This window comes from Ranitomeya imitator, chromosome 8 (genome assembly GCF_032444005.1).
Source record: "Ranitomeya imitator isolate aRanImi1 chromosome 8, aRanImi1.pri, whole genome shotgun sequence".
Taxonomy (NCBI): Eukaryota; Metazoa; Chordata; class Amphibia; order Anura; family Dendrobatidae; genus Ranitomeya; species Ranitomeya imitator.
Genome location: NC_091289.1, coordinates 62,234,219 through 62,378,397, shown reverse-complemented (window position 1 = coordinate 62,378,397; position 144,179 = coordinate 62,234,219). Strand labels below are relative to the sequence as shown.

Below are 144,179 nucleotides of genomic sequence, written 5' to 3'. Positions count from 1 at the left end.
GCACCCTTCTTGGTCAAATCGGTCAATGGTTTGGCAATGCTAGAAAAATTACAGATGAAGCGACGATAAAAATTAGCAAAGCCCAGGAACTTTTGCAGACTTTTCAGAGATGTCGGCTGAATCCAATCCTGGATGGCTTGGACCTTAACTGGATCCATCTCGATAGTAGAAGGGGTAAAGATGAACCCCAAAAATGAAACTTTCTGCACACCGAAGAGACACTTTGATCCTTTCACAAACAAAGAGTTAGCACGCAGGACCTGAAAAACCATTCTGACCTGCTTCACATGAGACTCCCAATCATCTGAGAAGATCAAAATGTCATCCAAGTAAACAATCAGGAATTTATCCAGATACTCACGGAAGATGTCATGCATAAAAGACTGAAACACAGATGGAGCATTGGCAAGTCCGAACGGCATCACTAGATACTCAAAATGACCCTCGGGCGTATTGAATGCAGTTTTCCATTCATCTCCTTGCCTGATTCTCACCAGATTATACGCACCACGAAGATCTATCTTAGTGAACCAACTAGCCCCCTTAATCCGAGCAAACAAGTCAGATAACAATGGCAAGGGATACTGAAATTTAACAGTGATCTTATTAAGAAGGCGGTAATCAATACACGGTCTCAGCGAACCATCCTTCTTGGCTACAAAGAAGAACCCTGCTCCCAGTGGTGATGACGATGGGCGAATATGTCCCTTCTCCAGGGATTCCTTCACATAACTGCGCATAGCGGCGTGTTCGGGCACGGATAAATTAAATAATCGACCTTTAGGGAATTTACTACCAGGAATCAAATTGATAGCACAATCACAATCCCTATGCGGAGGTAGAGCATCGGACTTGGGCTCTTCAAATACATCCTGATAATCAGACAAGAACTCTGGGACCTCAGAAGGGGTGGATGACGAAATCGACAAAAATGGAACATCACCATGTACCCCCTGACAACCCCAGCTGGATACCGACATGGAATTCCAATCCAATACTGGATTATGGGTTTGTAGCCATGGCAACCCCAACACGACCACATCATGCAGATTATGCAACACCAGAAAGCGAATAACTTCCTGATGTGCAGGAGCCATGCACATGGTCAGCTGGGCCCAGTATTGAGGTTTATTCTTGGCCAAAGGTGTAGCATCAATTCCTCTCAATGGAATAGGACACCGCAAAGGCTCCAAGAAAAACCCACAACGTTTAGCATAATCCAAATCCATCAGATTCAGGGCAGCGCCCGAATCCACAAACGCCATGACAGAAAACGACGACAAAGAGCATATCAAGGTAATGGACAGAAGGAATTTGGACTGTACAGTACCAATGACGGCAGACCTAGCGGACCGCTTAGTGCGCTTAGGACAATCAGAAATAGCATGAGTGGAATCACCACAGTAGAAACACAGACCATTCAGACGTCTGTATTCCTGCCGTTCAACTCTAGTCATAGTCCTATCGCACTGCATAGGCTCAGGTTTAACCTCAGGCAGTACCGCCAAATGGTGCACAGATTTACGCTCGCACAAGCGTCGACCGATCTGAATGGCCAAAGACATAGACTCCTTCAGACCAGCAGGCATAGGAAATCCCACCATGACATCCTTAAGAGCCTCAGAGAGACCCTTTCTGAACAAAGCTGCCAGCGCAGATTCATTCCACTGAGTGAGTACTGACCATTTCCTAAATTTCTGACAATATACTTCTATATCATCCTGACCCTGGCACAAAGCCAGCAAATTTTTCTCAGCCTGATCCACTGAATTAGGCTCATCGTACAGCAATCCGAGCGCCAGGAAAAACGCATCGACACTACTCAATGCAGGGTCTCCTGGCGCAAGAGAAAATGCCCAGTCTTGAGGGTCGCCGCGCAAAAAAGAAATAATAATCAAAACCTGTCAGTGGCGTAGGAAGAGGGGTGCGGGGGGGGCGGTCCGCCCCGGGCGGCACAATGCGGGGGGCGGCCGGCGCTGCAGGAGAAGAAGAAAAAAAAAAAAAAAAAAAGACGCCCCTTTAAATCTTCGGGCGGCGCCGTCCGCCGCCACGACCAGGGCCAGCTCCCCCCACCACCGGGCCCCGCCCCCGCCCCCGACCCCCGCTCTAATACTCACCTCTCCTGGTTCCTGCGGCTTCAGCGTCCTCTGACTCTGCGACGTCTCAGAGCAGAGGGCGCGATGACGTCACTACTGTGCGCGCCGCTCTGCCTCTCTGTCCTGAGCGTCGCAGAGTCGGAGAGACGCTGACTGGCTGCACCGGGCCTGCGCTAGGAACGGGAGAGGTGAGGATTTTACTTTTTTTTTTTTCTTTATGTCTGACTGTCTGGGGCTGGGGCAATGCTGGACACACTGGGGCAATACTGGAGACCATGGGGCAGATTGCTGGACACACTGGGGCAGTACTGGAGACCATGGGGCAGAATGCTGGACACACTGGGGCAGTACAGGAGACTATGGGGCAGATTGCTGGACACACTGGGGCAATACAGGAGACCATGGGGCAGATTGCTGGACACACTGGGGCAATACAGGAGACCATGGGGCAGATTGCTGGACACACCGGGGCAATACTGGAGACCATGGGGCAGAATGCTGGACACACTGGGGCAATACAGGAGACCATGTGGCAGAATGCTGGACACACTGGGGCAATACAGGAAACCATGGGGCAGATTGCTGGACACACTGGGGCAATACAGGAGACCATGGGGCAGATTGCTGGACACACTGGGGCAATACAGGAGACTTTGGGGCAGATTGCTGGTCAATACTGGAGACCATGGGGCAGAATGCTGGACACACTGGGGCAATACTGGAGACCATGGGGCAGAATGCTGGACACACTGGGGCAGTACAGGAGACTATGGGGCAGATTGCTGGACACACTGAATACTGGAGACCATGGGGCAGATTTCAGGACACATTGAGGCAATGCTGGAGACCCTGGGGCAGACTTCTGGACATACTGGGGCAATACTGGAGACCATGGGGCAGATTGCTGGACACACTGGGGCAATACTGGAGACCATGGGGCAGAATGCTGGACACACTGGGGCAATACTGGAGACCATGGGGCAGAATGCTGGACACACTGGGGCAATACAGGAGACTATGGGGCAGATTGCTGGACACACTGAATACTGGAGACCATGGGGCAGATTTCAGGACACATTGAGGCAATGCTGGAGACCCTGGGGCAGACTTCTGGACATACTGGGGCAATACTGGAGACCATGGGGCAGATTGCTGGACACACCGGGGCAATACTGGAGACCATGGGGCAGATTGCTGGACACACCGGGGCAATACTGGAGACCATGTGGCAGAATGCTGGACACACTGGGGCAATACAGGAGACCATGGGGCAGATTGCTGGACACACTGGGGCAATACTGGAGACCCTGGGGCAGATTTCTGGACACATTGAGGCAATGCTGGAGACCCTGGGGCAGACTTCTGGACACACTGGGGCAATGCTGGACACTGGGACAGATTGCTGGACACACTGGGGGTAATATGCTGGACACACTGGGGCAAAGCTGGACACACTGGGGAAAGGCTGGACACTGGGGCAGATTGCTGGACACACTGGGGGTAATATGCTGGAGACACTGGGGCAGATTGCTGGACACACTTGGGCAGATTGCTGGACACACTTTCTGGGGGCAATGCTGGACACACTGGGGGTAATATGCTGGACACACTGGGGCAGATTGCTGGACAACATGGGGGTAATATGCTGGACACACTGGGGCAGATTGCTGGACAACATGGGGTAATATGCTGGACACACTGGGGGCAGGACTTGAGGCATGGGCAGAATGTAGATACGGGGCATGATTGGAGACACGGGGCAGGATTGGATCATGGGGCAGGACGGATACGATGGAGGCTGGTGGGGCAGGATGGGGAGATCATATGGGGTAGAATGGATACTCATGAGGGCAGAATGCGAGAACATATGGCTGGAGCCAGGAATGAGATAAACGGGGCCAGGGTGGGGAATAGTGTTACCATAGGGGATAATTAAGGGATATTATTACTGCAGTGATGTATTTATTTTGTTTTTTGAGTATACTGTTTTAAATGGGGGGCAGGCCTGTTACTGTGCAGAGTGACACTATATCACCTTTTTTTCTTCATGTGATGTAATGTAGAAGTTGTGAAAAATTAAGTAATGTGTTCTGCAAGCGGAGCTCGAGATAACTGTGTTATTTCCTGCAGAAACGAGTCCTGGCTGGAAGGAATGATGGCGGTCTGTGCTGGATGAAAGATGAAGGACTTCACCTAGAGACGTCACTGGTGAGTCAGTGTTACCTATACACTGACACTATACACTGTATACTATATAGAGGTCCTGTGTATAATGTCACCAGTGATCTCTGTATTACCTCTACACAGACACTGCATACTAAGTACAGATCTCCTGTGAATACTGGCACTTATGGTGATAGTATTGTGGGGTTTTTTTTATTACTGATCAGTATTGTAGTATTCAGTCACTATGTGGTGGTAATATGTGGTCTGGAAATGGTGCGGTGGTATTTGTCCCTTGTATGTAGTATTATTCGGTCACTATGTGGCCTGGTCATGGTGTGGTGGTATTAAGTCACAGGTGTGGCATGTGGGGGTGACACCATTAGGCCCAGTTTAAGTTCTGCAAAACAGGAAAACCATTTTTGGTAACCTTTGTGTGTATTGAGCCGGGGGGGGGGGGGGGCGCCAAACTCGGGAACAGCCCCGGGCGGCAAAAGCTCTAGCTACGCCTCTGAAACCTGTTGAATAGGATTACCAGAAGAATGAGGTTTCAAGGCCAGAAATAGCTTACAATTATTTTTGAAACTTAGAAACTTAGTTCTATCTCCAAAAAACAAATCAGGAATAGGAATTCTTGGTTCTAACATAGATTTCTGATCAATAGTATCTTGAATTTTTTGTACATTTATAACGAGATTATCCATTGAAGAGCACAGACCCTGAATATCCATGTCCACACCTGTGTCCAGAATCACCCAAATGTCTAGGGGAAAGAAAAAAAAAAAAAGTGAACACAGAGCAGGAAAAAAAAAAAAAAATGATGTCAGAACTTTTTCTTTCCCTCTATTGAGAATCATTAGTTTGGCTCCTTGTACTGTTATGTTTGTTAATGACAGGTGTTATGAAGGCAATCCAGAAACACAGTGTGCTTAGCGATCAGAGCGCACACAGTGATCTGACAAATACCCAAAAATACAAGAACGAGCTCTGAGACGTGGAAACTCTGTAGACTGCACACCTGATCCTATCCTAAACACAAGTAAAAGCGGCTGTGGATTGCGCCTAACAACTACCTAGGCAACTCGGCACAGCCTAAGAAACTAGCTAGCCTGAAGATAGAAAAATAGGCCTGACTTGCCCCAGAGAAATTCCCCAAAGGAAAAGGCAGCCCCCCACATATAATGACTATGAGTAAGATGAAAAGACAAAACGTAGGGATGAAATAGATTCAGCAAAGTGGGGCCCGATATTCTAGGACAGAGCGAGGACAGTAAAGCGAACTTTGCAGTCTACAAAAAACCCTAAAGCAAAACCACGCAAAGGGGGCAAAAAAAACCCACCGTGCCGAACTAACGGCACGGCGGTACACCCTTTGCGTCTCAGAGCTTCCAGCAAAACAAAAGACAAGCTGGACAGAAAAAAAAGCAACAAAAAAGCAAAAAGCACTTAGCTATACAGAGCAGCAGGTCACAGGAACAATCAGGAGAAGCTCAGATCCAACACTGAAACATTGACAAGGAGCAAGGATAGCAGCATCAGACGGAGTTAAGTAATGAAGCAGTTAACGAGCTCACCAGAACACCTGAGGGAGGAAGCTCAGAAGCTGCAGTACCACTTGTGACCACAGGAGTGAATTCAGCCACAGAATTCACAACATTCTTGGCCAAAGGCGTAGCATCAATTCCTCTCAATGCAATAGGACACTGCAAGGGCTCCAAGAAAAACCCACAACGCCTAGCATACTCCAAGTCCATCAAATTCAGGGCAGCGCCTGAATCCACAAATGCAATGACAGAATAAGATGACAAAGAGCAGATCAAAGTAACGGACAAAAGAAATTTTGACTGTACCGTACCAATAGTGGCAGACCTAGCGAACCGCTTAGTGCGCTTAGGACAATCGGAGATAGCATGAGTGGAATCACCACAGTAGAAACACAGCCCATTCTGACGTCTGTGTTCTTGCCGTTCAACTCTAGTCAAAGTCCTATCGCACTGCATAGGCTCAGGTTTATGCTCGGATAATACCGCCAAATGGTGCACAGATTTACGCTCACGCAAGCATTGACCGATCTGAATGGCCAAAGACATAGACTCATTCAGACCAGCAGGCATGGGAAATCCCACAATGACATCCTTAAGGGCTTCAGAGAGACCCTTTCTGAAAATAGCTGCCAGCGCACCTTCATTCCATTGAGTGAGCACGGACCACTTTCTAAACTTCTGACAATAAATCTCTATCTCATCCTGACCCTGACACAGAGCCAGCAAATTTTTCTCTGCCTGATCCACCGAATTAGGTTCATCGTACAGGAATCCGAGCGCCAGGAAAAACGCGTCAATATTACATAATGCAGGATCTCCTGGCGCAAGGGAAAATGCCCAGTCTTGAGGGTCGCCACGTAATAAAGAAATAATGATCCTAACTTGTTGAACTGGGTCACCAGAGGAGCGAGGTTTCAAAGCCAGAAATAGTTTACAATTATTTTTGAAACTCAGAAATTTAGCTCTATCTCCAGAAAACAAATCAGGAATAGGAATTCTTGGTTCTAACATAGAATTCTGAACCACAAAGTCTTGAATATTTTGTACTCTTGCAGTGAGATGATCCACACATGAAGACAGACCTTTAATGTCCATCATTACACCTGTGTCCTGAACCACCCAAATGTCTAGGGGAAAAAAAGGCAAAACACAGTGCAAAGAAAAAACAATGGTCTCAGAACTTCTTTTTTCCCTCTATTGAGAAGCATTAGTACTTTGGGCCTCCAGTACTGTTATGAATAGGTAATTCAGAACCACAATGGACCTTGAAGTTCAGAGCACACAAAGTGACCTGACAATAACCAAAAGACATAAGACGAGCTCTGAGACGTGGGAACTCTGCTGACCTCAATCCCTAATCCTATCCAACCACACTAGAGGCATCCGTGGATTGCGCCTAACGCTCCCTATGCAACTCGACACAGCCTGAGAAACTAGCTAGGCCTAAGATAGAAAAATAAGCCTACCTTGCCTCAGAGAAATACCCCAAAGGAAAAGGCAGCCCCCCACATATAATGACTGTGAGTAGAGATGAAAATACAAACGCAGAGATGAAATAGATTTAGCAAAGTGAGGCCCAACTTACTGAACAGACCGAAGATAGGAAAGATAACTTTGCGGTCAACACAAAACCCTACAAGCAACCACGCAGAGGGGGCAAAAAGACCCTCTGCACTGACTAACGGTACGGAGGTGCTCCCTCTGCGTCCCAGAGCTTCCAGCAAGCCAGAAAAAACAATTAAGCAAGCTGGACAGAAAAAATAGCAAACAAAAATAACACGAGCAAAACTTAGCTTATGCTGAGCAGACAGGCCACAGGAACGATCCAGGAGGAAGCAAGACCAATACTAGAACATTGACTGGAGGCCAGGAGCAAAGCACTAGGTGGAGTTAAATAGAGCAGCACCTAACGACTTCACCACATCACCTGAGGAAGGAAACTCAGAAGCCGCAGTACCACTCACATCCACCAACGGAAGCTCATAGACAGAATCAGCCGAAGTACCACTTGTGACCACAGGAGGGAGCTCTGCCACAGAATTCACAACACTGTTGTACCCTCAAACTGCAGGGCAGCTTGAACTTGTTTGGATGTTAGTCGAGGTTCTTTATCCAACATCCGCACAATCTTGCATTGAAATCTCTTGTCAATTTTTCTTTTCCGTCCACATCTAGGGAGGTTAGACACAGTGCCAGGGGCTTTAAACTTCTTGATGACACTGCGCACGGTAGATACAGGAACATTCAGGTCTTTGGAGATGGACTTGTAGCCTTAAGATTGCTCATGCTTCCTCACAATTTGGTTTCTCAAGTCCACAGACAGTTTTTTGGTCTTCTTTCTTTTCTCCATGCTCAATGTGGTATACACAGGGCAGAGGTTGAATCAACTTTAATCCATGTCAACTGGCCGCAAGTGTGATTTAGTTATTGCCAACACCTGTTAGGTGCCACAGGTAAGTTACAGGTGCTGTTAATTACACAAATTAGGGAAGCATCACATGATTTTTCGAACAGTGCCAATACTTTTGTCCACCCCCTTTTTTATGTTTGGTGTGGAATTATATCCTACTTGGCTTTAGGACAATTATTTTCGTGTTTTTTTTCATTTAAGACAAATTAAATGAAGATAATAATACCAAATAATTTGTGTTTGCAATCATTTTCTGGAAGAAAATGAGTATTATCTGACAAAATTGCAGGGGTGTCAATACTTTTGGCCATGACTGTATCAAGTGCAAAGGTAAACATTCTATTTTTATTCAAGTGCAAAAATTATCATTTTCTTTTATTCTTTTCTAAGTGCAAAATTGTAACCTACTAACTAGCTAACTAACTAACTAACTAACTAACCCCACGTGTTCACTTTATTTAAATGCAGAACAATCTATTAACCCCCACGGGCTCACTGCATTTTCTTCAGTTTATTTAAAGTGCATTATCAAACATTTTTTTACTATCTAGATTTCTGGCTATATTCTATCAACTACGTAAACATTATTACTATCTGAATCTAAATTTCTAACTTTATCTGCTATATTACCCCTATTAGATATTAACTTTTTAGCAAAGTGCAATGATTCAACATTCCCTTTAAGGGCAAAGTCAATTCTTTTCTGAGGTAGTGCAAACCATCACATCATCAATATTCAAGTCAGTTTTAGCAACTAGAGTGACGTGATGCGAGGGACCCGTGATGAACCCCCAACATTGGTCTTGGGTGGGCTACGAGACGTGTATCCTAACCCGGAATTCTGCCACACCAGGTGGCATTATTTTTCTTCAGGTCTGTAAAATAAAGCAAATCTTACAACAAGATTGATATCAGTCTCTGTTAGAGGCAGTCTCTGTAAAAGCCTCCGTTGTAAAACCAGTAGGAAGCACCTTTAAGAAGGTGCAAACTATTTACAATGGACAGTTTCTGATCATGCGCAGTTCATGATTCACAGTTCTTTAAGGCAATGAGGAATTTTGTGCAAATTGAGGATCCCTTTAAGCATGGAACCCCTTTAAGGAATAACCCTAGACGGGTTTAAAGTAGGAAAAAGGAAATGTTTGTGAACTATGTACAATCTTTTCAGTGTTCCTTTATTGCAACTCTGGAGGTAGCACTGGTGGAGGAAGTCCTGTTGGGTACTGGCAGCTACCAGGTGCTACATAAGGAGATCCTTCACTCCAGGTGGGGGTCTGAGTGCCCACTGAGTTCTGCTCAGGGGTAACCTTAGCACAGGTTACCGTTGGAGTTGGCTCTGTGGCCACGACAGTTTCGGTGGTAGTGACAGTGCATACAGTGGTCCTAGTGAAGGTGCAAGTAGGCGTGACAGTAGTGGTGGTAGTAGTGGCAGTGGTCTTGACACATGACGGTGCTGTTGTCACAGGAGATGGCATAGCAGGGGTTTTAGCGTGGTGTGTCATAGGGCTTCTTTGCTTATGGACATTCAGGGCAAACCATCCTTTTTCACCAAAGTGCCTGGTGTATGTGACACTACCCCCTGGATACAAGTCTCTGTCTGGATGTCCTTTCCAGAGGTGAGATTCTACGTCTTGGCGGTTGACAAATATTTTGGCATATAGTCCTTGTTCTTTGATAAAGCCCCAACCTCCTTGTAATTTAAAGGCGACTACTGTGCCCTGCTTACGCGGGGCCTGGTTAGCGGTGCAGTCCTTGCGGGCCTGGGCTTTAACTTGTAAGTCATATTTATCAAAGGCTCTGCGTCGGGCTTGATGTTTCTCTTCTGTTTCCTCCCACTTGCGGGCGAGATGGACCTGGTAGTCCTCTGTTGTGAATTCTGCTCTTGGGTTCCCTCCAGTGGTTGTTGGTGGGAATGCAGTTGTCTCTGATTTGCAGTCCTGGCCAGGTGTATCGGATAATTACAATTCTGAATGGGATATTTAGGTGTGCAGGATCCTTTAGCCCCTGCCAGTGTTCAATGTTTCTCTGGAAGTGTTGGATCTCTGCCTGGCCTCTCCTGCTTATCTGCCAGTTCAGCGTAGATAAGTGTCTGTTTCTTTTCCTGTGGCAGTGTGCTTATTTTCAGTACTGTTCGTTTGTTTTTCTTTTGTCCAGATTAGACTGTGTCTGTGTTTTCTCAGTCTGGTTGGTTTCACTGGAGTTGCAGATTTACGCTCCTACATCTTTTAGTAGATGTAGGAAGTTTTTTGTATATTCTGCTGTGGATTTTTTGAAGGGTTTTAATACTGACCGCACAGAACTCTGTCCTATCCTGTCCTATCTAGCTAGAGTGGCCTCCTGTGCTAAATCCTGTTTTTTCTGCCTGTGTATGTTTTTTCCTCTCCGACTCACCGCCAATATTTGTGGGGGGCTGTCTATCCTTTGGGGATTTTCTCTGAGGCAAGACAGTATTCCGATTTCCATCTTTAGGGGTATTTAGTCCTCCGGCTGTGACGAGGTGTCTAGGTGTTAGGTACACTCCACGGCTACTTCTAGTTGCGGTGTTAAGTTCAGGTTTGCGGTCAGTATAGTGACCACTTTCTCCAGTGAAAGTTCTCATGCAGCTCCAAGGTCACCGGATCATAACAGTACAACTGGCCAACAATGAGTTAAATGCATCTCAGAAGAAGGGAAGGAAGCTCTTGAGCCATTTTTTTTTCTCCAGTCTGTTTTGCGTTCTCTTCCCTCTTAATATCTGGGTGGCTGAGGAGCCTGGTGCAAGCATGAATGTTCAGGAATTAGCTTCTCGTGTAGACCAGCTTGCTGCTAGGGTGCAAGGTATTTCTGATTATATTGTTCAGACTCCTGCTTTAGAACCGAAGATTCCTACTCCTGATTTGTTTTCTGGTGACAGGTCTAAATTTTTGAGTTTTAAAAACAACTGTAAACTGTTTTTTGACTTGAGACCTCGATCCTCTGGTGATTCCATTCAGCAGGTAAAAATCGTAATCTCCCTGCTGGGTGGCGACCCGCAGGATTGGGCGTTTTCCCTGGAATCTGGGAATCCGGCTTTGCTTAATATTGATTCCTTTTTTTCAGGCTTTAGGACTATTATATGATTAACCTAATTCTGTGGATCAAACTGAGAAGACCTTGTTGGCCCTGTCTCAGGGTCAAGAGGCGGCAGAATTGTATTGTCAGAAATTCAGAAAATGGTCTGTATTGACTAAATGGAATAATGATGCTTTGGCGGCAATTTTCAGAAGGGGGCTTTATGAATCCGTTAAAGATGTTATGGTGGGGTTTCCCACGCCTTCCGGTCTGAGTGATTCTATGGCTCTGGCCATTCAGATTGACCGACGCCTGCGCAGAACTGTGCGCGCTGTGGCGTTATCCTCAGAGCAAATTTCTGAGCCTATGCAATGTTATAGAATTCTGTCTAGAACGGAACGACAAGGTTTCAGACGTCAAAATAGGTTGTGTTATTATTGTGGCGACGCTTCTCATGTCATTTCTGTCTGCCATAAGCGGACAAAGAGGATCGTCAGTTCAATTACCATCAGTACTGTACAACCTAAATTTCTGTTATCTGTGTCCTTGATCTGCTCATTGTCATCATTTTCTGTCATGGCGTTTGTGGATTCAGGCGCCGCCTTGAATTTAATGGATTTTGAGTTTGCCAAGTGTTGTGGTTTTCCCTTGCAGCCTTTGCAGAACCCTATTCCTTTGAGGGGCATTGATGCTACACCCTTGGCTAGAAATAAGCCCCAGTTATGGACACAGGTAACCATGCGCATGGCGCCAGCCCATCAGGAAGATTGTCGATTTCTAGTGTTGCATAACTTGCATGATGTTATCGTGCTGGGTTTTCCATGGTTGCAGGTACATAATCCTGTGTTGGACTGGAAGTCGATGTCTGTGACTAGTTGGGGTTGTCAGGGGGTTCATAATGATGTTCCTTTGATGTCAATCTCCTCTTCTTCACCTTCTGAGATTCCAGAGTTTTTGTCTGATTTTCAGGATGTATTCGATGAGCCCAAGTCCAGTTCGCTTCCACCGCACAGGGACTGTGATTGTGCTATTGACTTGATTCCAGGCTGTAAGTTTCCTAAGGGTCGACTTTTTAATCTATCTGTGCCTGAACATACCGCCATGCGGAGCTATATTAAGGAGTCTTTGGAGAAAGGGCATATTCGGCCATCTTCTTCACCGTTGGGAGCGGGGTTCTTTTTTGTTGCTAAAAAAGATGGTTCCTTGAGACCCTGTATAGATTATCGCCTCTTGAATAAAATCACGGTCAAGTTTCAATACCCGTTACCTTTGCTTTCCGATTTGTTTGCTAGGATTAAGGGAGCTAGTTGGTTTACCAAGATTGACCTTCGAGGGGCATATAATCTTGTTCGTATTAAGCAGGGTGATGAATGGAAAACTGCGTTTAACACGCCCGAAGGCCATTTTGAATACCTTGTGATGCCATTTGGACTCTCTAATGCTCCATCTGTTTTTCAGTCCTTCATGCATGATATCTTCCGGACTTATCTTGATAAATTCTTGATTGTATATTTGGACGATATTTTGATTTTTTCCGATGATTGGGAGTCTCATGTGCAACAGGTCAGGATGGTATTTCAGATCCTTCGTGACAATGCCCTGTTTGTGAAAGGGTCTAAGTGTCTCTTTGGGGTGGAGAAAGTCTCTTTTTTGGGCTTCATTTTTTCTCCTTCGTCTATAGAGATGGATCCGGTTAAGGTTCAGGCCATTCATGATTGGATTCAGCCCACATCCATGAAGAGCCTTCAGAAATTTTTGGGTTTTGCAAATTTTTATCGCCGTTTCATTGCTAATTTTTCCAGCGTGGTTAAACCCTTGACCGATTTGACGAAGAAGGGCGCTGATGTGGCGAATTGGTCCTCTGCGGCTGTCTCTGCCTTTCAGGAGCTTAAGCATCGATTTACTTCTGCTCCAGTGTTGCGCCAACCGGATGTTTCTCTTCCGTTTCAGGTTGAGGTTGATGCTTCTGAGATTGGGGCAGGGGCCGTTTTGTCTCAGAGGGATCCTGTTGGTTCCTTAATGAAACCGTGTGCCTTCTTTTCCCGTAAGTTTTCGCCTGCTGAACGCAATTATGATGTCGGCAATCGGGAGTTGTTGGCTATGAAGTGGGCGTTTGAGGAGTGGTGACATTGGCTTGAGGGAGCTAAGCACCGTATTGTGGTCTTGACCGATCATAAGAATTTGATTTACCTCGAGTCTGCTAAACGGCTGAATCCTAGACAGGCTCGATGGTCCTTGTTTTTTTCCCGTTTTGATTTCGTGGTCTCGTACCTTCTGGGTTCTAAGAATATTAAGGCTGATGCCCTCTCTAGGAGTTTTTTGCCTGATTCTCCTGAGGTCTTAGAGCCGGTCGGTATTCTGAAAGAGGGGGTGGTCCTTTCTGCCATTTCCCCTGATTTACGACGGGTTCTTCAGGAATTTCAGGTTGACAAACCTGACCGCTGTCCTGTGGGGAAATTGTTTGTTCCTGACAGATGGACTAGTAGAGTGATTTCTGAGGTTCATTGTTCCATGTTGGCCGGTCATCCTGGCATTTTTGGTACCAGAGATTTGGTTGGTAGGTCCTTTTGGTGGCCTTCATTGTCACGTGATGTGCGTTCTTTTGTGCAGTCCTGTGGGACTTGTGCGCGGGCCAAGCCTTGTTGCTCCCGTGCTAGTGGGTTGCTTTTGCCATTGCCAGTCCCTGTGAGGCCCTGGATGCATATTTCGATGGATTTTATTTCTGATCTTCCGGTCTCCCAGAAGAAGTCTGTTATCTGGGTTGTTTGTGACCGGTTCTCTAAGATGGTTCATTTGGTGCCCTTACCTAAATTGCCTTCCTCTTCTGATTTGGTTCCGTTGTTCTTTCAGCATGTGGTTCGTTTGCATGGTATTCCGGAGAATATTGTTTCCGACAGAGGTTCCCAGTTTGTTTCTAGGTTTTGGCGGGCCTTTTGTGCTAGGCTGGGCATTGATTTGTCTTTTTCTTCTGCATTTCATCCTCAGACAAATGGCCAGACCGAGCGTACTAATCAGACCTTGGAGACTTATTTGAGATGCTTTGTGTCTACTGATCAGGATCATTGGGTGGCCTTCTTGCCATTGGCTGAGTTTGCCCTTAATAATCGGGCTAGTTCTGCTACCTTGGTTTCGCCTTTCTTTTGTAATTTTGGTTTTCATCCTCGTTTTTCTTCTGGGCAGGTTGAGCCTTCTGACTGTCCTGGTGTGGATTCTGTGGTGGACAAGTTGCAGCAGATTTGGGCTCATGTGGTCGACAAGTTGGTGTTGTCTCAAGAGGAGGCTCAACGTTTTGCTAATCGTCGTCGGTGTGTTGGTTCCCGGCTTCGGGTTGGGGATCTGGTCTGGTTGTCTTCCCGTCATGTTCCTATAAAGGTTTCTTCTCCTAAGTTTAAACCTCGGTTTATTGGTCCTTATAGGATTTCTGAGATTATTAATCCGGTGTCTTTTCGACTGGCGCTTCCGGCCTCTTTTGCTATCCATAATGTCTTCCATAGATCTTTGTTGCGGAAATATGTGGAGCCCGTTGTTCCCTCTGCTGATCCTCCGGCCCCTGTGTTGGTTGATGGGGAGTTGGAATATGTTGTTGAGAAGATTTTGGATTCCCGTTTTTCGAGGCGGAAGCTTCAGTACCTGGTCAAATGGAAGGCTTATGGCCAGGAGGATAATTCTTGGGTTTTTGCCTCTGATGTCCATGCTGCTGATTTGGTCCGTGCCTTTCATCTGGCTCGTCCTGATCGTCCTGGGGGCCCTGGTGAGGGTTCGGTGACCCGTCCTCAAGGGGGGGTACTGTTGTGAATTCTGCTCTTGGGTTCCCTCTAGTGGTTGTTGGTGGGAATGCAGTTGTCTCTTACTCGCAGTCCTGGCCAGGTGTATCGGATAATTACAATTCTGACTGGGATATTTAGGTGTGCAGGATCCTTTAGCCCCTGCCAGTGTTCAATGTTTCTCTGGAAGTGTTGGATCTCTGCCTGGCCTCTCCTGCTTATCTGCCAGTTCAGCGTAGATAAGTGTCTGTTTCTTTTCCTGTGGCACACATGCAGTGTGCTTATTTTCAGTACTGTTTGTTTGTTTTTCTTTTGTCCAGATTAGACTGTGTCTGTGTTTTCTCAGTCTGGTTGGTTTCACTGGAGTTGCAGATTTACGCTCCTACATCTTTTAGTAGATGTAGGAAGTTTTTTGTATATTCTGCTGTGGATTTTTTTGAAGGGTTTTAATACTGACCGCACAGAACTCTGTCCTATCCTGTCCTATCTAGCTAGAGTGGCCTCCTGTGCTAAATCCTGTTTTTTCTGCCTGTGTATGTTTTTTCCTCTCCGACTCACCGCCAATATTTGTGGGGGGCTGTCTATCCTTTGGGGATTTTCTCTGAGGCAAGACAGTATTCCGATTTCCATCTTTAGGGGTATTTAGTCCTCCGGCTGTGACGAGGTGTCTACATGTGTTAGGTACACTCCACGCAGGGCCGGCGTCAGCACCCGGCATCCCGGGCAAATGCCGGGGCCCTGGGGAGAGAGGGGGGCCCACTGTCATAGATACAGCTGGGAGAGCAGAGCAGGAGATAACATGCTCTCTCCCCCCACAAAGTCACTGCTGGCTGCGTTCTCTTAACCCCTATGTGCCAGCTCTGACACAAGCATCTTCTCACTCAGTCAGTGCAGCCAGGCAGGCACACATAGGGGTTAACAGAAGGCAGCCAGTGTGACATTGTGGGCGGAGAGAGCATGTTCTCTGCTCTCCCCCCTGGGTGGCTGCAGACAGTGCTGAAGTTTATCAGGCAGATTCCGGAGGAGCTCTGTCCTACCAGTGCCTGAGTGCAAAGGTATCCAGCAGTGGTTGCAGTTGTGGCTCAGTCTGCTGTCTGTCTCCGCTGCCTAAAAATGTGGGTGATGTCTGGAGGAGCAGCTGGTGGGGTGCAACCTGCAGCCACCCAGCTCTCCCAGAATACATGCATGCTGCACCAAACCTGCACCAGTGGGGTAGGAAGAAGCTTAACCCCTTCCCATCTGTATGAAGGTTATTGCTGAACCTTAAAGATAACAATCCGACCCGCATAAATGGGGTTAACCAGATGCCAGGAGGAAGGGGAGCTGCTGCCATGGATAAATCTGAGCTGTGGGCTGTAGGTTGGGGCCCCGTGGCCCCAGGCTGGTGACTGGAGGGACTCTGGCCAGTGCTGGCATGTGGGTGATTTCTGCTCCGGAGTCTCAGCTTCTCTCTTCCAGGTTACACTGTGCAGTCACAGCAACATTGGTTGTCTCTGTCCAGGTCCCAGCAGCTGCCACTGCTCCCACCACGGACATGGCATCACTTAACCCTTCCACTGCAGCCACCGGCAACAAATCCACATTATTCCTTGATTAAATCAGGTTCCAACCCAATAGAGGAGCAGACATTTCCTGCTGCCATTAGGATCCGGGACGGGGTGACATTGGCTGCCCTGCTACTCTGTAGTGGGGGGTGACAAGTGTAACATGGGGTAACGATGAAGGAGAAATGCACAGGATAATAGTGAGAGCGACAGAGGGCAGTGTATGGTATGGAGCAGTCAGGGGGTGGGCTGCAGGATCCCCCCATACTGTACATGACTGCTCGGGACAGGGAGGCGTTTAATGAGGTTCTAATGACGGAGCACTAATTGGGTCATTAGGGTTTGTGGAAAGGATTCAGCATCAGGTCCCTCATTAATGCCCGAGCCGCCTGTTACTTTGTAGCACAGATCTGTTGGGGCCGCAAAACCAAACAACGTTGTTTATGTAGAAAAGTCTTTGTTTCATAGAAAAACTCAAAACAGAAAAGCACCTCTCCTGTATATATACACTGCACAGCACCTTTCCTCCTGTATATATACACTGCAGAATCTACAATAGCTGTCACTCATGTAAGAAGCGAAATCTGGCATTGTACTATACATTTCTCTGCCGTATCTGTGCATCATAAATCGGGGTATGTGTTAAAGGGGGGGGGCCCACTGAGACTCTTTCGCCCAGGGCCCTCGAAAACCTGGAGCCGGCCCTGACTCCACGGCTACTTCTAGTTGCGGTGTTAAGTTCAGGTTTGCGGTCAGTATAGTGGACACTTTCTCCAGTGAAAGTTCTCATGCAGCTCCAAGGTCACCGGATCATAACAGTCCTCCCAACTTAGAACTTCCACGGTTTCTCCCTTCAGCTTTTCTGCCCCGGGGAACCCCATAAAGTCTGATCCGGGATTAACCCAGCGGTACACTGTCCACTCTGCATTTAACTCACCCGGCAGGGTGGTGGGCGCAATTGGAGCCTGCATGAATTGCTCTATTACCGTGGCCTGGTCCCAAGGCTCAAGACACTGGAGCCGGTAGGTACTGCGGGGAGGTGGCGCTGCTACGGGGCCTATTGGCCTATCAGTAGCTCCTCGGTCACCGGGGCAGGGTCAACGTCCTTACCTGCCACAGCGGTGTCTTCGGTGCCGGTCGGTTCTGCTGGCGGTGGCGTCTGCAGCGGTGCTGGCAACAACTCCTGGGGCGGTGTAGGGAGCGGCGTCGGTGGCGGTGCCGGTAGGTCCTCTGCAGGCGTTGTCCAGCATGCGGCCTTGGTGTTCGCCCACAGGTGCAGGAGCTGGTCGATCAGCTCTTCCACTCCAGCCTGCAGGAAGTCAGCGCCAACGGTGGATGCCTGGTTGCGGTGCCTCTCCAGGTGGCTGGGGGAGTCGTCTGCCTCTACCCCTCGGTCCGGTTCCAGACGGCTCGCCATGCCATCCTCCACATGGCTGGCTCCTTCCTTGTCCTTTCCCCACTCTCTTCTCCGTGGGCGGTTTCGTTTTCTTTCTCTACGCCCGCCATTGAGGATCAGGAGGCGGATCACGGCTGCTGACGGACACGTCCTCAAGGTACAGAGATATTTGGACTGGGTGGCCATTACTTTTGGTGCTTCTCAGTTCGTTTACGCCCACAACAACACGCCTTTCTTCTTCTTCTGCGCTCCTCGTGGCGCTGTAATGGCGGTGGTTTTGGCAGGAATTTTTGGCGGCAAATGGCAATACACAGTTCTTTAGTAAATCACAGTTCAAATACAATTCTGGCACAGTTCTTAGGCCCACATGACCCGATTCTCAGGCTTAAGTAGATCCTGTTTGTGACGCCAAAGTTGGATCGCCCCCCTAAGGGCAGTGGGGTACTCGGTACCGGGTCCTTCGGTTCTCAAGGGGGATGTCACGGTAGCTGACCTGGTCCGTGGCCCTAGGGACGTCCGTTGTAAATGGGGGAAAGGTCTTTAACCCCTTAATGACAGCCAATACGTCTTTTAACTGACCTGAGATATAAGAGAATAGCCTCCCCATACAGGTGACAATCCAGCAGCCGTCAGCTGGACACTATAGCTGACAACTTGCTGCATCAGCCACAATCAGTGTTTGCACCGTCCAAATCTGTTTAACCCTTAAGATGCTGCTGTCAATAGTGACTACATCATTATAAATGGTTAACAGAGTGTGGGGGCTTCCTCTTTATCCAAATTGGTGCCCACAGATCATGATTTTGTGGTCCTGATGTTTGCCATGGCATTTCATGGCCAAATAGCGGCCTTAGAGTCTGACTGCTGTAGTAATCCGTTCAGAAGTTAGAGACATTTAGGTGGTAAAAATACACATTTTCATTTCTGTCATACCACTTTGCATTAATTCCTGTAAAGCACCTGAAGGGTTAATAAACTACCTGACAGCAGTTTTCAATAAGTCAGGGGGTGCTGTTATTAAAATGGTATCACATTTGAGGGTTTCCCAATATATATAAGACCCCTAAAGTCACTTCAAACACTAAAAAAATTTTTTGTAAATTTCCTTGAAAAAATGAAAAATTACTGCTACATTTTTAAACCTTCTAAAATGCTAACAAAATAAAACAACATTTTACAAATGGTGCTGTTGTAAAGCAGACATGTGGGAAATGTTATTTATTAATGGTTTAATGTGGTATGACCATCTGGGTTAAAGGGATAATCATTCAAAGTTTGAAAATTGCTAATTTTTTAACATTTTTCTCAAATTTTTGATATTTTTATAAATAAACACAAAACATATTGTCCTAAATTTACCATTATCATAAAGTATAATGTACCAAGAAAAAACAATCTCAAAATCACTGGGATTTGTTGAAGCATTGCAGAGTTATTACCACATAAAGTGACACTAGTCAGATTTCAAAAAATTGGCTCCGTCACTAAGGGGTTAAAGGGGAAATGTTTGTGACGCCAGCTGTGGTATTCGATCAGGGTGACCGACGCTGCTTAGGGGTCCGCTGGGGTGATGTTATGGCAGCTAGATGATATACCTTCCCACAGGTGAAGTATGTCCCCAGGGCTTCCCAGTGTGTAGATGGTAGATGGTGTGAGGCGCAGTGAAGAACGAGGACACAAGGGTGCAGTCTCTTTACCTTTTTACTGAAGGCTTCAGCATCCACAGTCCAGAGCACCAGATCACAGGGCAGGCAGAGTCCGGCCGGTCTGAAGGCAAATCCAGAGTCCCCTTATCCAGGTGGAAATCAGTAGCCTTCCTCTAGCGCCTGGATGTTGTAGTCCCTTCCTGCTGAGCTTCTCGGTAAGGTCCTCACAACTGATGTTGGTGTTCTAGATGTTATGTCTCTTTCTCTGTCCCCCAGATGGATAGGAACAAACCCGTATGATTGGTGGCCTGGGGCTTTTTACAGGGACTCTAGCATCCCCTGGCCCCCACAAGTTGCCAGCGTGCCTCCTGGGTGTAGGTGCGGATCAGTAATGTGCAATTAGCTGTCCTGCCAGTCTCTGGAGCAAGGCATGGAGACAGTTGCTCCCTCGGTGTTCCGGCTACCGGATCCTGCACCTCAGAAGGAGGCAGCCTGTGCAGGGCAGAACTCCTTCTGGTTTCCCCTCCTTTTGCTATGACTTTGTTTCTCACCCTCTACAATACAATTCTCTTTCGTGTCCTTCCTTAGGATGCTGCCGCATCGGTAGGCAGTCGCAGCTCCGTGCCTTTCTGTCTAGGCCTCTGACAGGATCCCACCCCTGTCAGGGACCACTATGTCGGCAATTGCTAGATGTTCCTCCTTTCCCTCTGTCTGCCTGGCAGGTACTGCCTGGGTGAAGCCCAGTCAGCTTCTGACTAACTTCCTATCCAGACCACCAGTTTTACCTAATTGTGAAGAGTGCCCTAATAAATAGGAGCATAGCTCCCCCTGGTGGACTGGAGTGTGAAGTGTGTTGCATGGTTTGTGATACAGTACCTGGTAAAGAGATCTCCTTTATTGCCCTCAGACGTAACATCACTCCCCCCTAGAGGAGAATGATATTACTGCAGTGACCAGGACCCTGGGGCGCTGCATATACATACATGTGTCTCCCCCTTCAATACAGATATGTACCCCACCATTAATAAATTACTAGCCACACGCCAATCAAAATATAAAGTGATAAGTAGCACTGTACCCCCCATTAACTATAATCTCCACCTCCCAATAAATATAAATTATTCAGTTTCTGTGACTCTCCCCTATTAACTGTAAGACTACGTGCACACGCTACGTTTTTGTTGTGGAAAATATGCAAAATATGACAGTACAAACAAAGTGAATAAGATCCCTGAAATCACTGCTTATTTTTTCCTTGCAGATTAAAAGCTGTATAATGTAAATTCTTGCAGCGTGTTTCACCCATAATGAGGGGGACAAATATGCAGCAAAAGCATGTAAGTAATGTGCAAAAAAATGTATTTTACTCAGCTTTCTTCCTGCCAATACATTAGGATATGCGCTGTGTGTGCACATAACCTTAGTCTCTGTTCTGTGCCCCACCCAATTCATTATAAGTCCTTAATAGTGTCAAAAAGAATTTGGGGGTGGGAGAAGACATTATCAGTTACTTAACATTCTCTGCCTCTTCCCAAATAGTTCCAAGTTCCTGACAGTATCTTCTCTCATCTTACAATTCATGACAATGTGTCCTATGCACATTACCACCTCCTCTCCTAGTCTCCTCCACATCCCATCATTGTCCTCTCTCACACATCCCATCACATCCCATCATTGTCCTCTCCTCCACATCCATCATTGTCCTCTCCTCCACATCCTATCATTGTCCTCTCCTCCACATCCATCATTGTCCTCTCCTCCACATCCATCACTGTCCTCTCCTTCACATCCATCACTGTCCTCTCCTCCACATCCCATCATTGCCCTCTTCCACACATCCCATCATAGCCCTCTCCCACACATCCCATCAATGTCCTCTCCCACACATCCCATCATTGTCCTCTCCCACACATCCCATCATTGTTCTCTCCCACACATCCCATCATTGTCCTCTCCCACACATCCCATCATTGTCCTCTCCCACACATTCCATCATTGTCCTCTCCCACACATCCCATCATTGTCCTCTCCCACACATCCCATCAATGTCCTCTCCCACACATCCCATCATTGTCCAATTCCACACATCCCATCATTGTCCTCTCCCACACATCCCATCATTGTCCTCTCCCACACATCCCATCATTGTCCTCTCCCACACATCCCATCATTGTCCTCTCCCACACATTCCATCATTGTCCTCTCCCACACATCCCATAATTGTCCTCTCCCACACATCTCATCATTGCCTCTCCCACACATCCCATCATTGTCCTCTCCCACACATCCCATCATTGTCCTCTCCCACACATTCCATCATTGTCCTCTCCCACACATCCCATAATTGTCCTCTCCTCCACATCTCATCACTGTCCTCTCCCACACATCCCACTATTGTCCTCTCCCACACATCCCATCATTGTCCTCTCCCACACATTCCATAATTGTCCTCTCCTACACAACTCATCATTGTCCTCTCCCACACATCCCATCGTTGTCCTCTCCCACACATCCCATAATTGTCCTCTCCTCCACAACTCATCATTGTCCTCTCCCACACATCCCATCGTTGTCCTCTTCCCAGTGCATTAACCCCCCCCCCCACACACACACACAAAAAAAAACACACACTTACCTCTCCATCCATTCCCCCGAGACATTGTGGCTTCTTTCTCCATCGCTGGCGACTTTCTCTCTGACACAGGCTTGCGCTTCCTGCTGACATCATAAAGTCATGTTCGCCTGTGTCAGAGAGAAAGTGCCGGGGAGGACCAGAGGAAGGATTCCTGCAGCTCCGCTGCCATTTCTTCTGTAGGCAGTGGAGCTGTAGTGATTGCTCTTTACCCACCACATATGATGAGGGCAATCTGTCCATGGGTCACCAGAGGTCTCAGGCTCTGAGCAACAGGTTAGATTGCCCTCAGACTGCACTGGCCTCCCTCAAACTCCGGGCGCTAGTTCGTCTGCACCGGCGGTATGTCCTCCCCTGGTCCAGAAACCTGCTAATAAAAAGGTGATAAATCCACCCTCCTAGCAGTTTTAAGACCAGATTCACACACACTAACACCACTTCTGGCCATGATTTATTTGTTATGTATAATTATATATAGTTTTAATGTTTTAACTGTGTTTAAGCTGTTGCTCACGCTAGTCTTGATGGGGGGTGAATTTAGATGCTCCTGATTTATTAAGAGGTGTGCAAACCTCTTAATGATTCCGGACCGTGGGACAAGTGGGGTGCTCCTCACCACAAAATCTACTTTAGTCCCTGCCGGAGTAAGAAATGTGGCATTGCGACTGCTGTCGCCTATCATGACTTTGATTATCAGAGGTCACCACACCCCCTCCCAGGCCCACCACTGTCAGAGTTGGGTGAAATTGGCTTGAGAACAGCAAAAAGTTACAAAATTTTAGTGTGGCCCAAAGTTGAGCCAAAATGCTGCAATTTTTCAAAGCTTTTTAAGACAGATTTCTGCTGCAAAAGCTTTGAAGAATCGGGCTGGGGTATATTGTTAGAAATTGTGGAGCAGCAGAAGAATTGTTCTGGTGTACAAAGCAGATAAGATCTGTTCACATGGTGGTTTATTTGTATTCTACCTAGAATCCGTCACCCGACTTCACACAGGTTGCATCATCAAATGATCAATCTAATTTTAGACTGTAAGGCTGGTTTCACATTTGCGTTTAAAAACGCAGCGTTAAAAACACAAACGCAGGTGGTGAAAAAACGTATGTAAACGCGTGCAAACGCTGTGTTTTTTTGACGCATGCGTTTTCGTATGCGGTAAAAAAATGCGTCGTTTTGACGCGTTTACATGCGTCTTTTCCTGCGTTTGCGTTTTTGAAATGCATGATGAGAAGTGTGTGACAGCTGCCAATCATCAAAATCAACTAGAAAACCCACTAGAAATAACTAGGGTTAGGGTTAGGATTAGGGTTAGGATTAGGGTTAGGATTAGGGTTTGGATCCCTAGGGTTAGGGTTAGGATCACTTTATCACCTTGATGGTGGGGGGTTAGGGTTAGGGTTAGGATCCCTTTATCACCTTGATGGTGGGGGGTTAGGATTAGGGTTAGGGCTAGGGTTAGGATTAGGGTTAGGATTAGGGTTTGGATCCCTAGGGGTAGGGTTTGGGTTAGGGTTAGGATCACTTTATCACCTTGATGGTGGGGGGTTAGGGTTAGGATTAGGGTTAGGATTAGGGTTAGGGTTTGGATCCCTAGGGGTAGGGTTTGCGTTAGGGTTAGGGTTAGGATTAGGGTTAGGATTAGGGTTAGGGTTTGGATCCCTAGGGTTTGGGTTAGGGTTAGGATCCCTTTATCACCTTGAGGGTGGGGAGTTAGGGTTAGGGTTAGGATTATGGTTAGGACTAGGGTTAGGGTTTGGATCCCTAGGGTTAGGGTTAAGGTTAGGATTAGGGTTTGGATCCCTTTATCACCTTGATGGTGGGGGGTGGCTTATCAGTGTGTAGACTTGTTTTTTTCTATGGAAACGCATGCATTTAAAAACGCATCCAAACACATGTGCTATAAACGCATGTGTTTACATAGACAGCAATACGTTTTTTTGCTGCAAAAAAAGCCTGCGTTTTTTTTCGGCAAAAAAACGCCTCTAGAAATTACTACATGTTGCATTTCTGCAACCAAACGCAAGCAGATAAACGACGCATGCGTCGGCAAATGCGGCAAAACGCATACAAAAAAAACGCATGCGTTTTTAATGTTAAATATAGGGGAAAAAAAGCATACTTTTTTTGCGCTAAAACGCAGCGCCAAAAAATGCAAATGTGAAACCAGCCTAAGCCATAATTTTATACACTGGGCATACGTGTTCACTATATGGTTCTGAAGGTAAGATCAAGTATACACGACTAAAAAAAACAGAAAAACAATGTTACTTTTCCTGAATAGGATTTACATTGAAGACAGTCGGGTGATGTTTGAGCGCCACCTGGTGTCTCTATGGCACTATTACTTAAAAAGCCTTTTTTGTTTTTTTAAGGAAAACTTTGTTGCACAGACTTCTACACTTGGCGGCCCTATTGTGTGATTTTGTGTAGTTGTAATGGCAACGCATGGACACTTAGAATTAACAATAATTTGTATTGACAGTCAGTGTCGCCCTCCATGTATAAATACGCTGTTTAACCCCTTCCCGACATTAGATGTAATAGTACATTTGGGCAGATGCCAGCTGTAATTTATAGCTGGAATCTGCTTGTATCTATAGGAGTTACTGCGCACTTCGATCACTGTAGTTTCAGCATTTAAAATGCCACTATCAAGTTGGAACGCCCGCCAGGGCCGTGGGGTACTCGGAACCGGGCCGGTTCTTAAATTGACCTTGAGGAGCGTCTTCCTCAATATTGACCTTGAGGAAGACACTCTCAGCGTCGATACGCGTGTGTCTTTGCATTCACGCAGCCTATTGATCGGATAAGCCTGTCATCCTAAAACCGCAGGGTACACTCACTCTGTTAGGGTAGGTAAGAGGCACTTTTTGCCGAGGAGTAAGAACCGGTGGAACAAATAGTGGTTGGTATACCTCCACTATATGGATACTCATTTTTTCCTTCCCTCCCCCGCTATTACCTACTGGTAGGAATATAGGACATAGGGGCTCTTACGCACCTGCCAATGATATTGGTATACATAGTTATTGGATTGTACCTATTGGTTAGTGACTGGCATATGTGATCTATTTATGCTAATTTGTATTGTATTGTAATATGGCTGTTTTGTGATGTACACTTTTCTGTTGGTATTCACCTGTTATTGATGTGGACCCGTCACCCTAATCTATGCTATGGGTTTTTAAGTGTTTTTAGACTTTTTTGTGTGTACTGTTCCTAAATAAAGATTATTCATATATTCTTAGAATTGTTGTGGTGATCCCAATCTTTGTGCATACACTTTTCTTGTTCGAAATAGTTATTAAGGTTGAAGGAAGACTTTAAGTCCATCTAGTTCAACCCATAGCCTAACCTAACATGCCCTAACATGTTGATCCAGAGGAAGGCAAAAAAAAAACATGTGGCAAATAGTAAGCTCCACTTTGGGGAAAAAAATTCCTTCCTAACTCCACATACGGCAATCAGACTAGTTCCCTGGATCAATGCCCTATCAAGGAATCTAGTGTATATACCCTGCAACATTATACTTTTCAAGAAAGGTATCCAGTCCCCTCTTAAATTTAAGTAATGAATCACTCATTACAACATCATACGGCAGAGAGTTCAATAGTCTCACTGCTCTTACAGTAAAGAATCCACATCTGTTAGGTCTATGATTAAAAAGATCATCAGAAAGGTCTTTGTACTGTCCCCTCATATATTTATACATTAAAATAAGATCACCCCTTAGTCTTCGTTTTTCCAAACTAAGTAGCCCCAAGTGTAATAACCTATCTTGGTATTGCAGACCCCCCAGTCCTCTAATAATCTTGGTCGTTCTTCTCTGCACCCGCTCCAGTTCAGCTATGTCTTTCTTATACACCGGAGACCAGAACTGTGCACAGTATTCTAAGTGTGGTCGAACTAGTGACTTGTTAGATGTAAAATTATGTTCTCCTCATGAGCATCTATGCCTCTTTTAATGCATCCCATTATTTTATTTGCCTTTGTAGCAGCTGTCTGACACTGGCCACTGAACATGAGTTTGTCATCCACCCATACACCCAGGTCTTTTTCATTGACGGTTTTGCCCAGAGTTTTAGAATTAAGCGCATAGTTATACATCTTATTACTTCTACCCAAGTGCATGACCTTACATTTATCCACATTAAAGCTCATTTGCCAGTTATCAGCCCAAGCTTCTACTTTACATAATTTATCCTATAATATAAAATTGTCCTCCTCTGTATTGATTACCCTGCAGAGTTTAGTGTCATCTGCAAATATTGAAATTCTACAAGGTCATTAATAAATATGTTAAAAAGAAGAGGGCCCAATACTGACCCCTGTGGTACCCCACTGCTAACCCCGACCCAGTCCGAGTGTGCTCCATTAATAACCACCCTTTGTTTCCTATTCCTGAGCCAGCTCTTAACCCACTTACACATATTTTCCCCTATCCCCATTATTCTCATTTTATGTATCAACCTTATTAAAATGACTTTGATGCCAAAATTACTATATATTCTCCATAATGCGCCAGTGTGGATATCGCGTGGAAAATTTAGACAGATTAATTCCATGTTCAGGAAAATGGTATGGGGGAGACATTATTCACGTATCAGACTGGAGACGCTTCAGCGACCCAAGGAAGATGGGGGTTTGGCTTTGCCGAATCCTGAAGTTTATTTTCTTGCAACCCAGTGTCAGCATTTAAAGGGCTGGGCACATGACGGGTTGTCCAGTGCGGTACAGCAATTGATGGAAAGGGTAACAAAAAGAAGGCCAGTAGTACAGTGTCTAGAGGATGGATCACTGGGGGCATTGGGGAAATTGTATCCAACTATATTTTTGATAGGTAAGCTGTGGGGTAGATTGAAACAAAATTGTGGCATCACGGGACTAAACAGGTTCTCCCAGCTATGGCATAATAATAACCTACCTGAGTTTGTGGCGTTAGGGTATTACCAGAGTGGCAGGCCAAGGGGATTCAATATGTGTATCAAATACTTGAGCAGCGGGAGCTGAAATCCTTTTCCCAACTGCAGGCGGATTTTGATCTTGGGTCTTCGGGGGAATATCAGTATCTGCAGATGAGACACGCATTTGGAGCTCAGAATAGGGATGGATGCATTAGAATCCAAAGGGATATGTTGTGAGTTCCGTTCTGGAGCTCCCTCCTGTGGTTGCTAATGGTATGTTTGCGAGTTCTGCCCTTGGGCTCCCTCTGGTGGTTTCGAGTGGAACTGCTGCTCCGTTAGGTAGCTGCAGCAGCTGCCTTCACTAATCGCCTTGCCTGGGTTTGTTATTTAAACCTGCTCTGGGCTTTAGTCCATGCCTGCAGTCAATGTTCTTGGTTGGATTTGATTCTTCCCTTGGATTTCTCATATGGCCAGTCCTTGTCTGCAAAAGATAAGTTTTGCTAGTTTGTTTGTCCATTTGTTTGGACTCTATTGCTTTGCAGTTTGTTTCTTTTGTCCAGCTTGTCACTATGTCTTATTCAGGCTAGCTGGAAGCTCTGGGAAAGCAGATTTGCCCCTCCACACCGTGAGTCGGTGTGGAGTTCATTTTTGTAAACTCTGCGTGGATTTTGTAGTTTTTAATACTGACCACACAGTGTCCTTTGCTCTCTGTCTATCTAGTTTAGTATTGGCCTCCCCTTTGCTGAATTCTAATTTCATTTCTGTGTTCGTCATTTCCCTCTCCTTTCACAGTCAATATTTGTGGGGGGCTATCTTTCCTTTTGGGGGTTTTCTCTGAGGCAAGATAGGTTTCTATTTCCATCTTTAGGGGTAGTTATATCTGAGGCTGTGACGAGGTGTCTAGGGAGAGTCAGCAACATCCCACGGCTATTTCTAGTTGTGTTGTTAGGATTAGGGACTGCGGTCAGTAGAGATACCACCTTCTCAGAGCTCCTTCCATGTTGCGTTTTAGCCACCAGGTCATATCAGTGTGGCCTCTTAACCACCAGGTCATAACAGTACAGCAGGCCCAGAATGAATTGAATGCATCTCAAAAGAAGGAAAAAAAAAAAAGAGTTCTGAACCATTTTTTTTCTGTGCTCTGTTCTGCCTTTTTTTTCCTCTTGATATCTGGGTGGTGCTGGATATATGCTCTGGTATGGAGGTTCAGGGTTTGTTTTCTCGTGTGGATCAACTTGCTGCAAGAGTCCAGAGTATCCAAGATTATATTGTTCAGACTCCGGCTCTAGAGCCAAGAATTCCTACTCCTGATTTGTTTTTTGGGGACAGATCCAAGTTTTTGAACTTTAAAAATAGCTGTAAATTGTTTTTTGCTTTGAAACCCCGTTCTTCTGGTGATCCCATTCAGCAAGTGAAAATCATCATATCCTTGCTGCGTGGTGATCCTCAAGACTGGGCATTGGCTCTTGAAACAGGGAATCCGGCATTATTGAATGTAGATGCATTTTTTCAGACGCTCGGATTGTTGTATGACGAACCTAACTCTGTAGAGCATGCTGAGAAAACACTGTTGGCCCTGTGTCAGGGTCAGGAAGCGGCAGAGTTATATTGCCAGAAATTTAGAAAATGGTCTGTGCTCACTAAATGGAATGAAGAGGCGCTGGCTGCTATTTTCAGAAAAGGTCTTTCTGAAACCCTTAAAGATGTAATGGTGGGCTTTCCTGCGCCTGCCGGTTTGAGCGAGTCTATGTCTCTAGCCATTCAGATTGATCGGCGCTTGCGTGAGCACAAGGCGGTGCATCATATGGCAGTGTCCTCTGAGCGAAGTCCTGAGCCTATGCAATGTGATAGGATTTTGACTAGAGCAGAAAGGCAGAAATTCAGACGTCAGAATGGCCTGTGTTTTTACTGTGGTGATTCAGCTCATGCTATTTCTGATTGCCCTAAGCGTACTAGGAGGGTTCCTGGGTCTGTTACCATTAGTACTGTACAGTCTAAATTTCTCTTGTCTGTTACCCTGATTTTCTCATTGTCGTCCTTCTCTGTTATGGCCTTTGTGGATTCTGGCGCTGCCCTGAACTTAATGGACTTAGAATTTGCCAGGCGCTGTGGTTTTTCCTTGGAACCTTTGCAGAGTCCTATTCCCTTAAGGGGGATTGATGCTACGCCATTGGCCAAGAATAAACCTCAGTACTGGACACAGTTAACCATGTGCATGGCTCCAGCACATCAGGAAAATATTCGTCTTTTGGTGTTGCATAATTTGCATGATGTTGTTGTGCTGGGTTTTCCATGGTTACAGGAACATAATCCAGTGCTGGATTGGAGATCTATGTCTGTGACTGGTTGGGGTTGTCAGGGGATACATAGTGATATTCCTTTGATGTCCATTTCCTCGTCCCCTTCTTCTGAAGTTCCTGAGTTTTTGTCGGATTTCCAGGATGTATTTGATGAGCCCAAGTCCAGTTCCCTGCCTCCTCATAGGGACTGCGATTGTGCCATTAATTTGATTCCTGGCTGTAAGTTCCCTAAGGGCCGACTTTTCAATCTGTCTGTGCCAGAGCATGCCGCTATGCGGAGTTATGTAAAGGAGTCCTTGGAGAAAGGGCATATTCGCCCGTCTTCGTCACCGTTGGGAGCGGGATTTTTTTTTGTTGCCAAGAAGGATGGCTCCTTGAGACCCTGTATAGATTATCGCCTTCTCAATAAGATCACTGTCAAATTCCAGTATCCGTTGCCTTTGCTTTCTGATTTGTTTGCTCGGATTAAGGGTGCTAGTTGGTTTACTAAAATCAACCTCCGAGGGGCGTATAATCTTGTGCGTATTAAACAAGGTGATGAATGGAAAACAGCATTTAATACGCCTGAAGGCCATTTTGAATATCTTGTAATGCCATTCGGGCTCTCTAATGCTCCATCGGTATTTCAGTCCTTTATGCATGATATCTTCCGGAATTATCTGGATAAATTTATGATTGTGTATTTGGATGATATTTTGGTTTTCTCAGATGATTGGGAGTCTCATGTGAAGCAGGTTAGGATGGTGTTTCAGGTCCTTCGTACTAATGCGTTGTTTGTGAAGGGGTCTAAGTGCCTCTTTGGAGTTCAGAGGGTTTCTTTTTTGGGTTTCATTTTTTCTCCCTCGGCGATTGAAATGGACCCTGTTAAAGTCCAGGCCATTCATGATTGGACTCAACCTACATCTGTAAAGAGCCTTCAGAAATTTTTGGGCTTTGCCAATTTTTATCGTCGCTTTATTGCTAATTTTTCTAGTGTGGTGAAGCCTCTGACCGATTTGACGAGGAAGGGCGCTGATGTGGTGAATTGGTCCTCTGCGGCTGTTGAGGCCTTTCAGGAGCTTAAACGTCGTTTTACTTCTGCCCCTGTGTTGCGTCAGCCAGATGTTTCTCTCCCTTTTCAGGTTGAGGTTGATGCTTCTGAGATTGGGGCAGGGGCCGTTTTGTCTCAGAGAAATTCTGATTGCTCTTTGATGAAACCATGTGCCTTCTTCTCCAGAAAATTTTCGTCTTCTGAGCGTAATTATGATGTCGGCAATCGGGAGTTGTTGGCTATGAAGGGGGCATTTGAGGAGTGGCGACATTGGCTTAAGGGAGCCAAGCATCGTGTGGTGGTCTTGACTGATCACAAGAATCTGATTTACCTCGAGTCTGCTAAACGGTTGAATCCTAGACAGGCTCGGTGGTCTTTGTTTTAATCACGTTTTGATTTTGTGGTCTCGTATATTCCTGGATCTAAGAATGTGAAGGCTGATGCCCTTTCTAGGAGTTTTTTGCCTGATTCTCCGGGAGTTCTTGAGCCGGCTGGGATCCTCAAGGATGGGGTGATTCTTTCTGCCATCTCCCCTGATTTACGGCGAGTACTTCAGGAGTTTCAGGCTGATAAACCTGACCGCTGTCCTGTGGGGAGATTGTTTGTTCTTGATAGATGGACTAGTAGGGTAATTTCTGAGGTTCATGGTTCGGTGTTGGCTGGTCACCCTGGGATTTTCGGTACCAGAGATTTGGTGGCTAGGTCCTTTTGGTGGCCTTCCTTGTCGCGGGATGTGCGTTCGTTTGTGCAGTCCTGTGGGACCTGTGCTCGGGCTAAGCTTTTGCCTTTGCCTATTCCTGAGAGGCCATGGGCGCATATTTCCATGGATTTTATTTCTGATCTTCCTGTTTCTCAGAAGATGTCTGTCATCTGGGTGGTTTGTGACCGGTTTTCTAAGATGGTCCATTTGGTGCCGTTGCCTAAGTTGCCTTCCTCTTCTGATTTGGTTCCATTATTTTTTCAGCATGTGGTTCGTTTGCATGTTATTCCGGAGAATATTGTGTCTGACAGAGGTTCCCAGTTCGTTTCTAGGTTTTGGCGGTCCTTTTGTGCTAGAATGGGCATTGATTTGTCTTTTTCTTCTGCATTCCATCCTCAGACAAATGGCCAAACGGAGCGAACCAATCAGACCTTGGAATCCTATTTCAGATGCTTCGTGTCTGCTGATCAGGATGATTGGGTGACCTTTTTGCCGTTGGCCGAGTTTGCCCTTAATAATCGGGCTAGTTCGGCTACCTTGGTTTCGCCTTTTTTTTGTAACTTTGGTTTTCATCCTCGTTTTTCTTCAGGGCAGCTTGAGCCTTCTGACTGTCCTGGTGTGGATTCCGTGGTGGACAGGTTGCAGCAAATTTGGACTCATGTGGTGGACAATTTGACGTTGTCTCAGGAGAAGGCTCAGCGTTTTGCTAACTGTCATCGGTGTGTTGGTCCCCGGCTTCGTGTTGGGGATTTGGTCTGGTTGTCTTCTCGTCATGTTCCTATGAAGGTTTCTTCCCCTAAGTTCAAGCCTCGCTTTATTTGGGCCTTATAAGATTTCTGAAATTATCAATCCAGTGTCTTTTCGTTTGGCCCTTCCAGCTTCCTTTTCCATTCATAATGTGTTCCATAGATCCTTGTTGCGGAGATATGTGGTACCTATGGTTCCCTCCGTTGATCCTCCTGCTCCGGTATTGGTTGAGGGGGAATTGGAATATGTGGTAGAGAAGATTTTGGATTCTCGTTTTTCGAGGCGGAAGCTTCAGTATCTGGTCAAGTGGAAGGGTTATGGCCAGGAGGATAATTCTTGGGTTGTTGCCTCCGATGTTCATGCTCCCGATTTGGTTCATGCTTTCCATTTGGCTCGTCCTGATCGGCCTGGGAGCCCTGGTGAGGGTTCGGTGACCCCTCCTCAAGGGGGCGGGAGGGGTACTGTTGTGAGTTCCGTTCTGGAGCTCCCTCCTGTGGTTGCTAATGGTATGTTTGCGAGTTCTGCCCTTGGGCTCCCTCTGGTGGTTTCGAGTGGAACTGCTGCTCCGTTAGGTAGCTGTAGCAGCTGCCTTCACTAATCGCCTTGCCTGGGTTTGTTATTTAAACCTGCTCTGGGCTTTAGTCCATGCCTGCTGTCAATGTTCTTGGTTGGATTTGATTCTTCCCTTGGATTTCTCATATGGCCAGTCCTTGTCTGCAAAATATAAGTTTTGCTAGTTGGTTTGTCCATTTGTTTGGACTCTATTGCTTTGCATTTTGTCTCTTTTGTCCAGCTTGTCACTATGTCTTATTTAGGCTAGCTGGAAGCTCTGGGAAAGCAGATTTGCCCCTCCACACCGTGAGTCGGTGTGGAGTTCATTTTTGTAAACTCTGCGTGGATTTTGTAGTTTTTAATACTGACCGCACAGTGTCCTTTGCTCTCTGTCTATCTAGTTTAGTATTGGCCTCCCCTTTGCTGAATTCTAATTTCATTTCTGTGTTCGTCATTTCCCTCTCCTTTCACAGTCAATATTTGTGGGGGGCTATCTTTCCTTTTGGGGGTTTTCTCTGAGGCAAGATAGCTTTCTATTTCCATCTTTAGGGGTAGTTATTTCTTAGGCTGTGAAGAGGTGTCTAGGTAGAGTCAGGAACATCCCACGGCTATTTCTAGTTGTGTTGTTAGGATTAGGGACTGCGGTCAGTAGAGATACCACCTTCTCAGAGCTCATTCCATGTTGCGTTTTAGCCACCAGGTCATATCAGTGTGGCCTCTTAACCACCAGGTCATAACAGGGATATAGTGTTGGAATATGTGTGCGGGGAAGGGACTACTAGGGGGGTTATGTTGTGAATTCCGCTCTTGGGCTCCCTCCGGTGGTTGTAAGTGGCACTTTTGTGAGTTCTGCTCTTGGGCTCCCTCTTGTGGTCTCAAGTGGTATGGCTGCTCTTTGGAGTTGGCTGTCATCAGCTGCCTCCACTTATCGTCTCTTCTGCTCTGCTATTTAGGCCTGGCTCTTTCCTTCAGCCAGTGCCACTTGCAAATGGTTCCTGGTTGGATTCACATCTCTTTGGATTTCCCTGTTATCCTGACCAGTTCAGCAAAGCTAAATTTTTGCTTGCTCTTTTCTGTCCATAGATTGTGGACTTATCCGTTCTGTGCTTTCTATGTTTGTCCAGCTTATCAGTATGAATTAATTCTGTCTTGCTGGAAGCTCTGGGAAGCAGATTTACCCTCCACACCTTTAGTCAGGTGTGGAGATTTTTGTAAACTCTGTGTGGATTTCTTGTAGTGTTTTATACTGACCACACAGTATTCCTTCCTGTCCTATCTATTTAGCTAGACTGGCCTCCTGTGCTCATCCTGGTTTCATTCTGTGTATGTCTTTTCCCTCTCCACTCACAGTCATTATTTGTGGGGGGCTAATCTATCCTTTGGGAATTTTCTCTGAGGCAAGATAGCTTTCCTGCTTCTATCTTTAGGGGTAGTTAGCTCTTAGGCTCTATCTAGGGAGAGTTAGGAGCATTCCACGGCTACTTCTAGTGTTGTGTTGAGCTTAGGGACTGCGGTCAGTACAGTTACCACGTCCTTCAGAGCTCGTTCCATGTTGCTCCTAAACCACCAGATCATAACAGTACAAGTGGCCAAAAATTAATTAAATGCATCTCAAAAGAAGGAAAAAAAAGTTCTGAATCATTTTTTTCCCTGTGCTCTGGTTTGTCTTTTTTTTCCTCTTGATATCTGGGTCGTTCAGGATATATGCTTTGGCATGGATGTTCAGGGTTTGTTTTCTCGTGTGGATCAACTTGCTGCAAGAGTACAGAGTATCCAGGACTATGTTGTCCAGACTCCGGCTTTAGAGCCTAGAATTCCTACCCCTGATTTGTTTTTTGGGGACAGATCCAAGTTTTTGAACTTTAAAAATAACTGAAAATTGTTTTTTGCTTTGAAACCCCGTTCTTCTGGTGATCCCATTCAGCAAGTAAAAATCATTTTATCCTTGCTGCATGGTGACCCTCAAGACTGGGCTTTTTCTCTTGAAACAGGGGATCCGGCATTATTGAATGTTGATGCATTTTTTCAAGCGCTCGGATTATTGTATGACGAACCTAATTCTGGGGATCATGCAGAAAAAACCCTGTTGGCCTTGTGTCAAGATCAGGAAGCGGCAGAGTTATACTGCCAGAAATTTAGAAAATGGTCAGTGCTCACTAAATGGAATGAAGAGGCTCTGGCTGCTATTATCAGAAAAGGTCTTTCTGAAGCCCTTAAAGATGTTATGGTGGGCTTTCCTACGCCTGCCGGTTTGAGCGAATCTATGTCGCTAGCCATTCAGATTGATCGGCGTCTGCGCGAGCGCAAAGCTGTGCACCATATGGCAGTATCCTCTGAGCAGAGCCTGAACCTATGCAATGTGATAGGATTTTGACTAGAACAGAACGGCAGGAATTCAGACGTCTGAATAGGCTGTGTTTTTACTGTGGTGATTCTGCTCATGTTATCTCTGATTGCCCTAAGCGTACTAAGAGAGTCGCTAGGTCTGTTACCATTAGTACTATACAGCCTAAATTTCTCTTATCTGTGACCCTGATTTGCTCATTGTCGTCCTTTTCTGTTATGGCATTTGTGGATTCAGGCGCTGCCCTGAACTTAATGGACTTAGAATTCGCCAGGCGCTGTGGGTTTTCCTTGCAGCCTTTGCGGAGCCCTATTCCTTTGAGGGGTATTGATGCTACACCCTTGGCCAAGGATAAACCTCAGTACTGGACACAGATGACTATGTACATGGCTCCTGCACATCAGGAAGATTGCCGTTTTCTGGTGTTGCATAACCTGCATGATGTTGTTGTACTGGGTTTTCCATGGTTACAGGAACATAATCCTCTGCTGGATTGGAAAACTATGTCGGTGACTAGTTGGGGTTGTCAAGGGGTACATAGTGACGTTCCTTTGATGTCAATTTCCTCTTCCCCCTCTTCTGAGGTCCCTGAGTTTTTGTCGGATTTCCAGGATGTATTTGATGAGCCCAAGTCCAGTTCCATTCCTCCGCACAGGGACTGTGATTGTGCTATTAACTTGATTCCTGGTTGCAAGTTCCCTAAGGGCCGACTTTTCAATCTGTCTGTGCCAGAGCATGCCACCTTGCGGAGTTATGTTAAGGAGTCTTTGGAGAAGGGGCATATTCGTCCCTCTTCGTCACCATTGGGAGCGGGTTTCTTTTTTGTTGCTAAGAAGGATGGCTCCTTGAGACCCTGTATTGATTATCGTCTTCTTAATAAGATCACGGTCAAATTCCAATACCCCTTGCCTTTGCTTACTGATTTGTTTGCTCAGATTAAGGGGGCTAGTTGGTTTACTAAGATTGACCTCCGAGGGGCATATAATCTTGTTCGTATTAAACAGGGTGACGAATGGAAAACTGCATTTAATACGCCCGAAGACCATTTTGAATACCTTGTGATGCCATTTGGGCTCTCTAATGCTCCATATGTGTTCCAGTCTTTCATGCATGATATTTTCCGCAATTATCTTGATAAATTGATGGTCGTATATTTGGATGATATTTTGATTTTTTCCGATGATTGGGAGTCTCATGTGAAGCAGGTCAGGATGGTGTTCCAGATCCTTCGTGAAGCTTTGTTTGTGAAGGGGTCTAAGTGCCTATTCGGAGTTCAGAAGGTCTCTTTTTTGGGTTTTATTTTTTCTCCCTCGTCTATAGAAATGGATCCTGTTAAGGTCCAAGCTATTCATGACTGGATCCAACCCACATCTGTGAAAGGCCTTCAAAAATTTTTGGGCTTTGCTAATTTCTATTGCCGTTTCATTGCCAACTTTTCCAGTGTGGTTAAGCCCCTTACTGATTTGACGAAGAAAGGCGCTGATGTGACGAATTGGTCCTCTGAGGCTGTTGAGGCCTTTCGGGAGCTTAAACGCCGATTTACTTCTGCCCCTGTGTTGCGTCAGCCGGATGTTTCTCTTCCATTTCAGGTTGAGGTTGACGCGTCTGAGATTGGGGCAGGGGCCGTTTTGTCTCAGAGGGAGTCTGATGCTTCTTTGATGAAACCGTGTGCTTTTTTTTCAGAAAGTTTTCGCCTGCGGAACGCAATTATGAGGTCGGCAATCGGGAGTTGTTGGCTATGAAGTGGGCGTTTGAGGAGTGGTGACATTGGCTTGAGGGAGCTAAACACCGCGTTGTGGTCCTGACCGATCATAAGAATCTGATTTACCTCGAGTCGGCCAAGCGGCTGAATCCTAGACAGGCTCGATGGTCCCTGTTTTTCTCCCGTTTTGATTTTGTGGTCTCGTATCTTCCGGGATCTAAGAATGTTAAGGCTGATGCCCTCTCTAGGCGTTTTTCGCCTGATTCTCCTGGAGTCCTTGAGCCGGTTGGCATTCTTAAGGAGGGGGTGATTCTTTCTGCTATCTCCCCTGATTTGCGGCGGGTACTTCAGGAATTTCAGGCTGATAGGCCTGACCGCTGTCCAGTGGGGAAGCTGTTTGTTCCTGATAGATGGACAAGTAAGGTAATTTCTGAGGTTCATTGTTCAGTGTTGGCTGGTCATCCTGGGATTTTTGGTACCAGAGATTTGGTTGCTAGGTCCTTTTGGTGGCCTTCCTTGTCACGCGATGTGCGTGCTTTTGTGCAGTCCTGTGGGACTTGCGCCCGGGCCAAGCCTTGCTGTTCCCACGCTAGTGGGTTGCTTTTGCCTTTGCCGGTCCCTGAGAGGCCCTGGACGCATATTTCCATGGATTTTATTTCGGATCTTCCTGTTTCCCAGAAGATGTCTGTTATCTGGGTTGTTTGTGACCGGTTCTCTAAAATGGTCCATCTGGTGCCTTTGCCTAAGTTGCCTTCCTCCTCAGATCTGGTTCCATTATTTTTTCAGCATGTGGTTCGTTTGCATGGCTGTTATGATCTGGTGATTAAGGAGCGACATGCGTCTAGCTCTGAGCAGGTGGCAACTATACTGACCGCAGTCCCTAAGCTCAACACAACACTAAAAGTAGCCGTGGAATGCTCCTAACTCTGCCTAGGCATCTCGTCACAGCCTAAGAGCTAACTACCCCTAAAGATAGAAGCAGGAAAACTATCTTGCCTCAGAGAAAATCCCCAAAGGATAGATTAGCCCCCCACAAATAATTACTGTGAGAGGAGAAGGAAATGACATACGTAGTATGAAATAAGATTTAGCACAGGAGGCCACTTCTAGCTAGATAGAAATAGTACAGAACAGAACGCTGTGCGGTCCGTAATAAAAACTAGAAAAAGTCCACCGCAGAGAAATGCAAAAATCTCCACACCTGACTAAAGGTGTGGAGGGCAAACTCTGCTGCCCAGAGCTTCCAGCTTAACTGAATAGATCCATACTGAAAAGCTGGACAAATGAACAAAAACAAAGAAAGTGCTGAACAACAAAGTCCACAACAAGAGAACCGCAAAAGGACAAGCAAGGACTTAGCTTTGATGAACTGGTCAGAGTGTCAGGAAAGTCCTAAGAGCAATGACTCCAGGCAGGAACAATTGACAACTGGCATTGAATGAGGGATAAGGCCAGACTAATATAGCCGAGCCAGAAAGACGATCAGTGAAAACAGCTGTTGAAGCTAAATCCAAGAAGCAGCCATACCACTCAAAACCACAGGAGGGAGCCAAAGAGCAGAACTCACAAAAATGCCACTTACAACCACCGGAGGGAGCCCAAGAGCGGAAATCACAACACATGGCATTCCGGAAAATATTGTGTCTGACAGAGGTTCTCAGTTTGTCTCTAGATTTTGGCGGGCCTTTTGTGCTAGGATGGGCATTGATTTGTCTTTTTCTTCGGCGTTTCATCCTCAGACCAATGGCCAAACTGAGCGAACTAATCAGACCTTGGAGACCTATATGCTTTGTGTCTGCTGATCAGGATGATTGGGTGTCTTTTTTGCCGTTGGCCGAGTTTGCCCTTAATAATCGGGCTAGTTCGGCTGTTTTGGTTTCACCTTTCTTTTGTAATTTTGGTTTTCATCCTCGTTTTTCTTCTGGGCAGGTTGAGCCTTCTGATTGTCCTGGTGTTGATTCTGTGGTGGACAGGCTGCAGCAGATTTGGACTCATGTGGTGGACAATTTGACGTTGTCTCAGGAAAGGGCTCAACGTTTTGCTAACCGCCGTCGGTGTGTTGGTCCCCGGCTTCGTGTGGGGGATTTGGTTTGGTTGTCTTCTCGTCATGTTCCTATGAAGGTTTCTTCCCCTAAGTTTAAACCTCAGTTTATTGGCCCTTATAAAATTTCTGAAATTATTAATCCGGTGTCTTTTCGTTTGGCTCTTCCAGCCTCTTTTGCCATTCATAATGTTTTCCATAGATCTTTGTTGCGGATATATGTGGTAAACAAAAAGAGAGAAGCCAGCGCTGCTTGTGGTCAGAACGCAATTTGAAAAGCGCAAATGCGCATATTAAATTCTGACTGTATATCAAAATGAGATATTTAGCAAACAATTGATCAATTCTTTGAGCCACCCCGCCATGTCATGGCAATCTCTTGGGGCAGTCCTGCTCTACGATTTTTATATTCGCTGTGCCATTACGGCCTCCTTAATATGCTGGGAGAAAGACCACATTAGTCCCGCTGTAAGTTTTTTTATGTTTTACTCACTGTGCCATTACGGCCTCCTAAATGTGTTAAAAGCGGGACCATATTGAATGCAAACCGTACCTGTAGCTTTTCCGAATCACTCCCATGGCGCCAGAAAGGGTATGCGACAATAACGGTCGACCAGGTCCAAGCATGGACATGTCAGATCTGACCTCCAAAATGCCTGACCAGCACCATGGCTTAAAGAGAGAGACAATAAAGGCACAGGTGCACTAATTAAAACATAGCCCGGGCAGGGCAGGGCTGCTGTAAGTGTGTACAGCAGCCTAGATCAATCACAATGAAAACAGAAAGAATGGCGTAAATGACTCAAGCGCGCACGGCAACCCCGAAACAGCTGTCTGTGGATGGATACCATGCTTGGCATAGGTGGCTTTCCTTCATAGGATGCTGCCCTTCCCGTAATTGTTCCTTCCCGGGAAAAGGCCTGGCTATTCACTGCTTGCGTCGAGAAACACGTGATGGTGTCTCCGCAGCTTCTTTACATGCATCTGCATATTTCCCATAAAGGATGGGGGCAGTGTTGTGGAATCACTGCGTTGAGAAACACGTGATGGTGTCTCCGCGGTGTTGGATGTTTTGGTCTCCCCGAGGCCAATCATCTGTGCCTTTATAGCCTTTTTACTAGGCACTGCTCCTAATAGCCAGATTCCTACTCCACACTGATGAGGGGCAAAAACCCCGAAACAGCTGTCTGTGGATGGATACCATGCTTGGAATAGGTGGCTTTCCTTCATAGGATGCTGCCCTTCCCGTGGTTGTTCCTTCCCGGGGAAAGGCCTGGCTATTCACTGCTTGCGTCGAGAAACACGTGATGGTGTCTCCGCAGCTTCTTTACATGCATCTGCATATTTCCCATAAGGGATGGGGGCAGTGTTGTGGAATCACTGCGTTGAGAAACACGTGATGGTGTCTCCGCGGTGTTGGATGTTTTGGTCTCCCCGAGGCCAATCATCTGTGCCTTTATAGCCTTTTTACTAGGCACTGCTCCTAATAGCCAGATTCCTACTCCACACTGATGAGGGGCAAATGGGAGTGATTCGGAAAAGCTACAGGTACGGTTTGCATTCAATATGGTCCCGCTTTTAACACATTTAGGAGGCCGTAATGGCACAGTGAGTAAAACATAAAAAAACTTACAGCGGGACTAATGTGGTCTCTCTCCCAGCATATTAAGGAGGCCGTAATGGCACAGCGAATATAAAAATTGTAGAGCAGGACTGCCCCAAGAGATTGCCGTGACGTGGCGGGGTGGCTCAAAGAATTGATCAATTGTTTGCTAAATATCTCATTTTGATATACAGTCAGAATTTAATATGCGCATTTGCGCTTTTCAAATTGCGTTCTGACCTCAAGCAGCGCTGGCTTCTCTTTTTTTGTGGTGGATATATGTGGTGCCCGTTGTTCCCTCTGTTGACCCTCCTGACTCGGTGTTGGTTGAGGGAGAGTTGGAATATGAGGTTGAGAAGATTTTGGATTCTCGTTTTTCGAGGCGGAGGCTTCAGTATCTTGTCAAGTGGAAGGGTTATGGCCAGGAGGATAATTCTTGGGTTGTTGCCCCCGATGTCCATGCTACCGATTTGGTTCGTGCTTTTCATTTGGCTCGTCCTGATCGGCCTGGGGGCTCTGGTTAGGGTTCGGTGACCCCTCCTCAAGGGGGGGTACTGTTGTGAATTCCGCTCTTGGGCTCCCTCCGGTGGTTGTAAGTGGCACTTTTGTGAGTTCTGCTCTTGGGCTCCCTCTTGTGGTTTCAAGTGGTATGGCTGCTCCTTGGAATTAGCTGTCAGCAGCTGCTTCTACTGATTGTCTTTTCTGCTCGGCTATTTATGCCTGGCTCTTTCCTTCAGCCAGTGCCACTTGTAAATGGTTCCTGGTTGGATTCACATCTCTTTGGATTTCCCTGTTATCCTGACCAGTTCAGCAAAGCTAAGTTCTTGCTTGCTCTTTTCTGTCCACAGATTGTGGACTTATCCGTTCTGTGCTTTCTATGTTTGTCCAGCTTATCAGTATGAATTATCTCTGTGTTGCTGGAAGCTCTGGGAAGCAGATTTACCCTCCACACCTTTAGTCAGGTGTGGAGATTTTTGTAATATCTGCGTGGATTTTTGTAGTGTTTTATACTGACCGCACAGTATTCCATCCTGTCCTATCTATCTAGCTAGACTGGCCTCCTGTGCTCATCCTGGTTTCATTCTGTGTATGTCTTTTACCTCTCCACTCACAGTCATTATTTGTGGGGGGCTAATCTATCCTTTGGGGATTTTCTCTGAGGCAAGATAGTTTTCCTGCTTCTATCTTTAGGGGTAGTTAGCTCTTAGGCGGTGACAAGGTGCCTAGGGAGAGTTAGGAGCATCCCACGGCTACTTCTAGTGTTGTGTTGAGCTTAGGGACTGCGGTCAGTACAGATACCACTTCCTTCAGAGCTCGTTCCATGTTGCTCCTAAACCACCAGATCATAACAGTTTACGTCCATGCCTCGATTTCCGGGAACTAAATAAAATTACGGTGAGAAATACCTACCCTCTCCCACTCATTCCTGATCTCTATAACCAATTGTCTGGAGCCAAGTGGTTTTTCAAACTCGATCTTAGGGGAGCATATAACCTTTTCCGCATTCAGGAAGGGGATGAGTGGAAAACGGCATTTCTCACCTCCGAGGGCCTGTTTGAAAATTTGGTCATGCCCTTTGGTCTCACGAACGCGCCCGCGGTGTTTCAGAACTTCATAAATGATGTTTTTTCTGATTTTATCGGGTGCTTTATGGTTGTATACCTGGATGATATCCTTGTTTTTTCGCCTGACAAGGAATCTCACATTGGTCATTTACGTGCTGTTGTTCACAGGTTACGGGGAAATTCTTTGTTCGCTAAACCAGAGAACTGTTTGTTTTGTGTCCAGGAGCTTTCTTTTCTGGGGATCATCCTTTCTGCGAATGGGTTTTGGATGGATCCCGGAAAGGTACAGGCCATTGTTCATTGGGTGCAACCCAGAGACCTCAAGGGGTTGCAGCGTCTTTTGGGTTTTGCCAATTATTACCGGAAATTCATCAAGGGGTTTTCTCAGGTAGTCAAGCCACTCACCGATCTCACTCGCAAGGGGGCTGATCTCAAAATTTGGTCATCCTTGGCAGTTGAAGAATTTATTACATTAAAAAAGTGTTTTATGTCTGTTCCTGTATTAGTTCAGCCCGATCCATCTAAACCATTCATTGTAGAGGTGGACGCATCAGAGGTGGGAGTAAGGGCGGTGTTATCTCAGGGACCCGTTACTTTGACCAACTTAAGACCATGTGCCTTTTTCTCCCAGAAGTTTTCTTCTGCTGAGAGGAACTATGATGTTGGGAACCGGGAGTTATTGGCTATAAAATTTGCTTTTGAAGAATGGAGGCATTTTTTTGGAGGGGGCGGTTCATCGGATCACGGTGATTACTGATCACAAGAACTTGACAAAACTACTTGATAGAGGGCACCATCTATAATTAACTATGCTCTCAACCTGCTGCATGTCAGATACAGATAAAGCAAACACAGAGAAAGAAACATGCATAAACGCAGGGATCGCCAAATAACAAATTTTTATTAGTAACAAGTCCTTAGACCACACACTATACAAATTTAAAAACATTTAAAAAACAAAACATAGAAAGATTACCTAAGAAGATAAATAATCCACATGGTTTTGTTGACAGACCCTTTTGGGAAGTTAATGGCTTGGATTAGTACCTTCTGGCTGGAAAAGTACTGTGGGATGGTGTCCAGCTTTTAAAGGTTGATTGGCAGTGACAGCAGTCTTCCCCTTTTCCTTGTGTTCATAATATTATTCACATGTAGTGATGATTGATATTAGGGGTCTTCCATAAGGGTACCATTATAGAGGAATTTTGGGCTCTGTTGTAGGTAAAACATTTTAGTGCCTGAACTATATCAGACGTTTGTAGCAGTAACGTATACTGTTTTTCATCCTGAGACAATGTCTGAGACATGTATTGTGAAATTGATGTGCGGTCACAGTGGTGACCTTATGGCAGTGAGAGATCTAAGCACTTATCATTGGTGCTGTAGTATCCCTTTAAAGGTGACTGAACAGACGCAAGTATGATCTCTGGAGCTTGGGGGAAGCGGTGATGGTGTGTCTGCGTGATTGGGCCCTTCACAGCAGCACACCATCTGGGCATCCGTCCCTGTCTCGCAGTGGCGTAGGAAGGGAGTGCGGGGGGGGGCGGGCCACCCCGGGCGGCACAATGCGGGGGGCGGCCGGCACTGCAGGAGGAGGAAGAAAAAAAAAAAAGACGCGGGCCCTTTAAATCTTCGGGCGGCGCCGTCCGCCGCCAAGACCAGTCTCCCCCCACCCCCGCTCTAATACTCACCTCTCCTGGTTCCTGCGGCAGCTGCAGCGTCTTCAGCGCCCTCTGACTCTGCGACGTCTCAGGGCAGAGGGCGCGATGACGTCATCACTGTGCGCGCCGCTCAGCCTCTCTGTCCTGAGCGTTGCAGAGCCGGAGAGACGCTGACTGCACCAGACCTGCGCTAGGAACGGGAGAGGTGAGGATTTTACTTTTTTTTTTCTTTGTGTCTGACTCTGTCTGGGGGCAATGCTGGACACACTGGGGCAATACTGGAGACCATGGGGCAGATTGCTGGACACATTGGGGCAATAATGGAGACCATGGGGCAGATTGCTGGACACACCGGGGCAATACTGGAGACCATGGGGCAGATTGCTGGACACACCGGGGCAATACTGGAGACCATGGGGCAGAATGCTGGACACACTGGGGCAATACTGGAGACCATGGGGCAGATTGCTGTGCACCTGGGGCAGATTGCTGTGCACGCTGGGGCAGATTGCTGTGCACACTGGGGCAGATTGCTGTGCACACTGGGGGCAATGCTGGACACACTGGGGGCAATGCTGGAGACCCTGGGGCAGATTTCTGGACACACTGGGGCAGATTGCTGGACACTGGGGCAGATTGCTGGACACTGGGGCAGATTGCTGGACACTGGGGCAGATTGCTGGACACACTGGGGGTAATGCTGGACACACTGGGGCAATGCTGGACACACTGGGGCAATACTGGAGACCCTGGGGCAGATTTCTGGACACATTGAGGCAATGCTGGAGACCCTGGGGCAGATTTCTGGACACACTGGGGCAGATTTCTGGATATACTGGGACAATGCTGGAGACCCTGGGGCAGATTTCTGGACACTGGGGCAGATTGCTGGACACGCTGGGGCAATGCTGGAGACCCTGGGGCAGATTTCTGGACACTGGGGCAGATTTCTGGACACTGGGGCAGATTGCTGGACACGCTGGGGCAGATTGCTGTGCACGCTGTGGCAGATTGCTGTGCACGCTGTGGCAGATTGCTGTGCACGCTGTGGCAGATTGCTGTGCACGATGTGGCAGATTGCTGTGCACGCTGTGGCAGATTGCTGTGCACGCTGGGGCAGATTGCTGTGCACACTGGGGCAATGCTGGAGACCCTGGGGCAAATTTCTGGACACTGGGGAAGATTGCTGGACACACTGGGGGTAATATGCTGGACACACTGGGGCAATGCTGGACAACATGGGGGTAATATGCTGGACACACTGGGGCAGATTGCTGGACACACTGGGGGCAGGACTTGAGGCATGGGCAGAATGTAGATACGGTTCATGATTGGATCATGGGGCAGGATTGGATCATGGGGCAGGATTGGATCATGGGGCAGGACGGATACGATGGAGGCTGGTGGGGCAGGATGGGGAGATCATATGGGGTAGAATGGATACTCATGAGGGCAGGATGCGAGAACATATGGCTGGAGCCAGGAATGAGATAAATGGGGCCAGGGTGGGGAATAGTATTACCATAGGGGCTAATTAAGGATATTATTACTGCAGTGATGTATTTATTTTATTTTTTGAGTATACTGTTTTAAATGGGGGGGCGGTCCTGTTACTGTGCAGAGTGACACTATATTGCCTTTTTTTCTTCATGTGGTGTAATGTAGAAGTTGTGAAAAATTAAGTAATGTGTTCTGCAAGAGGAGCTCGAGATAACTGTGTTATTTCCTGCAGAAACGAGTCCTGACTGGAAGGAATGATGGCGGTCTGTGCTGGATGAAAGATGAAGGACTTCACCTAGAGACGTCACTGGTGAGTCAGTGTTACCTATACACTGACACTATACACTGTATACTATATACAGCGGTCCTGTGTACAATGTCACCAGTGATCACTGTATTATCTATACATTATATACAGAGTTCCTGTGTATAATACCACCAGTGATCTCTGTATTACCTCTACACAGACACTGCATACTAAGTACAGATCTCCTGTGAATACTGGCACTTATGGTGATAGTATTGTGTTTTTTTTTATTACTGATCAGTATTGTAGTATTCAGTCACTATGTGGTGGTAATATGTGGTCTGGAAATGGTGTTGTGGTATTTGTCCCTTGTATGTAGTATTATTCGGTCACTATGTGGTCTGGTCATGGTGTGGTGATATTAAGTCACAAGTTTGGCATGTGGGGGTGACACCATTAGGCCCAGTTTAAGTTCTACAAAACAGGAAAACCAATTTTGGTAACCTTTGTGTGTATTGAGTCGGGGGGGAGAGGCGCCAAACTGGGGAACAGCCCCAGGCGGCAAAAGCTCTAGCTACGCCTCTGCTGTCTCGGGGTATTAGATTACTGCGGCGCATTAAGATCTGCATTTAGGATACAGGCGGCGCCTGCGCATGGAGGTGACGCTTGAGACATTACCGTGGATACTATTCCTTCTGCACTGCGGCGCGATCTGACACTCTTGGGCATGCGCAATCATACCCTGGGACCAGACTAGAAGCGGCTGTGATGTATTGCGAAATTGTGCCTCCACGGGCGCTGGGGATCCGGCCTCATGAGTGTGCGGCTAGCGGTGAGCATGTTTAAGGGGATTTCCCCATACCAGCCACCAATTAGATATGTGCGCTTACATAATAGCGTCGCTGTATCACCTTGGTTACTGCTGGCCATGCGCAGTAGACACTTCCGGGACGCCGAGAAACTGGGGCTCAGTGGTGTTTGCTCCCACGTGGGAGATTTCCTGCAGCTGCTCTCCATTGCACAATTAGTAAGTACTATATAAATTAGGATCCAGTAGCCAACACAGTATCATTACTCCTGATGAAGTCACTTATGTGACGATACGCGTTGGGTGGGCCACATGGGGGCTGATTCCCTACCTACTTTTTTCTCCTCAGCGATCTGATCAACTATGGGCACATCCATTTGGAGCTTATTTTGGTAATGTGTGCTCTGCTATATCTGTCTTATTGATGGCCATTATGCTGATCTTGCTATACGCCATAAGGATTTAGGATATGGCAGATTAAAATCTTTGTATAGTTATCAGTACTGTTGCACTTTGTGATTTATATTAGAGATCACTATATTAGTGGACTTACCTGCTTATGGTAGTATTTTGACCTTTTGAGGGGAATTTCTGGGGGACCATCTCCCATGTGGATTATTTATCTTCTTGGGAAATCCTTCTATGTTTTGTTTTTTTAAAATGTTTTTAAATTTGTATAGTGTGTGGTCTAAGGACTTGTTACTAATAAAAATTTGTTATTTGGCGATCCCTGCGTTTATGCATGTTTCTTTCTCTGTGTTTGCTTGATCACAAGAACTTGTCTTATATTGAAACTGCCAAACGGTTAACTCCTAGACAGGCTAGGTGGTCACTTTTTTTCTCTCGTTTTCATTTTTCAATCACTTTTCGGCCTGGTTCCAAGAATGTCAAGGCTGATGCCTTATCTCGCAGTTTTGATCCGATATCACCCCCGAACCTCCTTCCTCCATTCTTCAGCACGGGGCGGTTGTTGCGAGGGTATCCTCTGAATTGGAGCAGGAGATTAAAGAGGCTCAGTCTCTTGCTCCTCCCTCTTTGCCTGACAATAAGCTTTTTGTCCCAGTTCAGTACAGATTGAGGATTCTCCGGGAGTTCCATGATTCTGCTCTTAGTGGTTACCCAGGGATCTCTGCCACCCGGAAAGCTATTGCTAGGCTGTTTTGGTGGCCCTCCATTAACTCTGATATCATTGTGTTTGTGTCTGCTTGTGATACCTGTGCCCCTGCTAAGAGCTCCCATAACCGGCCAGCTGGGGAATTGGTGCTGTTGCAGACCTTGGACTCATTTGTCCATGGATTTTATCACTGATCTCCCTCCCTCCAATGGCAAAACTGTAATCTGGGTAGTGGTTGACAGATTCAGTAAGCAAGCGCATTTTGTACCTCTGGCAGGATTGTCTAATGCTGAGACACTATCTATATTGTTTGTTGAGCATGTGGTACGGCTGCATGGCGTGCCTTTGAGTGTGGTTTCTAATAGAGGGGTACAATTTGTGTCCAAATTTTGGAGGGCATTTTGTAAAAGGTTGGGTATTTGTTTGACCTTCTCCTCTGCTTACCATCCTGAGACCAATGGGCAGACGGAGAGGACCAATCAGTCATTTGAACAGATTTTGAGGTGTCTTGCTACATCTCAGCAGGATGATTGGTGTTCTTTGTTGCCCATGGCTGAATTTGCATTTAATAATCGAATTAAGCAGTCCACGGGCACCTATCCATTCTTCTGTATCTACGGTTTTCACCTCCATTTTGGTGAATTTTCTAGGCTGGATTCAGGATGTCCAGGGGCTGATACGGCAGTGCAACGGTTGGGGGAGGTGTGGAGGGAGGTTCAGAAGAACATTGGGAAGGCTCAGGGCAAACAAACTTTTTGCTGATAAGCGACGGTCTGTAGGACCTACATTTCTGGTAGGAGATAAAGTGTGGTTGTCTACCAAGAACATTCGTCTAAAAATTCCTTCTGCTAAGCTTGGTCCTAGGTTTATCGGTCCTTATGAGATCACTGAGGTGGTCAATCCAGTTCCCTTTAGTTTACGCCTTCCTCAGTCACTTCGGATCCCCAATGTGTTCAATAAATCCCTTCTTAAGTCCTTTGTACCATCTTCCGCTCGACCTCCATCCCCTCCGCCTCCTGGCTCTTTGGATGGTCAGACCAAGTTTGAAGTTGAACGGATCGTGGATTCTCGTATGGTCCGTAGTTCACTTCAGTATTTGGTCCATTGGAGGGGTTATGGTCCTGAGGATCGATCTTGGGTCCCAGCGCGATCTGTCCATGCTGATCGATTGATCCGGGTATTTCATGCACGTTATTCTGGGAAACCTGGGGGTCCGGTGGCCCCCCTTAAGAGGGTACTGTCATGATCTGTTCCAGGGTTTATTAGTGTCTGCCCTTTTTTTGGAGGGATCATGTCAAGGGTTAACTTTGCTCTGCCTCATTCTGGGTTCAAGTTTGCTATTTAGCTCCCATGAATCTTGCTGGCAGTGTCAGTTATAGTTCTGTCTTCGGCTTGTGAACCTGACTCTGGAAACCCTTGGTTTGTCCTGCTGTGAACCCTGACTTGTCCTGTGTCTGTTATCCCCCTCTGTCTGCCCTTTCCGCGCGTTTGTCTGTTCTGCTTGATTCTCTGATTCTGACCTCCTGGCTTGGCTATTGACTGTTTTGAGTTGTCCCTATTGTACCGTATTTTGCTCGCCCTGGTTTACTGATATCTTGCTATGTCCTGACTATCCTTTCTGTTTTAATCCTTTTTTGTACTGACTTGTTATCTTGTGCCCTGACTCGGCTTTTTTGACCACTCTCTTGCCACTAGGTGGCATCTGTTCAGCTGCTCAGTGTGTGCAGTCTCGCGTCCCTATAAAACTCCCCCTGGTGAAGGTTGCGCTGTACACCTCCCTTTCTAATATCACCTGGTTTCTTTTGGCCACATGGGTGATTTTTACTCGATGAGGAGGGAGGGAGGTGAAGTTCAGCCGTAGGCCTTCAAATAATAGGGTGATTACCCATTGTGAGGTTTGTAACTTTTCCCACTGGTGGACAAAGAACCGAAGCCTTCCCCAACCCGGATGTTGGCGTCATTGTTGTTTTGAGGTCTGGTTTTTGAGGGGGCTTATTAAAAAGATATCCTCCTTATCTTCTCTCATTCCAGGGCTTCCCTCGTATGGATTTATCCCCTGGCCGACCAGGGCCTGCTTTTCCTGAACCCCAAAAGGATCGTCGGGTATCATTCCAATGGCGTCTTGAAGGGGGAGGCGGGAAGTGTTTTTTCTTATCTGCCGCTTTTTCTAGAATTTCAGCTAGTGCATTCCCAAATAAATATTGCCCTTCAAAAGGGACTGCACACAGTTTAACTTTTGACTGAAAGTCAGCAGTCCAATTTTTTAACCACAATGCTCTTCTACCAGAATTGGAGAGAGCACATGCACTGGCAGAAAACCGTACCGAGTCAATGGCGGCATCCGCCAGGAAACCTGCCGTATTTTGTAATGAGGGTATTACTTCTAAGAGTCTGTCTCTTGGACATTTGTCTTTTATTTGCTCACTAAGTTCTAACCATTTTATCATGGCCCGAGCCATACAAGTGGCGGCCACCCCCGGCTTAAATGCCCATGTCGATGCTTCCCATGCCGATTTTAAGAAGGCATCCGCCTTTTTGTCAAGAGGATCTTTTAAAGCTCCCATGTTCTCGAAGGGAAGTGCTATGCTCTTATAGGTACTCGCAATTGCGGAGTCTAGTTTAGGTGCTTTTTCCCATATGTCACAAATTTCTTTATCAAACGGATATTTACGCTTAAGGGCCAGAGGGACTGACATTTTTTATTTGTTTTTTTTCCCACTTTCTTTTAATTAGATTTAATACATTCTCATGGAAAGGAAAAACTCTCCGTTTTTTTCCCCTCTAGGTTGCTAAACATAGAATCTTGGGTTGATTTATGTTGATTTGTGTTTTTTTGGTGTTTTGACCCACAAAGTGGATCTGACTAGCTTAAGTAGTTTCCCCACGTTTTCAGATAATACATATGGCCGACCACACTCTTCATCTGAAGAGTCTAAGGCCGGGGTCACACCAAGAGTAGTAAAATACGGTCTGTTTTTTTACGTGCGCAATATGCAGAAATCTTCCCAAAACAGTGATCCGTATGCAATCCATTGCTAAGGTGGGCCTGCGTATTTTGCGCAAATAAACCAGCGTATGTAATCCGTATGACATCCGTAATGCGTTTTTTTTACGCAACTTTACAAAATGGACATTTAACGTTTTTCTGGCCTGCAATTAATTTAAATAATCATCAGCGACACTATTTAAGGCCTCTACAACTGGTGTAACCTTCCATCTGGCCATTTTGCTGCTGTGCTTCTATTGTAGTGTTGTTGGTACTTTGCCAACATGTGTGACCTCCTGCATTTCACACCAACTGAGTGGATGATATTTCACTGGGTGTTGTCACGTCGCTTTGGCCAGCCACACCCCATGATAGTAGATCCGCAAAGGAGAAGATTGTGGGTGCATCCACTTTTACAGCAACGCCTCACTAAAGGCCATTTCCACAGGCTCTATACATCACTATGGACACATCCCTCCAAATTCTACCATTACTGTCGCATGACCATACCCACCTTTGACATCTTGTTGGAGACAGTACGACCAGGCATTACCTACCTGGATACCAGAATGCATAAAGCTATATCCGCAGAGGAGCGTCTTCTACTTACTTTACGGTATGTATTCACCATCCTCACATACTGTATGTTGATGATATGGAAAAAAATGGCTTTTTTTTAACACGTTTCATACAACTTTAGTTGTTGTTACACAAAATAGATTGGCAAAGTCTAGCAAAATAACAGTAAAACAATATTTGGAAAGCCAAAATTATGTAGTCAGTGTATATTTTTAAAAGTACACTGTTAAGCACCCTTAGAAAATACAAACATTACTAATTTTTTTACCATATGATTTCACACAATCATTAGTACATTGCTAAATAGAGATTTTTTTCATTGTTCTTTCAGGTTCCTGTCAACTGGCTTGTCTTATGCTGGACTTCTTATTGGGAAGTCCACTATTTCTGGCATAGTGCGGGCTACGTGTATGGAAATTTGGTCCAGACTACAACAACTTGTGATGCCAGAGCCCAAAATGGAGGATTGGCTTAAAATATCCTGTGGATTTAAGGACAATTGCGATTTTCCCCACTGTATTGGAGCCCTTGATGGGAAACATATCAGGGTGCGTAAGCCGCCGAACTCGGGCTCCCAATTCTACAATTATAAGCAGTTTTTCTCTGTAGTTCTGTTAGCTGTAGTTGACAGTCACTACAGGTTTATAATTGTAGATATTGGGGCCTATGGTCGAACTGGAGACTCTAGAGTCATCAATTTGTCTATTATGGGTCGGCGGCTGCGTGAAAACCAGTTGGACCTACCACCACAACAACTCCCAGGCTCCAATGTTGAAGCAGTGCCATATGTCCTTGTGGCAGATGAGGCCTTCTAGTTGACAAGGCATGTCATGAGGCCTTACCCCGGTCGCAACCTGGACCACTGGCGCCGGGTGTTTAATCTGAGGCTTTCATGGGCGCGGTGACTGGTGGAGTGCGCCTTTGGAATTCTGTGTGCAAAATAGCGGGTCCTACAGTCTGCCATTCAGCTGAGTGAGACTAATTGTTAATGAAGTAATCAAAGCTTGTGTTTTACACAACTTCACAAGAATTCATGAGTGCTCCTCAGCTGATAGATAATGCTGTTTCTATGTTGTAATGTGTTTCTTGTTGTATATGTTTCTTAACCCCTTAAACCCCAAGGGTGGTTTGCACGTTAATGACTGGGCCAATTTTTACAATTCTGACCACTGTCCCTTTATGAGGTTATAACTCTGGAACGCTTCAATGGATCTTGGCGACTCTGACATTGTTTTCTCGAGACAAATTGTACTTCATGATAGTGGTAAAATTTCTTAAATATAACGTTCGTTTATTTGTGAGAAAAATGGAAATTTGGCGAAAATTTTGCAATTTTCCAACTTTGAATTTTTATATGCCCTTAAAATCACAGAGATATGTCACACAATATAATTAATAAGTAACATTTCCCACATGTCTACTTTACATCAGCACAATTTTGGAACCAACATTTTTTTTTGTTAGGGAGTTATAAGGGTTAAAAGTTGACCAGCAATTTCTCATTTCTACAACACCAATATTTTTTAGGGACCACATCACATTTGAAGTCATTTTGAGGGGTCTATATGATAGAAAATAACCAAGTGTGACACCATTCTAAAAACTGCACCCCTCAAGGTGCTCAAAACCACATTCAAGAAGTTTATTAACCCTTCAGGTGTTTTACAGGAATTTTTGTAATGTTTAAAAAAAAAAATGAACATTTAACTTTTTTTCACAAAAAATTTACTTCAGATCCAATTTGTTTTATTTTACCAAGGGTAACAGGAGAAAATGGACCGCAAAAGTTGTTGTACAATTTGTTCTGAGTACGCTGATACCCCATATGTGGGGGTAAACTACTGTTTGGGTGCATGGCAGAGCTCGGAAGGGAAGGAGCGCCGTTTGACTTTTCAATGCAAAATTGACTGGAATTGAGATGGGACGCCATGTTGCGTGTGGAGAGCCCCTGATGTGCCTAAACATTGAAACCCCCAAGTGACACCATTTTGGAAAGTAGACCCCTAAGGAATTTATCTAGATGTGTGGTGAGCACTTTGACCCACCAAGTGCTTCACAGAAGTTTATAATGCAGAGCCGTCAAAATAAAAAATCATATTTTTTTCACAAATATCTTTTCGCCCCCAATTTTTTATTTTCCCAAGGGTAAGAGAAGAAATTGGACCCCAAAAGTTGTGCCATTTGTTCTGAGTACGCCGATACCCCATATGTAGGGGTAAACCACTGTTTGGGCACATGGCAGAGCTCGGAAGGGTATGAGCGCCGTTAGACTTTTCAATGCAAAATTGACTGGAATTGAGATGGGACGCCATGTTGCGTTTGGAGAGCCCCTGATGTGCCTAAACAGTGGAAACCCCCACAAGTGACACCATTTTGGAAAGTAGACCCCCTAAGGAACTTATGTAGATGTGTTTTGACAGCTTTGAACCAAGTGTTTCACTACAGTTTATAACGCAGAGCCATGAAAATAAAAATTATTATTTTTTCCACAAAAATTATTTTTTAGCCCCCAGTTTTGTATTTTCCCACGGGTAACAGGAGAAATTGGACCCCAAAAGTTGTTGTCCAATTTGTCCTGAGTACGCTGATACCCCATATGTGGGGGGGAACCACAGTTTGGGTACATGGCAGAGCTTGGAAGGGAAGGAGCACCATTTGGAATGCAGACTTAGATGGATTGGTCTGCAGTCGTCACGTTGCATTTGCAGAGCCCCTGATGCACCTAAACAGTAGAAATCCCCCACAAGTGACCCCATATTGCAAACTAGACCCCCCAAGGAACTTATCTAGATGTGTTGTGAGAACGCTGAACCCCCAAGTGTTTCACTACAGAACGCAGAGTCGTGAAAATAAAAATTAATTTTTTTCCCACAAAAGTTTTTTTAGCCCCCCAAATTTTTATTTTCCCAAGGGTAACAAGAGAAATTGGACCCCAATAGTTGTCCAATTTGTCCTGAGTATGCTGATACCCCATATGTTGGGGTAAACCCCTGTTTTGGCGCACGGGAGAGCTCGGAAGGGAAGGAGCACGGTTTTACTTTCTCAACGCAGAATTGGCTGGAATTGAGATCGGATGCCATGTCGCGTTTGGAGAGCCCTGATGTACCTAAACAGTGGAAGCCCCCAATTCTAACTGAAACCCTATCCCAAACACACCCCTAACCCTAATCCCATCCATAACCCTAACCACACCCCTAACCCTGACACACCCCTAAACCTAATCCCAACCGTAAATGTAATCCAAACCCTAATCCTAACTTTAGCCCTAACTTTAGCCCCAGCCCTAACTGTAGCCCCAACCCTAACTGTAGCCCTAACCCCAACTCTAGAACTAACCCCAACCCTAGCCCTAACCCTAATGGGAAAATTGAAATTAATACAATTTTAATTTTTTTATGTTTCCCTAACTAAAGGGGTGATGAAGGGGGGGTTTGATTTACTTTTATAGCAGGTTTTTTAGCGGATTTTTATGATTGGCAGCAGTCACACACTAAAAGATGCTTTTTTATCCAAAAATATTTTTTGCGTTACCACATTTTGAGATCTATAATTTTTCCATATTTTGGTCCAGAGTCATGTGAGGTCTTGTTGTTTGCAGGACGAGTTGACGATTTCATTGGTACCATTTTTGGGCATGTGACATTTTTTGATCGCTTTTTATTCCGATTTTTGTGAGGCAGAATGACCAAAAACCAGCTATTCATGAATTTCTTTTGAGGGGGGGCGTTTATACCATTCCACGTTTGGTAAAATGGATAAAGCAGTTTTATTCTTCGGGTCAGTATGATTACAGCGATACCTCATTTAGATTTTTTTTAATGTTTTGGCGCTTTTATACGATAAAAACTATTTTATAGAAAAAATAATTATTTTTGCATCGCTTTATTCTGAGGACTATAACTTTTTTCTTTTTTGCTGATGATGCTGAATGGCGGCTCGTTTATTGCGGGACAAGATGACTTTTTCAGCGGTACCATGGTTATTTATATCCGTTTTTTTGATCGCGTGTTATTCCACTTTTTGTTCTGCGATATCATAATAAAGCGTTGTTTTTTGCCTCGCTTTTTTTTTTACGGTGTTCACTAAAGGGGTTAACTAGTTGGCCAGTTTTATAGGTCGGGTCGTTACGGACGCGGCGATACTAAATATGTGTACTTTTATTGTTTTTTTTCTTTAGATAAAGAAATGTATTTATGGGAACAATATTTTTTTTTTCTTTTTATTTAGGATTTTTTTTTTTTTTTTTTACACATTTACATTTTTTTTTTAAACTTTTTTACTTTGTCCCAGGGGGGACATCACGGTTGTGACAGATCGCGGATCTGACACTTTGCAGAGCACTGTGTCAGATCAGCGATCTGACGTGCACTGCTCTTGGCTTACCAGCGCCTGCTCGGAAGTAGCCCCGCTGCCATTTTGGATCCGGGGCCTGCAGGGAGGAGACACTCGGTACAAGGTGAGCATATCGCCTTGTACCGATTGTCTCAGGGAAGCACGCAGGGAGCCCCCTCCCTGCGCGATGCTTCCCTATACCGCCAGAACACTGAGATCATGTTTGATCGCAGTGTGCCGGGGTTAATGTGCCGGGAGCGGTCCGTGACCGCTCCTGGCACATAGTGCCGGATGTCAGCTGCGACAGTCAGCTGTCACCCGGCCGCGCTCCCCCGTGAGCGTGGCCGATCGCATATGATGTACTATCCCATCACTGGGAATTAAGTCCCAGGTCACCTTGACGGGATAGTGCGTCATATGGGATTAAGGGGTTAATGTTAAATTTTCCTTACAAACGTAACAGTGTGTGTTTTTTTTGTTCATTTTCTGATGTTTATGAACATAGTAATTGACTGATTTAATAATGATTGTCCAAACAAACAAAAAAATGTGGCTTTGTAATATAATTTTTACTTATAGAAAAACCTTTTTTTGGTTTGCAAAATAACATATTTGCTTCATATGTTTTTTTTGGCCAATGAAACTTGGCAAAATATTTTTTTTCAAAATAATTAACAAACATGTGCAAACAAAGCACAAGAACAACATTTTTTCGAAAACCAAGCAAATTTTTAAAAAAACAAAACAAATCAAAGATTTCGATAAGTTGGTGGAGGTGAAGGCGGCAGCTGGGTGTCTTGGTCAGGTGGCCTTTGCTGGGCCAATTGTCCTTCGCCCTGTGTGGCTGATGTGTGGGGCTGCTCAAAATAGTGGCATTGCTCGGATTGGCCATATGGTTATTGAGTTTGGGCCTCATGATGGTGAAAATAGGGCTGGGACTCATACCCTCCCCCAATATACCAATATTACCAATATGGCTAAATAGAGCTGTAAGGGGCGCAATAAGTGACAAAAAGAAAGCATCTAGAGAATTAAAGGAAGTAGGTAGTGAGGAGGCATGAAATAAATACAAAAAATTAAATAAATTCTGTAAAAAGCAAATCAAGGCAGCAAAGACTGAGACAGAGAGACTCATTGCCAGAGAGAGTAAAAATAATCCTAAAATATTATTTAATTACATAAATAGTAAGAAACTGAAAAATGATAGTGTTGGCCCCCTTAAAAATAGTCTGGGTGAAATGGTGGATGAGGAAAAAGCCAATATGCTAAATTACTTTTTTTTCATCAGTATTTACACAAGAAAATCCCATGGCAGACAAAATGACTAGTGATATAAATTCCCAATTAAATGTCACCTGCTTAACCCAGCAGGAAGTACGTCGGCGTCTAAAAATAACTAAAATTGACAAATCTCCGGGCCCGGATGGGATACACCCTCGAGTACTACAGGAATTAAGTACAGTCATTGATAGACCATTAATTTTAATCTTTAAAGACTCCATAATAACAGGGTCTGTACCACAGGACTGGCTTATAGCAAATGTGGTGCCAATATTCAAAAAGGGGACAAAAACTACTCGGAAATTATTAGCCAGTAAGCTTAACCTCTACTGTGGGTAAAATCCTGGAGGGTATTCTAAGGGATGCTATACTGGAGTATCTGAAGAGGAATAACCTCATGACCCAGTATCAGCACGGGTTTACTAGGGCCCGATCATGTCAGACTAATTTGATCAGTTTCTATGAAGAGGTAAGTTCCGGATTGGACCAAGGGAACCCAGTGGATGTAGTGTATATGGACTTTTCAAAAGCTTTTGATATGGTGCCACACAAAAGGTTGATACATAAAATGAGAATAATGGGGATAGGGGAAAATATGTGCAAGTGGGTTGAGAGCTGGCTCAGAGATAGGAAACAAAGGGTGGTTATTAATGGAGCACACTCGGACTGGGTAGCGGTTAGCAGTGGGGTACCACAGGGGTCAGTATTGGGCCCTCTTCTTTTTAACATATTTATTAATGACCTTGTAGGGGGCATTCAGAGCAGAATTTCATTATTTGCCAATGACACTAAACTCTGCAGGGTAATCAATACAGAGGAGGACAATTTTATATTACAGGATGATTTATGTAAACTAGAAGCTTGGGCTGATAAATGGCAAATGAGCTTTAATGGGGATAAATGTAAGGTCATGCACTTGGGTAGAAGTAATAAGATGAATAACTATGTGCTTAATTCTAAAACTTTGGGCAAAACCATCAATGAAAAAGACCTGGGTGTATGGGTGGATGACAAACTCCTATTCAGTGGCCAGTGTCAGGCAGCTGCTACAAAGGCAAATAAAATAATGGGATGCATTAAAAGAGGCATAGATGCTCATGAGGAGAACATAATTTTACCTCTATACAAGTCACTAGTTCGACCACACTTAGAATACTGTGCACAGTTCTGGTCTCCGGTGTATAAGAAAGACATAACTGAACTGGAGCGGGTGCAGAGAAGAGCGACCAAGGTTATTAGAGGACTGGGGGGTCTGCAATACCAAGATAGGTTATTACACTTGGGGCTATTTAGTTTGGAAAAATGAAGACTAAGGGGTGATCTTATTTTAATGTATAAATATATGAGGGGACAGTACAAAGACCTTTCTGATGATCTTTTTAATCATAGACCTGAAACAGGGACAAGGGGGCATCCTCTGCGTTTGGAGGAAAAAAGGTTTAAGCATAACAGACGCGGATTCTTTACTGTAAGAGCAGTGAGGCTATGGAACTCTCTGCCGTATGATGTTGTAATGAGTGATTCATTACTTAAATTTAAGAGGGGACAGGATACCTTTCTGGAAAAGTATAATGTTACAGGGTATATATACTAGATTCCTCGATAGGGCGTTGATCCAGGGAACTAGTCTGATTGCCGTATGTGGAGTCGGGAAGGAATTTTTTTCCCCAATGTGGAGCTTACTCTTTGCCACATGGTTTTTTTTTGCCTTCCTCTGGATCAACATGTTAGGGCATGTTAGGTTAGGCTATGGGTTGAACTAGATGGACTTATAGTCTTCCTTCAACCTTAATAACTATGTAACTATGTAATATGGCCAAGTCGTCCAAATCCAGGTTGGGACCAGCCTCCAGCACTGGGTCTGGACAAGTGGCCATATTGGGAAGGTTGGTTGTAGTCTGGCATATGGTACGGTGCTGGCCTTGGGTGGGAAGGGGTTGAGGTGTAGGCACACGTGGAGGAGGTGCTTCAAATCCTGGTTGTCCATGCACCTGTTAAGCTCATGGAAGGCGCATGAGGTTATGTGGTGACAGCTGCCTTCTCTCAATAATTTCTAACACCTCATAGCGATCATTTGGGAAGGTGCATAAATCAATCAGGATTTGAATACACCCTCTCACACGTAGCCTCACCTCACGGGGAAGAGGACGGAGGCACCGGGCCAGGCTGCGAGCAAAGGCCTCTTCACCATCATCGTGGGCTGCCCTGGCCAAATAATTAAGGACCCCAGCGTCAACATTCCTCCTACTCTCTTGCAGCTCTCTTCTTCTGTGGCCTCTGCGTAAAGCCTCAGCAGCCTGTGGTGAGGACACCAGTGGGACAGTAGGGCTGCTGCTGTGTCCATGATCCTCCTAGCTTACAGGATCTGGTGCTGCTGTGGGTGGTGGTGCTGCATCTTGGCCAGTTGGTGCTGGATCTTGGGATGCTGAAGGAGATGGTCCAGGAAGGATGGAGCTAGAAGAGGCCAAAGATGGGTCTGCCACCTTTTCTTGTACACCAACCGGATCAATGACTGTTGTGAATTCTGTGGCTGAGTTCACTTCTGTGGTCACAAGTGGTATTGCAGTCTCTGGGCTTCCTCCCTCAGGTGTTTTGGTGAGCTCGTTGGCTGCCTTGCTATTTAGCTCCACCTGAGTCTGTCTTCCTTGCTCCTTGTCAATGTTCCAGTGTTGGATCTGAGCTACTGCATCTTTCCTTGGGCCTGCTGCTCTGCTAGATAAGTGCTTCTAGTTTGTTTTCTGTTTTTTCTGTCCAGCTTGCTATTTACTTTTGCTGGAAGCTCTGAGAAGCAAAGGGGTGCACCGCCGTGCTGTTAGTTCGGCACGGTGGGTCTTTTTGCCCCTTTGCGTGGTTTTCGTTTTAGGGTTTTTTGTAGACTGCATAGTTCTCTTTGCTATCCTCGCTCTGTCTAGAATATCGGGCCTCACTTTGCTGAATCTATTTCATTCCTACGTTTGTCTTTTCATCTTGCTAACAGTCATTATATGTGGGGGCTGCCTATTCCTTTGGGGTATTTCTCTGAGGTAAGTCAGGCTTGTATTTCTATCTTCAGGCTAGTCAGCTCCTCAGGCAGTGTCGAGTTGCATAGGTAGTGTTAGGCGCAATCCACTGCTGCTTATAGTTGTGTGAGGATAGATCAGGTACTGCAGTCTACAGAGATTCCACATCTCAGAGCTCGTCCTATTGTTTTTGGTTATTGCCAGATCTCTGTATGTGCGCTGATTACTGCACGCTGTGTTGCCTGATTGCCAGCCATAACAAATGACAACCTCCGAGTCTGACCTGGTCTCCCTCTCAGTGAGGTTGGACTGTGTTCTGTTATGAAATTATGAAAATTAATACCCATAATTAAGAGTTTAGACAATTGCTAACATATCTGTATTGTGTTGTGAGGTTTTTACTTACGGTCTTAGATCCATACGGGGATCCAAAAAGGAGAGGCGATCATAGTAGATATATTTTCTTTTTTGCTAGGAGCTGCCGACCCACTGCTGGCCCGCTGCTGCCTTTCCCTTCGATATTGGTCCTTGATGCTGCGCCATCGTCTTATAACATCTTCCACTGCAATGACATAGAATCAAATATTCTATAAGGTCATTCTGCACATTGCTTACAAAAGTTGTCTTTGATTGATCATATTTAAACATGGATACTAAAATGACTTTTTAAATTAAGTTCGTAAATAAAAAATGGCTAAATTTTTTTTTTTTAAAAAAGGAAACACAATAAAGTGTAACCCCACAAGGACAGGGTCCACTCCCTCTGTACCAGTCTAGCCTTCCAAAAAATATTACCGCAAGCAACGTCTCTAGCTCTGTACGTAACCCCTTTCTCATGTCCACCATCATTTTTTTGAAGCAAAAATACAAAAACAAAAAATACCAGACTAAACCAAAAAATAATCTGCATGAAATCATGTAGGTAAAGCCTTTTTCTAGGTTAATTAATGTCGAAACATGAGTGTACTTACAAAGTTGTGTCTGCACTGCACATGTTCGTTGCTCAAAATCTGGGAATAGGATCCCACAGATGGTCCTCCAAGCTGCCTCTTTCCTGGCCCGGTTAGAATAGTTGGGATCCAGCTGGTCCCATATTTCAGGCCTTTCTTGGACCAGGATGAGGAGCATATCCACATTAATAATGGATGCCATGCTGCTTGTGACTCCGTGGAGGCGTGCGGCAGACTTCCGGGAGGTTTGTCTGGCTTTTTCATCTAATTAGCATGTCTGAGCTTCCTAATTGAGGGCTTGACACATTTCCTGTCACCTGTTGTACTCTTGCGTATTTTACACAAGTCACACTGTTGGTCCGTGTGTAATCCGTATTTTTGTCGCCCCATAGACTTTCATTGGCGATTTATTTGCGCAATATGCTGACAAACGCAGCATGCTGCGATTGTCTACGGCCGTACAAGACCGTAAAATACGGATACGTAAAATACGCCAGATAGGAGCTGGGCCATAGAGAATCATTGTACCGTGTGCAATCCATATTTTCTGCGCCTCTCATACGTCCGTAAAACACGCTAGTGTAACCCCGGCCTAGGTCTGAGTCATCACCGGGTGGTAATTCCCCTGGTTCACCTTCTGATTCCACGTCAGAGGTTTGGGCAGGTCTAGGAGATGGATTTTCAGAGCTATGTAACCCATGCTATTTCATCTGCTCTTTTACTGTGATTTTGACTTCATCCCTAACGATAGCCTTTATGTTTTGGAGTAAAGATGAGGACTCCTCGGCCACAGTTTTATCTATACATAGCCGGTAAATCCGCTTCTCTTAAGTTCTAGGGAGAGCTTTATCACAGAGTGCACACACTTTATTTTTCTGTTTGGCTTTAGCTTTCTTTCCCTGCATATGATACAGAAAGACACTGTTACTGACGTGTTTTTGCCTTACAAAGGCACTCACCCACCAGAACCTCAGTACCACGGGAGTTTGTGGGATGTCCACTGGAAACGGCAATTCCGCCGTACCACCGTTACTTGTGCTCTGCCTCTTTAAATAGTGTAGGGTGAGAGCGGTGTGAGCGTCCCTGAACATTCTCCCACCGGGAGTGTCAGCACACCGCTCCCCTCGGCGTGCGACGTCACTTCCGTTCTGAACTGGAAGTCGTCCCATTCACCTCAGCGCCAGCCTAGTGATGGGCACGCCCCCTACCCCGTAGCGGACGCCAGGGAGCCAGCAGCGGGACGGATGCCACGACACAGCCATTGAGCGCCCCTGTTCGTGAGCGGTGCGTGCACGCCGCCAGCTGCTCCCGCCGCGGCCCTCGGTCTCCGGACCGGCATCGCAGGCTCCCCACAGGAACAGGAAACCAAACTGAGGAGAGAGGTGCCGCCCGCATCTTTTATCTCCGATGCAGGTTTCCTGTTCCTGGGGGCTGGAGCCATCTCTCGTGTATAGGTGCTGTCATGGGGAAGGGATAAAAAAAAGCTTGCTAGATATGGTTCTGTTCACACTTGTCAGCACACAAACAGTAGCCTGACTGCCATTAGGTACCGAGATGAGATCCTCAGACCCATTGTGAGACCATATGCTGGTGCGGTTGGCCCTGGGTTCCTCCAAATGCAGGACAATGCCAGACCTCATGTGGCTGGAGTGTGTCAGCAGTTCCTGCAAGATGAAGGCATTGACGTTATGGACTGGCCCACCCACTCCCCAGACCTGAATCCAATTGAACACATCTGGGACATCATAGTTGGCAGATGCTTAAAGGTACCTTCACACTCAGCGACGCTGCAGCGACAACGATGTCGATCGCTGCAGCTGACTGTGAGCACAGCGGCCGGAAAGCAGAGCGGTGACGTCACCGCTGTGCTTTCCGGCTGGCCGGCGCTCACAGTCAGTGCAAAGAAGCACAGCGCCGGGGACAGACAGCGGAAGGTAAGTATGTAGTGTTTTTTTTTTTTTACTTTTACGCTGGTAACCAGGGTAAACATCGGGTTACTAAGCGCGGCCCTGCACTTAGTAACCCGATGTTTACCCTGGTTACCAGTGAAGACATCGCTGAATCGGCGTCACACACGCCGATTCAGCAATGTCTGCAGGGAGTCCAGCGACGAAATAAAGTGCTGGACTTTCTGCAGCGACCAACGACATCACAGCAGGATCCTGATCGCTGCTGCGTGTTAAACTGAACGATATCACTAGCCAGGACGCTGCAACGTCACGGATTGCTAGCGATATCGTTCAGTGTGACGGTACCTTTAGTCTAGGTCTGGGAGATCCCTCAGGAGACCATCCGCCGCCTCATCAGGAGCATATTCAGGCGTTGTAGAGAGGTCATACAGGCACATGGAGGCCACACACACTACTGAGCATCATTTCCTTGAGGCATTTCCACTGAAGTTGGATCAGCCTGTAACTTTATTTTCCACTTTGATTTTGAGCATCATTTCAACTCCAGACCTCCGTGGGATATTAGTTGTGATTTACATTGATAATTTTCTAGGTTTTATTGTTCTCAACACATTCCACTATGTAATGAATAAAGATTTACAACTGGACTATTTCATTCAGTGATATCTAGTATGTGGGATTTTGGTCCGGAAATCGGACTGTTTCTTTTCTCGCATATGGGTATCTGCCCTTAAGAGCATCTCTTTCAGTAAAAGGGCAGACATTTGCTGTTGGTGCATTTTATGCAGTTTTTATAGTTGTGTTTATTTCCAATATTACCGTATATACTCGAGTATAAGGCGAGATTTTCAGCCCAAATTTTTGGGCTGAAAGTGCCCCTCTCGGCTTATACTCGAGTCACGGTGGGCGGCAGGGTCGGCGGGTGAGGGGGAGAGAGCGCTGAGGCATACTCACCTAGTCCCGGCGATCCTGACGCTCCCCCTGCCCGTCCCACGGTCTTCGGGTGCTGCAGCTCTTCCCCTCTTCAGCGGTCACGTGGGACCGCTCATTAAACTCATGAATATGGACTCCACTCCCATAGGGGTGGAGCCACATATTCATTCCTCTGAGCGGTGCCAGTGACCGCTGACAGGAAGAGCTGCGGCACCCGGGGACAGTGTGACAGGCAGGGGCAACGTCAGGAGCGGCAGGACTAGGTGAGTATTATATTCACCTGTCCCCGTTCCAGCCGCCGGACGCCGCTCCGTCTTCCCGGCGTCTCTGCGCTCTGACTGTTCAGGTCAGAGGGCGCGATGACGTATATAATGTGCGCGGCACCCTCTGCCTGATCAGTCAGCAGAGAGACGCCGGAACGAGACGCCGGGAGCTGCAATCAAGAGAGGTGAGTATGGCTTTTTTTTTATTATTATTGCAGCAGCAGCAGCAGCAATGGCACAGATTTATAAATAGCATATATGGGGCAAAAATGAATGGTGCAGAGCACTATATGGCACAGCTATGAGGCAAGAAAGAACGGTGCAGAGCGCTATATGGCACAGCTATGGGGCAAGAAAGAACAGTGCAGAGCACTATATGGCACAGCTATGGGGCAATAATGAATGGTGCAGAGCACTATATGGCACAGTTATGGGGCAAGAATGAACGGTGCAGAGCACTACAGGTCCTTCTCAAAAAATTAGCATATAGTGTTAAATTTAATTATTTACCATAATGTAATGACTACAATTAAACTTTCATATATTATAGATTCATTATCCACCAACTGAAATTTGTCAGGTCTTTTATTGTTTTAATACTGATGATTTTGGCATACAACTCCTGATAACCCAAAAAACCTGTCTCAATAAATTAGCATATCAAGAAAAGGTTCTCTAAACGACCTATTACCCTAATCTTCTGAATCAACTAATTAACTCTAAACACATGCAAAAGATACCTGAGGCTTTTATAAACTCCCTGCCTGGTTCATTACTCAAAACCCCCATCATGGGTAAGACTAGCGACCTGACAGATGTCAAGAAGGCCATCATTGACACCCTCAAGCAAGAGGGTAAGACCCAGAAAGAAATTTCTCAACAAATAGGCTGTTCCCAGAGTGCTGTATCAAGGCACCTCAATGGTAAGTCTGTTGGAAGGAAACAATGTGGCAGAAAACGCTGTACAACGAGAAGAGGAGACCGGACCCTGAGGAAGATTGTGGAGAAGGACCGATTCCAGACCTTGGGGAACCTGAGGAAGCACTGGACTGAGTCTGGTGTGGAAACATCCAGAGCCACTGTGCACAGGCGTGTGCAGGAAATGGGCTACAGGTGCCGCATTCCCCAGGTAAAGCCACTTTTGAACCATAAACAGCGGCAGAGGCGCCTGACCTGGGCTACAGAGAAGCAGCACTGGACTGTTGCTAAGTGGTCCCAAGTACTTTTTTCTGATGAAAGCAAATTTTGCATGTCATTTGGAAATCAAGGTGCCAGAGTCTGGAGGAAGACTGGGGAGAAGGAAATGCCAAAATGCCTGAAGTCCAGTGTCAAGTACCCACAGTCAGTGATGGTGTGGGGTGCCATGTCAGCTGCTGGTGTTGGTCCACTGTGTTTCATCAAGGGCAGGGTCAATGCAGCTAGCTATCAGGAGATTTTGGAGCACTTCATGCTTCCATCGGCTGAAATGCTTTATGGAGATGAAGATTTCATTTTTCAGCACGACCTGGCACCTGCTCACAGTGCCAAAACCACTGGTAAATGGTTTACTGACCATGGTATTACTGTGCTCAATTGGCCTGCCAACTCTCCTGACCTGAACCCCATAGAGAATCTGTGGGATATTGTGAAGAGAAAGTTGAGAGACGCAAGACCCAACACTCTGGATGAGCTTAAGGCCGCTATTGAAGCATCCTGGACCTCCATAACATCTCAGCAGTGTCACAGGCTGATTGCCTCCATGCCACGCCGCATTGAAGCAGTCATTTCTGCCAAAGGATTCCCGACCAAGTATTGAGTGCATAACTGAACATTATTATTTGATGGTTTTTTTGTTTGTTGTTAAAAAACACTTTTATTTGATTGGATGGGTGAAATATGCTAATTTTTTGAGACAGGTTTTTTGGGTTATCAGGAGTTGTATGCCAAAATCATCAGTATTAAAACAATAAAAGACCTGACAAATTTCAGTTGGTGGATAATGAATCTATAATATATGAAAGTTTAATTGTAATCATTACATTATGGTAAATAATGAAATTTAACACTATATGCTAATTTTTTGAGAAGGACCTGTATATGGCACAGCTATGGGGCAAGAATGAACGGTGCAGAGCACTATATGGCACAGCTATGGGGCAAGAAAGAACGGTGCAGAGCACTATATGGCACAGTTAAGGGGCAAGAAAGAACGGTGCAGAGCACTATATGGCACAGCTATGGGGCAATGAACGGTATGGAGCATCTATTTTTATTTTTGAAATTCACCGGTAGCTGCTGCATTTTCCACCCTAGGCTTATACTCAAGACAATAAGTTTTCCCAGTTTTTTGTGGCAAAATTAGGGGGGGGGGGGGGGGGGGGGGGGTCGGCTTATACTCGAGTATATACGGTACTTCAAAATGGATTGCATTTTCAAACTGATAGGAAATCTTGAAATATGGCATATTTTCTCTGGAATGGTAGAGTTTAGATATTATTTAAATTTTAATTAAAAAATGCTTTAACGTTAATTACCGATCAATTTTTACAATTCTGACCACTGTCTCATTAAGAGGTAATACCTCTGGAACGCTTCAACGGATCCTGGTGATTCTGAGAAATTTTTTTGACATTGTACTTCACGTTGATGGTGAATTTTCTGCAATATGACTTGCGTTTGTGTAAAAATGGAAACTTGGCGAAAATTTGGAAAATTTTCAAATTTTATGCACTTAAATCAAAGAAATATGTCACACAAAATAGTTCATAAATAACATTTCCAACATGTCTACTTTACATTGGCACAATTTTAGAAAAGCATTTCTTTTCGTTAGGAAGTTATAAGGGTTAAAATTTGACAAGTGATTTCTCATTTTTACAAAATCATTTTTTTTTTTTTTTTTTTTCAGGGACCACCTCACATTTGAAGTCACTTTGAAGGGTCTATATGGCAGAAAATACCCAAAAGTGACACCATTCTAAAAATTGAATCCCTCAAGGTGCTCAAAAGCACATTCAAAAAATTTATGAACCTTTCAGATGCTTCACAGGATTTAAAGGAACGTGAAAGGGAAAAAAAATGAACATTTAACTTTTTTTTTTTCACTAAAATGTAACTTTAGACTAATTTTTTTTTATTTTCACAAGGGCAACAAGTAAAAATGAACCCCAAAATTTGTAATGCAATTTCTCCTGAACATGCCGATACCAAACATACGGGGAAAAAAAACTGTTTAGGAGCATGGCAGAGATCTGAAGAAAAGGAGCGCAGTTTTACTTTTTCAACACAGAATTGGCTGGAATCGAGATCAGCCACCATGTCGCGTTTGGAGAGCCCCTGATGTGCCTAAATAGTGGAAGCTCCCCACGTGACCCCATTTTAGAAACTAGACCCCTAAGGAACTTATCTAGATGTGTGGGGAACACTTTGAACCCCCAGGTGTTTCACTAAAGTTTATAACGTAGAGCTGTGAAGATAAAAATTATTTTTTTTTCAACAAGAATTATCTTTAAGCCCCCAATTTTTTAGTTTCCCACGGGGAACCAGAGAAACTGGACATCAAATGTTGTTGTGCAATTTGTCCCGAGTACACCGATACCCCGTATGTGGGGGGACCACTGTTTGGGCACACGTCGGGGCTTGGAAGAGAAGTAGTGATAGAATGGACTGCGGACGTCATGTCACGTTTGCAGAGGCCCTGATGTGCCAAACCAGTAGAAACCCCCAAGTGACCCCATTTTGGAAACTAGACCCCTTAAAGGGAACCTGTCACCCCGTTTTTTCAGATTGAGATAAAAATACTGTTAAATAGGGCCTGCGCTGTGCGTTACAATATTGTATGTAGTGTACCCTGATTCCCCACCTATGCTGCGAAATACATTACCAAAGTCACCGTTTTCGCCTGTCAATCAGGCTGGTCAGGTCGGGTGGGCGTGGTCACAGCGCTGTTTCTTCCTCAGCTTAACGTTGGTGGCGTAGTGGTGTGCGCATGTTGAAGTGACGAATCCACTGTGGGCACGTGAAGAAGCAGCGCGCGATCTGCGCTATTACCCCCTGTCATCGGTGGGGGCGGCCATCTTCCTGGGGCCGCGCGTGCGCAGATGGAGTGCTCTGCTGCACGGGGCTTCAGGAAAATGGCCGCGGGATGCCGCGCGTGCGCAGAAGAGATCGCGGCAGCCATTTTCCCAAAGCCGAGATGCAAACTCGGCTTTGGGAAAATGGCCGCCGCGATCAAAAACACGCGATCTAACACGCGATCAAAAAGACAGATATAAATAACCATGGTACCGCTGAAAACGTCATCTTGTCCCACAAAAAACGAGCCGCCATACAGCATCATCAGCAAAAAAATAATAACGTTATAGTCCTCAGAATAAAGTGATGCAAAGATTATTATTTTATCTATAAAATAGTTTTTATCGCATAAAAGCGCCAAAACATAAAAAAAATATGAGATATCGCTGCAATCGTACTGACCCGAAGAATAAAACTGCTTTATCCATTTTACCAAATGCGTAATGGTATAAACGCCTCCTCCAAAAGAAATTCATGAATAGCTGGTTTTTGATCATTCTGCCTCACAAAAATCGGAATAAAAAGCGATCAATGAGTGTCATGTGCCCGAAAATATTACCAAAAAAAAACGTCAACTCGTCCCGCAAAAAACAAGACCTCACATGACTCTGTGGACTCAAATATGGAAAAATTATAGCTATCAAAATGTGGTAACGCAAAAAATATTTTTTGCAATAAAAAGCGTCTTTCAGTGACGTCTACAAAACATAAAAATCCACTAAATAACCCGCTATAAAAGTAAAATCATCACCCCCTTAGTTAGGGAAAAATTAAAAAAAATGTATTTATTTCAATTTTCCCATTAGGGTTAGGGCTAGGGTTAAGGCTACAGTTAGGGTTGGGGCTAAAGTTAGGGTTAGGATTACATTTACGGTTGGGAATAGGGTTGGGATTAGCGGTGTGTCTGGGTTAGAGGTGTGGTTAGGGTTACCGTTGGGATTAGGGGTGTGTTTGGATTAGGGTTTCAGTTATAATTGGGGGGTTTCCACTGTTTAGGCACATCAGGGGCTCTCCAAACGCGACATGGCGTCTGATCTCAATTCCAGCCAATGCTGCGTTGAAAAAGTAAAACAGCGCTCCTTCCCTTCTGAGCTCTCCCGTGTGCCCAAACAGGGGTTTACCCCAACTTATGGGGTATCAGCGTACTCAGGACAAATTGGACAACAACTTTTGGGGTCCAATTTCTCCTGTTACCCTTGGGAAAATACAAAACTGGGGGCTAAAAAATAATTTTTGTTGGAGAAAAAAGATTTTTTTATTTTCACGGCTCTGCATTATAAACTATAGTGAAACAGTTGGGGGTTCAAAGTTCTCAACACATCTAGATGAGTTCTTTAGGGGATCTACTTTCCAAAATGGTGTCACTTGTGGGGGGTTTCAATGTTTAGGCACATCAGGGGCTCTCCAAACGCAACATGGCGTCCCATCTCAATTCCTGTCAATTTTGCATTGAAAAGTTAAATGGCGCTCCTTCGCTTCCGAGCTCTGTCATGCACCCAAACAGTGGTTTTCCCCCACATATGGGGTATCGGCGTATTCAGGACAAATTTTACAACTTTTGGGGTCCATTTTCTTCTGTTACCCTTGGTAAAATAAAACAAATTGGAGCTGAAGTAAATTTTTTGTGAAAAAAAGTTAAATGTTCATTTTTATTTAAACATTCCAAAAATTCCTGTAAAACACCAGAAGGGTTAATAAACTTCTTGAATGTTGTTTTGAGTACCTTGAGGGGTGCAGTTTTTAGAATGGTGTCACACTTGGGTATTTTCTATCATATAGACCCCTCAAAATGACCTCAAATGAGATGTGGTCCCTAAAAAAAAGAAAAAAAATGGTGCAGTAAAAATGAGAAATTGCTGGTCAACTTTACATAGTAACATAGTTAGTAAGGCCGAAAAAAGACATTTGTCCATCCAGTTAAGCCTATATTCCATCATAATAAATCCCCAGATCTACGTCCTTCTACAGAACCTAATAATTGTATGATACAATATTGTTCTGCTCCAGGAAGACATCCAGGCCTCTCTTGAACCCCTCGACATTCGCCATCACCACCCCCTCAGGCAAGCAATTCCAGATTCTCACTGCCCTAACAGTAAAGAAACCTCTTCTATGTTGGTGGAAAAACCTTCTCTCCTCCAGACGCAAAGAATGTCCCCTTGTGCCAGTCACCTTCCTTGTTATAAACAGATCCTCAGCGAGATATTTGTATTATCCCCTTCTATACTTATACATGGTTATTAGATCGCCCCTCAGTCGTCTTTTTTCTAGACTAAATAATCCTAATTTCGCTAATCTATCTGGGTATTGTAGTTCTCCCATCCCCTTTATTAATTTTGTTGCCCTCCTTTGTACTCTCTCTAGTTCCATTATATCCTTCCTGAGCACCGGTGCCCAAAACTGGATACAGTACTCCATGTGCGGTCTAACTAGGGATTTGTACAGAGGCAGTATAATGCTCTCATCATGTGTATCCAGACCTCTTTTAATGCACCCCATGATCCTGTTTGCCTTGGCAGCTGCTGCCTGGCACTGGCTGCTCCAGGTAAGTTTATCATTAACTAGGATTCCCAAGTCCTTCTCCCTGTCAGATTTACCCAGTGGTTTCCCGTTCAGTGTGTAATGGTGATATTGATTCCTTCTTCCCATGTGTATAACCTTACATTTATCATTGTTAAACCTCATCTGCCACCTTTCAGCCTAAGTTTCCAACTTATCCAGATCCATCTGTAGCAGAATACTATCTTCTCTTGTATTAACTGCTTTACATAGTTTTGTATCATCTGCAAATATCGATATTTTACTGTGTAAACCTTCTACCAGATCATTAATGAATATGTTGAAGAGAACAGGTCCCAATACCGACCCCTGCGGTACCCCACTGGTCACAGCGACCCAGTTAGAGACTATACCATTTATAACCACCCTCTGCTTTCTATCACTAAGCCAGTTACTAACCCATTTACACACATTTTCCCCCAGACCAAGAATTCTCATTTTGTGTACCAACCTCTTGTGCGGCACGGTATCAAACACTTTGAAAAAAAAAATCGAGATATACCACGTCCAATGACTCACAGTGGTCCAGCCTATAGCTTTCCTCTTCATAAAAACTGATTAGATTGGTTTGACAGGAGCGATTTCTCATAAACCCATGCTGATATGGAGTTAAACAGTTATTCTTATTGAGATAATCCAGAACAACATCCTTCAGAAACCCTTCAAATATTTTACCAACAATAGAGGTTAGACTTACTGGCCTATAATTTCCAGGTTCACTTTTAGAGCCCTTTTTGAATATTGGCACCACATTTGCTATGCGCCAGTCCTGCGGAACAGACCCAGTCGCTATAGAGTCCCTAAAAATAAGAAATAATGGTTTATCTATTACATTAACTTTTAACCCTTATAACTCCCTAACAAAAATAATTTGGTTCCCAAATTGTGCTGATGAAACACCGGATTACATACCGGTAATGCTCTTTTATAGAGCCACGACAGCACCCACTGAGAGAGGGGATCTGCCCCTAGGAACAGGAAACCCTACGGAGAGATAAAAGGGGAGGTCCCCCTCGCTCCCACAGTTTGGGTTACAGAGATTGCGAGGAACCGCCCACCAGTTTTAGTAGACAATTCTATATCATCATTTACTATAACTCAACTACATATAACTACAAGAATCCACCACCCTTAATAGTGCTCATATGTACACGAATATATATAAATGGGAGGGAAGTGAAGGGGTGCTGTCGTGGCTCTATAAAAGAGCATTACCGGTACGTAATCCAGTGTTTTCTCTTCGCCACGACAGCACCCACTGAGAGACTTTCAGAGATAGTTATTTGGGGGGGGATTATCGTATTAAGAACAGATCTACTGAAACACAAGTCAGTGGAGGCAGATAGATCTAATCTATAGTGACTATAGAAGGTAGAAGGAGAAGACCAGGTTGCGGCCTTACATATGAGTTCTATAGGAACCTCTGCTCGCTCCGCCCAGGATGATGCTATCGCCCGGGTGGAATGTGCCTTCACAATCTCAGGTGGATTCTCCCCCTTAGATGAATAGGCCAGGTATATCGCCTCCCGAATCCATCGGGATAGTGTGCCTTTTGTTAACACCCGATCTTTTCCTTTGACCCTGGAAGGAAACAAAGAAAGCCCTGCTCTTCCTCCAGGCGCTAGTCCTATCCAGATAAGCTATTATAGCCCTTCTCACATCTAAAGTATGGTACTTCTCTTCCTCCTGGTTTGTAGGATTATTATAGAAAGAAGGAAGAACGATCTCTTGAGGTCTATGAAATTTTGTACACATTTTAGGAAGGTAGGAAGGGTCTGTTTTCAGGACAATTCTATCTGGAAGAATTGACATAAAGGGAGGATCTACTGATAGCGCCTGTATGTCACCTACCCTTCTTGCCGATACTAGCGCGACAAGAAGAACAGTTTTAAGGGAAATATATTTAACGTGAGCTGAGTCTAGAGGCTCAAATGGGTGACCTGTTAAGGCTTCCAGGACCAAATTAATATCCCAAGGAGGCATCTGGGGAATCTGAACTGGCTCTGATTTCTGGCAAGCTGAAATAAATCTGGCTATCCATCTATTACCCGCAACATTGTGACTATACAAGGCCCCTAGAGCAGAAACTTGTACCTTCAGAGTACTAACTGAAAGGCCTAGATCACGTCCTTTTTGAAGAAACTCTAGAATAGTGGAGACGGGAATTTCACTAGATAACGCCGATGGATAGAGATCTAGAAATTTCTTCCACACTCACATATATGGCAGTAGTGGATTTCTTTCTACTTGTCAATAAGGTATTAATTACATTATCGGAGAAGCCTCAGTCTTAACAGCTGCCTCTCAAATTCCAGGCTGTCAATCTTAGTCCCTTCACATGAGGGTGGTTGAAGGGCCCCTGGAAAAGAAGATCCTGATCCTCCGGGAGGATCCACGGATCCGAGATGGACATGGCTGAGCAGGGAAAACCACGGTCTTTTTGGCCAAAATGGGGCAATCAGGATTATATTTGCCCGGTCCTCTCTTATCTTCCTGATTACTGTTGGTAGAAGAATCAGAGGAGGAAAAGCGTAAGCTTTCTGAAAGGTCCAAGGAGTCTGAAGGGCATCGAGAATGTCAGGATTGTCGGCCCGGAACATTGAAGCAAACCTTCTTAATTGCCTGTTGTGTCTTGTGGCGAAAAGATCTCTCGGGTGTACCCCATTTCATAGTTATTTTGAAAATGTGATGATTTAGGACCCATTCCCCTTGGTGGAGGGTATGACGACTGAGGAAGTCTGCTCTTGAGTTGTCCACTCCTCTGACATGTAGCGCTGACAGGGACAGAAGATGTTCTTCGGCTATAGTTAGAATGTCTTCGGTTATAGACATAAGCGTTCCCGATCTTGTTCCTCCCTGATGATTGATATAAGCGACTGATGTCATGTTGTCTGACAGAATTCTGGTATGTGTCCCGTGTAGCTGCGGAAGGAATTTAGATAGAGCATGATAGATAGCTTTTAGCTCTCTTATATTAGAAGAGTCATCTGACTCAGAGTCTGACCATAATCCCTGGATTAGGTGGTCTTTTAAATGCGCTCCCCAGCCAGTAGGACTGGCATCCATATATATTATTTTTGAGGGTTTAACTACCCAGGGAACCCCACTAACCAAGTTTCTTGGCTCTAGCCACCAATTCAGAGATTGGACTACTTCATTAGAAAGGGAAATCCTAACATTTAACCGACCATGAGATTTTTCTTGTTCATGTAAAATTGCATACTGTAAATGTCTCGAATGGAATTGGGCCCATGGGACCGCTAGAATACATGACGTGAAGGAGCCAAGAAGGGACATGCCTTCTCTCAAGGAAATTAGGGGTTTATCTATTACCGACTGAACTTTACTTCTAACCGTTATCTGTTTAGTTTCTGGAAGGAAACATCTCTGGCTTGTAGAATCTAATATAATTCCCAGAAAAATTTGCCGAGTTGTTGGGCAAAGCCTAGATTTTTCCCAATTTATTATCCAACCCAATCCTTGTAGAGATGTTATCATATCACACAAACATTGTTGACATTGTGAAGGGGAATTCCCTACTACCAAGATGTCGTCTAGGTATGGAACTACGAGGGTGTCTTTTAACCTTAGATATGACATTACCTCCGCCATTAGTTTAGTGAATACTCTTAGAGCTATAGACAGTCCAAAAGGCATAGCTGTATATTGAAAGTGCCGGATATACCCATTCAATACAATCGCTACACGGAGATATTGTTGATGCTCTATATAAATAGGTAGATGGTAATACGCATCTTTAAGGTCGAGAACCGTCATAAAACATTTCGGGAAACAGGAGTTTAATGGTGGACCGGATAGACTCCATTTTAAAGGTTTGATTTTCTAAGTAGATGTTTAATCTTTTGAGGTTTAGAATGGTTCTGAATGTTCCATCTGGTTTTGGAATCAAAAATAACGGGGAATAGAATCCCTTTCCCTCCTGAAGGAATGGAACCTCTACCAAGACTCCCTTGGATAGAAGACTCATTACCTCCTGCTCCAATGCCTGTTGTTGTAGTTGAGACTTTAATGAAGTCAATAGAAATGAGTCCGGAGGGACTCGGGAAAATTTTAATTTTAACCCAGAGTTGATAAGGTCATTTGCCCAAATATTAGCTGTTATCGCCCGCCACTGATTTGAGAAGGAGGACAATCTGCCTCCTACAGGTAGATCTGTCCTAACGGGGTTTTTCTTCAAACTTGAAAGGGCGCTTCCCAAAGAATGCGCCTCTTTGTTTTGTGTCTCTTGTGGCCCAGCGATCCTGGTTCTTAAACTCCTTCCTTTTATTAAACGCAGGCTTTCGGAACGCTCTCCTATAAAATGGAAGGTAATTATTATTACTACTAGGGAAGCCCTTCTTTCTTTCTCCCGCTTTAGTTAGGATCTCGTCCAGTTTGGTACCAAACAGGTACTCACCCTGACATGGGAGGCCGCATAATTTGGATTTGGTTTGGGGATCACCTTTCCAGCCCTTAAGCCACAGGGCCCTACGTGCTGCATTTCTTAATCCTGCCGACTTGGCTGCCAGGCGTAGAGTCGGCAGATGAGTCCGCTAGAAAGGCTGTGGCACCTCTAATTAGGGGTATAGAGGACAATAATTTCTCTATCGAGAGAGACCTCCTTTCAGCCCTTCTTCCAAGTCACTCAGCCAAACAAGTATGGACCTCGCGGTGCATGTGGCTGAAATCGCCGGTTTAAAAGCCCCTGCAGAAGTTTCCCATGCTCTTTTAAGAAGCGAATCGGCTTTACGATCTAGAGGATCTTGCAACGAGCCTGAATCCTCCACAGGCAGTAAGGATTTTTTTGATGTAGACACCAAAGCTGCGTCTACTTTCGGGGCTTTTGACCATGTTGAGAAATCTTCGTCATTAAAGGGGTAGCGCCTTTTTGAGGACGGTGGTAAACCCCTCTGCCCCTGGCTTTCCCACTCTTTTTTAATTAAATTCTTTACTGCCGTTATTACCGGAAAAGAGGGCCTCTTCTTTTCGGATAGGCCAGCAAACATAATGTCTTGCTGCGTTCTAGGGACTTCTATGCCCATAGTATTACAAACTGATCTCACCAGATCGTCAATGCTGTCTGTGGGGAAGCACGTATCCTGATCTTCATCTGAGGATACATCTTGCTGTGATTTATCTGAATTTGCGTCCTCTAGCTCAGAGGACTGATTGGATACAGGGGAAACGTATCCTCTTTTTTCCTTAATACGTGGCTCTCGGTCAACACTTTGTAGGGCTCGTAATTCTTCCCTAATCATGACTCTTATGTCCTCTGATTTAACTGAGGCTTCCTCCCGTAACGTAGTATTTATACATGAATCACATAGCCTCTTAGTGTAACTATCCGGAAGGGGCTGGATACATAACACACACTGCTTGTGTTTCGCTTTTTCCTTTCTTTTTGCCTATATAAAGGGAGAGCGACAATAATCAGGCTAGTGGGGTAGATGCACACTCACCCAGAAGCTGTTCGAGCAGGTACCGGCTGAGGAGGAGACACAGATGCAGGTGGTTTCTTTCTGGACGATCCACTCTGCCTAGAGCGGTTGCTGCTGCTGGCATGGCTGCGAGGGGTGACAGCGGTAACCTCCAGAGAAGGTACCGCAGGCTCTCTCGAAGAATCCATCTTGGACGCCGGGATGCAGCGCCGGCGTCCTTTTCACATGGGGGCCGCCATGTTCTTCCTGTTGAACCCAGAAGTGCTAACCACTTCCGGGTCGCGGCCATGCTGTATGTGCCGGCGCGGTTTACCGGCTTCAGCGCCGGCGCCGTCTCGCTCCTCCAGCACCCCGGAAGCTTACCAGTACTTCCGGGGGCATTTTACTGGGCTCCACGCCGTACAGGCGCCCGCCGAGGACGGCGCGACGCTCTCCCTGCGCTTGCCCTGCAGACCGCCGGTGATATTTTGCCGCGAACCAGCCACTGCCCGTCCCGGTCTCGCGACGTCTGCCAGCAGAGGGGGGAGACTGAACCAGTACCCCCGACGCTGCATCCAGCCCTGGAGCCCTTGGCGTCCTCACAGGTAAACTGCGCAAGCGGCATCCAGGCTGGGCATCCTCTTCGCTCCGTGGATCTTCCCGTAGGAACAGGAAACCAAAACTGTGGGAGCGAGGGGGACCGCCCCTTTTATCTCTCCGTAGGGTTTCCTGTTCCTAGGGGCGGATTCCCTCTCTCAGTGGGTGCTGTCGTGGCGAAGAGAAAAAGTAGACATGTGGGAAATGTTACTTAAGTAACGTTGAAGCCTTCCAGAGTTATAACCTCAAAGGGACAGTAGTCAGAATTGTACAAATTGGCCCGATCATGAACGTGCAAACCACCCTTGGGGGTAAAGCGTTTAATAGACCCTGGGGGGGGGGGGGGGGGGGGGAGGGGGGGGAGGGTAGGGGTCGCGACAGGTTCCCTTTAAGGTTTTTAATATTAGACAGCGTAGGACCGTCCCGATCAGAGTCACCTTGAAGATGGTTGGATGGCTTTTATACTACCATATATACTATAGTATAAGCCCAGATTTTCAGCCCACTTTTTTTGGGCTGAAAGTAACTCTCTCGGCTTATACTTGAGTCATACCCACGGGTCGGCAGGGGAGCAGGGCTGTGTAATAATACTCACCTGCTCCTGGCGCGGTCCCTGCACGTCCCTGGTTCCCCGGCAGCTTCTTCCTGTAGTGAGCAGTCACATAGTACCGCTCTTTAGAGTAATGAATATGGACCCGACTCCACTCCCATAGGCAATACAAGTCTATGGGGAAAAAAAACACATCCTGCGGGCAGGATGCGTTTTTTCCCCCAAAACAACACATTGTGACGGATCTAAAAAGACAGAAGTGTGAAAGTAGCCTTAGGCCCATAAGAATAGAATTAAAATGATCCCGGATAGCCCCTTTAAATATGATGAAAATTGCAATTGAGATGGAGGAATAAAGGTGTGGCAGCCTTAGAAACACAATAAATCCTGTGATAATTCATGGTCTTGAAGGTTTGAGTAAGCAGTTTAGTGACCACATTCATGTGAAGTGCACACAAGTGGTAAAGTGCCAACTACACAAGCTTGGCTTCTCTCTATTGAAGTGAATTGACAAACATCTAAATCGACACATAACCACCAGGATATACCCTGTAAGATAATAAATCAGTTACAAATCCATTAAATCAGGTACTGGGAAGAAGGACGATATGTTCAGTCAAACATATATGGAAACAGATTTAATGATTACAAGTGCCATTTTTGATAAATTAATCTGCTTCACCATGGGTTTAAATGAGTGGCAACATATTTTCAGCACTGAAGACAAATCTTTAAAAAGAAAGGACACGAGTTTGGTAAAGACTGAAAACAATGTTTTTTAACCAATAATGACAGATTGAAAATTTGCAAAGTTAAAACAACTTGTCCAAATGGTGCAAACAATATTATGTTACTATAATAAATATAAAAGGGGCACTATTTTTGTTTTCTTAGAAGTGGCATGACAAATATTTAAGTGGCCGTTCAGGATTAGTCAAAAGGATCTGATTTTTTTTTTCCTCATCAGAAAGGTGCAATTGTGCCCATGGGCTTTGTCTGGTATTGCTACTCAGCCACATTCACGTCGACTGCAAAGCTAAACACACAGATGTGCGGCATGAACGGGCAACTTCCTTTTAAACCAGTGCATTATAAATCTTGGGATCAAGATGCCGGCCCACCGGGACAGAACGCTAGTGCAAACATAGCTATATACAGAAATATTAAACGGTTTCTCCCTGTTTAACAATGAGTTGATTCAACACAAAAAAAAAACCTCTAAATAAATGATGACAAATAAAAATGTGTATCAGACAAATTGGATCATGGAAAAAATAAAACTTGTGGGTTTTACAATTATTACCACCTTTTTGAAAATAACAAAAATAAAATTTATTTATTTTTAACCCAGAAAGCACCAGACAAGGACCATGGGAAAAAAAAAAGTTATTTAAGAAAAAAAAGAAAGGCCCCTTCTCTAATCTTATGCAACCCCTTTAACGAAAAGCATAAGAGAGCGGCATATATCACTGCTTTGTTTGAGGGTATAACCCCCCCCCCCCCCCCCCCAAAAAAAAAAAAAAAAAAACCTAACAAACCCAGAAGCCTAGGGACTGATTATTCCTAAGATATAATGTGACATCGAAGAACTACTGTAGATTCTATCATCAGTGAAGTATAAAGGAAACAGCGCCACAGCTGTCCACACTTTGTATTGCAGCTTGGCTCCATTCATTTCATTGGAGCAGCAGTTCTACAAATGTTTGCTGAGAAACCTATGGAATGGTTGTCAGACGTGAGATTTGATGTGTCAGTACACCGTGCTGCTGTATAAACAGCAGACCAACAGAGGAATAGCAATTTCGGAGTTTCTATTAATATGCGTTTCGTGCTCGCACCGATCTCTTTTTAAAAAACAAAACTACATAGCACCATCTTGTGCTTTATACAGCAGCGCGGTCTAGTCTGAAACGTCAGTCTCCTTTTCCTACTGATTGATCTGCAAAAAAGGATTCACCTTCAATTGCCGACGGGACTGCGGCAGCTGTAATATTCGTGGGCCATTGGAGTGGTGACAATCACAACCCTTCCAGGTCAGCAACTCCATGACTCCCTTCTCATCTGTACCCGTCAATATCCCTCTATGTGTGCTCGTCTCCCTCGCCATCCCCCGTTTTTTTTGGTCTACCAGATTTGGCAGCCCCATCCCATATATTTTGCAGCAGGACTGCTTCCATACATATCTTTTCTGTGGCCAACCAGTGAATTAATGCCTCACACTCAAAAAAGAGTTTAAAAATTAGAATATTAAAATGGGCTGAAAGTTTTGCAAAATCCCTATTTTTACAAGTCCCTTGTGATGACTAGATCAATCTGTCTAGACCCCTAGATGTGAGGAAAATGAATAGATCATGTTCAATGTTCCCTACGTCCCCATCTTATCTGGGTGTGGAGAGAAGACCGTTGGGGCGGTACAGCAGCACCCACCCATATCATCTGTTATTTGGGCCAGGGTGAGTGCACAGTACTTGCTGGGTGGGTGTCCTGACTACCATACTGTCCTGTGGTCACCAGTGCCGCTCCATGACCAGTATCAGATCGGACAGGGGAGTATGCTTAGATAACCCCTTTAAACACTGATGTATTTCAATTCTCCTTCTTGCAATACCACATAAGAAACAGATTACAAATAAATACAGCTTACCTGACTGGGACTTAAAAGAATTTGTTTTTACAGTTTAGCCTTAAAAATAAGACATCGCAAATGGTACGACATGCCACAAGTGGAGAAATGGGTGTTCAGCAGTAACCTCTGCCGTCTTGTGTTACTCTTACTGAGGAGCAATGTACAGTCCAATTTGGAGGATACGTAAAGAGGCACAAGATTAAATTAAAACTCATATTTGTCTTAAATAATGTATTGAAAGTCTCTTGCTTGGAAATGTTGGGATACAGAAACTTTGAAATAGGTGATTGAGTTGGAAGGTTTTGCTACATGATCGCATTAGACTTCTCTCCTCCCATTTTACATGGGGTAAATTATTGACTTCTCAAGGAAAGGACATTTTAAAAATAAAAAACACATTAAGACCACTTTAAAATTCCCATTGAATTGAGTTACAGCTACAATCCGGTTGAGCATGAAAATAATGTGCTCTTCAGATCATCGTGAAGCCAGTCAAGAGCAAGTCAGGACACAAAACTGATGAAACTACTGTGAACGGCTGCTAGGATCGCCGCTGATAAACAGTAATCCGTGGGGCTTCACTGGACTGATGTAGATGGAACCGCAGGAGAGCCGGGAGGGTCTGCTTCTTTCCATTAAACAGTGATTGGGGCTGTTGGACCACACAGGAGTTGAGCAGTCATATCTAACAACCCCCTGCTGGGGCACATGTCCCCTGGGACTTCACTTTATGCCTCTGTCCACCACGACGTCGGCCTCCTCCTCCGGTCTTTGGCTGGAAATACAAGTGTTATAATGTAACAAGTTCACGTAAGCAAAGAAAAACCAGCAGCTCACCAGACATGAGTCTGGATCATAATCCATGTTTTGTGCCTCCTAAGATGTCTGGAAGATGCCTTTATGTATTTCCCAATATAAATGTCAGTCATAGTTGTTATTCCATGAACAAAAGTGCCATTTAATCAACATTTCATCTGTGTGTGTGTGATATAATACAGGACAAGAGAGTGATTCCAGGGATGTGTGTCACTTATTACGCTGTGTTTTATCAGCAGGAGATCACTGCAGGTCTAGATCTCACGTGCAGAGCAGGCAGGCTCATCTATATAACCCACACTGCTACACCTACAATAGATAAAACAGAGATTCCAGCAAAACTACCCTAAGCAGCCCAGTAAGTGATACATAGATGGAATCAGGCTTTCTTTCCCTATATTATAATGCTCTCAGATTACACAGCAAAACCTGCTGACATTCCTTTAAACTTAAAGTGCGCTAGAGTACATTGTGCCGCATCAGTTAAGAGGCATACACACACACGCAGATCTGAACTATTTATTGTGTCTAGAATTCAGTCCCAAAATGTAATAACGTTCCTGGTATCAAATCAGCCCCAGGCACTCCCAGAATACTCTGCCCATTCTTTTAAGAAATGGGGAGTAGTAGATCTGAAAATATTCCAATCATTTCATAAACATTATCAATTGCTTCCAATTTCTAGCATGCTTAGAAATGTAGTGCTGCTCAAGGAACGGATAAGTGTTTTTTTTCCCTTGTACCTGTGCTTGTAGTGAGGCCGCTACTGCAGTGGCTGCAGCATTTGCTGTCGGAGAAACCTCATCGGTTACTGCTGTTCCTGGGCTGGTTTCATCTCTTTTTCCAAGTGGGCTCTTTTTGGTGGACTGCATCTTTACTTGCTGTGGTTTTGAGTTCATCGGTAAGTTGTTTGTGCTCTGTAACAACTAGCGATGACAAAACAATTACAGTTCTCATATCCCATTTCTATTATAGAATTAAAAACAAAAAGCCACAAATTTGACAATTATGCGAATAATACAGTGTGTGACTAAACATGCAGATCTGTACGTGGTCATTTATTAACTAAAAAAAAAAAAAAAAAAAAAAAAAATTTATATATATATATATATATACATATATATATATATATATATATATATATATATATACACATATATATATATATATATATATATATATATATATATATATATATATATATATATAAATAATATATTTTATAAAATGCCACCTCTCATAGCGCCTGCAGTTACACAATTATTCCACCCCTTCATGCCAATCATATTGAGAAGAGCAACCTTTACTCTGGCGCACTGCCACGGTCATTCTCAGCACTTCAACTATATTATAAAGATCAATTAAACATCAAACGTGTTTCAAACAACTACATGTCCTAATTTACTAGAGATTTGAAGCACTGAGCATTAATGTTGCCGAGTGCTAGATTAAAAGTCTCTGCTCTCAATCAAAACTCCATAATGTCTTTGGTAAATAGAAAACCTCTGGCTGTTATAACCTGATGAAATTGTGATGCACATAGCCAGACACCAGCTATTGGAAACGTAACTGACAATCTTACACTATCCCTCATGGGCAAAGGTCTCTAGCTCATTAATATTCTTGGGTTGTCAAGAAAGTGCTTCCAAAATATGAGAAAACATGAAATTAATAGACGCAAGACATTGCCTGTGAATTTCATTATTTAGCAGATCTAGTCTCCAGTGCTTTAAGGATAAATAGAACCTTTTAACAAAAAAGGAACTAAAAAATACCTTAGTTATGGTGCCCACAGCTTTGGTTCGGCCCTCTCTGAAAACCAGCCTTTGGTCTATATGCAAGTACTCAGGAGTCTTGATGAATCTGAAGTGAACAGTCGCTTTATCACCAGTACGGAGGCAGTCACGGCTCATGCTCAGGATGGTAGCAGTTTGGCGAATACTTCCACAATGTACTAAAGAGAATAGGTCATTCATTTCTTTGTATATCTAATTTTCTAAAAGATTTAAAGTATAAAACTACTGAATAACGTGCTATATATTAGTATACATATTATATATTACACACACCTACATAAATGTTAGTGAAACATAACAGAATTCATTTGCGATTAATAGTATTGGATCCAAAGATTGTTTTCATCATTCACAGCCATTGGAACTACAGTTCCATGCAAAAGTTTAAAGCAGGCATGGAAAAAAAACACTGTGTGGTAAGAATGCTTTAAAAAACAGAAGTGTTTTTTTCATCAGTAAAATGCAAAGTGAATGGACAAACGAGAAATCTAAATCTAATAAAAATAATTTCCTGTGATAACCCTTTACCTTCAAAACCGCATGAAATAAAAGTACATTTATACTAAGTCAGTTATTTTGCAGGATTAGGCTATGTGCCCACGTTGCGTTTTTTTTTTTTAAGCGTTTTTGCAGCAATTTTCCGTGGCGGAAACGCTTAAAAACGCTTACAAACAGCATCCCATTCAGTTCTAATGTATTCTGCAATTGTTGTGCCCATGTTGCGTTTTTTTTCCGCGGCAAAAACATCGCGGAAAAAAACGCAGCATGTTCATTATTTTTGCGAAATCGTGGCAATTCCGCACCCATTTGCATGTTGCATGTGTTTTTCCTGCCAAGGGTGTGTGGACTTGATGCTCACCTGCCCAGGCCTCAAAGCAAATGCACTATCAGGGTGCAGCCGACCCAACTAATTAAGGCAGACAGGTGCAATACCAGTGTACAAAAAATTCCAATCTGCATATAGCATTATTCACACACGAGTAATGCAGAGCATCTGGCTTACAGCCTATTACCAATGCCCAGTGCCTCCCAAATGCATCCTGTGTGAACAGAAGCTACAAACTGAACCCTGAAAAATAGATAAAGTGCACAAAAACATATCAAAATATGTAAGGTATTTGTTATATTATGGCCACAATACTTAAACTGGCAACCCACGTCACAGGTTTTTACATTTGCCAGTCCTAACACTAAACATCAAAAAACTCACTGACACAAAAAGGAAGGAAATCCTCAAAATGTATTTTTCAGGGTGCAGTTGGGCCCATATGGCTCTGTATTTGTAGCCTCTATTCACACAGGATGCATTTGGGAGGCACTGGGCAGCCCACCTGATCTAAAAGTATGGGCGTTGGTAATAGGCTGTAAGCCGGATGCTTTGCATCACTCGTGTGTGAATAATGCTATATGCAGATTGGAATTTTTTGTGCATTGGTATTGCACCTGTGTTTCTGCCTTAATTAGTTGGGTCCGCTGCACCCTGATCGTGCATTTGCTTTGAGGCCTGGGCAGGTGAGCATCTCTGCCTTCTTTTCAGCAATTTTTGTATTAATTTTGAGGATTTCAGTCCTTTTTGTGTGTCAGTGAGCTTATTGTGCGGATTTGAAGCAGAAAATTATGCTTCAATTCTGCAACATAGGGACAAAGCCTTATAGTCAGGTATATCAGTAAACAATTGTACCATTCAAGTGATCATGGTCATTATTTCCATCTGTAGGTTGAAAGATAGTCATTAACCGAAAGTTGAAAGTTTGGCTGTTTCTTACCTTCTGAGCCTCCAACGGTGTAGGAGGCTCAGAAGGTAAGAAACAGCCAAACTTTGCTAAAATTATGTGTAGAGGAAAAAGTGGCGAACTCAGCGCTACAGGTAGAAGGTAATAAATCCAGGTCCACACTAGGACAATATGCAGTTTCTTTGTTATGTCTACGCGATTCAAAAATACCATGTTTTTGTTTGTGCTGAAAAAGAAGTATGGTACTTCGAAACGCAGAGACCTAAAGAAACTGCATATTATCCTAGTGTGGACCTGGATTTATTACCTTCTACCTGCAGCACGGAATTCTCCACTTTTTCCATTCCACCTAATTCTTCTTGGTCCTTGGAACCTGCTGCAGCTGGGATTACATGTTCACTTAAAATGTTGTGTGATCACAACATTATCAGGTTAGCAAAACATTTCATTATTTTATCTAATTTAACCAGATAAGACCCTTTTGCGATTTTCGCTCTTCCTTAGCATTCCTAATCTCTGCTACAATAAAGAGGCTGTGGAGAAAGGGTCATGTCACAGGTCATACACCTAAGCGAGACTGAGCATTTCACCAAGATACAGGTTAGTTACACTGCATCAGTAAGGTCTCCCACAGGCAAAGATTTCAAAGTATTCTGGGGTTTCAAGATGTGCTGTTCAAGCGCTTTCAAAGAAACACCAAAAAATGGGCAACATTGAGGACCATAGATTAAGTGATCGGCCAAGAAAACTTGCAGCTGATGAAAGACACAACATGCTTACTTCCCTTAAAATTTGGAAAATTTGTAGCAGTGCCATCAGCTCAGAACTGGCAAGAACTATTGAGACACCGTTACACCCATCCACAGTTCTGAAAAGTCTGGCTAGAAATGATGCTCATGAAAGAACTGTGGCCAAAAAGCCATGCCTTTGACATGTAATCAAGGCCAAGTACGGTAACTCATCTAAAAACATAGGAAGCGGGGTCCAGAAAACTGGCTTCAAGGTGCTCTGGATTGAGGAGTCGAATTTTCAAAAATTTCCCTATAACTAAAGTTTATTACTGAAGTGCTGGAGAGTGGTACATTAATCAGTGAGGCATGGTGGAGACTGCTTGCAAGTTTGTGACTGCATTTCAGCCACTAGAGCTGGAGGATTTGGCCACGATTAAGAATGTCCTCAATACTGAGAAATACAGGTAGATACTTGTCAATCACCAAATACTGTCAGGGAGGCATCAGATTTGCTACAAATGTATTCTGCAGCAGGTGAGCGGCACAAAGTCTACAGCCAATGTTATTAGGAAACAAACTTTTACATATTCTGGCTGATAACCGGTTCATGCAGCATTACATGAACACCCAATTTCCTACACTATGGCTGGTCCAAACAACAAAAGCAAATGTTACCATCCACCTTTCGTGTCTCCCCTTTTTCCTCATAGATTTTAAGCTTGCGAGTAGGGCCCTCATTCCTCTTGGTATGTGTTTTGATCTGTGTGTTTATTGTTATTCTGTAATGTCTATTGTCTGTACATGTCCCCTCTAAAATGTAAAGTGTTGCAGAATATTTTGGAGCTATAGGAATAAAAATTATGATTATTATTATCTTCAATGTGAAGGCCTGAAAGTGATGATAATCCCCCAACAGCGCCCTGATCTCATCATCGGCTTTGTCTGGGATTACATGAAGAGACAGAAGATTTGTGGTTAGTTCTTAAACAAGTTTGGAACAACCTCCTGGCAGAGTTCTTGCAAAAACTGTACAAGTGTACCTAGAAGTTTGTATGCTAATTTTGAGGCAAAGAGCAGTCACACCAATTAATAATTTGATTTAGATCTTTCATTTACTTTGTTTTTATCATTTAACAAAATGGAATTAACACTGCTATTTTTGAAAGCAGAAGACACAAAAGAGAATAGTAAAACCAAAAACACTCAGTTTGAAAAAATGTTGCAGTAATCCGCAAGTGCTAGTAAAAGATGTAAAAAACAGGGTATTTGGTTGATACGTTTTTTGCAAAAAATGTATACTAAGCTGCTCTACCATCTTCACGGTATACCCTTATCAGAGCAGTCCTAACTAATGTATGCAATCCCTATCTGATGTATTTAAAAACCTGATCATCTGTATATAACCTGTGTGAACAGGGTTCAGAGAAAAGCTGTTCTACCCTGTATGCACACATGGATTTTTCCTCTCTGAACCCTGTTCACACAGGTTATATACAGATGATCAGGTTTTTAAATACCGTATATACTCGAGTATAAGCCGAGATTTTCAGCCCAAATTTTTGGGCTGAAAGTGCCCCCCTCGGCTTATACTCGAGTCACGGTAGCGGTGGGGTCGGCGGGTGAGGGGGTGAGGGCGCTGGGGTATACTTACCTAGTCCCAGCGATCCTCGCGCTGTCCCTGCCGTCCCACGGGCTTCGGCGCTGCAGTTTCTTCCTCTCTTCAGCGGTCACGTGGGACCGCTCATTACAGAAATGAATAAGCGGCTCCACCTCCCATAGGGGCGGAGCCGCTTATTCATTTCTCTAATCAGCGGTGCCGGTGACCGCTGATAGAGAAAGAAGCTGCGGCACCGAAGACAGGAGGGGACAGCGCGAGGATCGCCAGGACTAGGTGAGTATAGCATATTCACCTGTCCTCGTTCCAGCCGCCGGGCGCCGATCCATCTTCCCGGCCGGCGCCTCCATCTTCCCGGCGTCTCTGCTCTCTGACTGTTCAGGCAGAGGGCGCGATGACGCATACAGTGTGCGCGGCGCCCTCTGCCTGATCAGTCAGAACAGAGACGCCGGGAAGATGGAGGCGCCGGAACGAGACGCCGGGAGCTGCAATCAAGGGAGGTGAGTATGTGTTTTTTTTTCTTTATTGCGGCAGCGGCGGCACAAATTTATGTGGAACATCTATGGGGCACAGTGAACGGTGCAGAGCACCGTATATGGCACAGCACAGCTATGGGGCACAGTGAACGGTGCAGAGCACTGTATATGGCACAGCACAGCTATGGGGTACAGTGAACGGTGCAGAGCACCGTATATGGCACAGCACAGCTATGGGGTACAGTGAACGGTGCAGAGCACCGTATATGGCACAGCACAGCTATGGGGCACAGTGAACGGTGCAGAGCACCGTATATGGCACAGCACAGCTATGGGGCACAGTGAACGGTGCAGAGCACCGTATATGGCACAGCACAGCTATGGGGTACAGTGAACGGTGCAGAGCACCGTATATGGCACAGCACAGCACAGCTATGGGGCACAGTGAACGGTGCAGAGCACCGTATATGGCACAGCACAGCTATGGGGCACAGTGAACGGTGCAGAGCACCGTATATGGCACAGCACAGCTATGGGGCACAGTGAACGGTGCAGAGCACCGTATATGGCACAGCACAGCTATGGGGCACAGTGAACGGTGCAGAGCACCGTATATGGCACAGCACAGCTATGTATGGGGCACAGTGAACGGTGCAGAGCACCGTATATGGCACAGCACAGCTATGGGGCACAGTGAACGGTGCAGAGCACCGTATATGGCACAGCTATGGGGCACAGTGAACGGTGCAGAGCACCGTATATGGCACAGCACAGCTATGGGGCACAGTGAACGGTGCAGAGCACCGTATATGGCACAGCACAGCTATGTATGGGGCACAGTGAACGGTGCAGAGCACCGTATATGGCACAGCACAGCTATGGGGCACAGTGAACGGTGCAGAGCACCGTATATGGCACAGCTATGGGGCACAGTGAATGGTGCAGAGCACCGTATATGGCACATCTATGGGGCACAATGAACGGTGCAGAGCACTATATGGTTCACACCTATGGGGAAATATGAACGGTGCAGAGCATTATATGGCACAGCTATGGGGAAATAATGATCTATTTTTATTTTTGAAATTCACCGGTAAATGCTGCATTTCCACCCTAGGCTTATACTCGAGTCAATAAGTTTTCCCAGTTTTTTGTGGCAAAATTAGGGGGGTCGGCTTATACTCGGGTCGGCTTATACTCGAGTATATACGGTACATCAGATAGGGATTGCATACATTAGTTAGGACTGCTCTGATAAGGGTATACCGTGAAGATTGGTAGAGCAGCTTAGTATACATTTTTTGCAAAAAACGTATCAACCAAATACCCTGTTTTTTACATCTTTTACTAGCACTTGCGGATTACTGCAACATTTTTTCAAACTGAGTGTTTTTGGTTTTACTATTCTCTTTTGTGTCTTCAGGTTTCTTGGTGGTGTGTGAACATGATCATACAGACTTGTTCACTGTGCAAGTAGCCCATGTGTTCCTGTTTCTACTTTTGAAAGCATTCACACTTTGAAGCTTTTTTGCACACCTGCCTAAAACTTCAGTATCTGCATTACTCAACCTATTCTTCAGCCATTTACATCTTATAAAAGGTGACCTTGAATTTAAATTCTACAAAGAATAGCCTTATTCATATTCAAGTAATTTTAGATATGAATGGAATGAAATGAAAGACCAACACAGGTCTTAGGGATCATATATGAAAGAGCCCTCAGTTATGACTGATTTACATACATAATATATGGACCTACTGATATTTTAGTTAAAAGATAGAAGAAATGTATTTACCCATTGCCTGGTATCGCGGGCTGATTGTGGTCGGATGATGCAGCACCAAGATCTCCGCTTCAAACTCCCAGGATGCCTGAGGATTAAGGCGCGGGGAAACCATCACCATGCCCTTCCTGATGGAAGAGCGTTTAATCTGAAGAGGAAATACATTATTTACTGACCGCCTATAGATTTATTAGACATTTTGGACTGTTTCTTTCTTCACAGAACACTTACCTTTTTCAAAGCAAAGGATGCAGTCTGTCCACCTCGCACCTCTTTAACAGGCATACGCTTTCGATGTATTGACTTCACTGCAATGGATGTAAAGCTCCCCAGTGGGTCTGGACCAAGAAGCAGCAGATCATTAAGCTTAATCAGGCCTCTTAGGGTAGTTCCAGAAACCACAGTACCTACACCCTAAACAGATTGAGGTTTTAAGAAAAATTGCAGAACACGATACCCCTGAAGAACCCAGACCCAATACACAGGTTTATCATTTTCAGAACTTCTGTGACAAACGTCCTCTCCACAATTTGCACAAGGTATGCCATGTTGTCATTTATTGGTGCAAGGCTGCCAAACTATGGCAGATGTCTTTTTTTTTTAACAGACACTTCTTTGACCTTACCGGTACTGAGTAAGTGTCATCAATCTGGAACTCTGCAGGTTCTTCCTCCCTGGAGCTGGTGCGTGGAGACAGCAAGTTTAGGAACATCTTCAGCAGGTCCAGATTCTCCCCAGTTACATTTGAGATCTGAAAGATTGGACACATCCTGTAAAAGAAAGTCAAGCCATTAATGTGTTACTATAATGAGCAAACACCAACAACAAACTTGTGCAGTTACTTATCTTTTAATGCAGTTTAATTAAATTAAAAAAAAGTAAAAATCAGATTTTTAAAAAGGGGTTGTCCCCTTTAAATGGAACCTGTTACCAGGTTTGGCCTATAAGAGATAAAGCCATCACCTTTCAGGCCTGATATACAGCATTCTATAAAGCTGTATATGTGCCCCCAACCCGACCTGCAAGAGAAGGAAAAGAAATAAAAAATAGAATTAGACTTACGGGTAATTCGGTTTCTAGGAACCTTCCACGACGGCATACGGAGGTTGCCTGTTTGCCCTGATGGGGAACAGGAAATAAGGAGAGGTTAAAAGGCCCTCCCACTTACCAGTGACTTAACTGAAAACCATAGCACCGGTTTACCTTTGAATCCCAGATTTTAGTCCAGGAATACAGGAAGGGAACTAGCGCCGTCGTGGAAGGTTCCTAGAAACCGAATTACCGGTAAGTCTAATTCTATTTTCTCTATCACCTTCCACGACGGCATATGGAGGAATACAAACTAATTTGGCGCTAGGGAGGGACAACGGCCTAGAGAACTTTCCGGCCGAAGACTAAATCTTTGTTGGGCAAGATGTCCAATCTATAATGCTTGGAGAAAGTATGTAACGAAGACCATGTAGCTGCCCTGCAGATCTGTTCTGCTTATGGACCTGCTCTTTCTGCCCAGGAGACTGAAGTGGATCTAGTTGAGTGGGTCTTGATCCCCACTGGGGGAGTTTTGTCTTGAGCGAGATATGCTTCTGCTATAGCTCTCTTAATCCAGTTAGAAATAGTGCTTTTCGCTACTTTTTTCCCTTTATACTGTCCTAGAGAGATGGACAAATAGATTTTGGTCGATTCTGCAAGAGCTGGTTTGCTCTAAATAATGTAGTACAATACGTCTGACATCAAGAGTACGGAATCTTTCTTCTTTTGTATTTGCTGGATTTTGGCAGAAAGAAGGTAGAATAATTTCCTGAGAGCGATGGAACTCGGAGACTATCTTTGGAAGAAAGGAAGGGTTGAGACGAAGTACTATGGAGTCATCCTTAATAGACAAGTAGGGCTCGCTTATTGATAGGGCTTGAAGTTCTCCTACTCTTCTTGTCGTGGTTATAGCCACCAGAAAGATTGTTTTGTAGATGAGATTTTGCGGAGAACAAGATGATAAGGGTTCAAATGGTGGACCTGTAAGCCCCTGGAGTACTAAATTAAGGTCCCATAAGGGATCCACCGACAGCGTTTTAGGGTTCATTCTGCAGGCTGAAGTCATGAACCTCTTAATCCAGGGATGACCTGCCAGATCCCGGTTGAAAATAGAACTGAGGGTGGAGACCTGGACTTTTAATGTGCTAGGCTTGAGGCCTATCTCTAAGCCTTTCTGTAGAAAATCTAGAATTTGCGACAAATTTGGACAGAGGGTGTCTGGTAGCTTAGGAAAGTAGTAAAATGATAATTTCTTCCAAACCTTATTATAGATAGCATTGGTTACTGGTTTTCTTGATCTCTGAAGTGTAGCAACTACTGGGTCCGATAGCCCTTTAGCTCTCAGCACCCGGGCTTCAGTAACCATGCCGCTAGATTCCAATTCTGGGGATCCAGGTGATAAATGGGTCCTTGCAAGAGTAGGTTGTTTTCTACTGGCAATTGGATCGGGCCGTCTACTTGAAGATCGATGATCAGGTTGTTCCAACTCCTTTTTGGCCACAACAGGGCTACTAATATAGTCGGAGTTTGTTCTTTTCGAATTTAATGTAAAAACTTCGCCAAAATCGGGACTGGTGGAAATGCATAGGTCAGTCGAAAATTTCACTTCTGGGCTAGAGAATCTACTCCTCTGGAGCCGTCCCTGAGATTTAGAGAGAAGAAGGCTTCGACCTGAGTGTTTTGACGAGATGCGAAGAGGTCGATTTCAGGCAGACCCCATCTGTCCACAAGCATCTTGAAGCTTCGACTGTTCAGGCTCCATTTCCCTGGCTGTATATCTTGGCACTCAGTCTGCCTGGGTGTTGGACGAGCCTTTCAAGTGGAAGAGACAGCAGGTATTTCTCTGCCCAAGAGTTTATTCGGGTGGAGACATTTTTAAGTTGTTTAACTTTGTACTGCCCTGGTGTCGGATATGAGCAACTGCAGTCATATTGTCCGAATATACTCGAACATGTTGTCCCATGATAAGTCGACCTGCTGCTGGATGGGTCTCCTCAACAGCTTTTAGTTCTCTGTAGTTGGACGACTTCCTGCTCGTTGTCTGGTCCCAGAGTCCTTGGAAAGGGATGTTGTTTACCATCGCTCCCCAGCCCCTCTTGCTGGCATCTGTTGTGATTGTAGTCAGCTGAACTTGAGTCCAGCTGACATTAGTGGAGATTTTTTAGGTTAATCCACAGAGGCTCTGACTCGACCCGGCGTGTGTAGCCTTTGGTTTAAAGAGCTGGGATGGCCGTTCCAATTCTCTAGAATATGAGCTTGAAGGATCCTAGAGTGGGCCTGAGCCCAGGGTACCGATTGGATGCAGGCCGTCATGGAACGCAGAAGCGACATGTACTCCCTGAGCGTAGGAGATCTCGTGTCTCTGAATGTCTTGACCTTTGTTACCAAGGTCAGACAGTGGTCCTCTGAAAGAAAAGAAATTTGTTTTGCGGAGTCCAAAAGAACCCCCAGGAATTTCCTAGATTTGGAGGGCCGTAGCTGAGATTTCTTCAGATTCGGGACCCACCCCAGGGATGTTAGAATATCAAGAGTCTTTGATATGTGAGATTCTAGGATTGTCTTGGTGGAGGCCACTATTAGCAAGTCTCGTCCAGGTAAGGCACTATACAGATGCCTTGGTTCCGGATATAGGACACTACCTCCGCCATTATCTTGGAAAAGACTCTTGGTGCAGAGGAGATTCCAAATGGGAGGACGTTGAACTGATAATGTTCTATCAGTTGTTTCCCCTGTACCGCAAACCTGAGATATTTTTGGTGTCTCGTGTGAATTGGAATATGAGAGTATGCGTCCTTTAAGTCAATAGTAGACATAAAGGAGTGAGGACTTGCCGATTTTACCGACTCCATTTTGAACCTGCGGTATTTTACGTGCTGGTTGAGTCCTTTCAAATTTATAATGATACGAGACTCGCCCGAAAACTTGGGTACTAGAAATAGTCAGGAGTAATGTCCTAGACCTCTTTTTGATTCTGGAACTTGAGATAGTTAGGTCTCTGAGACCTACTAGCAATGTTGTTTGGTCTCTCAAGGAGGTAAGGGAGGTGACCTTGAGACCCAGTGGAGGTGAGGAGATGAACTCTATTAACAGGCCCTCTCTGATGACATTGAGGACCCAGGGGCAACTGGTGATATTTTGCCACTGAAGGAAAAATTTTGAGAGTCTCCCCCCCACTGGGTCGAAGTCAACGCTTCTCCTGTTGAGACTACTGCTGCTATTGGGGGATAAGAATATTCTTTCCTCCACCTTTTGGATAGCTCCACCTCCCAGTCTTGCCTTTTCCTTTCTGAGAGGCTTGGGGTTGTGAGGGACGAAAAAACCTTTTCTTAGGGTGGTTTTTGTTCTGGAAGAGCTTTTTTCTTGTCCGTGGCCTTCTCCAAGATTTCATCTAGAGAAGGCCCAAAGACAGTCTCCTTTAAAGGGTATAGCACATAATTTGGCTTTGGAGGCGATGTCACCAGACCACATCTTGAGGCAGTGAGCTCTCCTAGCCGAATTAGTTTGTACCATGGACCTAGCAGCAACTCTGATGGTTTCCATGGAGACATCAGTCAAAAACCCAGTAGCCCCAAGAAGGCTAGGTAGAGAGTCCAGCAGTTCACCTCTGGAGGTACCCTGAGATATAAGGGACTCTAGCTCCCCTAACCAGCGGGATAGGGCTTCTAGCTACACAGGTTGAAGGAATGTTAGCTTTTAAGGCTACCGTAGAAGTATCCCAGGATTTTTTACAAGAGACTTTCAATTTTCCCGTCCATTGGATCCTTCAACTGAGAAGAATCTTCAAAAGGAAGGGCGGTTCTTTTCGCAACTCTTGCAACCTGTGATTCAACCCTGGGAACGTCCCATTTAACAGAATCACCTTCTATGGGGAATCTGTGTTTCATCTCAGAGGGAATGCTAAGGTGTTTCTCCGGAGATTCCCACTCTTGAGAGATCATGCCGAGTATATTAGAGCGTACCGAGAACTCGTTTACCCTTTGTTATCCCGCCAAACACCTGGTCCTGAATTGACTGAGGTTCTGACTCTTCCTCCAACCCCATAGTGCTGCGTACTGAAGATACTAGATCCTCAATCCAATCCGAGGAAAAGATATTTCCTAGTTTCAGAGGCTATGGGTGACATGGGTTCTTCTCGTCTACCAGAGGATGAACCATAGGAGAGGTCTGATTCTGATTCAGAGTCCTCAACCTGAATCTTCCTTTTCTTCCCTGGAGAAGGTGGTGGAGGGGAAGGGGTGAAAGCTGCCAGGGAAGACTGCACTTCTTGCTTGATAAGTGAGTGGATCTCTTCCAATAGGGAGGGTTGCTCTGGTTGGACTATTTTATCAGTACATGATTGGCAGAGTTTTCTGTCCCATAACGAGGGCAATTTAATATTGCAGTCTTTATAGCAGTTTTAGGGGTAGACTTGTCTCCCTGGAATGAGAGGGAGAGTAGTGTCAGAAAAAAAGAGAGACCCCTTAGGCTATCTATGTAAGGGCCCAATCCCTGCACACTTACTGTGGCAGGGGAAGCGCTGGGCTCCGCAGGGCAGGTATTGCCTTCCATACCGAAGCACAGTCTTACCTGCGACGTCTTCAGGCAGGTTTTATACTAAAAAAAGTAGGCCCCTGCCCCCCAGCAATGATCCTGTTCCCTCCTCCCTTCCTGGTCAGAGAGTAGAGGATCGGCAACCTGCACGAGGCGCCTCCGGCAGAAGTATTGCGCTCCATGGAACAGATTGACCAGGAAGTGATGCGCGCGACCACTTCCACAACGCCAGCTGGGCGCGAGGAGGGAGAGGAGACCGGAGAGCTCAGGGAGAACTCTGGTCAGGATCACTGGCCTGCTTTACCCTCAAGGGAGTGCGGGAAGGCCAGGAGGAGGTCCCGAGGTTACCACCGAGCGGAACGACAGGAGCAGCAAGAAGGGGAGGCGGACCGCGACCACATGGTGCCCGGCTTAGGATAGACAAACTGTAGAAAAGGTACTGTAGTTGCCGGCTACCACAGCACACGGAACCTCTCTGTTCCATGGGGAACAGGAAAGACACTGCTAAGTGGGAGGGCCTTTTAACCTCACCTCATTTCCTGTTCCCCATCAGGGCAAAGAGGCAACCTCCGTATGCTGTCATGGAAGGTGACTAGAGAAAAAACTTATACTGATCTGCGGGGCGGTCTGGTCCGATGGGTGTCGCTGCTCTTGGTCCGGCGCCTTCTTTCTTGCGATGCCGCCCTCCTGCTTCTTTCGTGTGGATGACGCGTCTCCTCAGTAATGCACTCATGCGCAAGCGCACTTCTATGCCCTGTTGAGGGCAGAGCAAAGTACTGAAGTGCGCAGGTGTCGGGAAAGGTCAAAGAGCCCCGAAGCCTGCAAACTATAGTACTTTGGTCTGCCCTCCATAGGACAGAGAAGTACACCTGCACAGGAGGGCTGTGCCGAGGAGACTGTGTGGATGACAAAGGGACGCGTCATCCACACGAAGCAAGCAGGAGGATGGGGGATCGTACAAAGATGGAAGGCACCGGACCCAAGACCAATGACGCCCTCAGACTGGACCGCCCCGCAGGTGGGTATAATAAGTTATTTTTCTTGCCTTACAGGTCGGGTTAGGGGAAGATATACAGCATTATAGAATGCTGTATATCAGCCCTGAAAAGTGATGGCTGCATCTCTCATCAGCCAAACCTGGTGACAGGTTCACTTTAAAAGCACAGGTATAGTATATGGGCAGCAGTGCGGTTAGTCACTCTTCCCTGTGTGCACAGTGCCTCCCCAGCTGTCCAGGTTTCTGTTGGACGGCATTGTTCACATCATGTCAACATCCTTGCAACCAATCACCGAGTTTAGCAACTTGTGCCGCCTACATCAGAAGAGCTCATCGATTGGCTGCAGTATTTTTAAGTGCAAGTCAGCAGACCGAAAAAAACTAGGAGCAGCATCAGAGATACTGTGCAAGACATAGCAAACATGCGCTCTGTTGTGCATCATTTTCAGGAGTGCACACCTACTGGAGGCGGACCACCAGACATAGTAGACAGCGTCCGGGTGTCCATCTCCAGTAGGCGCACGTCCCAAATATTATGCATGGCAGAACACACGTTCACTCCATTATAGTCTATAGCTCCATTGGTGCATGTGCCTGAATGTAGTTTTATGAAGGGGGAGGCACAGATGTAAGCCCCAACGGGACCAACAAACAGGTGTCAGAACACAGTGTGAAAGGGCCTAACAGGAATCCAGTGGTACAGAGAATACAGCGATCATCAAAGCCTGAGGCAGTCACATAGTCATAATCCCATCTACCCATCCTAATATTAAGCTAACAAATATCTATTGAGAAGAGAGCGTTGTACCTTTCGGAGCTGAAGTTGGAAGCCGTGACAATGACATCATCCTTGTTTTGAACCAAGACTGGGATTTTTCTACATCCAGGAGACTTCAGCAGCCTCTGCAGCAGCTTCAGCGTTTCTACAAAGTCACCCCCAAAAAAGTATTTATAACCTTTCTTAACATAAGCAAAACATTTCACTTTTTCATATTAGTAGGAAAAAAAAAAAATCTATCACATTTTCAACTTGTTCCCTGTAGTATGGACATTTCCGTAACGCTTTGGTAGTAGGATATTTGCATGCCAATGTCATAATGGATTCAGAATTGTATAATAATCTGGAGATTGTGTTCACCTAGATGAGGACGACAATGCCATATTTATTACCCAGCAGAGGACAGTAACGCCACATTTATTACCCAGCAGAGGACAGCAAAGCCATATTTATTACCCAGCAGAGGACAGTAACGCCACATTCATTACCCAGCAGAGGACAGCAAAGCCACATTCATTACCCAGCAGAGGACAGCAAAGCCACATTTATTACCCAGCAGAGGACAGCAACGCCACATTTATTACCCAGCAGAGGACGGCAACGCCACATTTATTACCCAGCAGAGGACGTCAACGCCACATGTTAAACTTGATAATGACAATAATATAATGTCTAATGCGACAAACAGATGTTGTGAAGCAAGACTCCACTGTTAACAATCGACGTAGGATATGATGAATGCCTCTCATTTTTACCTTGCAATATGTTTGCCGGACACATGTCAATCTTTGTTACCACCACAAAGACTGGAACGTTCAAAGCCAGCGCCAAACCCAAGTGCTCCTTTGTCATACCCACTATGCCAGCGTTACTGCCAACCTGAGGAAAGGAAGAAAAATACATTGGCCACTTTTAATAGTAGAAGGCTTCATGTTAGACTTAAAAACGATAACTTGTGTTCTACTCAAATTTCTACTGAAATTTCACAAAATTGCTGTCCAGTGTCAGATCGGAGAACTTTTGATCCCAAGTCTAGCAATCTGACATATAAAGAAACAGCACATGTCCTGTTGATTATTCAAGCTGCGGTCGTTAGGAGCACCCGCCTGCTTTCCTAAATATTCTGTATTGCTGTAGTCCCCATAAAATAGTTTTAGATCATCTCTTTTCTAACAGCTCGGTGTTTTGCTGTTCCACTGGCAGCACAGAATGGATCGTGAATGGGTTTACATTTGCCAACCTGTGGTTGCTAACAGCCACCGATAGAACACAGATAGAATCAGGGTCTCTGCCTCTACATCATGCTGCCCTCTGAGGGTGACAAGACTCCCTTTAATAGACTGTGTAGAGGTGCCAAATGCATTTTTGGGTGCAAAGAACAAGCATTAATACGATTGTGCCATGTGCTGACTGTCATCGTTCTTGGTAGCACACGTCTGGTTTACACGGGATGACGTGCTGCTAAGAACGCCAATTTTCAAGTTAACTTAAAACTCATTTCGAGCGGTTTGCGGGTTCGTCACATGATTGGCAGCCCACTTACACTGGTGGATCAGGAACCAAGTATTCTTAGAACACCCGCTTCAGACAATCATCCAAAATAAAAAAAGGCACCCACACTCTGGGAAGGTACACACCCTCAACAAAACACCTAGTTCATTCATACATTTCTAGCAGGAATACTGGAGGAATGATGGCAGAGTCCTTACAAAATATATTATATTCTCACCATTAGCATACAGAAGTCTGGCAGATGACCTGTCATTCCAAACACTGTTGTCTTCAGGTATTTCTCATGGCCAGCGAGATCAATGAAAGTTATGATCTTCGAAGATTTCTCACATATCTTGGTCCATTCCAAGCTTCCACCATGACTGTCTGGCTTATTGACAACAAGACCATGGCTATCAAATCCCAAGATGTCGTTGCCTACACTGCTGGTTCGACCCGATTCAATCTCATGTTTGTGCCGAAACAGCTTCTGTCTGGCAAAGCCACGTCCATTGTCAAGTTCCCCATGAGTCAAAACTCCCAAGAGTGTGCTTTTTCCAGCATCCACGTTACCGACTACAGCAACCCTATTAGAGAACAGAAAGGGTACGGTTTCAGATATTAAAATGTACAAAGTCTTGCCATGACTTATTGGTGGCATTCTATCCTTTGGAACTCATGCCAACCAAAAGAACAAAGTGACCATGGTTCATTTGGATTATGCTGCTTGCTCCACCACCATCGCGCACTACGATAGTTAAGTTAATTGCAAGGTTAAACTAAGTACTGTATTTTCTTGTGTATAAGACGACTGGGCGTATAAGACGACTGGGCGTATAAGACGACCCCCAGCTTTTCCATATAAAATATGGAATTTGGGATATAACCACCGTATAAGATAAGGGTCATCTTATACGCCCAGTCATCTTATACGGCGTGTGCGGTGCGTATGGTTCCCAGTGTCTGGAGGAGAGGAGACTCTCCTTCAGGCCCTGGGATCCATATTCATATAAAAAATAAAGAATAAAAAATATGGATATACTCACCCCTCCGACGGACCCTGGCTCTCAGCGGTGCAAGCGTCTGCCTCCGCTCCCAAGAATGCAGGGAGTGAAGGACCTTCAATGATGTCGCAGCGCTTTACAGTATAACAGTTTCAAACAACAGTCATAGGTAACAATGTTAACAATACAGTAATAAAGCAAAATAAGACAAAATAAGATAATATAAGATGACCCTGCTTGTGAGAGCTTACAATCTACAATGAGGTGGGGGAGATACAAAGTACAGGTGTGTATTTACAATGATGTATTTACAATGATGGTCCAGCCATCTTCAGGGAGTGGGGGGTAGATGGAGATACTGAATGGGCTACACACACAAACATAAAATGAGTTTGATTAGGGAACGTGATAGGCCGCTCTGAACAAATGAGTTTTGAGCGAGCGCCTAAAACTATGCAAGTTGTGGATGGTCCTAATATCTTGGGGTAGAGCATTCCAGAGGATTGGCGCAGCACGGGAGAAGTCTTGGAGCCGGGAGTGGGAGGTACAGATTAGTGTAGAGGTTAGTGTAAAGTCATTTGCAGAGCGCAGTGGTCGGCTAGGCCGATAGACAGAAATGAGGGAGGAGATGCAAGAGGGTGCCGCACTGTGGAGAGCTTTGTGGGTGAGAACAAGTACTTTGAATTGTATCCTGTAATGAATGGGCAGCCAATGTAACGACTGGCGAAGAGCGGACACATCTGAGTAACGATTAGCCAGATGGACAACCCTGGCCGCCGCATTAAGGATAGACTGGAGAGGTGAAAGTCGCGTGAGGGGGAGACCAATTAATAGAGCGTTGCAGTAGTCCAGACGGGAGTGGATTAGGGCGACAGTGAGAGTTTTTGTTGTTTCCATGGTGAGAAAAGGGCAGATTCTAGAGATGTTCTTTAGGTGTAAGCGGCACGAGCGGGCAAGAGATTGTATGTGGGAGGTGAAGGAGAGATCAGAGTCAAACATAACACCCAGACAGCGTGCCTGCTGCCGGGGTGTTATTATGGTGCCACCCACGGAGAGGGAAATGTCAGATTTAGGGAGGTTAGTAGAAGGCGGGAGCAGAAGAAGTTCAGTTTTGGAGAGGCTGAGTTTCAGATAGAGAGCGGACATGATGTCAGAGACTGCGGACAGACAGTCAGTGGCGTTCTGTAGTACAGCAGGAGTAAGGTCAGGGGATGACGTATATAGTTGTGTGTCATCAGCATAAAGATGGTACTGAAAGCCAAATCTGTTGATGGTCTGTCCAATTGGGGCCGTGTAGAGGGAGAAGAGAAGGGGGCCAAGGACTGAGCCCTGAGGTACCCCGACAGCGAAAGGAAGAGGAGATGAAGTGGAGCCAGAGAACAGAACACTGAAGGAGCGGTCAGAAAGATAGGAGGAGAACCAGGAGAGAGCAGTGTCATTAATGCCTAGTGACTGGAGCCTAGAGAGTAAGAGAGGGTGGTCAACAGTGTCAAAAGCTGCAGAAAGATCGAGAAGAATGAGCAGAGAGTGGTCACCATTACGTTTTGCTGTCAGAAGGTCATTGATCACCTTAATGAGTGCAGTTTCTGTCGAATGTAGGGGGCGGAAACCAGACTGTGAAGGGTCTAGGAGGGAATGAGTGGAGAGGTTACGGGTAAGGCGGGAGTAGACTAGGCGCTCCAGGAGTTTTGAGATGAAGGGGAGATTGGAGACCAGTCTGTAGTTGTTTGTGCAGGATGGATCAAGGGTGGTTTTTTTTTAGTAATGGAGTAATGATAGAGTGTTTGAAAGAGGAGGGAAAAATGCCAGAGGAGAGGGCGAGATTAAAAATTGTAGTTAGGTGAGTTGTGACGACTGGAGAGAGACTGGAGGAGGTGTGAGGGAATGGTGCATGTAGTCGGACGAGAAGAGAAAATCCGTATTCAGTGAAGACATACTTTCCAATTACAGAGATGAAAGGAGTTTTTTTTTCAATTCTATGGAGGTAGGAGAAGCTAGATGCGTACATTCTGCTTTATAAGCACCAACTGTCACTCCCATCTAAGAAATGTCAATAAACAGTATATCTTCATAGATTTTACCCATGAGGTATATTTGATACTGATCTTACTGGAAATTCAAGTGAAAAAATAAACTTCACAGTTCTCTCAGAAGCACGTGGACACCATCTTCAAACCTAATTTATGCTGCAGACCTCTCCTCCCTTCCTAATTTATTCCTCCTCTTTAGCCACCAGACAGGAAGCCCTGTCATAGTCCCCGCATCTACAAGCCTGCCACCTCACATTGACCTTATTCCTTCCTCATACCACAGACGTTGCTTGCTTAAAGAGGACCGGCCAATTTCATGCTGTATGACAGCACCTCAAATGGTCAGCTTCATACAGGGGAAGAAGTACACGCCCCCAGTGAAAACTAACAGCATCTACTTGACTTACAGAAAATTAACTCATTAGGGGATAAATACTTACATTTGGATTTTGCGAAGAAGTTAGGCTAGGTTCACATTGCGTGCCTGGCGTCCGTTAGACAAACTAGGTTACACCGCGGCATAATACGGTGTAACGTAGTCCGGGAACGCCGCCATTGAATGCAATGTCGGACGCATCGCTAGCGCACTCCCACAATGGGCGTGCGCTAGCCATGTGCCGTCATTGAGTGACGGACCCCGAGACACGGGCTGCAGCATTTCCTGGTCCATCACCACTAGCGCAGAGAGAGCTAGCCGATGCTCCATCTGCGCTAGCGCGATGTAACGCCGGCACTTGCGCTAGCAGCAGCCCGTTAGCGTATGTGCTGAACGGGTGCTGCTAACGCAGTGTGAACCTAGCTGTAGCAATCTCAGAAAGAAAAGATTTTCTTCAGCTCTGTCACTATTACATTGTGTGTCCCATTCAAAGTTATAAATTTGATTACCGTGCCTCTACTTTATTTGATCCCACCTTAAAGGGAACCTGTCACCCCCAAAATCGAAGTTGAGCTAAGCCCACCAGCATCAGGGGCTTATCTACAGCATTCTGGAATGCTGTAGATAAGCCCCTGATGTATCCTGAACGATGAGGAAAAAAAGGTTAGATTATACTCACCCAGGGGCGGTCCGGTCCGATGGGTGTCGCGGTCCGGGGCCTCCCATCTTCATAGGAGGACGTCCTCTTCTTGTCTCCACGCTGCGGCTCCGGTGCAGGTGTACTTTGTCTGCCCTGTTGAGGGCAGAGCAAAGTACTGCAGTGCACAGGCACCGGGAAAGGTCAGAGAGGCCCAGCGCCTGCGCACTGCAGTACTATGCTCTGCCCTCAACAGGGCAGACAAAGTATGCCTGCGCCGGAGCGTGAAGACAAGAAGAGGACGTCATCCTATGAAGATAGGAGGCCCTGGACCAGACTGCAGCGGGAATGCCCCTGTGTGAGTATAATCTAACCTCTTTTTCTCATCTTTCAGGATACATCGGGGGCTTAGCTCATCTTCAATTTTGGGGGTCACAGGTTCCCTTTAACATTAAAACCTCAAAGATCACCAACAATTTCAACGTTTTCTGCAACTGTAGTTGTGCTTTGTAAATCTAAAGCTGTAACTGAGAAGTGGCTTTCTGCACTACGGACAGAACATCGCCCACCACCACTGTGTTTAGTAATGGGGGACCTGCAGTTAGTGCATTTATATCATACTAGATGGAGGCCCGATGCTATCGCATAGGGAGGGCGGTAATGTCATTAAGGGGGCAGGCATGCGGCGCTCTTGTTGCCTAATGGCATCCTGTGATAATCTAATGACGTTTGCATCAGGGGACTCATGTGCTTGACGCCTACGCTTATATGCATTGTTTTTGTTCCAGCAAAAGAGTCATTTTCCCTTGGTTGTCTTCAACGTTGTGCCTTTACTGCTTTCCTTTCATTGTCATACTTTTTATGAGGAGCCATGTTGGAGTTGATATTTGCTTTTTAACCCCTTTCTGCCAGCTAACGGAATAGTACGTCAGCTGGCAGATCCCCTGCTTTGAGGTGGGCTCCGGCGGTGAGCCCACCTCAAAGCCGCGACATGTCAGCTGTTTTGTACAGCTGACATGTGCGCGCAATGAGCGCGAGCGGAATCGCGATCCGCCCGCGCCCATTAACTAGTTAAATGCCGCCGTCAAGCGCTGACAGCGGCATTTAACTAGCGCTCCCGGCCGGAAGTGCTCGCACCGCTGACCCCGTCACATGATCGGGGGTCAGCAGTGCATTGCCATAACAACCAGAGGTCTCCTTGAGACCTCTATGGTTGTTGATGGCCGATTGCTTTGAGCGCCACCCTGTGGTCAGCGTTCAAAGTACACCTGCATTTCTGCTACATAGAGGTGATCTGTACTTCACCTCTATGTAGCAGAGGCGATCGTGTAGTGCATGCTTCTAGCCTCCTATGGAGGCTATTGAAGCATGCCAAAATTAAAAAAAAAAAAAAAGTTTAAAAATATAAAAAAAAATATATAAAAGTTCAAATCACCCCCCTTTCGCCCCAATCAAAATAAAACAATTAAAAAAAAAAAAATCAAACATACACATACTTGGTATAGTTGTGTTCAGAATCGCCCGATCTATCAATAAAAACAAAGGATTAACCTGACCGCTAAATGGCGTAGCGAGAAAAAAAATAAAAACGTCAAAAGTACGTTTTTGCTTGCCGCGACATTGAATTAAAATGCAATAACGGGCGATCAAAAGAACGTATCTACATCAAAATGGTATCATTAAAAACGTCAGCTCGGCACGTAAAAAATAAGCCCTCACCTGACCCCAGATCACGAAAATTGGAGACGCTACGGGTATTGGAAAATCGTGCATTTTTTTTTTTTTAGCAAACTTGAACTCGTAATGACCTGGAGAATCATAATGGCAGGTCAGTTTTAGCATTTGGTGAACCTAGCAAAAAAAGCCAAACAAAAAACAAGTGTGAGATTGCACTTTTTTTGCAATTTCATCACACTTGGAATTTTTTTCCCGTTTTCTGTTACATGGCATGGTAAAACCAATGGTATCGTTCAAAAGTACATCTCGTCCCGCAAAAAAAAAAAAAAAAAAAGCCCTCACATGGCCATATTGACGGAAAAATAAAAAAGTTATGGCTCTGGGAAGGAGGGGAGCAAAAACCAAAAAAGCTCCAGGGTGAAGGGGTTAAAAGGGGTTTTCCCATGAAAGTTCATTTTAAAAATTGTCTGTGTCTGACCGTGTACAGAACATACCATAGCTCCTGGGCAGGGGAGGAAGCAAAAGACAATACAACAGAAGATCACAGAGGATACATTTTGTGAGGTAAAACATTTTTTACCTCACAAAATGAATCCACTGATCTCCTGCTGTAATGTCAGTATTGTCTTTTGCTTCCTCCCCTGCCCAGGAGATGTGGTATGCTACGTACACAGTCACAGACAATTTTTAAAATTAACTTTCGTTCATGGGAAAACCCCTTTAGGCTATGTGCACACGTCAGGATTTTCTGCAGAATTTTCCTGAACAAAACGGGACTTTTTTCTGCAGGAAATCCGCATGCGTTTTTCTTACGTTTTTTGCGCGTTTGGGAAGCTTCAGGAAAAAACGCACAATGCATTAACCCCTTTCTGACATGGGACGTACTATCCCTTCGAGGTGGTGTGGGCCCCCATGACCACGGACGGGATAGTACGTCCAGCGCGATCGGCGGCGCTCATGGGGGGAGCGCCGCTGATCGCGGCCGGGTGTCAGCTGTTTATCGCAGCTGACATCCGGCACTATGTGCCAGGAGCGGTCACGGACCGCCCCCGGCACATTAACCCCTGGCACACCGCGATCAAAGATGATCGCGATGTGCCGGCGGTATAGGGAAGCTTCCCGCAGGGAGGGGGCTCCCTGCGGGCTTCCCTGAGCCCCCCGCAGCAACGCGATGTGATCGCGTTGCTGCGAGGGTCTCACCTCCCTCCCTGCTTCCTCCAGCCCGGGATCCAAGATGGCCGCGGATCCGGGTCCTGCAGGGAGGGAGGTGGCTTCACAGAGCCTGCTCAGAGCAGGCACTGTGAAGGCTGCAGCGCTGCATGTCAGATCAGTGATCTGACAGAGTGCTGTGCACACTGTCAGATCACTGATCTGTGATGTCCCCCCCCTGGGACAATGTAAAAAAGTAAGAAAAATTTTTTCAAAATGTGTAAAAAAAAATAAAAAATAATAATCCTAAATAATGAAAAAAAAATAAAAAAATATTATTCCCCTAAATACATTTCTTTATCTAAATAAAAAAAAAAAACAATAAAAGTACACATATTTAGTATCGCCGCGTCCGTAACGACCCGACCTATAAAACTGGCCCACTAGTTAACCCCTTCAGTAAACACCGTAAGAAAAAAAAAAAACGAGGCAAAAAACAACGCTTTATTATCATACCGCCGAACAAAAAGTGGAATAACACGCGATCAAAAAGACAGATATAAATAACCATGATACCGCTGAAAGCGTCATCTTGTCCCGCAAAAAACGAGCCGCCATAGAGCATCATCAGCAAAAAAAAAAAAAAGTTATAGTCCTGAGAATAAAGCGATGCAAAAATAATTATTTTTTCTATAAAATAGTTTTTATCGTATAAAAGCGCCAAAACATAAAAAAAATTATATAAATGAGGTGTCGCTGTAATCGTACTGACCCGAAGAATAAAACTGCTTTATCAATTTTACCAAACGCGGAACGGTATAAACGCCTCCCCCAAAAGAAATTCATGAATAGCTGGTTTTTGGTCATTCTGCCTCGCAAAAATCGGAATAAAAAGCGATCAAAAAATGTAACGTGCCCGAAAATGTTACCAATAAAAACGTCAACTCGTCCCGCAAAAAACAAGACCTCACATGACTCTGTGAACCAAAATATGGAAAAATTATAGCTCAAAATGTGGTAACGCAAAAAATATTTTTTGCAATAAAAAGCGTCTTTCAGTGTGTGACGGCTGCCAATCATAAAAATCCGCTAAAAAAAACGCTATAAAAGTAAATCAAACCCCCCTTCATGACCCCCTTAGTTAGGGAAAAATTTAAAAAATGTATTTATTTCCATTTTTCCATTAGGGTTAGGGCTAGGGTTAGGGTTAGGGCTAGGGTTAGGGTTAGGGCTAGGGTTAGGGCTAGGGTTAGGGCTATGGTTAGGGCTATGGTTAGGGCTAGGGTTAGGGCTACAGTTAGGGTTGGGGCTAAAGTTAGGGTTAGGGCTATGGTTAGGGCTAGGGTTAGGGCTACAGTTTGGGTTGGGGCTAAAGTTAGGGTTGGGGCTAGTGTTAAGGCTACAGTTAGGGTTGGGGCTAAAGTTACGGTTAGGGTTTAGATTACATTTACAGTTGGGATTAGGGTTAGGGGTGTGTCTGGGTTAGAGGTGTGGTTAGGGTTACCGTTGGAATTAGGGTTAGGGGTGTGTTTGGATTAGGGTTTCAGTTATAATTGGGGGATTTCCACTGTTTCGGCACATCAGGGGCTCTCCAAATGCGACATGGCGTCCGATCTCAATTCCAGCCAATTCTGCGTTGAAAAAGTAAAACAGTGCTCCTTACCTTCCGAGCTCTCCCGTGTGCCAAACAGGGGTTTACCCCAACATATGGGGTATCAGCGTACTCAGGACAAATAGGACAACAACTTTTGGGGTCCAATTTCTCCTGTTACCCTTGGGAAAATACAAAACTGGGGGCTAAAAAATAATTTTTGTGGGAAAAAAAAAAGATTTTTTATTTTCACGGCTCTGCGTTATAAAGTGTAGTGAAACACTTGGGGGTTCAAAGTTCTCACAACACATCTAGATAAGTTCCATGGGGGTCTAGTTTCCAATATGGGGTCACTTGTGGGGGATTTCAACTGTTTAGGTACATTAGGGGTTCTGCAAACGCAATGTGACGCCTGCAGACCATTCCATCTAAGTCTGCATTCCAAATGGCACTCCTTCCCTTCTGAGCCCTCCCATGCGCCCAAACAGTGGTTCCCCCCACATATGGTGTATCATCGCACTCAGGACAAATTGGGCAACAAATTTTGGGGTCCACTTTCTCCTGTTACCCTCGGGAAAATACAAAACTGGGGGCTAAAAAAATAATTTTTGTGGGAAAATTTTTTTGTTTTATTTTTACGGCTCTGCATTATAAACTTCTGTGAAGCCCTTGGTGGGTCAAAGTGCTCACCACACATCTAGATAAGTTCCTTAGGGGGTCTACTTTCCAAAATGGTGTCACTTGTGGGGGGTTTCAATGTTTAGGCACATCAGTGGCTCTCCAAACGCAACATGGCGTCCCATCTCAATTCCTGTCAATTTTGCATTGAAAAGTCAAACGGCGCTCCTTCCCTTCCGAGCTCTCCCATCCGCCCAAACAGTGGTTTACCCCCACATATGGGGTATCAGCGTACTCAGGACAAATTGTACAACAACTTTTGGGGTCCAATTTCTTCTCTTACCCTTGGGAAAATAAAAAATTGGGGGCGGAAAGTTAATTTTTGTGAAAAAATATGATTTTTTATTTTTACGGTTCTACATTATAAACTTCTGTGAAGCACTTGGTGGGTCAAAGTGCTCACCACACATCTAGATAAGTTCCTTAGGGGGTCTACTTTCCAAAATGGTGTCACTTGTGGGGGGTTTCAATGTTTAGGCACATCAGGGGCTCTCCAAACAACATGGCGTCCCATCTCAATTCCAGTCAAGTTTGCATTGAAAAGTCAAATGGCGCTCCTTCGCTTCCGAGCTCTGCCATGCGCCCAAACAGTGGTTTACCCCCACATGTGGGGTATTGTCATGCTCAGGACAAATTGTACAACAATGTTTGGGGTCTATTTTCTCCTGTTACCCTTGGTAAAATTAAACAAATTGGAGCTGAATTAAATTTTTTGTGAAAAAAAGTTAAATGTTCATTTTTATTTAAACATTCAAAAAATTCCTGTGAAGCACCAGAAGGGTTAATAAACTTCTTGAATATGGTTTTGAGCACCTTGAGGGGTGTAGTTTTTAGAATGGTGTCACACTTTGGTATTTTCTATCATATAGACCCCTCAAAATGACTTCAAATGAGATGTGGTCCCTAAAATAAAATGGTGTTGTAGAAATGAGAAATTGCTGGTCAACTTTTAACCCTTATAACTCCCTAACAAAAAAAAATTTTGGTTCCAAAATTGTGCTGATGTAAAGTAGACATGTGGGAAATGTTACTTATTAAGTATTTTGTGTGACATATCTCTGATTTAATTGCATAAAAATTCAAATTTGGAAAATTGCGAAATTTTCAAAATTTTCGCCATATTTCCGTTTTTTCACAAATAAACGCAGGTAATATCAAAGAAATTTTACCATTGTCATGAAGTACAATATGTCACGAGAAAACAATGTCAGAATCACTGGGATCCGTTGAAGCGTTCCAGAGTTATAACCTCACAAAGGGACAGTGGTCAGAATTGTAAAAATTGACCCGGTCATTAACGTGCAAACCACCCTTGGGGGTAAAGGGGTTAAATAGCAGCAAAAACGCGAAAAATTAGCAAAATTAATGAACATGCTGTGTTTACCGCGATGTGTTTTCCGCGAAAAAACACGTGCACAAAAATTACAGATTGCATTAAAAATGAGGAGATGCTTATGTATGCGTTTTTTTAAGCGCTTTTTCTGCGGAAAACGGCCGAAAAAAAAACACAAAAAATCCTGCACGTGTGCACATAGCCTCAATGTGACCAGCTTCCTCTGCCTGTAGACACGTCGCGCATCTCCCGCCAGTCATATTAAAACTGCGCATGAGCTCCTCCTGTACAAAGATGGAGGCGGTAAGTGAACCACTCGGCTGATCCCGGCGGCGGCGTGTTTGCGACGGTATTCCGTATGTTGTGTGTGTGTACCGCACAACAGGTTGGTACCAGCAGCAGTTTCCATATTGAGACACCAATCACCTGGGTGTCCCAATATGGCGGTTGGTGAACTTCCTCCGCTTGGAATTCTGGGATACGGTGACATCTGGACAGAACAGGAAATGAAAACATTACAAGGCAATTATATAAATAGATAGGTGTCTTGTCCATAGCGCCTCATGCACAAAAAAAATCTTACCTTACTTCCAAGAAGTCATTATCGCCAACACATTTGCGCACCAGATAGTCTCTAACTTTTCCTCCAGCCTCTTGGTGCTCCCGCAGCAGAATCATGTCAGCACCAATTTGTTCTGCCATGCTAGTTACTGTCGCAATAGACGCCTCCATGTCTGCTTCATCAAGACCATATTCTGTCCCATCTAAACAAAGGATAAAAATCACTTTATGACGGAATGTGTTACGTAAAAGGTCTCCTTACTAGCAAATCATTAAGGAGTGCTGAGGGCAGCATTATCGTTTTTACATATGGCCTCATTCAGGACAGCAAAGAATTACGTACATGCTTTATCCATGATGAATCCATTAACGGTTATTGCGCTATCCACATGTCTTGTCATTTCTATGGACCCAGTGTCACGAGGAAATTTTTGATTGGAGTTACAGTTCAAAATTACCCATACAAATTTATGGGTTCATGACTACCATTGTGATGGAGAGGAGAAGCTTTGCAGTTTCTTTTTTTTATTTTTTTATGTATAAACACACATGAGAATCACTGATGAAAATCTGATCTGAAACTGATGACATTTTATGTAGTGATGAGCGATATACTCGTTGCTCGAGATTTCCCGAGCATGCTTGAGGGGTCTCCGAGTATTTGTAAATGCTCGGAGATTTAGTTTTTTTTTGCCGCAGCTGAATGATTTACATCTACTAGCCAGCCTGAGTACATGTGGGGGTTGTCTGGTTTCTAGGGAATCCCCACATGTAATCAAGCTGTCTAAACAGATGTAAATCATGCAGCTGCGGCAATGAAAACTAAATCTCCGAGCACTAACAAATACTCAGAGGACACCCGAGCTTGCTCGGGAAATCTCGAGTAACGAGTATACTCACTCACTAATTTTAACCTGTTTGTTGAAAATTAAAAAAAAGAAGAAAAAAAAAAGTAATGGAATGAGGCTTAAGATTCCTCTTCAATGTGCTATCACAATAGCTAAAGTTGCTCTTTTCTAACCGCACATTTTAGAAAAAAAAATGGATGCATATATTTATAAAAAAAAAACAAAACATTTTTGGCATAGGATTATCCACTGACGAGCACTGCACAGTGACATGGGAACACACTAAGAATGCATGTCCATTTTATTTTTTGTTTTAAACACCTATTGCAAGTTTATGATTAGAATCTGCCCATAAAACTCAGTGTACCCGCAAGAGACATGGACATGCTGCGGATTTTAAACTCGCACCACAGGTCAGTTTACGCCAAGTGTAAAAGAAGCACAGAAGGCAGGAAAGGTCTATAAATCCTGGAGCTGTAAACACTGCGGGTTGGATGCTGCATACATCAGCAGCGCTCAACCCACGGAGTTCAGATGATACAGCATAGTGGATGCGATTTCAAGAAATCCCATGTCCACTATGCGTGCACAGGCACCCGCGGAGACAGACATGTGGCACGTCTTTCCAGACCGCAGCATGTCTATTTATCTTGCAGAGACGCGAGTCTCCGCAAGATAAATATCAGCAGTACATAATCGATTTATACCTCCGATAGAGGTAAAAAGTACCCTACCCTGTTTTAGTGCAAAATGATATGCTTGCAGGAGGACGGAGTCTGCGCATCCCCTCTTCCTAAATCTGCACTGTAGCAGATCTGCCTGTGTGATAAATCATTTTATTTCTGGGCAGTTTGAAGCACGGTGGATAGATTTATTTTATTTACGGTAGTTATCATTAAAAGTTATATTTTATGTTATTCCACCTCAGTCAGTGATTCAGTTGCGCCTTAGGCCAAGAAACTGCCCTTTAGGGTATGTGCACACGTAGGTGGGATGTCTGCGGATTTTTCTGCACTTGTTTGTGTAAATACGCAGGTAAACCACACTGCGGATTGCCCGCGGTTTTTGTGCGGAATCCACCTGCGGTTTTACACCTGCGGATTCCTATTATGGAGCAGGTGTAAACCGAAGCGGAATCCGCACAAAGAATTGACATGCTGCGGAATAAACAACACAGCATTTCCACGCAGTATTTTCTGCAGCATGTGCACTGCGGATTTTGTCTTCCATAGGTTTACATGGTACTGTAAACTCATGGAAAACAGCTGCAGATCCGCAGCGTCAAAACCGCTGTGGATCCACAGCAAAATCTGCAACGAGTGCACATACCCTTAGGGATGCCCCTCTTAAGAGGGACAAGATTGTGGCTGTCCCACCTCAGAGGGCATTGGTAGAAGCTACTTCCTGTAGTACACAGATGTCCATCAGCTTTAGAGATCTAGAAAAAGACAATTTACTGATATTTTATAGAGGGACCATAAAAGCCGAGGCACAACACATGCCTTGGAAGATGCTACGAACTCTTTAGGCGGTATGCTTGACATGCCCTTTTCTGAGCTACTGATACCGCTGCACTGCTCAAGGAACCTTTAACTATCTTTATTATTATATATTTACCCCGCTACTACAATTGATGAGGCCTATGAGAAAAGATTGAAACGCGTAGGGAATGGTCGGAGTTCACTACTGCAGGGCCATACTTGGGTACTGTTCATGTTAGGGCAGTCCGGCATTTGGGCACGATAAGAGATAATAGGGACCGAACTAGATTACTTATATGATGCTTTCTGACGCTTGTCTCCAGTGAAACTGGTGAGACCCCCCCATTTTTTTTTTTTTAACTATTGCACTGGTTCGTCGTGAACACTTTTTGAATGCCTGTCACATTTTGCTTATTGGTACTTGAAGTTTTACTCCCTACCCATTAAAAGTTAAGTTTTAAAGCTTCCCATGTTATTTATCACCGATTCTTGGGAAAGGTCCAGGAGTAGCCATAGTAGCTACAGCTATAAATCGCATCTTTACTGTAACTTTAAAGAGAACCTGTCACTCCACTTTTGGCCTATAATCTGCGGCCACCGCCATCAGGGGCTTATCTACAGCATTCTGTAATGCTGTAGATAAACCCCCCCCCCCCCCCCCCGATGTAACCTGAAAGATAAGAACAACAAGTTAGATTATACTCACCCAGGGGCGGTCCCGGTGAAGTTCCGATGGACGTCACAGCTCCAGGGCCTACCATCTTCATAAGATGTCGTCATCCTCCTTGCTTCTGTTGCGGCTCCGGCGTACTGATTTGCCCTGTTGAGGACAGAGCAAGGTAATGAAGTGCGCACAAGCCGGGCCTCTCTGAACTTTCCCGGCGCCTGCGCACTGCAGTACTTTGCTCAGTCCTCAACAGGGCAAATCAGTACGCCGGAGCCGCAACAGAAGCAAGGAGGATGACAACATCTTATGAAGATGGGAGGCCCTGGACCTGTGACGCCCATCGGACCCGCACCGGGACCACCCCTGGGTGAGTATAATCTAAAGGTACCATCACATTTAGCGACGCTGCAGCGATATAGACAACGAGCCGATCGCTGCAGCGTCGCTGTTTAGGTCGCTAGGAGACGTCAAACGCCGGCAACAGCTGAGCGACGCAGGAGCGATCCAGTGATGTACTTATCGTTCTCTCTGGTTGTTCGCTCCATGGAAAACCATTGCAGGCATCGTTGCTTTTGATGTCAAACGTGACGAATCACGCCGACCTGACGACCAAATAAAGTTCCGGACTTTCAGCAACGACCAGCGATTTCACAGCAGGATCCTGATCGCTGCTGCGTGTCAAACACAACGAGATCGCTATCCAGGACGCAGCAACGTCACGGATCGCTGTCGTTCTCGTTGGTAAGTTGCTTAATGTGACGGTACCTTAACTTGTTTTTCTTATCTTTCAGGTTACATCGGGGGCTTCTCTACAGCATTACAGAATGCTGTAGATAAGCCCCTGATTGCGATGGCCGCAGCTTATAGGCCAAAAATGGGGTGACAGATTTCCTTTAATCCTCGACATAGCGCTGATTTTTATTTGTTTTAATTGAGTCCATGTAGAGAACAAGTTCAAATAGGTCATGTAGACATTAAATTTACATTAATAGCATCTTGTGCACAAAAAACCATGTCCTTATCACCTCCAAACACAAAACTGAAGAAGAAGTCAGCAGAACCAGCTCTGTATGGTTGTGGAGATTAAAAGTTACGTCCTTGTGACTAGGTTTGAAAAAAAAAAAAAAAAAAAGCGAAAAGAGGGGTGAGTTAGAGGTGGACTCTCAGCATGGTTTCATTCATGTGGTTCCTAGTCTAAAGGAGCACAATATCAGGGAGCTACAAGAGGAAAGACTGCTCAGTAGTGACTCCTGGATAGAGCTAATCAGCACATGGCCACAGATCCATCCACGGGAAGCGGCAGGTTTACTTCTCATACAAAGCTGCAGACTGCAATATTGGAGCTACATGTCAATGGAAGATAAGGAACCACCAGTTCTGCAACTTCTCATTCACTTTTATTATTATTTTTTATTTATATAGCACCATTAATTCCATGGTGCTGTACATGAGAAAGGGTTAAAATACAAATATCACTTACAGTAAACAAAACTAACAATGACAGACTGGTACAGAGGGAAGAGGACCCTGGCCTTGCGGGCTTACATTCTACAGGATTATGGGGAAGGAGACAGTAGGTTGAGGATTGCAGTAGCTCCAATGGCGTTGAGCTGGCCGTGTGGTCTTTACAGGCTGTAAGCTTCTTTGAAGAGGTGGGTTTTCAGGTTTCTTTCGAAGGATCCAAAAGTAGTGGATAACCGGATGTGTTGGGGTACAGAATTCCAGAGGATGGGTGATATTCGGGAGAAGTCTTGGATGCGACTGGGTGAGGAGCGAATAAGCGAGGAGGAGAGAAGGAGGTCTTGGGAGGACCGGAGATTACGCGAGGGAAGATATTGAGAGATTAGTATGGAAATATACAGAGGAGAAAGGTTATGGATGGCTTTGTAGGTCAGTGTTGATAATTTAAACTGGATACGCTGGGAAATTTTATTTGCACTTTACCGCCTTCAAATAAAAAAGTATACTGTTCATCTCCACATTCCGTTTTGCTTTTCCTGTTTTAGAAGTTGTTTTCGCCAAACTCTTAAAGGTAGCACGTCATCTGCTATACTAAGAAAGCGGAAAAAAACAAAAACATTCCGTAACATTTGGACACTTACCAGACCCTTGCCCAATGACATGTATGGTCTCGCCCCTTCCCTCGTCCATTCGATCTCGCAGTTGATGTAGTAGACTGTCATACTGCTCTGCAGTGGGGCTCACCAACACATGCTGAAAACAAGAACAGTTACAATGAGCGAAAGGCACGCCAAGCCTCAGGACGAGCGTCACACCGAAACGTCACACCTGCTGCCACAACTTATGGAATAGCAATTTCTAAGCCTCCGGTAGCATCACTAATAAGCGTTAGTGTCTTACTAGACCCTTAGGCTGACCAAAGCAGAACGATTATCTCATGAGTGTAGACTTTAAGACCCACGATATATCAGAAAACAGTTTGGCCCAACATGTTTAAGAGGGGGTCTCTCGACTGGAACGAAGGTATTAGCCTTTCATCAAATAAAAATTGGTCCTTTCATTCTCCAGGAGATAAGCTTCCAGAAGAGTCCGGGAGTGGCTCACTGCCCAGAGATCACATAGGAACACTCGGCTGAGACAAGCGTTCCTGTATATGGAGGAGTTGGGAGAGACGGCTGTCATCCCCAGTATCCGGCAGACATCTAATGTGTATGCGGCCTTGAAGTGTAACCATAGTTTTCATTTTTGTTCCATGAATCAATAGTAGACATGAAAAAAACAAACAACTTTGTAACCTTAGAGAAATCAGCTGCTTTCTCTGCTAAAATTACCCAAATTCTGGATTCTGAGGTGAAATGTGTATTCATTGAAGACAGACTGTTCCATTACGGAGATAGATGGCAGCTGCTACAGATATCCTTCCTAGACTGGAGGCAGCAGAGGGCCGGGGAGGAGAAGACCCGGCGTACAGTCCGGCCCCGTGCACCGAAAGCTTCATGATGATAGTTTGTGTGATTGTGGGTATTAAACACCATAAAAAGTATACAACTGCCGCCACGTGCATACAAGCGGGAGATGTGTTTCCTAAAAGTGCGTTTTTGGCTACGGACAGTTTTTTTTTTTTTAAATTGCTAATATAAAAACACCAAACAGCGGCCAATCTGAGGCTGCAAGACGAATAGTCACTTCCCTATGCGACTTTATGAGCATGACAGGGAAGCAACATCACAGCCAGTCACGTTTACATTGCAGCGCATGTGGCCAATCTCTACCATTTCTTTAACCCCTTAATCCCATTGGATGTACTATCGCAGCTGACATCCAGCACTATGTGCCAGGAGCGGTCACGGACCGCTCCTGGCACATTAACCCCCGGAACATTGCGATCAAACATGATCGCAGCGTTCCGGCGGTACAGGGAAGCATCGCGCAGGGAGGGGGTTCCCTGCGTAATTCCCCGAGACCCTCGGTACAAGGCGATGTGCTCACCTTGTACAGAGCATCTCCTCCCTGCAGGCCCCAGATCCAAAATGGCCCCGGGGCTACATCCGGGTCCTGCAGGGAGGTGGCTTACCAGCGCCTGCTCAGAGCAAGCGTTGGTAAGCCTGCAGCTCTGCATGTCAGATCGCTGATCTGACACAGTGCTCTGTAAAGTGATGCCCCCCCGGAGCAATGTTATACATTTTAAAAAAATATATTCACGTGTGTAAAAAAAAAAAATAAATAATAATAATAATTAAAAAAAATCCTAAATAAAAAATATATATATATTGCTTCCATAAAAATATTTCTTTATCTAAATGATAAAAAAAAACAAACAATAAAAGTATTCATATTTAGTATCGCTGCATCCATAACGACCCCACTTATAAAACTGTCCCACTAGTTAACCCCTTCAGTGAACGCGGTAAAAAAAAAAAAAAAAAAAAAAAAAAACGCTTTATTATCATACCGCTGAACAAAAAGTGGAATAACAAGCGATCAAAGGACGGATATAAATACAGTAACCATGTTACCGCTGAAAACGTCATCTGGTCCCGCAAAAAATGAGCCGCCAAACAGCATCCACAGCAAAAAAAATTTAAAAAAAAAGTTATAGTCCTCAGAATAAAGCGATGCAAAAATAATTATTTTTTCTATAAAATAGTTTTTATCGTATAAAAGCGCCAAAACATAAAAAAAAAAAAAAAAAAGATATAAATGAGGCATCGCTGTAATCGTACTGACCCGAAGAATAAAACTGCTTCATCCATTTTACCAAACGCAGAACGGTATAAACGTTCCCTTCCGAGCCCTCCCATGCGCCCAAACGGTGGTTCCCTCCCACATATGGGGTATCAGCGTACTCAGGACAAATTGGACAACAACTTTTGGAGTCTAATTTCTCCTGTTACCCTTGGGAAAATACAAAACTGGGGGCTAAAAAATAATTTTGTGGAGAAAAAAAATAATTTTTATTTTTCACAGCTCTGCGTTATAAACTGTAGTGAAACACTTGGCGGTTCAAAGCTCTCACAACACATCTAGATAAGTTCCTTAGGGAGTCTACTTTCCAAAATGGTGTCACTTTTGTGAGGTTTCAAGGTTTAGGCACATCAGGGGCTTTCCAAACGCAACATGGCGTCCCATCTCCATTCCAGTCAATTTTGCATTGAAAAGTCAAACAGCGCTCCTTCCCTTCTGAGCTCTGCCATGTGCCCAAACAGTGGTTTACCCCCACATATGGGGTATCAGCTTACTCAGAAGAAATTGGACCCCAAAATTTGTTGTGCAATTTGTCCTCTTACCCTTGGGAAAATAAAAAATTGGGGGGGGCGAAAAGATCATATTTTTTCACAAAAATGATTTCTTATTTTTACGGCTCTACGTTATAAACTTCTGTGAAGCACTTGGTGGGTCAAAGTGCTCATCACACATCTATATAAGTTCCTTAGGGGGTCTATTTTCCGAAATGGTGTCACTTGTGGGGGGTTTCAATGTTGAGACACATCAGGGGCTCTCCAAACGCGACATGGTGTCCCATCTCAATTCTAGTCAATTTTGCATTGAAAAAACAGCGCTCCTTCCTTTCCGAGCTCTGCCATGCGCCCAAACAGTGGTTTACCCCCACATATGGGTATCGGCGTACTCAGGACAAATTGCAAAACAACTTTTGGGGTCCATTTTCTCCTGTTACCCTTGGTAAAATAAAACAAATTGGAGCTGAAGAAAATTTTGTGTGAAAAAAGTTAAATGTTAATTTTTATTTAAACATTCCAAAATTTCCTGTGAAACACCTGAAGGGTTAATAAACTTCTTGAATGTGGTTTTGAGCACCTTGAGGGGTGCAGTTTTTAGAATGGTGTCACACTTGGGTATTTTCTATCATATAGACCCCTCAAAATGACTTCAAATGAGATGTGGTCCCTAAAAAAAAAAAAAAAAATGGTGTTGTAAAAATGAGAAATTGCTCGTCAACTTTTAACCCTTATAACTCCTTTACAAAAAAAAACCATTTTGGTTCCAAAATTGTGCTGATGTAAAGTAGACATGTGGGCAATGTTACTTAAGTATTTTGTGTGATATATCTCTGTGATTTAAGAGCATAAAAATTCAAAGTTGGAAAATTGCGAAATTTTCACCAAATTTCTGTTTTTTTTCTTCACAAATAAACGCAAGTCTTATCGAAGACATTTTACCACTATCATGAAGTCCAATATGTCTTAAGAAAACAATGTCAGAATAATCAGGATCCGTTGAAGCGTTCCAGAGCTATAACCTCATAAAGGGACACTGGTCAGAATTGTAAAAATTGGCCCGGTCATTAACATGAAAACCACCCTTGGGGCTTAAAGGGTTAAAGGGGTTGTCAGGTTTAAAATGACAACAGACCTGTGAAGGCTCACATCACATGCACTGAGGATTGTCCGGTGTCAGCGCCAGGAATGGCAGTCATATGACTGAGAGTATGCAATATGCAGATATATGGCCACAAACCCGCTATATGGGAGCAGCATCACTCAAAGAAAGTGTGAGGCCATGAACAAGTCTAGTTGGATTAAATCCGGGGGTCTGCATATCGCATGCCTGAGGTCACATGAATGTGTGAGAATCATCACAGATCGAGTAACATGACTGCAAACTTATCACTTTGGACGAAAGAACCACTAAGCTCTTTCAGGTGGGTTTCCGAGCAGACCCACATGGAAAAGACAGAGTGCAAAGACCATTTTTGGCATCTTCACATTAGGTTTTTTTCAGGTCAGAAACCATGAGATTTCTAGTGGAGACTTCTACAGGTAACACTCTCTTTGGGTATGTGTGCACAAGACTTTTTTTCTACCCCAGGTGGATTCAGGCCCATACAATGATGATAAAGCACAGGAGTGAAAACCATGTTCCATCCTCTGTTACTTATTTTAACCACTTCATAATTTCTAAACCCTGAAGTGGTTAAAAGAAGCGACATGCCCTATAAACTTCACAGTATACATTAATGTATTGGACCCAGCGGCAGAAAAAAGTGGTTCTGCCTGGGAAAACTTGCGGCTGCTCCACCATCTACGAAGCTGTATGCCCATGAAATTGGGGAGTTTTTTTTTTCCTGAAGCAGTTTCAGAGGTTTTCAAGAGTTTTTGTAGAGCGACATCCACTTTTTTTTTTTCCTACCAGGGGTTTTTGAAACTTCAAGAATTTAAGAGTTTTAGTTTTTTCATAGAAATGAATAGGATGGTTGATTTTTTATTTTTTTTTTGCCCTCTTCCCAACATTTTGAAAAGCAGATCTGCCCATAAAATACCAGGAAAAAGTTGTGTGAATACATTCTTGGGCTATGTTCCCATGGAACGTGAAGCCAGCAGACCTTTACTGATGTGGATATCATTGCAAAAAAGGTTGCAGAGAAGCACATTTCACCATGCGCATATAGCATAGGGCAGGGGTGTCAAACTGCATTCCTCGAGGGCTGCAAACAGGTCATGTTTTCAGGACTTCCTTGTACTGCACAGGTGATAATTTAATCACCAACTCATTATTTGTGTAGGTGATTAAATTATCACCTGTGCAGTACAAGGAAATCCTGAAAACATGACCTGTTTGCAGCCCTCGAGGAATGCAGTTTGACACCCCTGGCATAGGGTGAAACATGCACAGACGTCCGCAGCATAAAACATGAACTACGTGGATCTCAAACCTGCAGCTCCTGTGAATTCAGGCTGTGGATTATGCAGCACGTGCATGAGATTCAGTTGCAGCCACACCAGCATCATTTTTTGAAGAAGGTGCTTCAAGAAAACATGACTTTCCTCAAGAGTGTCTTTTTTTGTTGTTTGTGAGTCCACTTTTCAGAAGCATCAGGTCCACTCTTTTAGCAGCTTCACGGCTTTTCAAAATTCAAAGTGGTTAAAAGAAGTTACAGAAGATGGAACTTGTGATCAGCAAATCGATCACCCGTTTGCTTACATTTAGTGGCCGCTGCATATATTTTATACAAAGCTGCAAGGAGCAGCTTGATACATTTGTAGTGGCTGCTGCATAACTGCTCCTACAAAAAAAACAAACCTGCAATAGAGTACCTGGCAGCGGCTGCTACACACGGAAAAGAGCTGCGCTGTGTAGCTCCATTCATGGAAACATTTGTCATCCACCAGGGCAAATAGCAGCTGATAAATGCCAGGTGTTGGGCTTCCATTGAAAATGTTGATAGGTCATTAATATCCTGTGTCTAGACAACTCTTAAAGCTTTTTTTTTTATTTTATTTTTTTTATTATTATTAATCTTTTCTTTTTACTGCTGGAGTGGTGTTATTAATTTCAAGTTCCCTGCCCCTAGTAATATACTTACCAGCCGCCATCATCTTCTGTTATTGGTGACGCTCTGGTTGTCTTCTGCAGTTTGTGACCTGCCAGATAGCTCCAATATTTGTTGGGCGATCCAGAAGTCACAACTCAATGCAAATCTATGACAGTCGCTTGTAGACTTACATTGAGAATTTGTGACAGTTTCCTCTGACTTCCAGCCACTTAGAAGTTGTGGTCACAAGATAGTGGTGAAGGGAACAGCTAAAAATGAGGGCTGGAAATGGTAAGTATAGTGCTTCGGTCAAGGGAAGTAATGTTTGTGGCCCTACGCCAGTGCTGAAATTTAAAAAAAAAAAAAAAAAAAAAACAACAAACAACTAAACTTGTGCTTTAAAGGGGTTGTCTTCTACTAGGATAACCCCTTCTTGATGAAAAGGTTTGGCTCCCATAAAATAAAAAAACGCTTATACTCTCCTCTCGTGCTTGCGCCGTTCCCGCGGTGTCGGCACTTGCTCACCCACCCTGAGGCTCTTGTGTGGTTGTTGTGACACGTTACGCCAGCATCACTGTCTCCCCCTTCAGACAAACTGAACATGAGAGATCAGCTGCAGCATGGATTTCCTCTTCACTTCCTCTTCATGCTCAATTTAACGAGGCAGGGACAATGACACCAGTGCTGATTGGGCGCCAGGGTCCGTTGTCAACAGCACGAGGGCCCCGGGAGTCCGAGTGCAGGCACCACAGAACGGCGCCAGCATGGGAGGTGAGGATAGGCTTTATTATTTTATGGGGGCCAAGCGTCGGGTATGACAAGAAGTTATCCAAGTACTGAACAACTTTTTTAAATGTCTATAGTACAAATAAACAAAAACATTGGAGGGTTGTGTAACAAATAGGGAACCATCATGTGAATACACTGCCATGTGTAATAGCGTGACAATGGGCCCCATCATCCAACTATACAGATAAAATGTACAGCAAATATACGTAACTGTGATATGCATGTTCAATTACGGTACTTTTCATCATACACTTGTTTGAGTCTACTAAGGATAGACAAGACACTTATTTACATGATCATCCTAGCCTGACGCAAACATTCAGTCATGAAATAAGCCTTTAGCAAACTGCAAGACCAACACTTTCTCCTATGTGCTCCACGCTAATAAAACCCCTGTAGATGGAGAGTAAACATCTGTAGTATTTGTCCAGGTAAATGACAGCAGTAACACCGGCTTCTTTATTACTCCTTGTTCCCACGGTTTACCATTCACTATAAACAGGTGAGCACTGCCCACATCAGTCTATTCCAGCTTCAGGAAAAGGCAACTGGAACAGCACTTATCAGATCTATCAAAGTTCGGCAACACTTTTTATTATTTTTTTTATTTATTTTTTTAAAGCGTTAGAACGAGGCTCCACTCCTACACTACAGAAACTATTTGTTAACCAACAATTTTGTCTGGCCCATTTTGGGGGTTTTGTCTAAAATATCAAATTTGCCTTCCCCCCTCTGTTTTTTTTGTTAATTCCAATACACACAAAAGGAAATAAACATGTGTAAATGCCATAATTTTCTGGAACAATTTCAAGGGTGCCAACACGTTTGCCCAAAACTGTATAAGAAAAATGCAGATTTCTCTAGGATAAAACATCAGATCACAGATATCAAGCTATCATTTTAGCTTCCCATGACCTGCATGCCCATATTATATTAATATATATATATTTGACCGATCCTGCAAAGAGGAATCTTAGGCTTCTTTCACACTTCCGTCGGTACGGGGCCATCACAAAGCGTCGGCGCAACGTACCGACTGACGTTGCGAAAATTCGGTACAAAGTGGGCAGCGCATGCAGTTTTTCAACGCATCCGCTGCCCATTCTAAAGTCCCGGGGAGGAGTGGGCGGAGTTCTGGCCGCGCATGCACGGTAGGAATTGCAGGATCAGACGTACGAAAAAACATTCCCTTAAACGTTTTTTCGATACGACGGTCCGCCAAAACACGACACATCCAGTACACGACGAACACGACATATGGCCATCTGTCGGCAATACAAGTCTATGGACAAAAAACGCATCCTGCGGGCAACTTTGCAGGATGCGTTGTTTTGCAAAAAAACGACGCATTGCGACAGACAGCAAAAGACTTAAGTGTGAAAGAGGCCTTAGCCTTTAAAGTGAGCACCTCTGGAAATTTTAATATACAAATACCCTCTCCGGTAGTAATCGTAAAAGTCAATATCAACTCCGCAGCCTGTCCAGAAATTGAAGACTGAATATGTAACATGGGGACATTTGGAGGAGGCATAAGCTGCAATAATCACAAAAGTTTGGCTGCAGACATTTTTCTTTTCATGTAACTATGGATCTGGATCCCTTTAGTATAAAAAAAAAAAAAACAACCCCAAACCTACACAACCCAGCTGCTGTAAATATTTATGGGGTGACCAAAAACTTACTAGTCAAGCATCCCCTGGCTTCATCGATGCAATGTGCATGCCCAGGGAGGCAGCACTGATGTAGGCACTTTACCACTGGTACTGCAAATATCTTGGCTGGCTGTGCCCTATGTCACCGCTGCCTACCTGGGCATGCGCAGTGCACTGGTCAAGTGGAGTGTACATCCGCCTTACTGCACATTGCCAGTGAGGCAGAGATTTTCAAAGGGCCAGTGATGATACCACTCTGGGAAGTCACGTCAGTCAAGCCCACAAGGGCGTATTAACATGACTAGTAGGACAATTAGTCCAGGGGAACACAACGCACCCACTAATTAGCATATCGTCACTGCAGTTATAAGACTGATTTTCGTCATATGAAAATGTCAAAATGGGCATGTTTGTAAGGGTATAATGGTAACAATAAATACAGTTGTGCTCAAAAGTTTACATACCCTGGCAGAATTTTGTTTTATTTGCCTTTTTTCAGAGAATATGACCGATAACACCATAACATTTTCTCCACTCATGGTTAGTAGTTAGGTGAAGCCATTTATTGTCAAACTACTGTGATTTCCCTTTTTAAAATCATAATGACAACCAAAAACATCCAAATGACCCTGTTTAAAAGTTCACATACCCCATTTCTTAATACCATGTTTTGCCCCCTCTAACATCAATGACAGGTTGAAGTCTTCTGTGGTAGTTGTGGATGAGGTTCATTATTTTCTCAGATGGTAAAGCTGCCCACTCTTCTCAGCAAAAAGCCTGCAGTTCCTTTAAATTCCTGCGCTGTCTAGCATGAATTGTGTGTTTGAGATCTCCACAGAATGGCTCAATGATATTGAGGTCAGGAGACTGAGATGGCCACTCCAGAACCTTCACTTTGTTTTGCTGTAGCCAATGACAGGTGAACTTGGCCTTGTGTTTTGCATCATTGTCATGTTGGAACGTCTAAGTACGTCCCATGCACAGCTTCAGGGAGGAGGAGTGCCAATTCGCCTCCAGTATTTGCTGATAACGTGCTACATTCATCTTTCCTTCAACTTTGACCAAGTTTCCTATGCCTTTGTAGCTCACACATCCCCAAAATATCAGAGATCCACCTCTGTGCTTTACAGTAGGAATGGTGTTCCTTTCATCATAGGCCATGTTGAATGTAAGTTTATGGTTGTGGCCAAAAAGTTTAATTTTGGTCTCATCACTCCAAATTACGTTGTTCTAGAAGTTTTGAGGCTTGTTACTGTGCTGTTTTGCGCATTGTAGGCGAGATACTTAGTGGCATTTGCGCAGTAATGGTTTCTTCTGGCGACTTGAAAATGCAGCCCATTTTTCTTCAAGTGCCTCCTTACTGTGCATCTTGAAACAGCCACACCACTAGTTTTCAGAGAGTCCTGTATTTCATCTGATGTTATTTGGGGGGTTTTCTTTGCATCCCGAACAAATTTTCCTGGCAGTCGTGGACAACATTGTTGTTAGTCTACCTGACCGTGATTTTGTTTTTACAGAGCCCCTGATTTTCCATTTACTAATCACAGTTTGAACGCTGCTGACTGGCATTATAAAATTCCTTGGATATCTTTTTGTATCCCTTTCCTGTTTTATACAGTTCAACTACCTTTTCCCATAGATCCGTTGACAATTCCTTTGCTTTCCTCATGACTCACAATCCAGAAATGTCAGTGGCTGGATGAAAGATGCAAGAGTCTGTCCGGATCCCAGAAACTCCCTCAGCTTTTATGCACACACACTGATTACAAGCAAATAGGTCACAGGGGAGGATGTTACCTTTAGTAACCATGCAAACCCATGTGTGTCAACTTCTGTGCATGTTATCAGGCCAAAATCACCAGGGTATATGAACTTTTGATCAGGGTCATTTGGATGGTTTTGGGTTGTCATTATGATTTAAAGAGAGAAAACAGTAGTTTGACAATAAATGGCTTTACTTAACCACTAACCATGAGTGGAGAAAACGTTTTGGTGTTATTGTTTAAAGACCCAAAAAAGCAAAAATTCTGCTGGGTGTATGTAAACTTTGGAGCACAACTGTACATTGTGGTGGTTGAGAGGGCTTGATAAAGAGTTCATGTTCCTTTCAACACGGCAATAAACAGATTACAGCTTTCCCCAACTGTAGAAAGAGGCCTTCTTATCAGCAGATAAGGGGTTAAACAAGACCTTTCCAGCATATGAAGAAGTTGTGAAAAAAGACAGCAGATGATGCTACATTCTAAGGTTTCTATACATTGCAATGACTGGTTTCTGTATGAGTCTAGGAAGGGTCGCAAAGCTATTGCTGAAGGACTACTGCAAACCACAGCTAGAACCAGTATTTACAAATGAAGGCTCAGAAGCACAGTGATGCTTCCCAGGAATCGCCGGCCTACCAAAACACCAACTCATCCAGGAAAACACACTATCATTTAAGGCCAGTTTCACACGTCAGTGGCTCCGGTACGTGAGGTGACAGTTTCCTCACGTACCGGAGCCACTGACACACGTAGACGCATTAAAATCAATGCATCTGTGCAGATGTCATTGATTTTTTGCGGACCGGGGGGTTGGGGACCTGGATCTGGATTTTACACACTATTATTCATATCTTCTCGACAGCAAACGCTGCTGCAGGGAAGATATGAATCGCGGCTTCAGCACGATGCTGGGGACAGCACTAAACTTTAGCGCTGTCTCCGGCACGGTGCGTGTGGTACCCAGTGGGCACACGGGCGGCACAAAGGAGAACCAGTAGGAGTTACTGGGGCAATCACAGTAAAGTGACAGATCGCTGATCTGACACTTTGCTGTGCACTGTGTCAGATCAGCGATCTGACATGCACAGCAGGGAGGCTTCCCGGCACCTGCTCTGAGCAGGCGCTGGTAAGCCACCTCCCTGCAGGACACGGATGCAGCCCCATGGCCATTTTGGATCCGGGGCCTGCAGGGAGAGGAAGGTAGGAGACCCTCGGAGCAACGCCATCACATCGCGTTGCTCCGAGGGTCTCAGGGAAGCCCGCAGGGAGCCCCCTCCTTGCGCGATGCTTCCCTATACCGCCGAAACACTGCAATCATGTTTGATCGCAGTGTGCCGGGGGTTAATGAGCCGAGGGCGGTCCGTGACTGCTCCTGGCACATAGTGTCGGATGTCAGCTGCGTTAGTCAGCTGACACCCACAGCGCTCCCCCCGTGAGCGCGGCTGATCGCGCTGGACGTACTATCCCGTCATTGGGAATTAAGTCCCAGGTCACCTTGACGGGATAGTTCGTCCAATGGGATTAAGGGGCTAATAAGTGGGATTTCTTATCTTATAAATGGGGTTGGGACCATCAGTTGTGTTGAGCAGAAGTCTGGTGGATACACAGCTGATAGTTCTACTGAATAGACTGTTAGAATTTGTATCAAGGCAATAAAAAAGCAGCTAAGTAAAGAAAAACGAGTGGCCATCATTACTTTAAGAAATGAAGGTCAGTCAGTCTGAAAAATTGGGAAAACTTTGAAAGTGTCCCCAAGTGCAGTTGCAAAAACCATCAAGCGCTACAAAAATTGGCTCACATGAGGAGCGCCCCAGGAAAGGAAGACCAAGAGTCACCTCTGCTTCTGAGGATAAGTTTATCCGAGTCACCAGCCTCAGAAATCGCAGGTTAACAGCAGCTCAGATTAGACACCAGGTCAATGCTACACAGAGTTCTAGCAGCAGACACATCTCTACAACAACTGTTAAGAGAAGACTTTGTGCAGCAGGCCTTCATTGTAAAATAGCTGCTAGGAAACCACTGCTATGGACAGGCAACAAGCAGAAGAGACTTGTTTGGGCCAAAGAACACAAGGAATGGACATTAGACCAGTGGAAATCTGTGCTTTGGTCTGATGAGTCCAAATTTGAGATCTTTGGTTCCAACCACCGTGTCTATGTGTGACACAGAAAAGGTGAACAGATGGACTACATGCCTGGTTCCCACCATGAAGCATGGAGGAGGTGTGGGGGTGCTTTGCTGGTAACACTGTTGGGGATTTATTCAAAATTGAAGGCATACTGAACCAGCATGGCTACCACAGCATCTTGCAGAGGCATGCTATTCCATCCGGTTTGCGTTTAGTTGGACCATCATTTATTTTTCAACAGGACAATGACCCCAAAACACACCTCCAGGCTGTGTAAGGGCTATTTGACCAAGAAGTAGAGTGATGGGGTGCTACGCAAGATGACTTGGCCTCCACAGTCACCAGACCTGAACCCAATCGAGATGGCTTGGGGTGAGCTGGACCGCAGAGTGATGGCAAAAGGGCCAACAAGTGCTAAGCATCTCTGGGAACTCCTTCAAGATTGTTGGAAGACCATTTCTGGTGACTACCTCTTGAAGCTCATCAAGAGAATGCCAAGAGTGTGCAAAGCAGTCATCAAAGTAAAAGGTGGCTACTTTGAAGAACCTAGAACATAAGACATATTTTCAGTTGTTTCACACTTTTTTGTTAAGTATATAATTCCACATGTGTTAATTCATAGTTTTGATGTCTTCAGTGTGAATTTACAATTTTCATAGTCATGAAAATACAGAAAAATCTTTAAATGAGAAGGTGTGTCCAAACCTTTGGTCTGTACTATAGATAGATAGATAGATAGATAGATAGATAGATAGATAGATAGATAGATAGATAGATAGATAGATAGATATATATATATATTTTACACACACACTTCTCACTAAATTAGAATATCATCAAAAAGTTAATTTCAGTTCTTCAATACAAAAAGTGAATCTCATCATAGCGGCATTACAGAGTGATCTATTTCAAGTGTATTTCTGATAATGCTGATGATTATGGCTTACAGCCAATGAAAACCTATCTCAGTAAAGTAGAATAATTAAAAAAAAAACAACAAAAAAAAAAACACACCTACAAAGGCTTCCTAAGCGTTTAAAAAGGTCCCTTAGTCTGTTTCAGTAGGCTCCACAATCATGGGGAAGACTGCTGACTTGACAAATGTCCAGAAGGCAAGCAGTCACTGACACACTCCACAAGGACGGTAAGCCACAAAAGGTCATTGCTAAAGAAGCTGGCTGTTCACAGAGTGCTGTATCCAAGCATATTTTAATGGACAGTTGAGTGGAAGGAAAAAGTGTAATAGAAAAAGGTGCACAAGCCACCGGGATAAAAGCAGCCTTGAAAGGATTGTTAAGAAAAGGCCATTCAACACTTTTGGGGAGATTCACAAGGCGGGGACTGCTGCTGGAGTGACTGCTTCAAGAGCCACCACACACAGACGTATCCAGGACATGGGCTACAAGTGTCGCATTCCTTGTGTCAAGCCACTCATGACCAATAGACAAAGCCAGAAGTGTCTCACCTGCACCAATGATAAAAAAATAATAATAATAAAAAATAAAAAAAAAAGAACCAGACTGTTGCTCAGTGGTCCAAGGTGTTTTCAGATGAAAGTAAATTTTGCATTTCATTTGGAAACCAAGGTCCCAGAGTCTGGAAGAAGAGTGGAGAGGCCACAATCCAACTGCTTGAGGTCTAGTGTGAAGTTTCAACAAATCAGTGATGGTTTGGGGAGCTATGTCATCTCCTGGAGTAGGTCCACTGTGTTTTATCAAGATCAAAGTCTACCAGGAAATTTTAGAGCACTTCATGCTTCCTTCTGCCGACAAGCTTTTTGGAGATGGAAATTTCATTCTCAAGCAGGACTTGGCACCTGTCCACACTGCCAAAATTACCAATACCTGGTTTACAAACAAAAGTATCACTGTGATTGATTGGCCAAGAAACTCGCCTGACCTTAACACCATAGATAATCTATGGGGTATTGTCAAGAGAAAGATGAGACACCAGACCCAACAGTGCAGACAAGCTGAAGGCTGCCATCAAAGCAACATGGGCTTCCATAACACCTCAGCAGCGCCACAGGCTGATCACCTCCATGCCACGCCGCACTGATGCAGTAATTGATGTCAAATGAGCCCTGACCAAGTATTGAGTGCATTTACTGAACATACATTTCAGCAGACCAATATTTCGGATTTCAAAATAATTTTTAAAGCTGGTGTTATAAAGTATTCTAATTTACTGAGATAATGACTTTCGGGTTTTCATTGGCTGTAAGCTATAATCAACGTTAACAGAAATTAACAGAAATAAACACTTGAAACAGATCACTGTTTGTAATGACTCTATATGAGATTCACTTTTTGTATTGAAGAGCTGAAATAAATTAACTTTTTGATGATATTCTAATTTTGTGAGAAGCAACTGTATGTACACAATTTTTTCTATTTTTACAAAAAATATGTTTTTCTGTGTTGCCATAAGGCAAGAGCTGTAGCCTTTTTATTTTCTCGTTGATGTAGCTGTAGGAGGACTTGTTTTGGGGGTGACGAGCTGAAGTTTTAATGGGCATCATCTTGGTGCTCATGAGACAATTTTTATTCAATTTAGTGAAATGATCATGAAACCGCAATTTTGGCAACTCCCACACTAATAAAGGACTGTTGGTGGTGACGGGGGTGTATTTAAATTTACAAACATTTATGAAAATTAATCAAAGCGCTAGTTCACAAACGTAAAAAACTATTTATTGCAACTTGCATTACTTTGATCCATATTCTGGATCAGACTCACCCATTAAAAGATGAGCAAAAAAAAATAAAGATCACATGAGTTACCATCCGTACATCATGCATTTTTCATGGATCATTACAATTAACAACAGAAACTGAATGTGACGATTTATTACCGTAATTTGGTTATGTAAAAACTGTGTGCCGTACAGACACAAGGTACACGGACATAAAAAAAACGACATGACTAGGCAATATAGATATGAAAAACGGACATACCGAATTCAATACAGATAAAAAAAAGTTATGTTTTTCTGTACAAAAGCAGAAATGTTTTTTGAATACACACATATGAACCCAGACTTAGGGATCATACTCCTCTGCAAGGGGGGGGGGGGGCGGGAGGGAAAATCGGATTGCACTGGGACCAATGTCAAGCTACGAATCCCTGCTCTTCTGCAAGTTTTTTCTCAGCTACAAAATCGGACTAAAAAAAAACAAAACAAAACAAAACAAAAAAAAAAACAACGACATGGGATCCCCAACATTTTATTAGCCAGCAGATGGAAAGGCGGACCGCTGGGGGCAGATGTTTATAGCCCTGGAAGGTGACAAGCCCAGAGGTTAGTAATGGAGAGGTGTCGATGAGACATCCCCATTACTAACCCTAGTGTCAATGTATAAAACCCACACCCAGAATAAAATCATTTAATTGAAAGAATGACATAGACTCCTTTAATTAATCTAAATTAAACCACACGTCATCGCCCAGTCCACTGAAGCCAATGTCCCCTGTAACAATTAAAATAAACAACTATATTCCTCACCTATCTGCTGAGAAGATAATAATCCAGTTATCCTGAGACATGTCTAGCTCTGCCATATCTAGATGGCACACTGCAATAAAAAAATCCATCTGAAGAAAGTAGCAGTCCGCTGCCGAAACACGTAGTGGTTCAATAAAAGGTTTGTTTACCACTAATCTATTGCAGTGTGCTCTATAGCCATAGCGCTCCTTAAATTGACCACTTTTTTTTCCAAAAAGAAGTTTACATTCACCTTGAGGGATTGTGGCTGGAGCAGCTTGGGGCCATAGAGCTCATCTCCAGGCAACAGGACCTGAAGTGAAGTCACATCCTGTGAAGTTGCACCACGTGACTGGATCTTGGGCCCACGTGACCAGACCAGGAGCACAGCATAGGAGCAGTCTCAGAGCAGGATTGCACGGAGAGGTCTGCTACCGGAGTTGTGCAGGTGTGCACAACCCTTCCAGGTGAGAGGCTAATCCCCCCCCCCCACCTTCCATTGCAACATCCCAATCAAACCACCTGGTGCTTCTCATGCTGCGTTCTTCCATGTTTATTGTCTTATATCTAGATGGCAGGCTGCATTGTTGCATAATGCGACTATACAGCCTGCCATCAAGCAGAGACACCGAGTTATACGCGTTTGCTTAGCTCAGTGCCTCGCGGTGAACTCCTTTCACCTCACCGTGAGAGTGAAAGAGGTCCTGGAAGTTCAGAGCAAATGAACTCAGTTCAACCCACTCATGTCAACGCAGTTGTAACTTTTCCCACAGCACTCGCGCTGACAGTGAGTTGAACAGAGTTCAATGGCTGTGAAATTGCAGGACATTTCTGACAGCACCGCGAGCATGTGAACTTTCTCACGCTCGAGTGACGTCAGCGAGGTTAGAAGGAGTCCACTAGGAGGCGCTGAGCAAGCATCATGCAACAATGCAGCCTGCCATCTAGTTGTAGCAGAGCTAGACGCATCACAAGACAAATGGATCATTGTCTTCTCAGCAGGCAGGTGATAAATATGGTTGTTTATTATTTTAATTCTGTTACATCTTGTTACATCTGATCGCTGCTATGTAGCAGAGGCGATCGAGTTGTGCCAGCTTCTAGCCTCCCATGGAGGCTATTGAACCATGGCAAGAGTTTAAAAAAAAAAAAAAATTATTATATATATATATATATATATATATATATATATATATATATATATATATATATATATATATATATATATATATATATAATATTTATTAAAACAATATAATATTTTATATACTTAATATATATTTTTTGAACAAAATATATATATATTTATTTTTTTAAATCACCCTCCTTTCGCCCCATCCAAAATAAATCAATAAAAAAATAAATAAAGTCAAACCTACACATATTTGGTATCGCCACGTTCAGAATTGCCCGATCTATTAATAAAAAAAAATGATTAACCTGATCGCTAAACGGAGTAGCGAGAAAAAAATTTTGAAATGCCAGAATTACGTTTTTTTGGTCACTGCGACATTGCATTAAAATGCAATAACGGGCGATAAAAAGAACGTATTTGCACCAAGATGGTATCAATAAAAATGCTAGCTCGGCACACAAAAAAATAAGCCCTCAACTGAGCCCAGATCATGAAAAATGGAGACGCTACGAGTATCGGAAAATGGCGCCATTTTTTTTTTTTCTTAGCAAAGTTTGGAATTTTTTTTCCACCACTTAGATAAAAGAGAACCTAGACATGTTTGGTGTCTATGAACTCGTAATGACCTGGAGAAGTGTGGGACTGCACTTTTTTTTGCAATTTCACTGCACTTGGAATTTTTTTCCCGTTTTCTAGTACACGATATGCTAAAACCAATGATGTCGTTCAAAAGTACAACTTGTCCTGCAAAACATAAGCCCTCACATGGCCAAATTGACGGAAAAATAAAAAAGTTATGGCTCTGGGAAGGAGGGGAGTGAAAAACAAACACGGAAAAACGGAAAATCCCAAGGTCATGAAGGGGTTAATTATAGGGAGACCCTACGTTTTTTCCCCCGCCTCATTTTAATAACCAGGAAGGGCCAAGTATAGAGCTGTGAGCCTGGGAAGCACCATGGGTATTACCCCCTTTCCAAGCTATAAACATCTGCCCCAGCTGTCCACTTTTCCTCTGTTGGTTAATAAAACATCAGGTGATCCCAAGCCATTTTTTTCAGGAAAAATGCTGTGATTTTATTGCCGACTTTTCAAAGGACATGGGGGATCCCACTCTTATTTTCCCAAAAGAAATTTATTAATATTAACTGCGTGTAAATGACAGAATTGCTCTAGGTAAAAGCTCATGTTGAAATTGCACTGCAATCGAATCACATTCGCATGTAAAATCAGATATAAATCGGATGCTAAGTGTTAAAATTGGATTGTACTGGCGTGAAAAATCGCATGACACTTGCTTGACACTCGTCCCACTTTTCAGGACTGAAATCAGAGTGTTTTTTTTTTTTTTTTTGCATGGTGATGGTACGAGCCCCAAGACCAAGATTCCCAGCTTTAGGGCTCACTCACATGAGCATGTAACACAGCCGAGTGCTATGAAGATTTATTGCATAACGCACAACCCAATACTATGCATTTTTTTCTCGTAAGCCGATTCGGCAAGAGGAAAAAAGAAAAAAAAAAAAAAACGTGAAATGACAAACATCTGCAGCCCAAACTCTGACCCCTGTAATCTGGCACGCTACAGCAGCAATTCTGGGATATTTAAACAGAGAATCAGAGCTTCTGTGCTACAAGCGAGGCTGAGATATGGCCATTAATAGCCGTGAAATATCCAATATGCCCCTGGCTACTGAGGTTGTCACTCTGCAAAGATGTATGAGAAGTCTACTGCTCCATGGCAGAGCTACTGTTGCTAGCAGTTTAGTGCCAAGTTCTGGTAATGAAATGTTGAATCGGCCAGCTCTACGCACACACATTTGCTTGGAGAGACTCCATCACCACAATGAGTCACTAAGCTCCTCAGCACAAACCATTCGACTGTGGAGGTTTCACTATGGAGATTGCAATGATGCATTCTTGGTTGGGAGCACACCTGCTAGCCAAACATAGGATTGAAATAGTCAAAACCCATTGATCAGAGGAGGCAGCTACAATTATTTACTCTGGATATATACTTCCCACGGGGAACAATAACCTCCTTAAGGCTAAGTTCGCGTTAGGGGGCTTTGCAGAGGGATGCGTACGTCCTTTAAGCCCCGCCTACTTTTGCATGCGTCCTGCGTACCTATCTTTAGCGTAGGGGGAGCTTAAAAGAGGATGTGCGCAGCCACACGCAGACCAGCCAATCTCAGGTGTGTGACCAGCCTAACCCAACTCTCCCATGTTCATGTCACCATTTCGTACTTTTCCTCTGAATCTGGTCCCTCACACTCCTCTCTCTCTCTCCACATCCTCCAGGTGCCAAATACTCAGATCCTGTCTGATGACCGGATCATGCAGCTTATTTGAATTGCCCTATTAGGGTAAGTTCACACTAGGCTTTTTTTTTGTTGTTGCTTTTTTTATGCTAATTTTCAGCTGCTTTTTACAGTACCAGCAAAGCCTGTGATATTTCAGAAATCTCATGCACACACATTGGTTTTTTGTGTGATCAGTATTTTGTGCTTTTTACTGCGTTTTTTGGACGGGGCATGTCACTTCTTTCAGCGTTTTACCCATTGACTTGAATGGGTGTTGAAAAAACGCAGGTATCATTATTTGCTGCGTTTTTGCTGCTGAAAATCCAAGGACATTAGCATGGACAAAGAAAAAAAAAAAAACACCAAAAAACACCTAAGGCTACTTTCACACTAGCGTCGGGCCGAGGTTACCGACGCTAGCGTTGTTTGCACCGCACAACAGGTGCAGCGGATGCAGATTTTCATCGCATCCGCTGCCCCATTGTGAGGTGCGGGGAGGTGGGGGAGGAGTTCCGGCCGCGCATGCGCGGTCGGAAAAAGCGGTCCGTTGGCAGCAAAAAACGTTACATGTAGCGTTTTTTGCTCTCGACGGTCCGCCAAAGCACGACACATCCGTCGCACGACGGATGCGATGTGTGGCAATCCGTCGCAATGCGTCGTCAATACAAGTCTATGGGGAAAAAACGCATCCTGCAAGCACTTTTGCAGGATGCGTTTTTTCTGCAAAACAACGCATTGTGACGGATTGCAGTTAACGCTAGTGTGAAAGTAGCCTAAACCTGTGTTTTTGACGCAGCTTCTTTCCTGCCAAGAAGATTAGGTTTTGCTGGAAAAAAAAAAAAAACGCAGCAGAAATGCCTTGTGTGAACTTACCCTTATAATGATGGCTGGACCATACATGACAAGCACGTTCTAGCTATGGCGTACCTCTTATTTCTTTATAGATTGTAAGCTTGCGAGCAGGGTCCTCACTTCTCCTGCAACTGTTGAACCAGTGCTGCGGACTCGGTAAGCCAACTCACAATTTCCCCGACTTCCAATTCCATCCACCGCACTGGTCACTACGGAGCATGTACATAAACTGTAGCACAGATTCTTCTCAACTAAAAGCCGAGATCCTTAGATCAGGAACAGAGCAGACATTTATAGGACATTTCATAACTTTCCCAAATTATTATGGAAACATTTACAGCACATCCTGCATTGTACTACTGCACCCAATTATATATTTTGAGAGTAGGTCCATTTTACACTCACTCCACCAAAATGGACACCGACTCCGTTTACCACAGGGCTGTGATGTGGACGAGTTACTTTGTATTGTCTGTACAGAATAAATAAACATAATTTATTAATAAATTTGTAAGTGAATGACAACATTAAAAATGTGAGATCTTAGCAAAAAGAAAAAACAAACAAAAAAAAAAAACAAGCCATCATATGGCTGTGCCGATGTAAAAAAAAAAACAACAAAAAAAATTAGTTTTGGCTCAAAGGAAGAAATACAAAGAAAGAAAGCCCATATATGAAAATGGTCTCAGAAAGGCAAGGATTAATTTTGAAAACTGAATAAAACACAAATGAGGTAACAGGGAATGTAAAGAGTGGCAGTAAAAGTTTCAGCCTGTTGCTTCATTTATGACATTCAGGTTATAAATAGAAGAAAGTTTTATAAAGAGGAATGTGACACATCCCCACCCACAATTCTCATTCTGTTACCCGCGCGTTTCATCAGCTTATTATCTCTTGTAAATGATACCAGATTGTCCTGTCACGAACAGAAAACAGAGTAAAGCCTTCATGTATAATAGAAGAACAGAGCGAGGTAATGGAAATGAGCGCGGCCCAGGAGAAACTACCGCCATGCAAATCAGAGAGCAGGTTCTGTGTCTGCAGCCCATTCATAGCATCCAGCAGCGGCATCGTGACAGTCAGCTCATTATATGGCCACTACAGGAACTAGTGTCACAACTACAAACAACGGGCGACAAACCCAACGTACACGGACTGTATGCAGCCATCACACACACACCCTGACTGTGCGCAACCGGCACCCCCCCACCAGACTGTACGCAACCGTCACACACACACCCCCTGACTGTACACAACTGGCACCCCCAAGACTGTATGCAACCATCACACACCCCGACTGTAAGCAACCATCACACACACACCCCCCGACTGTGCGCAAGCGGCACCCCCCCCCGACTGTGCGCAACTGCCAACCCCCAGACTGTATGCAACCACCACACACCCCGACTGTACGCAAGCAGCAAACCCACCAGACGGTACGCAAGCGTCACACACCCCGGACTGTACACAATCGGTACCCCCCAGACTGTATGCAACCATCACACACACACCCCGACTGTACGCAACCGGCACACACAGCCCCCGGTACGCAACCAACTCCCCCCGCCAGACTGCACACAACTGGCACACACACCCCCAGAGTGCGCGCAACCAGCACACCCCCACAGACTGCGCGCAACAATCACACACACATCCCAACTGTGCGCAACCGGCACACAAACACCCTGGACTGTACGCAACCGGCAACCCCCAGACTGTATGCAACCATCACACACCCCGGACTGTATGCAACCGGCACACACACACAGCCCCCAGACTGTACGCAACCAACCGCCCCCCCGCCAGACTGCATGCAACCAGCACACCCCCCTCCAGACTGTGCGCAAGCAGCACAGACACCCCCTCCCCCCCCGGACTGTGCGCAACCAGCACACCCCCCTCCAGACTGTGCGCAACCGGCACAGACACACACACACCCACCCACAACTGTGCGCAAACGCCACCGCCCCGCCCCCGGACTGTGCGCAACCGGCACACACACTCCCCGGACTGTACACGACTGGCACCCCCCCACCGAACTGTGCGCGATGGGCACACCCCCCCCCCCCCCACCCGGACTGTACGCTCCATCCAGACACTTCTGTGTCACATACATCATCTCTGGGTACGGCTAATGGTTATGTATAAAAATAACCATGGCGTTAACACAAACAGGACAATGAGAAAACTGGGGTTATTGTAATGGTAAATAACCTCCACTAGTGCAGCCAGGATCAATACTAGTGAGCTATGCAGTCAGGAGTGACACTGGCGGCGCGTGGAGCCCCTCAGTGACACTGGCGGCGCGTGGAGCCCCTCAGTGACACTGGCGGCGCGTGGAGCCCCTCAGTGACACTGGCGGCGCGTGGAGCCCCTCAGTGACACTGGCGGCGCGTGGAGCCCCTCAGTGACACTGGCGGCGCGTGGAGCCCCTCAGTGACACTGGCGGCGCGTGGAGCCCCTCAGTGACACTGGCGACGTGTGGAGCCCCCCCAGTGACACTGGTGACGTGTGGAGCCCCTCAGTGACACTGGTGACGTGTGGAGCCCCCCCAGTGACACTGGTGACGTGTGGAGCCCCTCAGTGGTGCAGCTCGCACCATTAGGGCCATGCACTTGTATAGGACACAGGTTCTCTCTGTGTAACAGTCTGTCTAATGGCAGCACTGAATGATTCTACCAGCAGAACAACACTAACAGTCGGTATCAGAGGCCTCACATTCCCGCCCTCAGTCTGGTAAGTGGCACGTCCACTTGTCCGTGCACTTACAGGGGGCCCAGCTGTCATATACAAGCCTCGTCCATTCCAGCGCTTACTTTACTGGTCAGGTCCAGGTCAGACTCTCCGTTCCTCAGCGGCTCTCCGTCGTAACTGCAATCCGAATCCTCCGCGTCAGGTTCAGGCGAGAACATTGAAGCTGGGACCGGGGACTCGCACAGACTCGGCTCCGGCTGCGCTGCTGATGGAGACGCCATCTTGGAAACTCTGCTTACCTTCCTGGCGCTCATTACCATGGACGTGCGTGCGCCCCGCCTCTGTGTTCTTACTCTCAATCCTGATTGGCTGTTGCTGTGTGAGACCAAGAAAACTGACATTAGAGAGACGCCCCTGCCAACAGTTCAGGAAAGTTACGGGACTTGTGGGCGGAGGAAATAACTTCACGCGGCGACAGCCTGTTAGTGAGCTGGTGGCTTGTAGTGTGCGGGGACTGCCGGCTCAGTAATAATAGTGAGCTTGTAGTGTGCGGTGCTGCGGTGACTGCCGGCTCAGTAATAATAGTGAGCTTGTAGTGTGCGGTGCTGCGGTGACTGCCGGCTCAGTAATAATAGTGAGCTTGTAGTGTGCGGTGCTGCGGTGACTGCCGGCTCAGTAATAATAGTGAGCTTGTAGTGTGCGGTGCTGCGGTGACTGCCGGCTCAGTAATAATAGTGAGCTTGTAGTGTGCGGTGCTGCGGTGACTGCCGGCTCAGTAATAATAGTGAGCTTGTAGTGTGCGGCAGTGTGTGCGGGGACTGCCGGCTCAGTAATAATAGTGAGCTTGTAGTGTGCGGCAGTGTGTGCGGGGACTGCCGGCTCAGTAATAATAGTGAGCTTGTAGTGTACGGCAGTGTGTGCGGAGCTGCGGGGACTGCCGGCTCAGTAATAATAGTGAGCTTGTAGTGTGCGGGGATTGCCGGCTCAGTAATAATAGTGAGCTTGTAGTGTGCGGCAGTGTGTGCGGAGCTGCGGGGATTGCCGGCTCAGTAATAATAGTGAGCTTGTAGTGTGCGGCAGTGTGTGCGGTGCTGCGGGGATTGCCGGCTCAGTAATAATAGTGAGCTTGTAGTGTGCGGCAGTGTGTGTGGTGCTGCGGGGACTGCCGGCTCAGTAATAATAGTGAGCTTGTAGTGTGCGGCAGTGTGTGCGGAGCTGCGGGGACTGCCGGCTCAGTAATAATAGTGAGCTTGTAGTGTACGGCAGTGTGTGCGGTGCTGCCGGCTCAGTAATAATAGTGAGCTTGTAGTGTACGGCAGTGTGTGCGGTGCTGCGGGGACTGCCGGCTCAGTAATAATAGTGAGCTTGTAGTGTGCGGCAGTGTGTGCGGAGCTGCTGGCTCAGTAATAATAGTGAGCTTGTAGTGTGCGGCAGTGTGTGCGGAGCTGCCGGCTCAGTAATAATAGTGAGCTTGTAGTGTACGGCAGTGTGTGCGGTGCTGCCGGCTCAGTAATAATAGTGAGCTTGTAGTGTACGGCAGTGTGTGCGGTGCTGCCGGCTCAGTAATAATAGTGAGCTTGTAGTGTGCGGCAGTGTGTGCGGAGCTGCGGGGACTGCCGGCTCAGTAATAATAGTGAGCTTGTAGTGTACGGCAGTGTGTGCGGTGCTGCCGGCTCAGTAATAATAGTGAGCTTGTAGTGTGCGGCAGTGTGTGCGGAGCTGCGGGGACTGCCGGCTCAGTAATAATAGTGAGCTTGTAGTGTACGGCAGTGTGTGCGGGGACTGCCGGCTCAGTAATAATAGTGAGCTTGTAGTGTGCGGCAGTGTGTGCGGTGCTGCGGGGACTGCCGGCTCAGTAATAATAGTGAGTTTGTAGTGTGCGGCAGTGTGTGCGGTGCTGCGGGGATTGCCGGCTCGGTAATAATAGTGAGCTTGTAGTGTGCGGCAGTGTGTGCGGTGCTGCGGGGATTGCCGGCTCAGTAATAATAGTGAGCTTGTAGTGTACGGCAGTGTGTGCGGGGACTGCCGGCTCAGTAATAATAGTGAGCTTGTAGTGTACGGCAGTGTGGGCGGAGCTGCGGGGACTGCCGGCTCAGTAATAATAGTGAGCTTGTAGTGTGCGGTGCTGCGGTGACTGCCGGCTCAGTAATAATAGTGAGCTTGTAGTGTGCGGTGCTGCGGTGACTGCCGGCTCAGTAATAATAGTGAGCTTGTAGTGTACGGCAGTGTGTGCGGAGCTGCGGGGACAGCCGGCTCAGTAATAATAGTGAGCTTGTAGTGTGCGGCAGTGTGTGCGGGGACTGCCGGCTCAGTAATAATAGTGAGCTTGTAGTGTGCGGCAGTGTGTGCGGGGACTGCCGGCTCAGTAATAATAGTGAGCTTGTAGTGTACGGCAGTGTGTGCGGAGCTGCGGGGACTGCCGGCTCAGTAATAATAGTGAGCTTGTAGTGTGCGGGGATTGCCGGCTCAGTAATAATAGTGAGCTTGTAGTGTGCGGCAGTGTGTGCGGAGCTGCGGGGATTGCCGGCTCAGTAATAATAGTGAGCTTGTAGTGTGCGGCAGTGTGTGCGGTGCTGCGGGGATTGCCGGCTCAGTAATAATAGTGAGCTTGTAGTGTGCGGCAGTGTGTGTGGTGCTGCGGGGACTGCCGGCTCAGTAATAATAGTGAGCTTGTAGTGTGCGGCAGTGTGTGCGGAGCTGCGGGGACTGCCGGCTCAGTAATAATAGTGAGCTTGTAGTGTACGGCAGTGTGTGCGGTGCTGCCGGCTCAGTAATAATAGTGAGCTTGTAGTGTACGGCAGTGTGTGCGGTGCTGCGGGGACTGCCGGCTCAGTAATAATAGTGAGCTTGTAGTGTGCGGCAGTGTGTGCGGAGCTGCTGGCTCAGTAATAATAGTGAGCTTGTAGTGTGCGGCAGTGTGTGCGGAGCTGCCGGCTCAGTAATAATAGTGAGCTTGTAGTGTACGGCAGTGTGTGCGGTGCTGCCGGCTCAGTAATAATAGTGAGCTTGTAGTGTACGGCAGTGTGTGCGGTGCTGCCGGCTCAGTAATAATAGTGAGCTTGTAGTGTGCGGCAGTGTGTGCGGAGCTGCGGGGACTGCCGGCTCAGTAATAATAGTGAGCTTGTAGTGTACGGCAGTGTGTGCGGTGCTGCCGGCTCAGTAATAATAGTGAGCTTGTAGTGTGCGGCAGTGTGTGCGGAGCTGCGGGGACTGCCGGCTCAGTAATAATAGTGAGCTTGTAGTGTACGGCAGTGTGTGCGGGGACTGCCGGCTCAGTAATAATAGTGAGCTTGTAGTGTGCGGCAGTGTGTGCGGTGCTGCGGGGACTGCCGGCTCAGTAATAATAGTGAGTTTGTAGTGTGCGGCAGTGTGTGCGGTGCTGCGGGGATTGCCGGCTCGGTAATAATAGTGAGCTTGTAGTGTGCGGCAGTGTGTGCGGTGCTGCGGGGATTGCCGGCTCAGTAATAATAGTGAGCTTGTAGTGTACGGCAGTGTGTGCGGGGACTGCCGGCTCAGTAATAATAGTGAGCTTGTAGTGTACGGCAGTGTGGGCGGAGCTGCGGGGACTGCCGGCTCAGTAATAATAGTGAGCTTGTAGTGTACGGCAGTGTGTGCGGTGCTGCCGGCTCAGTAATAATAGTGAGCTTGTAGTGTGCGGCAGTGTGTGCAGAGCTGCGGGGACTGCCGGCTCAGTAATAATAGTGAGCTTGTAGTGTGCGGCAGTGTGTGCGGAGCTGCGGGGACTGCCGGCTCAGTAATAATAGTGAGCTTGTAGTGTACGGCAGTGTGTGCGGTGCTGCAGTGACTGCCGGCTCAGTAATAATAGTGAGCTTGTAGTGTACGGCAGTGTGTGCGGAGCTGCGGGGACTGCCGGCTCAGTAATAATAGTGAGCTTGTAGTGTACGGCAGTGTGTGCGGGGACTGCCGGCTCAGTAATAATAGTGAGCTTGTAGTGTGCGGCAGTATGTGCGGAGCTGCGGGCCTGCCGGCTCAGTAATAATAGTGAGCTTGTAGTGTGCGGCAGTGTGTGCGGTGCTGCGGGGATTGCCGGCTCAGTAATAATAGTGAGCTTGTAGTGTGCGGCAGTGTGTGCGGTGCTGCGGGGATTGCCGGCTCAGTAATAATAGTGAGCTTGTAGTGTACGGCAGTGTGTGCGGGGACTGCCGGCTCAGTAATAATAGTGAGCTTGTAGTGTACGGCAGTGTGTGCGGAGCTGCGGGGACTGCCGGCTCAGTAATAATAGTGAGCTTGTAGTGTACGGCAGTGTGTGCGGAGCTGTGGTGACTGCCGGCTCAGTAATAATAGTGAGCTTGTAGTGTACGGCAGTGTTTGCAGGCTGCGGGGACAGCCGGCTCAGTAATAATAGTGAGCTTGTAGTGTGCGGCAGTGTGTGCGGAGCTGCCGGCTCAGTAATAATAGTGAGCTTGTAGTGTACGGCAGTGTGTGCGGTGCTGCCGGCTCAGTAATAATAGTGAGCTTGTAGTGTGCGGCAGTGTGTACGGAGCTGCCGGCTCAGTAATAATAGTGAGCTTGTAGTGTACGGCAGTGTGTGCGGTGCTGCCGGCTCAGTAATAATAGTGAGCTTGTAGTGTACGGCAGTGTGCGCGGTGCTGCGGGGACTGCCGGCTCAGTAATAATAGTGAGCTTGTAGTGTGCGGCAGTGTGTGCGGTGCTGCGGTGACTGTCGGCTCAGTAATAATAGTGAGCTTGTAGTGTACGGCAGTGTGTGCTGAGCTGCGGGGACTGCTGGCTCAGTAATAATAGTGAGCTTGTAGTGTACGGCAGTGTGTGCGGAGCTGTGGTGACTGCCGGCTCAGTAATAATACTGAGCTTGTAGTGTACGGCAGTGTGTGCAGGCTGCGGGGACAGCCGGCTCAGTAATAATAGTGAGCTTGTAGTGTGCGGCAGTGTGTGCGGAGCTGCTGGCTCAGTAATAATAGTGAGCTTGTAGTGTACGGCAGTGTGTGCGGTGCTGCCGGCTCAGTAATAATAGTGAGCTTGTACTGTGCGGCAGTGTGTACGGAGCTGCCGGCTCAGTAATAATAGTGAGCTTGTAGTGTACGGCAGTGTGTGCGGAGCTGCCGACTCAGTAATAATAGTGAGCTTGTAGTGTACGGCAGTGTGTGCGGTGCTGCCGGCTCAGTAATAATAGTGAGCTTGTAGTGTACGGCAGTGTGTGCGGTGCTGCCGGCTCAGTAATAATAGTGAGCTTGTAGTGTACGGCAGTGTGCGCGGTGCTGCGGGGACTGCCGGCTCAGTAATAATACTGAGCTTGTAGTGTACGGCAGTGTGTGCAGGCTGCGGGGACAGCCGGCTCAGTAATAATAGTGAGCTTGTAGTGTGCGGCAGTGTGTGCGGAGCTGCTGGCTCAGTAGTAATAGTGAGCTTGTAGTGTACGGCAGTGTGTGCGGTGCTGCCGGCTCAGTAATAATAGTGAGCTTGTACTGTGCGGCAGTGTGTACGGAGCTGCCGGCTCAGTAATAATAGTGAGCTTGTAGTGTACGGCAGTGTGTGCGGAGCTGCCGACTCAGTAATAATAGTGAGCTTTTAGTGTACGGCAGTGTGTGCGGTGCTGCCGGCTCAGTAATAATAGTGAGCTTGTAGTGTACGGCAGTGTGTGCGGTGCTGCCGGCTCAGTAATAATAGTGAGCTTGTAGTGTGCGGCAGTGTGTGCGGAGCTGCGGGGACTGCCGGCTCAGTAATAATAGTGAGCTTGTAGTGTGCGGCAGTGTGTGCGGTGCTGCGGGGACTGCCGGCTCAGTAATAATAGTGAGCTTGTAGTGTGCGGCAGTGTGTGCGGTGCTGCTGGCTCAGTAATAATAGTGAGCTTGTAGTGTGCGGCAGTGTGTGCGGAGCTGCCGGCTCAGTAATAATAGTGAGCTTGTAGTGTACGGCAGTGTGTGCGGTGCTGCCGGCTCAGTAATAATAGTGAGCTTGTAGTGTACGGCAGTGTGTGCGGTGCTGCCGGCTCAGTAATAATAGTGAGCTTGTAGTGTGCGGCAGTGTGTGCGCGGAGCTGCGGGGACTGCCGGCTCAGTAATAATAGTGAGCTTGTAGTGTACGGCAGTGTGTGCGGGGACTGCCGGCTCAGTAATAATAGTGAGCTTGTAGTGTGCGGCAGTGTGTGCGGTGCTACGGGGACTGCCGGCTCAGTAATAATAGTGAGTTTGTAGTGTGCGGCAGTGTGTGCGGTGCTGCGGGGATTGCCGGCTCGGTAATAATAGTGAGCTTGTAGTGTGCGGCAGTGTGTGCGGTGCTGCGGGGATTGCCGGCTCAGTAATAATAGTGAGCTTGTAGTGTACGGCAGTGTGTGCGGGGACTGCCGGCTCAGTAATAATAGTGAGCTTGTAGTGTACGGCAGTGTGGGCGGAGCTGCGGGGACTGCCGGCTCAGTAATAATAGTGAGCTTGTAGTGTACGGCAGTGTGTGCGGTGCTGCCGGCTCAGTAATAATAGTGAGCTTGTAGTGTGCGGCAGTGTGTGCAGAGCTGCGGGGACTGCCGGCTCAGTAATAATAGTGAGCTTGTAGTGTGCGGCAGTGTGTGCGGAGCTGCGGGGACTGCCGGCTCAGTAATAATAGTGAGCTTGTAGTGTACGGCAGTGTGTGCGGTGCTGCAGTGACTGCCGGCTCAGTAATAATAGTGAGCTTGTAGTGTACGGCAGTGTGTGCGGAGCTGCGGGGACTGCCGGCTTAGTAATAATAGTGAGCTTGTAGTGTACGGCAGTGTGTGCGGGGACTGCCGGCTCAGTAATAATAGTGAGCTTGTAGTGTGCGGCAGTATGTGCGGAGCTGCGGGGCTGCCGGCTCAGTAATAATAGTGAGCTTGTAGTGTGCGGCAGTGTGTGCGGTGCTGCGGGGATTGCCGGCTCAGTAATAATAGTGAGCTTGTAGTGTGCGGCAGTGTGTGCGGTGCTGCGGGGATTGCCGGCTCAGTAATAATAGTGAGCTTGTAGTGTACGGCAGTGTGTGCGGGGACTGCCGGCTCAGTAATAATAGTGAGCTTGTAGTGTACGGCAGTGTGTGCGGAGCTGCGGGGACTGCCGGCTCAGTAATAATAGTGAGCTTGTAGTGTACGGCAGTGTGTGCGGAGCTGTGGTGACTGCCGGCTCAGTAATAATAGTGAGCTTGTAGTGTACGGCAGTGTTTGCAGGCTGCGGGGACAGCCGGCTCAGTAATAATAGTGAGCTTGTAATGTGCGGCAGTGTGTGCGGAGCTGCCGGCTCAGTAATAATAGTGAGCTTGTAGTGTACGGCAGTGTGTGCCTTGCTGCCGGCTCAGTAATAATAGTGAGCTTGTAGTGTGCGGCAGTGTGTACGGAGCTGCCGGCTCAGTAATAATAGTGAGCTTGTAGTGTACGGCAGTGTGTGCGGTGCTGCCGGCTCAGTAATAATAGTGAGCTTGTAGTGTACGGCAGTGTGTGCGGTGCTGCCGGCTCAGTAATAATAGTGAGCTTGTAGTGTGCGGCAGTGTGTGCGGAGCTGCGGGGACTGCCGGCTCAGTAATAATAGTGAGCTTGTAGTGTGCGGCAGTATGTGCGGAGCTGCCGGCTCAGTAATAATAGTGAGCTTGTAGTGTGCGGTGCTGCCGGCTCAGTAATAATAGTGAGCTTGTAGTGTGCGGCAGTGTGTGCGGAGCTGCCGGCTCAGTAATAATAGTGAGCTTGTAGTGTACGGCAGTGTGTGCGGTGCTGCCGGCTCAGTAATAATAGTGAGCTTGTAGTGTACGGCAGTGTGCGCGGTGCTGCGGGGACTGCCGGCTCAGTAATAATAGTGAGCTTGTAGTGTGCGGCAGTGTGTGCGGTGCTGCGGTGACTGTCGGCTCAGTAATAATAGTGAGCTTGTAGTGTACGGCAGTGTGTGCGGAGCTGCGGGGACTGCTGGCTCAGTAATAATAGTGAGCTTGTAGTGTACGGCAGTGTGTGCGGAGCTGTGGTGACTGCCGGCTCAGTAATAATACTGAGCTTGTAGTGTACGGCAGTGTGTGCAGGCTGCGGGGACAGCCGGCTCAGTAATAATAGTGAGCTTGTAGTGTGCGGCAGTGTGTGCGGAGCTGCGGGGACTGCCGGCTCAGTAATAATAGTGAGCTTGTAGTGTGCGGCAGTGTGTGCGGTGCTGCGGGGACTGCCGGCTCAGTAATAATAGTGAGCTTGTAGTGTGCGGCAGTGTGTGCGGTGCTGCCGACTCAGTAATAATAGTGAGCTTGTAGTGTGCGGCAGTGTGTGCGGAGCTGCCGGCTCAGTAATAATAGTGGGCTTGTAGTGTACGGCAGTGTGTGCGGTGCTGCCGGCTCAGTAATAATAGTGAGCTTGTAGTGTACGGCAGTGTGTGCGGTGCTGCCGGCTCAGTAATAATAGTGAGCTTGTAGTGTGCGGCAGTGTGTGCGGAGCTGCGGGGACTGCCGGCTCAGTAATAATAGTGAGCATGTAGTGTACGGCAGTGTGTGCGGGGACTGCCGGCTCAGTAATAATAGTGAGCTTGTAGTGTGCGGCAGTGTGTGCGGTGCTGCGGGGACTGCCGGCTCAGTAATAATAGTGAGTTTGTAGTGTGCGGCAGTGTGTGCGGTGCTGCGGGGATTGCCGGCTCGGTAATAATAGTGAGCTTGTAGTGTGCGGCAGTGTGTGCGGTGCTGCGGGGATTGCCGGCTCAGTAATAATAGTGAGCTTGTAGTGTACGGCAGTGTGTGCGGGGACTGCCGGCTCAGTAATAATAGTGAGCTTGTAGTGTACGGCAGTGTGTGCGGAGCTGCGGGGACTGCCGGCTCAGTAATA

At 45.4% G+C, this 144,179-nt stretch overlaps 1 protein-coding gene across 1 annotated transcript; it reads right to left on the bottom strand.

The window, feature by feature from the left end:
• Positions 1 to 77,072: 77,072 nt before the first annotated feature.
• On the bottom strand, positions 77,073 to 135,718 carry GTPBP1 (GTP binding protein 1). Its single transcript, XM_069737025.1, has 12 exons — positions 135,535 to 135,718; positions 112,986 to 113,097; positions 107,910 to 108,090; positions 97,090 to 97,438; positions 96,116 to 96,239; positions 95,391 to 95,505; positions 88,652 to 88,796; positions 88,258 to 88,440; positions 88,039 to 88,174; positions 81,667 to 81,845; positions 80,635 to 80,817; positions 77,073 to 79,850 (listed from the first exon to the last, which is right to left on the bottom strand). The coding sequence occupies exons 1-12, from the start codon at positions 135,691 to 135,693 to the stop codon at positions 79,761 to 79,763; spliced, it is 1,956 nt and encodes a 651-aa protein (XP_069593126.1). The 5' UTR covers positions 135,694 to 135,718; the 3' UTR covers positions 77,073 to 79,760.
• Between the last annotated feature and the right edge of the window lie 8,461 nt (positions 135,719 to 144,179).

Coding starts and splice junctions, on each gene's coding strand:
- GTPBP1 (XM_069737025.1), bottom strand. CDS start 135,693: ATGGCGTCTCCATCAGCAGCGCAGCCGGAGCCGAGTCTGTGCGAGTCC. Junction 113,098..135,534: donor ACCTGGACCTGACCAGTAAA/GTAAGCGCTGGA, acceptor TCTTGTTTTCAG/CATGTGTTGGTGAGCCCCAC. Junction 97,439..107,909: donor AATGACTTCTTGGAAGTAAG/GTAAGATTTTTT, acceptor GTTCTCTAATAG/GGTTGCTGTAGTCGGTAACG.